The sequence below is a fragment of the Pyrus communis genome, chromosome 7 (genome assembly GCF_963583255.1).
Source record: "Pyrus communis chromosome 7, drPyrComm1.1, whole genome shotgun sequence".
Classification (NCBI taxonomy): domain Eukaryota; kingdom Viridiplantae; phylum Streptophyta; class Magnoliopsida; order Rosales; family Rosaceae; genus Pyrus; species Pyrus communis.
In genome coordinates this window covers 7,740,994-7,878,476 of record NC_084809.1, presented here as the reverse complement: position 1 = coordinate 7,878,476, position 137,483 = coordinate 7,740,994, and the positions used below count along the sequence as shown (strand labels likewise).

Genomic DNA, 137,483 nt, shown 5'->3' with positions numbered 1-137,483 from the left:
ATAAACATGCAAGACTCATTAAGTTTTGTGAAAACCCTTTGAAAAACCATACAACCCTTAAGAGAGTGGTGTTCGCCTTAAGTGAACTTACAATTACCAATTACAAAAAGCCTTCCTCAATTTCAGGGTAATGATCCAATCAAAATTGCATCAAATTACTCGTCTAAATATCCTAATGGTGAACAATCATTAAAATATATAGATAGTTTAGTCACGGTGATTAATAATTCAAAGCAAGTATGCATCCATTCATAAGAAAATTAATAAAATCACATATTCATGCTAAGGCTCATGGCCTCACCCTAACAAAAGAAATTAGTTATGCGTACTCATAATAAAAACCAAAGAAAATATCATTAACTAGAAAAATGTTGAAAACACCTTATAGGTAAAAAGTCTGAAATTCTCCAAAGCTTTGCTAAGTTAGAGAACCTTAATGGTCAAAAAGCCTTATTTATACTACCACAAATTAAAATCCCTATTAGAAAAGGTTTTCTAAAAATTAGGAAATAAAATAATAAAATGATAACTTAAAAACACACTTCAAGTCTGACTAAGGAATTTGCCTAGCAGAGAAATAGCCACGTTTCTGAATCTTCAAGGCCTCAAAATAGGCCCAAAACGAATCAAATTAAAGATTATAACCTCCTCTTCAAGTCCAGCCCAAAAGTCACAAACAAGCTCTGTAGCCCAATCTGCCAGCACTGCGCACTGGGCATAATTAATTTGCCACAATGACATGCTTCAGGATAAAATTATGAAATTTTGACACACCCTCTTAACAGACTCACAAACCCGCTTCAATTGGAATCACTCAAAAATTCACCGTTTGATTACTTTACGCTTAGAACAAATTTACAGGTCCTAAATTGAAAACACATAATAAAACACCAAAATATACCAAGAATAGGAAAAAATATATAGTATAAAATTGACTATGAGTAAGAGCTACATGAATGAGCACAGAGGACAAAGAGAAATTGTCACACACATATATATATATATATATATATATATATATATATTTCTTCAATCAGGAATAGAAAGACGAAGCAGGAACAGACTTGTCCTTTAGTCGAGCTTGCTTCACTTCCTGAGCCCTCACCACTTCCAGGGGTCTTGACGTTAGAACTTTTCAAGATGGATCTAAAGCTTTCAAGATGAAGATGGGTTGGATGCTCCTTGCTTGTGGAGCAGTATACCGCATGCCTAAAAAAAGAAGTGGTAAGCAATACCCCTCATGCTGGAAGTAGTTTGCTTCCACTTCTTTTCTGTTGAAAGTAAATCTCACATTGACGAGAGGAGAGATCTTGCATGTGCTTATAAGTATTTGGGTTACTCCCCATATTACTAATTGGTTTTATGATGGATCTTCAACTTTCTTCACTTCCAAGCCATGTAATGGCAATGCTAAAACTTGCAAACCTCCTTCACCACAATGGCTTCCACATAACATTTGTCAAATAGTAATCCTCCAATGACTTGTATATATGGTTTCAGATGGTTTTATGACATCCACTCTCAAAAGCTTTGAATAGTACCATATAGTTGAAAATGCTCCTAAATCACTTTATGGCTCCAGTGTTGTTAATCTAAACTGAAGATGTCACTGATTGTCAACACTGTTTTTGAGTTAAAAGGAGCCTCTTTTGTTGCAGAATCTTATCTATTTAAAGATGAAACCTCAACTACGCAGCTCTTCCTAATAATACTAATCGTTTCCAGGCTGACTAATTTCAAATGAAAAATCATGTGGTCCTTGAATGACGCTCCCTATTCCAACCAAAAGACTCCCTTTCTCAAGTTGTATGTGTACATGCATCCACGCAATCATAAAGAATTGCAATTCTTCCTTTGAACCTATTTGCTCCCTACATTCGCCATGGGCCTTGCAGGCATGCCAGGAATTTACTCAAACATGAAATTGGTGGGTGTGGGCGTGCCACTACTAGATGCTGTTAGTAGACGGGTTTTGAATGATTGAGGTTGCACCCTGAGTTTGACTTCAAACCAAGAGATTGTGCCATTGAGTAGGAGTGACTCAAATTAAGGTTCTTTGTTTGCCTTAAAGATAAGGACTTTACTTATATGGAGTGATGGAACAATATGTAAATGACAAGTTGCTAGAAGTGTAAATGACTGAGGAAAGTAAATGACTGGTATTGTAGATTGCTTGTAATCTAAATGACTGAAAATGAGTTGTACATGAACTACAAATGAGATCGATTGAAATAACTCGTCCTGGGATTTACGGAACAAAAAGGGTATTTTTGTATTTTCACTAAGTTTGGGGATTTTTGACTTTTAAAAATGATTTTTAGGTCTTAAATAGTGTGTCCAAGGGGGCCGACCCCCTGATTTGTGTCCCCCGGTCTCTTTATCCCTTCTCTCTCAGTTCTCTCTTATCCCTCATTCTCCCTTATCACTTCCTTTCAGCTCTCTCTATCTCAGCCCTCTCCGAGGATTCTTCTCGTCAACAAACTGCACCACAACAACATCAACATCTTCATTAACACCCTACTGAGCTAGAATCGAAAGAGAACACCCCGAAACCCTCCCTTCCTCTCGGCCTACACTGTTCACTGAAGTTCTCCGGCGAGTATTCTCCTCCTCCGACGAAAGTAAGCCTTGAACCTTGTCCAAAAGTTGTAGATCATGTCTTATTGTATGTTTGGAAGTGGTTTTAAGAAGTTTTATCGATGTTTGGACGTAGGAACCTCACAGAGGAAAACTTCCCTAGTTTTCCAACGAGCATCGCCTCTTTCAAGGTAATTTCCAGCCAAAACACAGTGATTTGGCTGGCCTGAAAGGTATCAATCTCTTCGTCTCGCGGAGTGCTACAACTTTCCTTTTTGTTTCACCCAATTTCATTGAGTATTGAAGAAGTTATACTCATTTGAATCTTACCCATTTTCTAGCGACCTTCGTAACTTTCGAGATATTTTCCGGCCAAACCACGGTGCTTTAGACGTCATGTGAAGAACCATTCTCTTCGTCTCTTCAATAACTATGATTTTTTTTTTTGAATCACTCAATTTCGTTGAGTATTGGCAAAGTTATTAACGTTTAAAATTTGTTCAGTTTTCCGGCTGAAATCCGGCCTTCTTCTTCTTGAGGTCTGGCGACCCACCAAACCCAGGCCCTTCGGGCCGTTCCTGCCAAGCCCAAAACCTTGGGCAGCCCAACCCAACCCTTTTATTTCTTTTATTTTTTATTATTTTGTTAATTTAAAGGCCTTTGGGCCATTTCCCTTTAGGGCCTTAGGTTCGTGCACTTTAAACCTAAACCCTTTGAATTTAGGCCCTTGGGCATAGGACCTTTCAGCCCAAACTCACCAACCCAGCCCATATCCGGTTGGAATATTCCAAAGAATATTCTTAGGTTGACATTTTACGAAATTTATCCAGGACCCTTTTTAGGGTAATTTGACGTCCTGAATCCGTTTCCGACATCCGTTTTCCCAAATTCAATTGTCTTAATAGAGTTTTATTAATCGTACCCTTTATGTGCTTAGGGACAATTATTTGTGATGTTTTCGTGTTCGTTAGTTTTGAGTGGCTCTTCGGCGGTTACGTATCTGTGAATGGACCCCTTATAAAATGCATGTTTTAATAGTAGAAATGCATACATGAGAAACATGATTTACTGAATACATTTGTAAACGTTTTATGAGAAATTGATTAACATGCTTACTGTGGCTACTTTGAATTATTACTAATTTTCCTATAGCCCATGTTCTTTATAGAATATCTGATGGATGACGATATAATATTTAGAACATGTTTTTGAACACCTCTTTATAATATAGATGGTGGATGACTTTATACTATGAAGTTGATTTTGAGATATATATATATATATATATATATATATATATATATATATATGTTCAATGGTTTTGTACGTACCTAGTGATCACTATATGCCTATTTGGCAATGATGATTATATTGGCTTCGTGTTGGGCATAGGTTGGGCCTGTTTGGCAAGTGATGATGATATGCATGTTTGGCCTGTTTGGCAAGTGATGATGATATGCATGTTTGGCAAGTGATGATGATGATATGCCTGTTTGGCAAGTGATGATCATATGCATGTTTGGCAAGTGATAGATATGCATGTTTGGCAAGTGATAGATATGCATGTTTGGCAAGTGATAGATATGTCTATTTGGCAAATGAAGATTACTGATACTGATACCACTAGTAGCACACTATATATGAGACATGTTTTATGGAAAGGTTTTATGGCATGCTAGGGTATTCGGAAAAACCTATTACTTATGATACTATTATGTTTTCATAAAACCTGGGGGTTAGTATGTTGATAACTGCTTTATTGTATATATATATATATATATATATATATATCAACTTGGTCCACTCATGTTTGTTTTGCACCCCCTTCAGGACTTAAAATTAAGGCGTACAATCATGGCATCAAGGCACTTTCGCATTGGCATTTTTGAGTCATCTCGGCATAAGACCCATTCTTTTATTCATTCAATTTTATATTATTTCCTTTAGTATTCTAGTTAGTTGATGCTCTGAACACGTTCCTTTAGTGCTTATTCTTCATAATTAAATTTATAAGTTTTATTTATTCCTTTTTCTCAGTAATTGCATTCAATAAATGGTTTTCATCACCCTCGAGTGTCGGCCAGCACGTGTCTATCCTGGTAATTCAGGGAATATCGGGATCGGGACGTGTCATCGATACTACTAGTGAGCAGCAGAGCTAATAAACAAGGAAAGCAATGGATGCTTGGCTAAAGCTAAATGTATACAAGGAAGCTGATGAGCTGATTTGAGTAGAGTTGATAGATTGGTTGTTTGAGTGTCCATAATCCTTGTGCCTCTGCTTCTTTATATAGAGATCTGAGAGAGCTCCTTTCTGAGAACAATAGACTTGCCCAAAAGAAACTTCACTGCCAGCTTGCATGTGAAATGATATTAAAAATGGCAACTTGTACTTCCACCACATGTTTTCACCACATGTCTCCACTACTTGTAATAAACTAATAATTAAAAGAAGCAAGGTGGCTTGTTTCCCCACATGTCCACTTCCATGTTCGTATGTTGCCTGCATGGTCTCTTCTCATCCAAAAGCAAACATTTGTCTTGATTAAACAAATCTCTTGGCAAACCTCCACCACCCAAACAAAAGGGAAAAACAATATTATAATGTTTAAACTATCCCACTTGCAACCAAATATCTCTCCAAGTTCAATGTTTTGCCCCATCATTCTCCAAATGCCATATTTAGCCGGAATGGCCCAAATGAGTAAAAATGGGTAGATTTTTTATGCAAACAGAACAATTTATCTGATTGTTTTTCCATCCTCATTTCCTTTTTATCCAATGCATCCTCATTTCCTTCATATGCCACGGCTTCAATCAAACAACCAGCTTCTCACAAACCTCAAATGCAATACGTGTCCCGAAAGAATCCATTAACTGGGGAGCTTTATTTCTCCACAACAGCTATTGGAGTTTGGTTGAATACTTGCAAAAGTAAGCTTCCCTTCTTGTGGGTAATTAGCCCTGATGTGGTTGTTGGTGAATCAGCAATTTTTCCACCAGAGTTTGAGTTTGAAACGAAAGAAAGAGGTCTAATAATGAGTTGGTGCCCGCAAGAGGAAGTCCCGAACCCTCCATCAGTTGTTGGGTTTTTGTTGCACAGCAGTTGGAATTCAACTGTTGAGAGCATGTCTGCAGGAGTGGCTCTTTATCATCCTAACTGAATGCTGATTACATATACTCAATATTTTGGCACCTGTTTTCAACATTTTCAATTTTTTGCATCATTCTTGTTGAGTGCATCTTTGTTCACCCTCTATAAGTAGGGGTGATGCTCACCCCTCAATTGATTGCTGTTAGATTACTTTGGTTTAATTGATTTAACACACAAATCTTGAAATTTAAACTAGTATAACTACAACCAATGGGGGGTGAGCATCTTCCTCAAAAATATACTCATTGTTGTTAGGCTGGTCTTGCCATTTCTCAATGAAAAATTAGTCGTTTGGATTTTGTTCAGATAATAGTATGCTTATATAAATGAATACTAACACACGCGGATGTTCCACTTTGCTGAAAATCTTTGTGAACTGTTAGTTGATTCTGTTACCGTAACGACAGCCATTTTACTTTGGGAATTAATTCTGATCCGGTCTTTAATACCATTCTGGTTTTAAGTAGGATGATTAAGTCTGATAAAAAAAATTAGGATGATAAAGAGGCACATGAATGAGCAGAAAGGTCAAAAAGAAATTGTCACCACATTTGCCAAAGAGAACAAAAAAAAATTAGGCTGATAAAGAGCCAAAATGAATGAGCAGAAAGGTCAAAGAGAAATTGTCAACACATGTGCCAAAGAGATCAAAGTACAGAGAGCAAACGCAACCGTCCATTGTTTATCTGAATCATTGTGAAGAAAGTTGAGGTTCCACCATAAAATCAATTGACAATATAAGGAGTAGCCCAATTTACTTATAAGTCCATGTAAGGTCTCTTCTCCCATTAATGTGGGACTCATTCTTAAACGTGGACAGCACAATAGGTGCCGTGGAGTGCGTGTGGCCGTTTGTCTTCACAAGAGAGACAACATGCTCTAACACCATGAAGAAAGTTGAGGGTTCACCATTAAACCAATTAGCAATATAAGAAGTACCACAATTTACTTATAAGCCTATGAAATGTCTCTCCTCCTATCAATGTGAATCTTATATTTTTTACGTCCCCATCAAAGATATTTTATTAAAATAACTGAAATCTAAATCTATATAATTGTTGTATTAAATGATAGTTATTTTAGTATTTCTTTGTAAAACCATATTCATCCATTTTATATAATCATGTGTGCACTATCCATCCATATATAATCATGTCCTAAACTAGAGATTCATACAATCTGAGATGACTAGTTCCATAGAAGTAGGAGGCAATAAGCCTCATGTTGTATGTACTCCGCTTCCACTTCCAAGCCATGTAAAGGCGATGCTTAAACTTGCAAAGCTCCTCCACCACAAAGGTTTTCACATAACCTTTATCAACACTGAGTACAACCATAAGCGCTTTCTCAAGTCTCTCGGCCCCAACTCCCTTGATGGATTGCCTGACTTTCGGTACGAAACAATCCCAGATGGCCTTTCAGATATCGATACCCGCCAAGACCTCCCCTTGCTTCTGGAGTCCATCGTAAAGAACTTCTTGGCTCCGTTCTGTAACCTCCTCAAGAGACTGAAGGACAATAATCCTCCAGTGACTTGTATGGTTTCAGATGGTTTTTTGCCATCCACCATCACAGCTGCTCACGAGATTGGAGTTCCTGTCGTAATCTTCTTTACTTTCGCTGCAGCCGGCTTCCTGGGCTCTAAACAATATCCTGTTTTGGTGGAAAAGGGAATTGCACCTTTAAAAGGTTAGAAATGTTGAAAATACATAATTTGTTATAATAATTTGAAGAAAGTTAATAAAAAATCTAATCACTTGGAGGAGCTTCCTGAAGAAGCACATAACATGATTTTATTATTCTACAACCCATAAATAGCTCTTTCAGAAGCAGTCACAGATAGGCTCTAAATACTGCTTGCCAATTGTTAATTTAATAAATTATTGATCATTACCTTGGGTGTTGTGTTGTAGATGAGAGCAGCTTGACAAACGGATTTTTGGACATGGCAATAGATTGGGTTCCGGGAATGAAGGGTATCCGGTTGAGGGATCTCCCAACTTGCTTTCGAACTACAGATCCGAATGACACTGTCTTTAAATTTTCCTTGGCAGCAGTGGAAGGAGTTCACGATGCTTCAGCTGTTGTTGTTCATACGTTTGATGCATTGGAGCCAGATGCTTTGAGTGCTTTGTCATCTATGCCTCCACCTGTTTATGCCATTGGCCCTCTCCAGTTGCTTCTGGATCAGCTACCAAAAGATCCTTTGAAGTCTATGGGGTATAGTCTATGGAAAGAAGAAACTGAGTGCCTCGAATGGTTAAACACCAAGGCGCAAAATTCAGTTGTTTACGTGAATTTTGGCAGCTTAATATTCCTCACGCCACAACAGATTTTGGAGTTTGGTTGGGGACTTGCAAATAGTAAGCTTCCCTTCTTGTGGGCGATTAGGCCTGATTTGGTTCTTGGTGAATCGGCAATTTTGCCACCTGAATTTGAATTTGAAACGAAAGAAAGAAGTCTTATACCGAGTTGGTGCCCTCAAGAGCAAGTCTTAAACCATCCGGCAGTTGGTGGGTTTTTGACACACAGCGGTTGGAATTCAACCATTGAGAGCTTGTGTGCAGGAGTGCCTATGCTCTGTTGGCCCATCTTTGCTGAGCAAACGACCAACTGTTACTATACATGCAATGATTGGGGCTGCGGTTTGGAGATTGAAAATGATGTCAAGAGAGATGATGTGGAGAAGCTTGTTAGAGAGTTAATGGAGGGCGAGAAGGGCAAGGAAATGAAAAATAAAGCCATGGAGTGGAAGAAACTTGCGGAAGAAGCTAGCAGTCCACATGGTTCTTCGTCAAGAACTTTAGATAATTTGGTGAATCAAGTTTTATTAAGAAAAAGCTAGATCATGCATCCATACATGATACATGGTTCTTCGTCAAGAACGTAACAAATTTGCAATGGAGGGACAAGCGGTGGGCTCCCCGAGAGTGTAGCACCCTTCGCCTTCGGGATTGAGAGTGTATCTATCAACTCGATCCATTACATGTTGAAATATAAAAGTCGTAAGGCTTTTATATGAGGAAGCCACCACAATAGTCAAATGAAGTGGCTAAAGCCAATTATACTTTAGACCACAGGCTGCAAAGCTTTAATTCGAGCCGTGTATAGGATGATTAGGGTTGGAAGGAATATCTTCAAGATATATATGCATTGTTTATGTCATTTAGTGTGAAGTGCTTGCGTGTAAAATATTTATTTTTTCTTGTTTCCTTGTCAAAATTCCAGCAAAACAGTCTCATGTTTGCCATCTCATAAAACTAATTAATCATAATATTTCATTCATCTCGACTGACTCAGAGCTCTTTATGAGATGCACGCACTCCTCCTTTGTCTTCTACACTGTAGGTGATACGAAGAAATCCGTCTTCATCCCTATTCTCCTCATCCACTGCAGAAAGTTTTTGCGTTTTCATTGCACCAAACCATCAGCCGTAGATAACCTTACAACAATATTTTGGTATATGTCAATGATGAGTTGATATTATACTATATATTTTACCCTATTCTTAATATTAATTTATTAGTTATTTTGTAAGAAGTTTGATACTTTGAATTATATTTCTAATGTAGAACATTCGACTTCCTCTAGAGCAAAACATGATGAACCAGATGAATTTTGGAGTGTTTCAAATTGGAGGACGTTCATGTGTCTCTGAACTTGATCGTATCAAAGTTTCATAATTTTATACCAAGCGGTTTATTTATGGTGATGAAATAAAGAAGCAGCGCGAAGTGCTGTCAAAGTGACGTTTTGGGCTTCTTTGGGCTTTTTGGCATCCAAGATGATGTCTTTTGGGTTCAAGGTCTTCTGCAATTATGTTCAAGCCATCTCAAACTTTAATTCTAGCCATTTTTGGCCTGTTTTGAAGCGCTGCAGATCAAAAAACGTGGCTGTTTTAAGGCTGTGCAGATTTTTGGCAGATTTCTCATATTTGATTAGGATTATGTTTCCTAATTTATTTGGTTTCCTAGTATTTTTTTTTTTTTCTGGTAGTATAAATAAGGCTTTTTAGCCATTAGGATTTGGAGGAGAGAACGAGGAGAAGAACGCATAATATTTTGGATAACTTTGTTAGGTTTTGACGATTCAAGTTTATTTTCAAGGTGTTTTCTATCATTTGCTAGGGCGAAGCCACGAGCCTTAGCAAGAATATGTAGTTTCTTTTCAATTTGCTTGTGATATTATGCATGCAGGTTTGAATTATTAATCACCGGTTTAAACTATCTAATTTTCTTAATGCTTAGCTACTATTAGGATCTTTAGAAAAGTAATTTGATTCAATTTGGTCAGAGGTTAGTCCCTAAAATTGACGAAGGCTTTTTGTGATTAATATGTGCAACTTCACTTAGGATGAATACCACGTCTTAAGAGTTGTATGGTTTTTAAAAGGTCTCACAAAGCTTAATGAGTCATGCATGTTTAGATTTGATCTGAATATTATAGACGGCTTGTATGTTTGATATACGCTCTATGTTGGGGGTCCAAGTAGGCTTATATTAGGAAAACCTAACCTTCAATGCATGGGGTTGTTACGGGTTGCATGTTTGATATACGCTCTATGTTGGGGGTTCAAGTAAGTCATAAGTAATTGAAAGAACTATATAGGATTGTTAAGATGACGGCGAAATCTTAGGCTTTTACAATTTAATTTTCAAAAACCGTTTTATTTTATTTTATTTTATTTTGTCACTTTATTTAATTATTTTCTATTAAATTCGTTTTTATTATTTGAAATCACAAAATCATCTTTTTTTCAAAACTTTGTTTTAAATAATTAATTAAGATTTGATTTAATATAAATTATTCATTCAATTCCTAACAAGCACGATCTTGTTAGAGTTGTTATATTACAATTACTTTGTACTCTAAGTATTTAAATTGTTTTTATCTTTATTTCTGCAAGTGGGAAAAATCTCTATCAGTCACGTCAGAAATGACTAGCATCATTATCCACACTCACCCGTATCAAATCTTGACAGTTCTCAGTTGTCAAGCAACTACGTTGTTCGGGAGCCACCATATACTCCCTTGTCCTGTTGCCCATGTCAGGACTGCCAAGAAATCAGTCTTTGTAGACTTTTCCGCAATTACGTCCTTTCTCCACGTTATACACCCTAATTTGCCGGTCTGCTTTACGGACCAGGATCCTCTCCTAATCAAAGTCCTCATGATCAAGGAATATGGGTTATTGGATGAAAATTCAATGGTTACAAACAGAATGATCCTTTTAAAGTTATAATAATTATAACCATTGGATTTTTATCCAACGATCCATATCCCTTGATCATAAGGATCCTCATTCTTATATTAGAAGAGGATCTTGATCCATGCTTTACCATTCCGAGTGGTGATCTCTCTTTTGTTATATCTCAACAACCCATACTGAAAATATCCATCTTTCATATTTTAATAATTTGGGGGGAACAGGCATGGTTACCCTAGCTCCACAACTCGTGCAATTCGTTCAATGAACCAGAAGTTACCAGAGGATTTTCATTCTTGAAAAGGCTTGCATGCCCTTACCCTCCATTTTAAACGAGAAAAATAATCTTGAAATTTGGGTAAAAGTAAGAATTTATAAAGTGGCATATATTAATTTTTTAATTTGGATTCATAACCATAAAAGTTTAGAATTTTCACGGAAAAAAAAAATTGGAATTTAGGACCTTCACTTTCCAAGTTTAAATTCCATGTTGTTTGTACCATACTTCACAAATACCAAAACTACCAACTACTAGTCAACTTCATACCTAACCCACTAAAGAAGTCATGTTGAGGCAACCTTGCCAAAACACACGATTTCCTCTCCAATCACAACACGACATGCGTCAACATCAAAACAAAGCTCCTACAATCCTACGTTAACAACAGACGGGAGTCGAATACTCTCCTTAACTATAAAAGGAGATCATTCTCCTACAATAAATTCCTAATATCATATTGTACTTGTCATTAGAACTCACCAATGATGATTATGCTTGAACCTATGTATCGTAAACTCGTCACTAGTAATGAGAACTCCTCTACCCCGTGGACGTAGCCCAACTTAGGATAAACCACGTACATCTTGTGTTTGTTTTCTATCACTATCTCTTTACATATTATTTTCACTATGTGACCGGATCAACCTTACGAAGGTCACAAACCTGACACTTTGTATTGTTCCAAAGTCTATGTAATTTTGTATCTAAATAACAGAAAGAATAAAAATAAAAATAAAACAATAATATTTATTGTTTTTGACAGATAGGTTGGAGCGAAAAGTTGGACAATATGACAAAATCCAAATAAGCCCTAAAAACCAAATTTGACACCTTAAATTTAAGGTCTGGAGATATACTATTAGAAATAGAAAAGCTGAACAAATTAATCTGCGTAATTTTCAAGGGAGGAATTTGCAAGCGACTTTCAACTCGCCGGATGGTTTGTCACTGGCAAGTCCACTGTCCACCCAAGAGGAGTACCCTCCTTCCATGTTGGTCACATGCTGGAAACCCTGCAATTATTTTGCCATTGTAATGCATTTCTCGTTAAATTTATGACTGAAAAATCAAAAACCAGAATAATGGCAAGCAATTAAAGGAACTCTGTAAGTTTGGAAACTTGCTTCATTTAGAAGATCAACACAAGCTTTAAGTGCTCTTCCTCCACTGTTGCAACCCTTCAAATATATTTCAAAAAAATCCGCGCTGATCAGATGAGAATTCTCATGACATTAAGAAAGAACGAAAAATTAGGCAACGTCGAGATGATGTTTTAGTAAATACCACGACCAAGTGATCCTCTTTCTTGAAGGTTGAGGAAATTTGCGTGAGAAATTCAGGGTTTTTCACTCTACCTGAAAAGAAAACAGAATTATATGCTAACTGAGTTGTTAGAGTTGGAATGTAATACATACATACATATATATATATATACATATATATATATATATATATATATATTTCAGGCCCTTTAGGGAAAAAATGGGGACTAGTTATGAGATTTACTCTGCATCAAACTTTAACGATTCGAACCGTATTATTTTATAAGTTTCGATTCACAGATCATCTTTACAAAAATTCAATTCAATCCAAAATCATTTGCCTATTTAATTGTCACTATAAAATTTCAGTGTTCCTTAAAACATATTGTTCATTAATCTATTTGAACTCAATTAGATGCTTCAAATATTTCCGATTAGACTAATAATTTCAAGGATGATCTATAAGATGTAACTTGAAAATAGATAGTTCAGATCATTGAAGTTAAATATAGTGTGGATTCCACAACTAATTCCTAATTTTTTGAGAAAAATGAGGATCCCTCTGTTAAAGGCTCTGTATGTGGGTATATATATATATAAATTCATATCCTGAAAGAAACATTATATACCTTCTTCTGTGATGAGCATGTAAGGAATGTTCATGGCATTTTCAACGTGGCTCTTGTTGAACTCCTCAATCGTCCTATTGATATTAAAATTTTCTTATTAGTTTTGGATCAGAAAAAACAAGAGTTTCTTCTATCATTTATTTTTTTAGCTAGTAATAAGATGAATCCGCACCTGACATCCAGATAACGGTGACCTATACTGAGGAGACCTTTTGCTGTATAGACGTCGACACTTGCAACGTCTTCAGGCCTACAAAATAACACAAACATATTTTCAATCAGATCAGAACTCAAACTGTTGTCATGTAGGTTTTGATTATTCTTGAAGATTAGAAAATGAGATGATCTTACCTTTTCATGGCAGCCATTGTAGTACTAGCAGGTTTGACTTCAACTTCTTGGAACCCCAGGAGATTAGTTGGCACAACCTATGAAGTGCCAGAAGAGCCTGTCATGTCTATATATACAAGTGTTCAAAACAAGGAGTTGACTTTAATTACTATCCAGTTATGAGTTATGGATCATTAATCTGCTGATAGATGTATTTAGCCTTTAGTCACTTGCTTGAACATATAATTTTTTAAGGCTAAACGGTTGACTTTACTCCAATTGAAATATTTATTGGATAAATTATTTTAATTAGTTTAGAAGTTGCTTCCTTGATTATGTTAAGTATACTGCCCATTAATCATTTAAAATAAAAGAACGAACCTATATATATATATATATATATATATATGGGTTGGAGAAGTATCAATTTTGGGCAAATGCTTTGGCGATCCTGTGGACATACGTCACCAGGGGCTGAGGAGGTGAAAAGGGAAGGAGTGAAGAGTATAGGACTGACTACTGAGAGGGAAAAGAAAGAAAGAGTGGAAAAAGAAACGTGAAAATCCTAAATGGGTGTGTAGCTCAAGTGGGTAGAGCCAATTAATATCTCTTAGGTTCAAGTCTTGTTGGGATATTTCCCTTTTGTCTAATTTTGCATAAATAGCGTTTTACAATATATAGTAGTGAAAAATAATTATATTTACGCATTCTAGTGTGGATTTGACCTCCTTTCTCCTAACAAATAATTTGATCCATTAACTTTATCGTTTGTCAAATGTTCGATCCCTCTCCCCCTAACAAACAATTTAACCCACTAATTAACTCTATCGTTTGTCAAAAAAATAAATAAAAATAAGTAAAAGTTAAAATAACTAACAAATAAGTAGCCTCATAAGGTGGTTTAAATGTTGTAAGAATAGCATTACTATTTAAGTAGTAATGCTAGGGATACCAAATTTTGTAAATCAAATTATGTGAATGTTGATGATTGATTACTTAAGTGTTGATTAACGTGCTTATTTCCTATTGGTGACACATTACTTGGTTTAAAATTTGGGGAAAACATTTTTGCTCACCACGATAAACTATGATATATACTCACCATGCACCTAATCAATTTACACATATCATTTTATTTAACCTTGGTTAATTTTTTTCAAAATTGAAAAAATAACAATTAATGTGAAGGTTAACAAGAGTGAAGTGAAAAGACACATGTTTGAGTTATCACAAACATTAATGGGAGGTGAAAGGTCAATGCTCACCTTATTCTGAGTACATCAATATTTTTATTGTAAGGGGAGAAGGAGTTCAGCAAAGCCACACAATGGGCAGCTTAATTTGGTATCGGATTCGCAATCTACGAGATTCGAACCTAAGACCTCTCACTTTCCAAGCTCCAGACCTTAGTACTGACTGACATCAATGCTCACCTTATTGTGTAGTCGTTAGCACAATATATATATAATGAAACGATAGCAGTTCTATTAAAAAGCTATTACAAATATTAAAAAGGACATTCTAAATAACATCCAAGAGGTCCTCAATCCAAAGATACTTCAACAAAACGTAAAATGTCAACTTAACTAAATGAATAATGCTAGGGAGACTAAATTTGGAGACTAAACATGCAAACCAAATGATGTGTTACCAATAGGAATGAGCATGTTTATCGACGTTTAATTAATAAGCCAATCATCAACTTTCATATTCTTTAGTTTTCAAAATTTAGTCTTCCTAACATTACTCTAACTAAATTAGTTGCCACATACTCGCAAATTTGAGGATAAGACATGTGAGAATAAGCAAAGGACAACTTGGCCAAACTAGTTGCCAATTGAAATTATTAGTTTAGAAGTTGTTAGCTATATAGTAGTACCAAGTTGTAATATTGATTTGTAAACAATTAAATGGGAATGTGAACCTTAAGAGGCGTTGTGTGTTTGTTGTGCATGCTAAGGCAAGCTCGGGAATATGTGCACGCCACTAATTGCATTCTTTCCTCGATTGATTCAGCTTCTACATTTATACAATCTGCATATAAACAAATTCCCAAGTATACTGGTACAACTTCTCTTCATTCATCTTCCTTAATGACGGGAACCAAATGCTTGTCGAGCTTCCATGCTTCCCATGTCACTCTTCTCCAGAAGGTACCTCAAATGAACACAGCAACAAAATTACATTTTGTTTTTTTGTATAAAATTAAGCGCATATAATTTTGGTTAACTAATTAGATACATATACACACATACATATACACATACATATATCAATGTTTTAAAAGGCTTTCCTTAAGGTGCGCCTAGGTGGCCTCTGAGGCTGGGCGTGAGGGTTGCCGCCTCTGTTTTGAGGGAGTGGGCGGAAGGTGGCGGAAGGCAGACTCTATTTGGCTTTTTTTTTTTTCCTTTTTCTTTTTTACACCCAAACCCAAATTTTAGGTAGGGTTTTAACTGTCTCATACATCTTCCTTGCACTATCATCTCTCTACTTTTTTTTTTCTGATTTTTATTTTTGGCCTAACCGGTTAAACGTTCTTCATGGTGATAAGGTAATCGGAAGATAAGCCATATGGTTAAAAAAATTAGAATTTAAGCCTTCGTGGTAATACTCTGTTAGTAAATTTAGTCAAAAAGTAATTTTCTGTTAAATATCCGTTAAATACAGGATAAAAATGTAATTTGACCCGTACACCTTCCTCTTCCCTCTCTCTGTAATTTCACTTTCTTCCATTTCAGGATGTTGTATTTTGCATCTTGCGTATCAGCAAGCACATGGATTTCTTCAATTGGACGAGCACATGGATCCCTTCATCGGAGTGGCCAAGCTCCGTCCTCACCAATCAAAACCCATCTACCCTTTTCTCAGCAGAAAACTCAAAATCAAACCCTCAGTCGAATCCCAGCTACCTAGTTCATCAAGAATCACAATTTCAAACTCCAAAACGCTGCTGGTGTTCTCGTCCAGCGACGGCAAGTTGATCCACGCCGTCCACGACATGTTTCTGGGTGTCGGATTGGGGCTGCTATGCACGATGATGAAGTGCGGCGACGTCATATATAGAAGCACTAGTCCCCAAATTCGATGACTTGACACTCACGGCCCCCGGTGCTGTTCTGGTTTTGGGCGCCCTGTCGTATTTCTGGGCCGCCCTCGGCGTGACTCCATGGCTCTTTGACTTGTTTGTGGTAGCTTTTATTGAAAGGCTCTTCAGACCCACTTACAAAATGGTACTTTAGTTGATTTTTGTTTAAATTATGGGTTTGATTGAAATTCTAAAGTGGGTTTTGTGTTGATAGTCGTGGGTTTGCAGGATATTTTGTTCTGGGGAAGAAGGTGTTGATAATGCAAAGTACAGCATCCCGAAATGGAAGACTGAAAATGCAAATTACAAACAGAGCAGAGAGACGAAGACGAAGAAGGTGTACATTTTTATTCTTGCATTTAATGGACATTTAACGAAAAAATCACTTTTAGTTTATATTTGCTAACGGATTACATCACGAGGGTTTAAATCCTAATTTTTAAACTACGGGGGCTATCTTCCGATTACATTGTCACCACAAGGACCATTTATCCAATTAGGCATTTATTTTTGTATATAATGGATGTGTGTGCTGTCTGCGTACATTGTTATATGTGTACTTATTGTGCTTTTTATCCTCTATTTAATATATATATATATATATATAATATGTATATATAAGTGTGTGTATATATATTTATAATATATGTATGTGCTCAGGATGATTATTGATTAATATTTTTTTTTTAATATAATATATGTGTACGCTCAGTGTATATATTAAAAAATTTAGGTCGTCGCCTCACGCCTAAGTCGAGCTATCCCTCAGACGTCTCGTCCATGCCTCACGCTTTTAATACATTGATATATACATACATAAATATATATATATATATATATTAGTACTAATAAATCACTAATTAATAGCTAGCAACTTTTATATGCATCATCCATGTCTATTTATAATTTATGTACTATGTACAGATTGGAGCGGAGTTTGTGGGGAGCTTCATCCTGATATTTTCGGCGGCAGCAGCACCTATTGTGAACCAAAAGTACCCTTATTCCGGGACGCTTCTAGGTAATGCGGCATGTTCAGGCCTAGCAGTGACTATGGTTGTTTTGTCCATAGGCCACATCTCCTGAGCAAACCTAAACCCGTCTGTCACCCTTGCTTTCGCAGCGTTTCGACACTTTCCGTGGTCCCAAGTTCCCTTCTACATAGCAGCTCAGGTTTCAGCGTCCATTTCAGCAAGTTTTGGATCTACTTAGTTGCACCCCCCTCTTGGTGCCTTAGCTGGTGCTGCTGCCTACACAGCTGTGAAGCTCCCAGACAATAAACCACCAAACCAGGTTAGAACTTCCCCTACTACTGCCAACTAGCCCACACAGGTTATTTAGATAGGACAATAAAATCACCAAATCAGGTTAGGACTTCCACTTTTATTTGATCATTTGGTTCGTGTGTGATAGGTTAATGACGACACACTTCCTGACGCTAATTTGCCACAACTCCACATAGACGAATCTCCTTCCACTGTACAGGGTAATTCAAACTAGACCGACCGTGTTTCATACCATGCTCATAGCATAACCAGCTACTTGACTTATTTCGACGATCATTCTGATGACTAACGTTATGGTAGGTTTGATTACAGGTATCATCAAAGGGTCTCATCGATCCTAAAAACGGAACAGTTGCTGAATCTATATATTTGGCTTGGGTATGAAATATAATTTATACTTTATAATACGCTGAAGAAAAGAGAGTTGTGTCACGTTATCAAAATTCAAAAACAAGAAATTAATTAAAGAAAACTGATTTGGAACATTTTTTACATTTACAATATTATATGTCAATTTCTACCACTGAAACGGATAGAAATGAACACAGAAAGTAGAAAATGAACGGGGGTGCTGTGAGAGTAGACTAATACTGCATCTACCTAAAAAAAATATCAGATTCATGGAGGACCCTGATTAAACTAAACTGTTATCTATAGCGGCATAAGTATTGCCTACTCACCATGAGCAATTTGATCACATTAATTGTAAATATTTTCGTGGAACATATACAGGCCAATAGTTCACCATTAACCACACTAATATTGTCCCCTAACTTTTGTCTTATCATCTATACACCACATCAGGTGTGGAGTTTTCATGAAACGCGTCTATGTAATTAAAAGTTGAACCAATCAGTATAAGCTTATTACACAAACATAGTCCAATGGAGTTGGTGACCAAACTGAAAGTCTAAAAGTGATCGTTCAGTTCAGTTTACAACCATAAACTTCAAGAAATCGCAGGCCTCTCTAGCTTTACAAAAAGAATAAACCCGCGTACATTATTATTGTTTGTGCCCGCATTCTTAATTTGTACGAGTCATTATGAAAAGTGTTGTGTTAACCTTAAAATTTATTCGAGAAAATCCAAAATGAGTTTCATGGTCGATCATGAGATTTTGGAGGCCTGTGCAACAACGACAGAGACAATTTCATAAAAACTGGCATGCCTTGACGAAAAGGGGAAAAAATTGCTAATTTTTGGAATTGAATCACATAAGTTCCCTTAAATAAGGGGTCGTACAACACAAATAATCTATATGCGCCTATGAGTTCTCCTTCAGCTACATTGGATGAATATTTGTGAAAAACAAGATGAGGTGGATCATGCGGTGCAGCGAGAAGTTAATGGCTTCTGGATGATCTGGAGACAAAATTATCACTGTTTTTAAGGGGTCAAAACAGGTGAGCTATTGGATGAAATTTAGAAGGTCCGGATCACTTGATCCAATGGCCTTGGTGGAAGAGATCCGGAGAGGATCTCTATCCCATTTCAACAGGTGATGGCATATGACAATACGAGTAAGAGTCAGAGGCGCCTTCTGCCATTTACTCCGGACCACATGCTCCATGTTCGTCCCTTCGTAATGTATATATACACAATTTCTGACACAAGTTTTTGTGGGACGACTCCATAATGTATTTCAACAATTCAAACAGTCTATCTTTTACGTATTTTCTCAAAAATCATGTCCACCAAAAATCATCCAAATCTTAAACGATATATTTAAAGAAGTTGAGGTTTCATCATAAAACTAATTGGCAATAGAGAGAGGAACTCAATTATTTATAAGTAAATGCACAAATCCCTTCTTTCTTTGATGTGAGATTCACTCTCAACAAATGACTTAATAGAACTTGGGATTAGGCGATACTAGAGGAATTAGAAGGATTGAACCGATGCTCTTAACCACTTGAATTGCTAGGCCTTTACATTATGATGTTCACAAACTTGCCCTCAAAATGCTAAAGCAAAGCAACTTCTGCAAAAACATTCAAAAAGTGAGACACACACTTGTGCATCCACATAAAATCGTGATTAATAAGCATTGGCTCTCTGTGCTCAATCTTTCTTTTTCTTTTGCAAGTGTTGAGTTATTCATCACATAAATAAGGAATAATAAGAGGTGAAACGTCAATACTCACTCTCTTTGTAAGTCGTTTACAATTTAATAGGTAAAAATTTGTAATAATAATATGATGATTATTAAAGATTTCGTGCTCTAAACAGGAAAAAAATATTCTTAAGGATTGGATTAGGATCGTGATCTTCGAGTCAAATTTCGTGCAGTTTTGAATAGGAAAGTGACTAAATGTTTCGATTGTTTTTCACTCAAGTTAGGGTTGACGATCATTATATAAGGATGACTACTTATTCGTCCCGAAACACAAGTCTCTCAACATATAACTTATCTCAACGATATCAACTGATCCAGATTCCTGATTTTCTTTTGAAGATTGCTCGGCAAAACCATTGTGTTTGGTATGGATTTTCGATCGTGATTCGTTACGAAATTGTTTTTAGTTTAGTGATTCGGCTCAAACTGTATTCAGTTCTTACTACTATTTTTCATTTGTATTTGCTTTCAGTTACAATGTAAAGGACGTTCTGCGCTGGTGAATATTTAAAGTCCGTACTCGCTCGAGTCACAGAAAAGAACTAAATCGCCCAGTTCACTCGATGCACAACAGCTTTGATTGGAGGTCAAGATTTCTTAAGGCGCAAGAACTGATTCAAACTGTCTAGTAGCAGTACCTAGTAGCAGCATACTCACTATTTCCGGCCTATAAGCACTATGTAAAGTTGTAAACAAAGTCGCGGTTTCAGCCTATAAGCAATATATATGTAAACAAAGTCCCCACTACTAGGACTGTTTCTCTTCCTTCGTTCTTCTGCCATAATGCCAGAAACCAATTCCCCGTCGAGCGTCCATGCTCCTCATGTCACTTTGCTCCGGAAGGTACGTACCTCTTATTCAACACACCAACGAAATTATTAGATTTTCTAACTTTTGAAATCAAATTAAGCTATATATTTTGTACGCATCATGCACGTGTATTTACAGCTTGGTGCCGAGTTTGTGGGGAGCTTCATCCTGATATTTTCAGCAGCAGCAGCCCCTATTGTGAACCAAAAGTATCAAGGTTCGGAGACGCTGCTAGGCAATGCGGCATGCGCAGGCCTAGCAGTGATGGCAGTGATTTTGTCCACAGGCCACATCTCCGGAGCACACCTAAACCCGTCTGTCACCATTGCTTTTGCAGCGTTTCGACACTTCCCATGGACCCAAGTTCCCCTCTACATAATAGCACAGGTTTCAGCGTCCATCTCTGCAAGTTTCGCTCTAAAGGGAGTTTTTCATCCATTCATGTCTGGTGGTGTAACGGTCCCATCTGTTAGCCATTGCCAAGCTTTTGCACTCGAGTTCATTGTCACTTTCATTCTCATGTTCACAGTCACTTCCGTTGCCACTGATACTCGTGCGGTATGTGCGTGCGTGCGTGCACTGTTACGTTGCTGCGGTCCAAATTCTCGCTAATCTATGATGTAAACTAATTTCTAAGATGATGCAGGTGGGGGAGTTGGCAGGTGTAGCAATTGGAGCGACAGTTTTGCTCAACATTCTTGTGGCAGGGTGAGAAACCTTTTTTGTTATAAAACTAACTGTATTCAAACTCTATTAGTTTATCTAATATCAAATATTTACCTGCTCAGACAAACAACGGGGGGTTCAATGAACCCTATCCGGACTTTGGGTCCGGCTGTGGCTGCCGGAAATTATAAAGGATTGTGGATCTACTTGGTCGCACCCACACTCGGTGCCTTAGCTGGTGCTGCTACGTACACAGCTGTGAAGCTCCCACACAACCAGGTTTGACACTATCAATCATGTTCAAGTTATACATGGTCTCGACTTTCATTTGATCAATTGTTTTGTTGGGTCTGATAGATTCGTGACGAGGCTGATGGTGGCACTCCTTTGCCGCAATTCTACCCAGACGGATCTCCTTCCATCGAACAGGGTAATTCAAACTAGATCGATGGGTTGTCTTTCATATTTTGATTATAATATAAGCAGTGCACCTACTTGATGACTAACGTTATGGTAGTAATTTTGATTTCAGGTCGCGCAACAGAACCTCGTCGGGCCTAAAACACAGAAGAGTTGCTGAAGAACAGAAAGCACCATGTGCTATCTTTTTGAGTCAATAGTACCTTGTCATACGAGGAAACTATGTTATCAGAAACAAATATTATTTATTTTACTTTGTCAAAATCTATCATATGAATAAATCCTGGAGTGTAATATTCCTTACAAAAGATTCACAAAGAACCCAGATCCAGCTGAACAGTTATCCATACCCGGTATAAGTATTGCTGCAAAGGAATGCTATCAACAGAGCGGGATTTGAAGCGTGGAATAGAATTTCCAAAACTGGAGAAACTAGATTACCGCCTTTTCCTGTTACGATACTCCACCACTCCATCCAACCCATGTCTGAGGATCTTGGATGTCTATACGCTGCTGCTGTTAACTCAGAAGTACGATTAATAAATATTTGCTGCCCACTTCTCGTTTGTCGTCCGCAATCATCAGAACTCAAGAATTCTTAGAGGTCCTGCAAAATTTAGATCATGGAGTATTAAAAATTTTAAACTAATTGCTATTGAACTGCTGATACACTAAATGTAGAATTCTCTTTTATTTTTCATGTATTAAGTTACTCCCTTTTCAATATGAAAGTACAAATTCAATCATAATATTCAAACGAGGAGAGAAAAAAAGGTTCTATCTTATCTTCAGTTCTTGGCCGATATAACGAAACTCAGAATTTTATGTACTAGGTGCAGACCGAGAATAGCAAACCACTCAGTTGCACGTTTTCCTTTGATGACTACTCGCAAAAATTTAGAACTCACAAGGTTGGGCTCCGGTCAATATGCTTAAAGTTTCGGAATGCATTTCTCATTCTGTTTCTCTGTCCTCTTCACTATCAAGATTCTCAGGTTGATAATCATCAGTTGCTTCATCTGCTGCTTCATCAGCGGCTTCTGCTGTTTCTTCACCAGCATTGTCATCCTCGGTATCCATATACACTTGAGAACTCACCACCTGACCCTTCAAGTCTTTATGCTTCAGACTGCCTGTAAGAGCAGGCAACGAACGATAAATAAGAAACATGAACCGGAAGATGAAAAAACGATAATCGATAAAATGTGATCAGACCCACTGCATAGAAAAAGCGCGGCTTAATTTAAGGTGTGAAAGGTCTAAGAGAAAAATGACACTCTGGTGAAAGTATTAAAGATGTATGTATCACATGATCACTAAGCATCTAACGATGAAAGCTCAGTGGTAATAGCCAAGGATTCATGTAAATGACTGCAATCAATTGGGATGAAGGAGGTTTGATTTAGTTGTGTAAGAGATAATCTCAACTATGCGGTTAAAGTAGGACATCGACTTGAAAATAATCAAATTCAAGTCAGTTGGTAATTTATTCTATATCCTCTCTTACCGCAAGCACAATACAGAACTCGGGAACAATCGGGAAGTAACTCAAGAGTCCAAGGAGATTAAAGAAAATGCAATTTAGCATGGGAAGAAACTGAATACTAGTATGATGATGTGGTAGTCAACAAAGAGCAAGAATACATTGACATTATCTAGTACATTTATAACCCTTACAAGTAATAAACGTTGCAAGAGGCTACGAGAAGATTATATGCCTAGTTCGAGGTAGCATATTCAAGTACCCACACAGTGCACAAAAGAAAACAACAATTCATACATACCCATCCAGAAAGTACATCCATTTGATGATGTGTGGAGAAGAGCTTTCACAGAGAACAAAAGGCGTTCCATAGATCTCTTTGTAGCAGGAATTTTTCTGGTAATGCTTGTTTGCCTCAAACCCTTCCACAATACAAAACAAAAAATAAAATGGTAACATACGATAACAAACTCCAAGGGTGAAGATGATTTAGTCGAAAATCTAATAAAAATAAAAAATATATATTTAAGACTTACCTTTGCTTCTGAACATAGGGTCTGTATTGTTCTTGTGGCCTTTTGAAGCTCTAAAACCTAATTCATTACAAGGATAAGTTTTGTTTTCCGGATAAATTAAGGGTAAAACTCGACTCCAATCATTAAGATGTATTTATGTATTTGCTCAAGAGATCTTACCAAGTGGATAATATCCTCTCTGTGAACTTCAAAATGGGACTGTAATAAGTCAAAAACTGGAAACATAATGATGTTAGCGCCTCAAACACTTCTCATTTAATCATATGTAAAGTGTTGTGAATATACCTTTCATGAAGGAATCAATGAACTTCCCACCATACCCAACAGCCATGGCATGCAAAGTCACCTGAACCACGATATTGGCATGTCAAGAGTATCTTACCCGGGTGGCATTTGAACATAATAAAAATGATTATTATTTATTACACAAAAAGAGTAAATCAAGAAGAGAACAGATCCTAATTTAGAGAACTTTGGAGTCCTGTTTATTTACCTTATCGTGAGTTTTACAAAGGTTAACTAATGACACAACCACATTTACAGACTGTTGTAGCTTGCTTAGAAGTTTTTCAATAATGTTATGTTGAGCACTAGCTCTCGCTTTCTTCAGAAGAACAGCTTCCTTGACCTAAGAGAGAATCAACATGAGTAGTTCTGACCAAATGCACTTCAAGTACAACACTCTTAGTCTTTTGAAACGTTTCAAAAATAAATCTACACCTCACCAATTTGTTAAGAACAGTTAGGTTCTCTTCATGCTGCACATAACACCAACTTGTGTTACTATCTCTGTCAAGAAAGAGTATCAGTAAACATGATAGAAGGGGGAAATGTAAGCCTTACCAGGATCTTGTACCACACAACAAACGTTCCAGAACTTAGAGATGGGAAACCATGTTCATCATCTTCTCCCTTTGTCCACTAATAAAAAAAAGTACAAAAACAGTCAGCAATTGCTGACTATCATACAGTGGTTATGTTATAATCAAACACCCAAAACTTTTAAAACCAGTTCTTCGATGCAGAATTAAAACAAATTGAGAAAAATAGTGTCTACCAAAACTCTTAAGAGACCAAGGTCCATAACAAAAATATGCACCTCAGGCAAAATAGTGCAGGCTAGCTGTTCCAGCCGATCAGAAGTGGAATCTCTATTTTCTAGGTAAATGCGCAATATTTTCTGTACTATTTCCCCCTGAAAAAATTAGAAAATAAAAAATGACAAGCATACACACATATCATAATATGGATCAAATAAATTTCCAAGCATGTGCAAGAAATAAGAGCTAGAAACATAGTTTGCTCACTTTGCACTTCCCACCATTCTCAAGATTTTCATCAAATCTATGCTTTAAAATCTTCTCGGCAGAAATACCAAGTTTCGTGCGCAAAGTAGGAAGAGCCTCCTGGACAAATCCTGAGTGCATGTTTTTACCATTTCCCTCCATCTTACTGATGAATTTGTGGACTGATGATACAATTGATTCTAGAGTAAAAAGTGACTCTGACGCCAGCATAAAAGAAAGAGAGCATGCTGCAGGGACCATGTGAGGTTATGTAAGTGGCTTAATAAAGAGTGACAATCAATGAGCACCCTGAACACTATCAGCAAACAGAATGAAGTTATGTACCTATGTCCAAGACACCTTCAAAAAATGAATAAGCGCCAAAATATAAATATTCTGAAGTCCCAGGGGAAAGGTTAAGCTGTATGCCTTCCAAAAAACTATCTGGGATCTTGGTAGGCTGGAATGCTTCTAGCAGATATGAGAGAGCTGGCTTATCTGTCTGAATACCAGGAAGGTTTAATATCTGTAATTAAAAAACCGAAGCAAAAGATTTAGTAGTTTTCATTTCAAACATAAAATTTGTGTGTAACAGTGTAAGTACTCATTTAGTTATCAGCCGAGGATGGGAGGTCTCTCACACACACACACACACAATACAGAGACAGAGAGAGATGCCATTTCATTGAGGTGATAGATAAGGTAATGGAATTTCACCGCATTGAAACAATGAAGCACTTTTTTGAACATTGAAGTAGAAACTGCAGTTTTTGAATGTACAAGATTGGGAATGTCTGGATTTCGAGCAGAAGTAGATTGAATATTCCAATGTTCTTCACAAGTTTCATCACCTGCAGAGTGATGCTCAAAGATTAAAAGAAGATAGTGGCATCCTTCTAGTGTGTATCCATCAAATTTGGACTTCACTTTCTTACCTTCCGTCAGTACTAAAAGTGCACTATCAAAATGCCTCTTAATACTTGGAAAGAGTGGTTTAACTTTGCTCAAGAATTCATCCACTGTCATTCTGGTGAACCCAACTGGAGGACTCAAGCCTCTGCCCCACAATTGTTTCCCAGGATTTAAGTAATCCAGCTTGTAGTGAACATCACGCAGAAGGTACAGATATAGAGGTAACTAGCATCCGCAAAAAAGGACATAAATGTTATAAGTTTAGAACTTTGTTTACAACATATAACAAAAATGACTCAAGTTGGTGGGTACCTCAGCAGCAGCATCAACACAACAGGATGCTTCACTCTGCATAAAATACATGAAAACTAAAATAAAATTTGCATAATGGTTCTAATCAAAATTTCAAATACACTGCACATCTTGTAAAACAAGATCAAGAAATGCTAGGGATTCTGTTAGTGCGTCGTTTGACACCTAACCAATTGTCATTTGAATTAATATGTAGCAAGACAAATCACTCCAAAGTAGACCATTTGATACTAATACTCCACACTTTTCAAACTCTACACTTTTCAACAGTACATTTATCCATTGCTTGCATTTGAAAGAAAAGAAATATAAATAACTTTAGAGTATAATCACTCTAATGTACAAGTTCACAACCTCTTGCCAAAATCTAATTAAGAATTAAGTTTTAAACTAAGAGGTGGCCACATTCAGAAAAAGAGTATCAGATTTATGATTTCTATTTGGACTTGAAGACCTGTGCATTGGGCTATGAGAATCACCTTCCTTCACTAATACTGAACAGTGACACTAATGAATGCAGTGGCCTAAAAGTGTGGTTAATCACAATCAATACCATAAGAACACCTTATTAGAGGCCAACCATCATGAAGCGTAATACCTTTGCAAACCCCAAAATGGAATAACAATGAACCAGCAGAGGTCTGAACTTAAATCTCTGAGCATCAATAGCCTTGGCAATGGCAGAAATTTCTATAACAGCAGACTCGTTAGAGTCAGAAGAATTTTTCTCTGATGACTCATATGACCTGCTCTTTGACGTTAAACAAGAAGAATCTTCATTTGGCACCTCTTGGCCTGTTAGAACTCCTGCCTTCTCCAAGACATCAAATAATGTGGGCTGCCGGAGTTTCGCATTGGTATCTGATGTTGTTGATGCTTTTGAGATCTTTTTGTTTTTCTTCATGCCTCTTGGAGAGGTGGCCTCATGTGTTTTCTTATGCTCAATTTTCTTTTCAATGTTCACCATATGGTGAGGTTGGCTTAAAAGGGAAGACCGGTATATATCAGCATAAGGATGAAGTTCAGGAAGAGATAGAGAGCACCTCTCAATACAATTGTTTAATATGCTTTCCAAGAATCTGTGTTGTTAAGATTGTCTCCATCAGTACTCAGGGATCAAGAGGTTGTAATAAACAAGCTAGTTCATGTACACAAGAAAGCTGATTTACAAATTTAAAAACATGTTTTCAAGGGATTAACACCACAATAACTTACACAAGGTTTCTCAAGCGCTTCATTAGCTTGGAAAGTATATCCTCCTTTGTGGCCTGGCTTGTAAATTCAAATCTCCCAGTAACTTGTGTACAGAAGGCATTGAGCTAGCATGGTACATAAAGAGTCAGAAACCACAATTTAAATGCAAGGTAATATCTTTTAAGCTTCTTCACTTACTAGTTCCCGTATCCAATTGGCAGCATAATATAGAGACGCACATATAATATGTTTCTGCTTCCCTGTCAGAGACTTCCACTCAGATCCGAATAAATACTGGTAATGCACAAGTCAGCACATGTCAGAGTAGGACATTGCCACCAACACTGGTAGGCTACACAAATTTGAGAAACCAAACCAACTAACGATAATATCTTAGTTCATTTTATGGAAAAATAATAGTTTTCAAATTCTGCAGTAAATAAGTTAGCTGGAGCAATCTCTCTGTGCCTGTATCTGAACATGTGTGCGACTTATGGTGTTAATCAGGGATATTTTTCTACAAACTTAAAATGTGGATTGCAGCTTCAACTTTAAGAAACTTCAGTATAAACCAAAGTCTAACTAGTGGGCGCTGTTGACAAAGCATTTTACTTCGCCTGACCTTAGACGAAGGCAGGTGCAAAGGGCAGCCAAGTAGTGCATCAATTCCACCAAGAGATCCTTGGTTTGTCAACCTTTCAATCTGAAAATTGACAGAAAAGTTTAAAGTTTTATCACAGAGGTCATAATCAGATCAGTCATAACCACCTTTCACTTACTGCAGCTAATAAAAGGAAGTTAGCAGGAAGAACTTGTAAAGAAGAAGAAGACCTGCACACAACAAGATTCCAACTTCAGCAATCATAGATATCAAGTGGAGAAAACCTTATGTACAATAATAGATATAATGTATGGCCAAAATATTACTGCAATGTAGAGGAAGCCAATGGCAAAATGTTTAGACAAATAGGTGATATATCACCATCCAAGTTCATCCACAGCTCCCCTACAATGAAAAAAAGAATGGCAACTTTAATTCACCCACAATTAATTGCTTATACAGCACAATCTCAAGTAGCATCAGAAAACAAAAACAAAAACAAACAAAAATAAAAATAAAAAAATAAAAATTAAATAAAAATTAAAAAAAAAAACAGAGGATGAAATATTGCATCACAGAATCACCTTCTAAACCACAATATGAGTCCTTAACAGCCAAATTCCCACCATCAAGATCAGACAGAAACAGGGATTCAAACTCCCCTACATGTTTCCCAATCCTGAAATATGCAGATTAGTTTTCTTCCAAATAAAGAACAATTACTTGTAAAAAAAATTAAATTGCTAACACGATAACAAAGAAAACACCAGCTTTTGAAACCAACTGACCATTCTATAACTGTTGGATGAAGTAATTTACAATCCAACGTTTCAGTCAGTTCATCATAAAACATGATCAAAGGTAAGGGCAGCTGTCTGCAAGAGTCCAAAGAAGTCTTCAAGAGCTCCAGTGCCTCGTCACAATTAGATTTCTGTAGCCAATGTGTTTACTAATGGTGAATGTACATCCCTTAATAAAAATTTTGGAAGCCAAAAAACATTTGATGTTAACTATATTGACAATATAAAATAGTATAAGCGAACCCACCTGGACACATTAAAATGTATTTTGCAGGTTTCCATATTTTCTTTGTTTCCTCTAATTATTAAAAAGAATTTGTAAATCTTACTATCTTACTAACAGTATGTGCCCCTAACTATGGTAGAGTGAAACTGAAATGCTGCTGGATCTTACTTGAGATGGGGATGGACAGGTAACATCAGTTGCATCTCCTAGACAGGAAACAATCTTTAGAGTTCCAACCAGGCCCATCTTCTTGTAGTTCAGATCAGGATGAGTGACCTGCCAAACAGAGGGATGGAATAGATCAATTTGGATTACCAGAAAGGGTAAAATAATGATCATACACAAATGTTTGGTTCAAAGACATTTGATCATGTTTATGTTGAAGTGCTCCAAATGAAAAGAAAATAATTCTTGGTACCTGCTTGCGTACTATCATCAAAAGTTCATTTGCAAAGGAAGAACCATAAGAATATGCACTAGACCGAGCCAAAAGTGCCAGATGGCCAAAAATCTCGTAGACCTGCACTGTAGTAAAGCCAGTGAAATAGTGATTCAACACTTTTGTGCCAAGAATGATAAAGAAATGTAGCATCCTACCTTGTGCAGATTTTCAACACTAAATCCCTCTAAGTAATCCAAAATACCTGGATTGCGGAACAAAGAATTCATCATGCATTTCTTGGAAAAGAATTACTCCAGAGTCTGACAAATCAACATGAACAACAGACTAATATCATACCGCTAATATGAGAAGAAAGAGGAATTAACTGCTGTGCATATTTCGAGGCTAGCAGTGCCAAGGTCTCTAAAGCAGAACCAACTTCAAAACCCACACTAGAACCCACGTGGGTAACTAGCGAGCCAAGAACCTGCGAAAGTCATGATAGTAGTCACAGAATAGACCTTTATTTTAAATATCATATAACCAACAAAGAATATATAGGCCACTTACTTCCTGTCTGGAATACATATCGGCAAACTCCTCAAAAAGACAAACATAGATATGCATGCCAAACTCCCTGGATTTTTGCTCCTTGCAAGCCAACAAGTACTCGGACAGAGAAATGAAAGATAGAAAATAATCCTAACAACAAATAAAAAAGCAGAATCAAATAAGGCTACAGAAACACCACTTAATTTTGTATTTCAGACTGAATCCATTCCTTGTTACCAGATACCTGTACAAGCTCTTTGTGTCCATGAATGCATTGATCAAACATAGCTTCCTGAATGCAATCCTCAATAATTTTCTTCTTGAATAGCTTTTCAACGCTCCTTTGCAGGGATTCACCATTCATGTATATCAGCATCAGTAACCATATATCGATGACTTTGTGATCCTGAGCTTTCTCGAGGCTGTTCAATTCTTTCAAAATCTCCTGACACAGTATCTACACAACTCGTATAGAAGCAAATATATGATTTAGGGGAAATTTAACTTTATAAGAAGCAAAAAATTTCTTTTAAGGACCAACTGGCAGAAGACATACATTCTTAAATCGAAGACTTGATCTCAAGGCATCAAGGATAGAAGCCTCGGTGTTGTCGGCACGTGACTTTCCTTTGAGTTTCTGTTGTGATGTGCGATAATTTGATACCCCAACAAATTTTAACTGCTGTCGAATCTGTGAGATTATTCTCCGGACATTTGACGGTGTTGCTGAAAGCAGTAGAAACCTAAGCAGATGAGGCATGTGCTCTGCCTCGATTGTTCTGATGCATGACAATGCTATGGTGGTTACCTTCAAATTGAAGAAAATTTAAAGTCAGGTGCAGCTAGAATATTCAAAAGAGAAAACTTCAATCCTATGTACGTGTAATAGCAACCCGTAAACTTGGAATACTCAATCATGCACTTTCTAAGTCAAATGAAGTTTCTTATTTTCTCATTTTCATAGAAAATAAGCACAAATTTGATATTCCCAATTTTCTGACCAACCAAATAGATAATAAAGGATAATGTGAAACCTGTTCTTGCAACATTGGATCCAAATTAAGGTTCGAAAAGGAATCGAGCACTGGCACAACTACAGCCGAGTCCTCCTGAAGCAATTTCTCGAGAGCTTCAACCACAGTCTTATTATTCTGATCGCCGATGATCTCCGGCAGCGATCCAATTATCTCTTTCTTCAAATGCAGAGGGCAAATCGAAAGAATCTGCATCAATTTCTCGGCCAATGCATTCGGATCAACAAGAAAATCCAGCCACCGGAAGTGATTGATGATCAGCCTAGCCACGTCGTCTTCGAGGGACAGAGACGGACCGGAATGCTGCGTATACACGTGGAAATATTCTGGAAGCTTCTCGAGAAGCATGTTCTGAATTTGCAACTGGATAGTGGGCACCAACAGCAAGTGGCGTAGTAAGCTCTCGCTTCTGGCGGAGGCGGTGAGAATCCTGAAAATGTAGGAGCAATTTTCCGTTAGATTTTCTTTCTCGGCAGCCAAACAGGAAATAGAAATTTTTGAAACTGAAGACTAGAAGTAGTTAGAGTGTCGAGGAAGTTACTCACCTGCGGAGGTTTTTAGGTGTGTTGATGTAGGAAGAGAGGCCGGAGAGGAAATCGGAGAGAAGAACAGAGGCATTTTCGGAAGAGGAAAAGGTGCGGTGGAGGTGACGGCGGAGCTTGTGTAGGTCCGAAGGGAGGCACGGCGGCCCGGAGTGATTGAGGAGGGTGCAGCCAGCGTCGGCTAAAATAGAGACCATTTTATCGATGGCTGGGGTTTCGACGGCGTCGTTTGGGGTTGGATTGGTTGAGTTCGCGGTGGCGGCGGGTTTAGAAGATTTGGAGGGAGGGCAAGAAGGGGCGGAAGAAGAGGGGGGCGGCCGTTTGCGGGAAGGGATTTGCTGGTGGAGGAATACCATCTTGGCTTCGTTACGGCGTCGTTTTGCAGGTGGTGCTGTGATCTCTACGTCCGTGCGAGAGGGAGACGAAAAGAGAGATATGAAGGCAGAACAGGCGCCAAATTTTGGAGAAAGTGGCGGTGGGGTTTTCAAAAATTAAAATAAAATTTTAAGTAAATGGTAGAAATAGTCCTTCAATTTAACTCAATTGAAGTAATTAACTCCCAACTAAAAATTCAATACTATTGATCCCTCAACTAAAAATTTATTACCAATGGTCCCTCAACTTGAATCCAACAGGAGAAATGGTCCCTAACTTTAACCTAATTGGAGAAATGGTCCATCAACTTCAACCCAATTATGGACTTTCCAATATAACTCATTTTGACAAAATCCTAACGAAGTTGACAAAAATGACCATAGCTACACATTTTGATGAGTTAAATGACCAATGATAATAAATTTTTAGTTGAATGTTACAATTTAATTAAAGTTGAAAGACCATTATTACAATTTACTCTAAAATTTTAGAGGTATTTGTCGATTTTCAATCTGCCAATATCTTCCTTTAATTTTTTACAATTGATTTTAAATACATTTTTATTAAAAATAATTTTAATCATTTTAAAAGTATTTTCAAACAATCTTATATCTTTATATTTTATATGCATGAGATATATTTATATAGGGTTTCATTCTCGTCTATAGGCTCACTTTACATCATATTTCAATGATCTAACTATCTATATTTCATAACACTATTTGCAAACATTAGGCAAATCTAAATCCATCCAACTATAATAAAGAAAATAGACGAATATGATTTTACGAAGAAAAAAAAAAAAAAACACAATAATATAGCTACAAGAATATCCAAGCTTGGGTATAAATTAAAAGAAAACATACGAATATATATGTACAGTTATAAAATCCATGTACTGCTCGGAGGAAAACACGTTAACAATGCTTCTCTTTCCGCCCTTGTTCATCCTCCATTCCTCCTCCAACAACTTTGCCAGCCGGCATCAGATGTAGGATATATTAGATCTCTAGCCGGCATCAGATGTAGGATATATGAGATCTCTATCGTGTAAGCTCCTGAACGAATCGCGTTCAAACTTGGCAGGTCCTGGCAAGATAATCGCATCCTTCGTAGTTTTCCACCCTGGTTAGTCCAGTTGGTCTTCTTGAAAGCATGCATAACGCGTGCTCATTTTCCCCCATCAAAACCATTTCTGGAGGTCTCTGAACTAACCTTGGGGCGCCTCATCATACCAAACCTAACTGAACAGTTTAAATCTAACCTGAAACCATTAAAACGAAGACAAGAACAAATCAAGTTCAGACAGATCAGACGGGATCACTTTCCTGTAACAAAATGGAAGAGGAACGGACAAGCTTATTGTGCTTATCACATGGAAACAGATATTAAGTATAAACTTACAATTGAAGTGAACTAGAGACTAGGCAAACAGCAGTTTGGGAAGAAATAAAAAAAAAATCGTTTAACCATAAGCCACATTAATATGACACCAATATATTAATGATTTGGCACATCGGATTCCCAAAATTTATGCAGTTGAACCAGATAGCAGTTATAAGAGAGAATGAGTTTATAAGTGTGAAAACGACCAGAAAGTACAGAAAACAAAATTTTAATGGCAGAGGATGAACCACAAAATTGAAGAAATCAATCGGATATGTCACAAAATGGAGAAGGGAGATGGAATTTTACCAACTAAGACACATAGTAATAGAGGCTCTACAACAGAAATTGGCAAGGGGACAGACATAGTCATATAGTAAAGTGATTCGGGTAGGCACAGTTTAAAAATCTCCACTATTTTGTAATTCTTGTTATTCTTTTAATAAATGGTTATTGTTTCTTCTCCAAAAAAAAAAAAAAAAAAAAAAAAACATCAGAGTGTCAAGAATTACTTTCCATAACTTAGTAACATGGGGCTTGTTTGGCAAGTATTTTTAGAAGAGGGCTTCTTGCAGGAAGCACTTCAAGTGCTTTTGGAACTAAAAAACACTTTCTCTAAAAGTGCCTTCAATCGTTTAAAAGCACTTGCCAAACAAGCCCAATATCTACTATGAAACTAGTTCCTTTTAATATAAACAAGTAAAAAGCACAATTTGCCTCTAGCATGTCGTCCAAATTCGCGAAAGCAACTTGCAAACTACTAAAATATATCAACTAAAAAGAACTGAATAGTGCTCGAACAAATGCTATATTTCAAACACCAAGTAAAAACTTAAATATCGAATCTTATTTGTTCAGGTTAAACACTTATAGAAGCCACTCAACATTATGTCGTTCTAGACAAAACAGCATAGTATGAGTTAGATAGAGTGAAGAGACTTACATTGTTGGTTTCAGATGTTGGCGCCACCACCAATTACTGGTGAAACTAAGGTCTCCACAAACATAGTTGCTTCAGGCAACAAATTAGTAGGAGTATTAAGAACCTTCGTCAATGTATTTTCCTTTGGATTGTATAAAGCCAAGTAACTTGAATCACAACTCATCAAAACTTCATCATTCTCTAAAATGCAGATAATATTAACAAAATTCATACTTAGTTGACGTAACGACTTCAAAGGAATTTGTATGATTTTAGTCCAAGATTCATGGACACCATAATCCTTCATCACCCATACAGTTATTGCAATATCACTCAAACTGACGTCATTGAACAAATATGCAAATAGATGATTTGCAATAGTCCCAATACGAATGGAGATGTAACTTTGGATGTGAAGATAGGGCAGCGGCACAATATTCTCCTCCGCCAAAATAAAAGAGATGATTCTTGAACTAAGTACAGGGCGGAGCTCCTCCCCGCTCCATTTAAGCTCTACCCAATGTAGAGCTCCATTAACCAAGCACCCTTGCCCATGCAATTTAAAAGAGTCAAGGTATTGTTTAGTCCTCCACAAACCTGATTTTAGTGTAAAGACTGCAATCATCATGCCATCTGCAGTTGTACATTCGCCACCCAATATAACCTTGTAATCTTCAATGGTGGAATCATAACCAAATCCATAAAACTTTGGACAAAAATAAAAACATGCAATTCTTGGTAACATTTTGGTAACTCTGGTACAAGGGTTCCATAAGAGAACTTCGCCTTTGTTTCCCTTTAGACATATCAAGCCATTGCAAGAACCCACAACACTCATACGTTCAAGCGTTACTGGCAATTGCAAACAAAGAAAAGAGCTTTGCACACATATACTGACATCCTTGAGTGCTTCGTAGTCTATGGATTGGAAAGGACTGTCTGAAATAAGAAGCCTATAGCTATTAGGGTTAAGCCCTGTCACTGCCCGTCTCAGGTGCTTCCTAACAAGATGCAAATCAGAGATCAAAGCGCGCCATGACTTGCATACACACCGGAATTGGATCAAATATTTAACTGGTAGCCTTGACAGTATATCAATTATGATATCATCAGACTCAATCAGGGGTCGTTCAAGAAATCCGCCATCCGTGGGGACCCGTTGCTGCTGCCGCCGCTTCTGAAGGCCCGACATGTTAAAGCAACGGGAGCGGAGCCCAAACCACCAACTATCCGAGTAGGCTAAAACCTCAACACCAATTTCGTCCTCTCTGACAGCAAAAAAAAGAAAAACCAAATTTAAAACTTAGACTAAGGATCTACACCTTAAATTAAACCCTAATTTAGGATTGTACCAAAACTTAAAACCCTAAACTAAGAACTTAGACCTTAAATTAAACTCTAATTTAGGATTTAATCTAATTTTCAGAGTAAGTTGTGGCTGGAATTCATATAGGATGCACAGAATTCATGAAAAAAAGTTCAAATTCTCTAAACAAAAAAGAAAAGAAGTTGAAAACAATCCACGTTGACTTGAAAATCGCGACTAAACTTACCTGGTGCTGCTGTGCCGTCCGGGAAAGGTTTGATTGGAAGAAGAGGATTACGAAGGAGGAATGAAGTGGGAGGAAATGGAATTGCACGCCTTCCGATGGAATAACCTTACGACTTCAACACCCCGCCGGCAGACGCCCATATCGTCTTCTCCGATCCCACCAATTTCCATTGGAGGACTTCGGCTCAGGCCACTCGACCCTGTTCTCCTGGTTGCTTGCAGAAGCTATTGACGAGAAGGAGAAATGATTGAGGATGAAAGGGGGAGGCGTGGGGGTCTAATCTATGCATCTGGGCAAGTGGGACTGTGGGAGGGCTGTTGGGAAATAAAAGATCGAGCAAAGGGTTGGATGCTGGGAGATCGGGACCAGGTGGTCAAGTCGGCACAACTTTTCTTGTTTTTTATCAAAGGCATATTTGTCGATTTGCTTTTGTTGTATAGAGCTCTCAATTTCTCTGTGCTCTAATTTTAGTTCATTATTATTTTTTAACTTATTTAATTAGTTGATTTTTTTGTAACTTTAATGGTAATTGATTATTGTTTGAATTTTTATAAATAGCCGATTTCTTCTTAATGTTAGATTTTAAAAATTTTCATGTATTTTGATCATGCGGACAATACATGACAATTGTATGGGGACAAAAAAAAAATAAAAAATTGGATAGATGAATTTTTTTTAAATCTAACACTAGGGGAAAATTGGCTATTTGTAAAATTTTGGGTAAAGTACAAAAAATTACCTCAACTATTGGTATCACGACACTTTCATACCTTATCTTTTAAAATTGACAATGTCATACCTCATCTTTAGAATTTGGTCCAATGTTATACCTTCTGTTACTTGGCCGTTTACTTTTTAGTTAAATGCTGACGTGGCTTGATTCGGGACCCACTTTCTATTAAATTTTTAATAAAATATTTTTAAAAATAATAAAGAAAAGTAAAAAAATAAAATAAAAAAATCCCACTTCGTCCGTTCCCCCCTCTCTCTCTCTCCCCAACTTCATCTTCTTCCCTTGTTAAATTTGAAAACCCATCAACCCCTCCTGTGGAAGAAGAAGAAGGAGAAGGAGAAGGAGGAAGGAGGAAGAAGAAGAAGAAGAAGAGGAAAAAAGGAGAAGGAGGAAGAAAAAAAAAATTTTTTTTTTTTTTGAAAACCCATCAACACCCCCCTACGGAAGAAGAAGAAAGAGAAGGAGAAGGAGGAAGAAGAAGAAGAAGAGGAAGAAAAAAAAAATCCAACCCAACCCAACCCAATTCGCCTCCCCCTCTCTCCCCCCCCCCAACCCAGAAAGAAGAAGAAGAGGAAGAAGAAGAAGAAAATAAAAATAAACTCAACTCAACCCAGTTCATGTACCCCTTCAACCCATAAAGAAGAAGAAGGAGAAGAAAAAAAAAACAAACAAATCCAAAGTGAACCCATTTCGTCCCCCCCCCCCCTAACCCAACCCCTTGTCAACCCCAAATCCACCACTTTTATCTATTCTCCACATCCTCTTTTGCACCCATCCTCCACCTTCTATGCGCACCCATCTTCCCACCAACGGGATCTGGTTTTTTTATTTTATTTTTTCTGGGTTGCAGGAGGGAGAAGAAGGAGTGGGGAGGGAGGAAGACAAACTGAGGGTGGGTGCGGGGGAATACAAATTGGATTTTTTTTTTTTCTTTTTTATTTTTTTTTTTTGGGTTTGCAGGTAGGAGGAAGAAGATAAAGATGGGGAGAACAGAGAGGAGAGGGAGGGGGAAGGACGAACTAAGGGTTTTTTTTTATTTTTTTATTTACTTTTTATTATTATTTTAATATTTACAAAATATTAAATTTTTTTTTTTAGTTTTTAATAATTTTTTAATGATTTTTTAGTAGAAAGTGGATCCCAAATCAAGACACGTCAACATTTAACTGAATGGTAAACGGCCAAGTAACAGAAGGTGTAACATTTGACCAAATTCTAAATATGAGGTATGACATTGTCAATTTTAAAAGATAAGGTATGAAAGTGTCGTGACACCAATAGTTGAGGTAGTTTTTTGTACTTTACCCTAAAAGTTTAGGAGGAATAATCAACTAAAGTTAAAGTTCATGGAGAAAATGAGCTAATTACAAAAGTTCAAGGAGATAATCGGCTAAAATTACAGTTCATAAGGGAAATCGGTAACTCTATACAAGTTCAAGAGAAAAACTAACAACTAGCTCTTTGTTAAATAATTTTTTATTAAAACAAAACCTTACCTGATAAATTATTAATGATATAACGTTAAATTTCATTAATTTGCTTGAAAAAATGTTTTAAACAAGGGTAGTTTAGTAATTAAGCTACTTTTAATTCTGATTTAAGTAAATTAGTAAATAATTGATATGGAACCAATCTCATTTTTACTCCCATTCCTTTTTATTTCTCCTCAATTTAATTCGTACTTTATTCTTTTTATTCTGATTACGGATTAGCAAATTAATATATTGAAAAAGGAAAGAAGAAGAATCAGCATCCTGAGAGTTGGGAAAATGACATGTAAAATGACAAATCCTTGGGGTCGGGAATTGGGCTTTGGTATTGACACGAATAATCTTCTTTACCAACCAGAGAGACTTTCCACGAATCCGAAACACAACATGGTATATTAGTAATATTCTTCTTGACTTAGTACTAAGCATCACTTAGTATTACAGTCTAGTGATATTCATTTTCACTTTCACTTGTAAGTGAAAAGTCTTAGGTTCGATTTTCACCAAAAGCAATTTTGAACTACATTATTGCTGGCCCATTGTGAGGCTTAGCTTACTTCCCCACCACCTTAGGGCATGTTTACCAAACATGAATAGAATGGAAAGAAACGAAATCGTGGAATGGAAAGAAATGGAATCGCATTCCTCCCGAAGCATTCCAGTGCTTACTAACATGCAAGGAATGAAAAAGTAAGTGGGACCCACTTAAAAATCCGGAATCGAATTCCTTAAATCGTCCAGAATTCAATTACATACATGGAGGTGGTAATAGAATTCCCGGAGGAAGCCTTCTTTTGGAATCAAACATTTCTACCCAAAATACCCTTGTACCTTCCACTAGTAGCGCACCCTCTCCTTTGTTTCTCATCTGCCAACTCCTTACATCTTGACCACCACCACGACACTGCCTTTACACATTGCAGACCCGGGTGGAGCACCGGGCAAAGTCATGTTCTTCTTGAATGAGCCTTGGAACGGCAAACCCTTCTTTATACGAATGTTGTAGACCAATTTGGGGATGCGAGTCATAAATTGATTCCTTGGATTAGTGTGAATGGCAAACCCTTATTCCCCAGGGCGTTTGCCAACGAGGATTTGGTGAACAGCCACGAACGGGAGGGAAGAAGGATGAGAGAGAATGTGGTCGGCAATGAGGAGAGTCTTGTGGATGAGGGGGAGTGAGTTGAGGCGGTGGAGGATGAGAGAGAAGAGGATGGGGAAGGAGACGAGGGACGAGAGACGGTGGTGGTGGTGGGTATTGGAGAGGATGGTGTGGGTGAGAGCGTTTTGGTCAAGTGGGAGTGGCTGCTGAGAAAGATTAGGGAGTGGGGGAGAGAGAGGAGAGGAAATAAATTAGGGTGATTAAGAATCTTCTCAAATATGAAGAAGCAAATAAAAAATATTGTTTCATATTAAATTTGTACTAAAAGTTTTACTAAAAAAAAAAAAATTATCTCTACAGAAAAAAAAAAAAAAAAAAAACAAACAATGAAAGAGTAAATGTTTTACCAAAAATCTAATTCTGATTCCAGCTCATTCCAATTCCCCCTCAATTCAATTCCCCTCAATTTGAATACGGATTAGTAAACACACCCTAATGTAAATAATATTGTTTGTTAAGATACTATTGAACAGTTAAAAGTAGTTTTAAAAAAGCTTGAAAACAAAAGCTATAAAGTAAAAACTAAATAGTTAACGCTACTAAAATCGTACGACCCTCCAATATTCTCATCAATTTACCACACAGAGCTATGCAAACAAACATGACCCATCAAGCCTTAGAAACGTTTGTTGACTGATTGATTATCTTGCAGCAAGAAAACATAATTCACAACATAAATTAAAAGAAAACATACAAATATACATGTCCTTGTTCTTGTTGTAAAATCCATGTAATGCAAGGAGGAAAATTGTAGACCTAACACATCGACAATGCTTCTGTTACTCCGCCCTCGTTCATCCTCTTCAACAACTATGTGAGGCGGCATGTAGAACGATATACTCTAATGTGGAAGTTCCAGAACGGATCTCATTTTATACTCGGCAGGTCTTGGCAAGATAATCACATCCTTCGTAGATCTTTAACCCCGGTTGGTCTAGTTGATCTTCATTAAAGCATGCGCATCGTGTGCTCATTTTCCCAGTCAAAGCCATTTGCAGCGGTCTCTGAACTAACCTCGGGACACCCTCATCGCACCAAACCTAATAAAACAGGTATAAATCTAAGATGCAGCACAATATTGAAACACATAACGAAAGTTACATAATAAGAACTGAATGAGAGCACAAGTAGTGTTTGGTTCTCGATCTATGTTTCCAATTCAGGGCGATACGTACCTCTCCACCCTCATCCTGGCTCCACCTTGAGTTGCAACCAGGTTGCTTCGCTTCTTCATTTTCCTGTTTCTCCAAAAGCTGAGCACCTCTCGCAGCCTTTGCTTCCACTCCCTTCAAATATTTTGTAGGATTTCCTTGAGAATCATAGTAACGACCTACTAGTTTCCCTACAAATCTGACAATTCAAACCCATGAAAGATCAGTTACAAAATATCATTATCCTTTCGACCTAATACCAATATAGTGAAAAGCAAAAACAAATCTAGTTCAAATATATTTGACATGATAACTTCGCTGAAACAAAATGGTGAACAAAAGAACAAGAGTATCGAGATTGACACAGGACAAGGCACCGGGGTCTGTCTTGTGAACCGCAAACGGCTACACATTTACAAGATAAATGATTCAAAGGAAAAGGCAGTATGAAATTCAGAAAGACATAAATATCTCTTATTACCAACACAATCACGGGCATATAAAAGCGGATATGATGATGACATTGCATCATAATAGGGTTGCCCACCTCAAAGAAAGTTTGGGGGATTTGTGGTAAACTTTTCGGTTTTATTTAATCAAAATTTTGGTAGTAGATGTAAACTATTAAACTCCAAAGATGTTTCCAACTGTTTAAAAAGTAGTAAACAGATTGGCGAATAGGACTGTGTTTCCAGTATCTTCAAACTTCTGACTTCATCGAAATACAAAGATAGCAGACAGATGTTTGTAACTCACATGTAACTTTTAAAGTAGAAATCCCTCCATTCAACGACACTCTTCACCTGAAAGATACGAAAGAACAAACAAAAACCAAAACAATCAAACTTGTAGCAACTGATGAAACTTAGCATATTAGTACAGGATTGAATATTACGTATTAGTCCATTAATATTGTTATTCTGTTTAAAAGTGAAAAAATAAAAAAGGGCCGATAGTGCAAAACTTTATCAAGAAAAGTCACAAAACATGCCATGTTGAAGGTGGATGTGTCAGAAAATGGAAAAGATATAAATATAGTACAGCAAAGCATGACATGAGGTAGTCAAAACTCTACAAGATAGGTTCGATTCAATCCATACAGTAATGATTTCACATTAGAAGTAATGACTCTACAGACTACAAGTCAGTTGGGCTTCAATTTGGCATTAGACAATCGTCAAGTGTGGGTGAACGTTATTAACTCCATAGATCGTTGAATGAGAATTCATAGGGTGAATTGGGCATGCCATCACCACGTTGGTTTCTACCGTGTAACCGGTGATTTCAAAATGTAGTGATGTTTGATAGACAGTGTCCTAAGTTTTAGCAGTTTTTCTTCCTTTATAACCTAGAATGGTTCCAAAAACATTAGGATAGAAAGAGAAGAAAAAAAGGACGAGTTACCTGTGTACTTGATAAACCACGTAATGAGTCTGTGAGCCCATCTCCTGCAATATAAAAAAATGCCAAATACTATATTACTACTATAACATTAACACTTAATAGCATCAAGAATTACTTTCCATCAAATCCCCGAAAATGAGCTTATAATCAATGCAAAGGCAAGCCCATAAACTATCAAACCTCAAACTTGCATAAAATCATCACCAATTAGAAGCGACAAAAAGAAGCCAAACCTTTGTTTACCTGTAAAGTTTCCTGAAACAAATGCTCGTGAAGCATCTCTTGATTGATTGCAGGGTTGCACGCGAAAGAAAACAGTTGTTAATATATAAGTCTATACAGAATCACAGATACAAAGCATAAAAGGATATAAAAGAATTGTTACGTTTAACAAGTTATGAACCATAACAATGAAATTGATGTAAACGAATAACAATTTTGGACTAGCACAACTAATCCGAACCTATGTTTTGGGGAAAAATCGAGAACAAATCAATACTGAGGACAAAATTTAAGTATGCAAGTTCAAAAGGATTACATAAGCGAACAAACCTTCCAGAAAAATGATTGTACCCCCCACCCTCACCGTAATGAGATTTTCCTTTCGTCACATCGAAAACCAATCTGATCGCAAAATATTGATCAGTTTATAGGAATCAGTAAGTGCATACTCACAAGGCATTTTTAGGAACCATATAAAATGCTCTGCTTGATTGCCGAAATTCAATACGGTGTGAGACTTCAATCTCTTAGTTCTAAATAATTAACCAAGCTAGCATAATGCACACATTTGGGTGCTTGAATTGCATTAGGGTGCTGCATTATGTGTAAATACATACATCTAAACTGAGAGAAAACGAAAAGGGTACCCGAGAATTCCTAGAAAAATCGGTAAACTCGCATCAGTCCCATTGTACAAAGCCAGTTCTTCAACAGTGAACAATCTCTATAAGATCACAACAACAACATCAAGTCACATACTTTTGCACTATAATTTCAAACATTCAAAATCCAACACAACCAAACAAATCAAAAACCCATCTCGGAAACGAAATTCACAGACAAATTCTCCAAAGAAAACCCAAGAAAAATCGAATCTTGAATTTCTTCAGCTCCCCAATCCATGAAAAATTTGAGCTGGGGAGTTCCGTTTTCTGTGAAGAAAAAGAGAAACAAAAGAACGAGCTTTTGGGGATCTCTGACCTGTTGGGAGAAGGGCTTGTAATAGAAGGCGAAGAGAGCTACGAGGGAGACGAGTACCGCAATTCCTACAAATGGGGAAGTTGCTAACAGCTTTGCCGCCATCCGACCTACTGAGACTCAACTCAACGATCTTCAACTGAAACCCAACCGCATATGTATATGTACTTCCGCCGTGTTTTTAATGTTGTAACTAGGGTCGTGGAGACCTTTAAGATGGAACTAGGGAAGTTTCATACCATCTGCACGTGACATTATATTTTCAAGGAAGCTGATATCCCCACACCATTTTTTGCTTCTCAAATATTTTTTTAATTTTCGTCATCGAATCGAATGAATTGAAGAAAATTAAAGAATAAAAATTAATAGGTGATGAGAAATAAAATAGGATGTGTGGGCAGCATTACTTATTAACAAAAAGTTTATTTATAGCTACGCTAATTGAAACTCTATTTTAATTTCACTTTGCTCTCTATAAATTAAAAGTCACAATTTTACTCATTGACAAAATTCATTCATTTGACTTGTGAACTCTCTTTTCTCCCTGAAAGATATATATATATATATATATATATATATATATATATATATATATATATGTAAAAGACCCAACATCCAAAAAGACTATGTCACATGTGCAATAAATTTGATTAGTCTGGTTCACCCAAATTAAACCCCCATAAGAAACTAACAGATCTAAGGTAATATGGAGCGAATTGTGAGTTTTATAAAAACGACGTTCAAATTTCAAGGGGCAAACTAGGATCAAAATCGTATTCCAAGGGCAAAGTAAAACGAATTTTGAATTTCAGCCAGTAAAGTATAACTTTTGAGTTACAAGAAGCAAATGACTCCTTTAATCTCATCTACCTTATCGCACAAAAACACTAATATTTTAGTTCGTCCTCCTTTAAATTATAATGTTCCAATTTATTAATTAATTTTCGATTCATTTAAACACTTGTCGCATAATTTTAATCCCGAAACACTCGAAAAAAAGTTCTTAAATAGTGGACCAAAATAAATTATATATATATATATATATATCAAGAACCACCATCAAGAAAATTGATCACCTTGGAGTTTTCAATCATCTATGCCAAAATAAACGACCCCTTGAATGGTTGAATCTTGAAGAAAGCAAAATAGCAAAAGAGGAGGCGCGGGTTCAGGACAAGGCCAAGTTAGACGCGCGCGCACCATAACCCAGCTCAGAACTATAAAACCGACGGAGTCCAACAGCTTCAATTCTTCGACTTCGGTCTGCGGTCTTCTGGAACGCGAAATTCTCTGTTTTTGGGCGATTCGTTCAAAGAAAATCTACTGGTACCCCTCCCTCCCTTTTCAATTCCAATTCTCTCTCTCTCTCTCTCTCTCTCTCTATAAAAGCACCATGATTTTGATTTGATCGGAATGATTGAATCCGAGGGGTTTTACTTTTTGATGCTTCAAAAGTTGAAATTTTTGAAAATGGTGCAGGATTTGGGTAAATTTATCGTTGTTATTGGTAAAAATCGCGGTAAAAAATGAGGGTTAGACAAGCGTTAAAGAACCTGGATGCGTTTCCTCGGGCGGAGGAGCACTTGCTGCAGAAAACGCAATCCGGGGCACTTGGTAATTTTTGAGATTTTTTTGGTTTGGTTTTGTATTTTTTGAGTTGGGTTTTTTGTGAATTGCGAAAATTTATTGGCTTTTCTTGAATTTGTAGTTTCTGTTGTTGGGCTGCTTATAATGGCGACATTGTTTGTGCACGAGCTCAGATATTATCTCACCACATACACCGTCCACCAGGTTTGAATTTCTAATGCGTTGCTTTTCGTTTTCCGGAGATTTTGTTAAGTTGAATAAGTGGATAATTGATTGAAAGAAATGCATGGATGCTACGAGATTGTAAGTTGTCTAATTGAAAGGGGTTGTGTTTTTGGCAGATGTCCGTAGACTTAAAGCGCGGAGAGACTCTTCCGATTCATATAAATATGACATTTCCAGCTTTACCTTGTGATGGTGAGAATGTTCTTTCTCTTGCTATTTAAGTGAAAGGCGGTTTCTTTGTAGGGTTTTCTGTTCATCATTTGGTAGCTTTGTGTGATGATAAACTTCGGTTTTCTACGTTTGATTGCAGTCTTGAGTGTTGATGCAATCGATATGTCAGGCAAGCATGAAGTAGATCTTGACACAAACATATGGAAAGTAAGAGACTTTATTGATTGTTATGTATTTCCTGTTATTGGGCTGCAATGTAATATGGTGTTTCATGTCAAACAGCAATGAACTGCATTTGTACAATGGTAGAAAAAGGTGTTCTATCTGTCTAAACTTTGATGATTGTATTACAAAGGTTTTGACTATGCATTTATATAGTATGATTTGGTTTTTATAATTGGCAACTGGTGATCTGTCTCTATACTTCCCCTCTCTCATAGTTATTCTCCTAACCGGTTTAGAGTGGCTGCAGCTTCGCCTGAACAGTCATGGCCACATCATCGGCACTGAATATTTGTCTGACCTTGTTGAAAAGGAGCATTCACACAAGCATGGTACTGTCCATGTTGCATTATTGCATTTTGTTTTGGTTGTATGTCTTGCTTTTTGGATTTTCTTTTTCTGATGAAGAACGTTGACCAGATGATGGCAAAGATAATCACGATGATAAGGACCAGGAAATTCATTCACAAGGAGCTTTTGATCAAGCTGCAGAAGATCTCATTAAGAGGGTAAAGCATGCAATAGCAAATGGAGAAGGATGCCGGGTACATCGTTACAGAGATCTCCACTTTTTATACTATTGGACTGCACTTGCTCCTTCAGAAATTTCATATATCTGATATAAAATTTTGCTGCAGGTTTTTGGTGTTTTAGACGTCCAAAGGGTTGCTGGAAACTTTCATATATCAGTTCATGGGTTAAACATTTTCGTTGCACAAATGGTTAGTTTGCCTTAAAATGTTTGTTGCCTCCTCCTTCCAATTTCTGTCTTTTTTGTGGTGAATGAGTTTCATTTGATCTAGAACATGCATAGTGCAGTGCCTGATCTAAAGTACTTATGGTGGATCTAAATTATGGGTCCCTGGATGAAAAATTTGATAAATTTGGGTTTTGGCATTTGGAACTGCTGAATCATAAGATTGGTGCATTTTGACTTGATATTTAAATCTATTTTCAACCTTTTTGGGTGTGGAAATGATATGGGGATTGAAGGCGCTTGAGTAAAGTAATCCCTGTCTTGCTTGTCGTATCAAAAGGGATTCTTTGTGGATCAGTCTTGTGTCAACTAGCTTTTTTTCACTATAGCATATTTGTAAAGCTTGCTGGCTCTAGTTAATTACAGCTCCCAACTTATTTTTCCATGTCTTACTGTTTATGTGCAGATTTTCGGAGGATCTCAAAATGTAAATGTAAGCCACATCATTCATGACTTGTCGTTTGGCCCAAAATATCCAGGAATTCACAATCCACTTGATGGGACAGACCGTATTTTGCATGACACAAGTGGCACATTCAAATATTATATAAAGGTTTGAATATGTCAACTTCCTTTGTATACAGCTTTTTGGTAGATTTAAATCTCAGGTATCTGCAATATACACTGGCATATTTCATGCATATGTCTGTGCACGAATGCTTGCTTGCGTGTAAGCCCTTAAATGAACTTTAAATGTTAATTTTTTTTTACCTTCTGTTACTTGTGCAAGGTCGAGTAGTTGCCCCATATTTTAACTCAGATCGGAGAAATTTAAAGCAAGAAAGTTTCCCTGCTAGGAAGAGACTTGCATCCAAAAAGCGTACTCCTAGCCAATGAACTTGTCTCTCTAATAAAGAATTATACCGTTTCTTTCATCAAGTGGTCTGCAATACTTTGTCTTTGTTCATAAATGGATTTTACGTGAATTTATTTTATCAAAATAAATATACCTAAAGTCCATTACAAAGTTATACACCTCCCTGGGCCGTATGCTGCCAATTCTTCTGCCTCAACATCTTGAACTTAGAGGCATGGCATGCTGCCAGTTCCTTGTCAAAGTATAATGGAGTTTTGCTTCATTGGTCAGTTGGCATTTTGATATCAGTTCAGCGCAATAAGTTTTGAACATGAAGAGGACCATTTTAGGAATATTAAGTATCTGTCTCGAAACTATTGTTTTCAAATACAAATGAACTGATGCAATTGCTAGGAACAGAAAAACTAAAGGATTTGTTTCAAGTTCTACATTAATGTTCAGAACATGACCAATTAGATAATTTGCATGGGACATCAGCAGGCCTAACTTTGTTGTTAGATATGCTCTTCTACATACATTCTAATAGAGGGCTTTCATGGACAACTTAGAAACTCGATCGATTCTGAAAATGTATCTTTTTGTTGCGGTGCAGATTGTTCCAACTGAATATAGGTATATCTCAAAAGAAGTTTTGTCAACCAATCAGTTCTCTGTCACAGAATATTTTTCTCCTATGAAACAGTTTGATAGGTCATGGCCAGGTTGGTTTATGAGAAATTTATTTGTCTGTCCCTTTTATTGGGTTCTTGGTGTTAATTATTGGCCCTGTTTGTTCGTTTGTTTGTATCCAGCTGTATACTTCTTGTATGATCTCTCACCAATTACTGTAACTATCAAAGAAGAACGCCACAGTTTTCTCCATTTCATCACTCGGCTTTGTGCTGTGTTGGGTGGTACCTTTGCTTTGACAGGTATGGGTTTTTCTTCTCATTCTGTATGATTTCTTATAAGTCAGCACAATCAAAATATATTGTGGATTTGGAACTTCCGTTTCCGCTTATTGAAGTTCCAACTAGTTGATGTGCTCTCTATTAGAGTCTAGGCCATCAAAGTTTCCAATCTAACCATATTTTTGTTACAGATGGGAGGGTTACTTTTTCATCAATTTTCCCATTCATTGTAACTCTTATATTCCTTTTCTTGCATCAGGAATGCTAGATCGATGGATGTACAGGTTTGTTGAAGTATTGACGGCCAAACCAAAAGCTAGAAGTGTACTCCGATAGACGTTGGGTGTCTGCTAATACAGTTTACTCAAGCATATCTCCAGATGGACTCTTGACGCCAGCAAGGTCATAACGTTTCCCAGTTAGCAAACCAACCTTGGATGTAAAACGTGGAGGCGAGAGCTGAAATGTGCATTACTGCCCATGTAAGACATGCTTTTGTTATCGTTTTCGATCTGCTGGGGGAAACTCAAGGTTGTTGTAGCATAATTGGTGTACGCAGGATTCTTTACAGATTCCTTCATTTTACTTAGTTTTGATTTAGGCACTGTTCAAATTTTGGTGAGATGTTATGAGCAGTTTTAAGCTCTTGCTATGAAATCTCTCTTAAATTTTTTTCTCTCGTACCACTTATCAAAATCTGGCACTCTATAGGAATTATCTCCAATTGAATTGTGCTAACTATTGAGGGCAGTGATGTGTGATGAGTTACCGTCATTACCAAAGACAGTACCGATGACTGAAACTCGGTTACTCGTTTTGAAGAATGTTCAAACTGAGAGGTCAATCTGATGTGCAATTCCGTCCAAAACCCGAGCCAAACTGCATCGTGCCCTGGCCGATTCACTTATGTCAACTTTTGTAACGAGCGTCCTTGTCCCCAGCAGTACACACTAAAAACTTAGACGCCAACTTGGCACGAAAAATAGTTTGGAGGACTAAGGGGAAACAACCCAAAAGTGTAACACTAGAACTTGCAAGGCACGGCCTCTGCGAAATTCTTACAAGAAAGCTTCCTTCCCTAAAGGCTAAGGGGTTAGAGACAAGATGAGAAGAACCTTGTAAAGTACAAGAAATACACGTACACTAACAAATAATCAGGAAAAAAACAGAGAAAAACTACGGCTCAGTACGAAAATTGGAATTCTGAAATTGCTCGTTGTAGCTGTCAAGACTAAACGGCCCATCAAGGCGGGGTATTTCACTTGGCAGGGACTACCTCGTCATGCCTGAGACGTTTTCGCTTACAAAAATGTCCGTAAATGAGTCGAGCACATGGCTGGTGAATACAACATACCATCCGGTCAGCCTTGTCTAAGAATCTGAGGTAGAAAACGCCTCTTGTCAAGTTACTCTTGCGTCTCTGATTCCTGACCGTGTAACCTTTAAAGCTGCACGGAGTTAAAATGAGCACCTATATTAAATAATAAATAAGAAGTAGGTACAGATTTTACATGGCTGGCAAGGAAAACAGAAAGTCGCCTGCCCCGTATTTAGAAAATGATTACATGGTAATACGCATGGGAAAAGATGAAAGATCTTCAGTATACAGAGCTCGAATTTACCTATCAAAGAAACCAAAATTGCTCAATCTCTATGGACTATGTGCCCTGTCTAACTTCTAGCGGCCTAGAACCATCAGCATTTGGATCTCCATCCAACCGTTGGTGCTGGTGCTCCTGTTGGTGTCGATGATGCTCCTCTTCTTGCTGCTGAAGCTGTCGCTGTACTTGCTGGTACTGATCATGTGAATCTTCCATCAACTGTTGCCGTCGTTGTTGCTGGGATTGGCGTTGATATTGCTCTTCTTGCTGTAGCCACTGCTGGTGCTGTTGCCGGTGCTGCTGCAGTTGTAGTTCATGCAGATGCAGTGCACTGCTAGCATGTTGATAGGATGATTGCAGTTGTCTGCTGATTTTCCATCTACGATACTCAACCAGAAGGGAATTCGTGCTGATTGCAATCCCGAAGCCAGTGAATGAGGAAAGGAGGACTGAGAGAATTGGATTTACATTAAGCTGCACGGTCAGTGAACATGAGAGGCTGCAGCAGAGACTAATAGAATACAAAGAAAAAGGAAAAGAAAGGAAAACAGGCAGGGTGTGTAAATTCATGAAAGAAATCGGTTCTGCTTACTACAGTATAAAATATGTGGGCAAACAGGATCACGATGGCAAACTGGAAGGAGGCATAAGCCCATATGTAGCTCCTGCTCACTGCCACCACCATGCATAATCAGGTAGCGTATTCAAGCAAGGTATAATTCATGAAAAATAGAATGCTCCACTTATTCGTAGCAAAAATAGAGATGGAGGGGGGGAGAAAGAGAACAGAAAACATCATGAGTTGCTCAGAAAAAGACCACTCTGGGTGTTTCATCGAAAAAAGATAACTCTTTTTTAAAATTAATTTCCTTAGGGCAATATCTCTCTCACATCTTAAAATTCCGTACTTCTATTCGTTGAATTGTACAAAATTAACTCCTAGGGTACTTTTTATCCAGCATACTTTTATGTTTCTAAGATTTGATGTTCCTTTTTGTGCCCTCTAACTTTCTAGAATTGTACCTGATGAACTAAATCTCGCCTCTACTTAAGAGAGAAAAGAACAATGCAGATTATTGGAATCTGGCCTCTCGAGTTGGCAAACAGGATGGCCCCAACTGCATCCTTAAAAGGGTGCAAAAAAATATTTCCTAATTGAAGTTTGATATGACAAAGCTTCCATTTCTTACCAAAGAGAAACAAGAAAAACCGGGTGAACAGATTAAAATTAATAACTTCATGGATATAGTGGGAAAAATAATTAAGCTGTATAGAACTGTATTTTATTAAGTGAGGATTTATATAAAGAAAGGACATAAAATAAAAACAAGTTGATAGTAAAAGGAAGAAGAAACTCACCCATTGTGGAAGCAATCATAGATGAAAGGATACCTAAAACACAAGAGAAGGGTAAGGAAACGGCAAGAGCACGAGGGCCCAAGTCAGATACCTGTTCAGAATGAAAAAGGAAACTTCACGCACATAACGATTCTAATGCAAAACAAGAACAAAATGTTCATACATATGTTTAAATAACAAGCATAAATGTATAGACTGCAAGTCGTAAATTCTTCAGGATCATATCACAGAAAATATGATGACTGAACAATTGCTGTTTATGAAATCTAGTCGAATTTTCTCTTTGCCAGCAAGTATGAGCTTGCTACCAAAACCATGATTCCATATAATGAAGAGCTTGAGTTTATTGTAAATAAGCACAAAACAAACCAGAAGTTGCTCCAGAAAGCAGAAATACGCAAGCATGCTGACCAGGACAAGAACCGGTATGTCCTGCCAGACCCTGTCAAGCATGCAACAAGGCAAAATCCAAAATCAAACTCACATGGTAATATCTCTAGTCTCGACTGAGGGCATGATACCAAACATTTTGAGAAAATGTGCCGAGTGACAAGTTGATGGAAACAAATTGTTTATCATGTTTTTTTCTATGTGTTTAATGGAGCAGTAGAAGACGTGTAAGCATGCACCTCCCCCATCTCCAGAAATATCCAGGTTATTAGAAGTGTAAATATATAAAGTGAAAATTAAAAAAAAAAGAAGCAAAATGAGCAACCAGACATGCACAGATAGATGTTAAATGGGGCATTAACGGAGCGTAGTTTAGTTTTCCATCAAGTATCCAGAATTACTAACATATCAATGTGATGATTTCTGTGAAGATTTCATAGATACAACAGCATAAAATTGTTTCTTCATTCTATATTGCGAGTGTTTCTCATCATCTCATGTAATACTTGTCTTCTCTCTTCATTTTTACTTGGGAGGGAGTGGGTTGCGTGGTACTTTTTCTTTTGGTAGGAAACATTATTCGGTGAATATACCACAGTCATTTCATCTAAAATTGAAAACATGGAGCCTCGGGGCATTTTATAATGAGTCATTATTACGATGTCATGCTGGGATCATTATCATCATTGGAATAATTGGGACTTGCCTGTAATGATGGACTTCCCTCTGCTCCATTATTGTTGGTGGTCGTCTAATAACAGTTTGAGGATTGTGTATTTTGAGTAGTGTTACAGGTAAGTTTCGGACATCCTGCTTGCAGACGTCACAGGTTTTGTTCCCTTTAATGCTAAACCACTTTACTGCACAATCTTTGTGAGCAAGTGCTAGCTCTCCCTTGCAGCTGCACTCCATTTTAAGAGAATCACCACCTTCTGCGAGCTCAACCAAACAAATCCTGCAAACTGCTTCTTCTTCAGGAATATCTTCACCCGAATCTTCAGTGGCTGTGGCTGAAATTGGCAAGTTATCATTCTCATTAGTTACCGATATATATGTTAGATATTACAAAAAATTAAGGAGCACTCATAGTGGGAAAAATAAATTAATAAATTTGTAAGCATTTGATAAAAGTTAATGGCTCAATACTTCAACCGAGAAAGTATAAAAACCTTGGCTTTCAATTTTATTTTATTTTAAAGCTACGAATGACGTTCCCAGTTGCAAGTGAATGACCATAAATCAACAGATGAATAAAAAGATATGAAATCAAATCTATCTGCAATCAACGTAGCACTACTAAAAGTCAACAGGAGTATTATATGTACTATAATTCTGCAGTTTCTTGTTGGAGAGGTTTGTGAATATTCTCGTTCTCTTACTAGCCAAAATTTATATGCAGTAACCATGCCTGTAGGAGAGGTTTGTGAATATGCTCATTCTTCCTTCCAGCATGATTAGTGCATATAATACTCCTACAAAAGTGCTTCACCATTTATGCTCAATCTCGTACAAGGCTACGAGCCAAGTTTTTCACATTCTATTCATGACAGGAGGTAGCATTTACCCGTTTCCAGTGCTGGGTCAGCATTTGGTGAGGCACGCTCAACTGCTGAAGGACGTGGAGTTGCTGAAATTACACGGATCATGCATCCAGAATCCATCCGCCTTAAACTTCTGGTCGCAATATTTACTGGAACTGAGAAAGAGCGGGACATATGATGCTTAACTTCAATTCTCTGAAACAAAATTCATTTTTAGTGTGACACGAGAATTTCTAAACTGGCACTGGTACATGAAAATGATAAATTAGAATTACTTACAGAATCAGAATGACTCTCCACTTGTCTTCCCTGCCCAATCTCAGAACCCAGATTTGCACTTGGTGTAACTGGTAAAGAATGAGTCCCTTTTGTTGATGTAGAGAAGAAAAGCTTATTGAGCGAGAAAGACCGTGAAGTAGAAGGCTTTTCCAACGGACTATCTGACGGTGATGTATCCGGCATAATGAGAATCGTCTTCTCGCCATCCAGAGGCAAATTTTTCACCCGGAAGCTTTTTTGAGGAAACAGATTTTTCACGGTTGATTTGATCTTAGCTGAATGTGGCCTAGGCGGTAGTCCAACTTTACTAGAACTTGGACTTGGTGTGGAGGGAATATCAATTCTCGTACAAGCAGACGAACTGGTTTCCAATGTCCTTGCCGGTATTTGCAACGAGGAGAGGTTTGGCCGTCTAGACGAACTGGTTTCTTCATTCTTTTCCTTTTGTTCATGAATCTGCAAATCCAACAAACCCTTTTATTGGTACACTATTCAACAATGAGATCGAAAATCGAAAAATGTTATAGAGTCCAAGCATTCCAGCACAAGTAAATACATGTCAAAGAATTACATGAACCTTATATCATCATCATGAACCGTAATAAACCGACATGCGATATGCAAAAAACTCGAAAGCAATGTAATTTCTGCACATAACTCGAACTGATTTTCGCTAATTGGATTCAAAGATACTAAATTTAAGCATTAAAGAACCAAAGAGCTCAGATTTTGAGATTAACCCTTTTAAAGTTTTCAGTTTCCAATTCAGAGTACCTAAACAAAAGCAAAATACTAACACTTATTGATTGGTAACCGAGAAAATGCAGCAAACAAACAGAAAAACTAAATCTTTACTACTGAAATTACTAAAATCTGTGACCTGAAAATTGCAAAAAGTCACCTGGTGCTGATCAGATGAGCTCTCCGTAGTTGATTCCTCTCCAAGCTGAAGCTCAGAAACTGAATTGTCCGCCATAACCAGAAACTTTCCCAAAATTGCACCAAAAGAACTCTAATTTTGAAAACTGAGACAGTCTGCTTTCAGCTGACATTCACCAAATTTGAGCATAAATTGAAAACCACAGAAAACAGTGGCAATGATGGACACAACAAATTGTGGTCGGACAAAACATGAATTAATCAAAATTATCAAATATTAAATCGGATTTTGTGCTTTTCGGATTTGGGAATTTATAAATCTTTTTGTTTATACAATCCCCACCACCGTGATTTGTGTGCTCAATGCTGGTGTTGGTGGATTGTGTTTTCTGACTTTACCTTTGCTTTTGCTTTACTTTCCTACTTCATTTGTTTAGTTAATCAATTAAGCATGATCAGCTGCTTTTAATTTAGAAAACTTTAACGAAAAATTCCCGATATTGTTAATTTTAACGAAAAATCACATTTTTACATCAAAAAATATATCTTGGTACTATTCATTTTATCCTTTATTTTGTCATTTTCGTTAAAACTCAAAGTTTTCAAACCATTTTCATTAGTTTTCCTTTCAATTTAACTTGTTAGGATTTTTCAGAGTCCATTTTTATATCGGGACACCATTTCAAAAAGAAATGACGATACAAATTCAACTCGTTGCCTTGCCACGAATAAAGATGGATTTCGGCATGTTAACTTCGTTTAGGAAAAGGATCCTCACAGGGGATCTCGTGGTTGTGGTCGTATTCGTTCATCGTACATCGTGCGGTTATAAATTATTTAAAATTTAAAATTAAATATAAATAGTACCTAACGAAAATTGACCGCACGATATACGATGAAATATCAAGATCATGGATCATCCGAATTCCCCAGGAAAAGGAGGTGAAGATCCTTTTCCCTTCATTTAGAAGGTTAAAATTAAGTTTTAATATGTTTATGCATATTTCGGGTACCCTTATAACTCTAAGAAAGAAAATGAGAGTAGATGAGAAGTTATTAGCACTCCCAAACACATGCTCAAGACAATGACGGTATAAAAATTTAAATTATTTTAATTTATAATAAGAGTTTCAAATTTTGCTTAAAAAGAGACGACACACTATCATTGCCAATTAACTAACCAACATCTGACAAATTTGGCGTAAGAAGAGATGACACACTGTGATCGCCAATTAACTTAACCTACGTCTAACATCGAATTGTCAAATTAGTAATTTACCAATCAAATGCATCTAAGCTTCAATTTAATTCGTCAAAGTATCTCATGCAAAATTGTTCGGCCCACAGAACGACAAAAGTAGAGGCCCAGCCCATATTGGGATCAAACCCGCGCTTTCTGGCCTGCTCCAAAACATTCGGGTCTGAGTCGTTGCTCCTCCGAAACCTGGTTCACGCAATCTCGTCGATCTTAGATCGACCCATCTTCCAGCGTCATTGCTGAGTCGAAAGCAAAGCTCCAACTCTCAGAGAGAGAGAGAGAGAGAGAGAGAGAGATACAGAGAGAGAATCCACTCTCCAAATTCTCAGATCTCCTTCTTCCAACTGTTTCTGCCATCAGCGAGCTCAGAGCTTAATTTGGCAGCCATGGACAAGTCAAGCGCTTTGGAATACATCAACCAGATGTTCCCCACAGGCCTCTCTCTCTCTCTCTCTCTCTCTCTCTCTCTCTCTCTCTTTCCATATATATATATATATATCTATATCTGTATCTGTATGAATTTGTATAAGCAGAATGTGTAGGTGTTGGACTTACTCTTTGAATTCTTTGAATTGTGCAAACAGAGGCGTCTTTATCTGGTGTGGAACCACTAATGCAGAAGATACACAGTGAGATTCGGCGTGTCGATGCCGAAATTTTAGCGGCGGTTCGCCAGCAGGTCGTCGCCTCTGCCCTTTGAGCTCTGAGCTCAGAGCTGCAATTGCACCTTTTTTTTTACTAGTGTTGTGGTTTTTGATGGATTGGCTGGTGTTTTTTTCTTTCAGAGCAATTCGGGGACGAAAGCGAGAGAAGATCTCGCCGCTGCTACGCATGCCGTGGAGGTCTGTTCTTAAACTCTCTGGTTAATTTGCAAAATCAAGGCTTGTAAAATCAAAGCTTGTAATTTGTTGTAAATGGATTTTATGTGGCTTTAATTTCTTTAGTTTGTTATTTTTTTTTTTGTTTTATTTATTTACTTTGTAATGCTCTAAGGCAGGAACTCATGTATAAAATCCGCGAAATTAAAACGAAAGCTGAGCAAAGTGAGACAATGGTTCAAGAAATATGTCGCGACATTAAGAAGTTAGACTTTGCAAAGAAGCATATAACAACGACGATTACTGCTCTTCATCGCCTGACCATGCTCGGTTAGTTGCTTGTTTATGATTTTTACAGTGATGATTGATCAAGATTTATCAATCAACTGTTTGACACTGATTAGAAACTGACGATGAATGCCTTCATATTACATTCTCATGGGAGTACCCTTTCTTTTGTAACATGGCAGTCTCTGCTGTTGAACAGCTTCAAGTAATGGCTTCAAAACGACAATATAAAGAGGCAGCTGCACAGTTGGAGGTAACCTATCTGCTATTATACAGTGTCATTTTACTATAGGTAAAAAAGGAGGTTACTTTGTGATTCCTTTCGATTGAAGTTCTCAATTATGCTTTAGTCTTTTGTAGCATCCAATTATTATTACACTCTATTTAAGCAATTGGAAGATCCTCATACGAAATGATGCGCATTGTTTGCATGCGTTTTGTGTTATTTTTCATATGTTACATCTTTGGAATAGAATTGTTTTCTTCCTGATACGAACTTTTGCATTATACAAAGATGATTGAGAAGTATTTGCTAGTTTTAGAAGATTAGATTTATATGAATTTTGAGAATGTGCTTCATTTTGATTCTAGTTTATGATGCGTATCAGGCAGTGAACCAGTTATGTAGCCATTTTGAAGCTTACAGGGACATTCCAAAAATCACCGAGCTGAGGGAAAAATTTAAGAATATCAAACAAATTCTAAAGTCGCACGTGTTTTCCGATTTCTCAAGGTAAGTGTTTAAAATAATTTGCAGTGCCGTATAACAAATCAATATTTAAGTATGTAGACCATTAAAAGGATAGATCATTAAATGGCTGTTAATGTTTGGTTTTGGCTTTAATAATTATAGCATTTGGTTATATTCTTTATGCTTTGTCAGGATGTGTGCGCCTTAGATTTTATTTAAGGCAGGAACTATATGGAGGAGTTGTTGTCTAGGACTCTTAGTTAACCTTCTGCAACTATAATGTTTTTGCTGTCTTTGACTCATAGATCCTTAGTATCTTCTCTTTTGCGGTTTATTCTCAGCTTAGGTACTGGAAAGGAGTCGGAGGAAACTAATTTACTTCAGCAGTTATCTGATGCTTGCTTGGTTGTTGATGCTTTAGAGCCATCTGTGAGGGAAGAATTAGTAAATAACTTTTGCAGCAGGGAACTTACTTCCTATGAGCAAATCTTTGAAGGAGCTGGTGTGTGTTCATGTTTGATGTTATTCTTAGCAAAGATGCATTCAGTATGTATGAAGACTTAACTTTAATTGTCCTTTATTTTGAATTTAATCTTGTTTTCTCTGTTTGTAGAACTAGCTAAGTTGGATAAAACTGAACGAAGATATGCATGGATAAAGCGTCGTATGAGAACAAATGAAGAAATCTGGAAAATCTTTCCTACTTCATGGCATGTTCCTTATCGGCTCTGTATTCAGTTCTGTAAAAAAACAAGGTACAATCAACTTCCCTTCGATATCATATTTTGTTGATAACTTCAATTCCTTTTCATAGAGGGTGGAAGTTTCTTAGTTTTTCTTTTACAAAAAATGTGGCCATCAACTTTTTAAAATGCTGAAAAAGAACATTTAACATTTGGAAACTGTCGTTCCTGTTGCCATCTTTATGATATTCAAGGTTTCCACATAGTGCTTCAAGAAAAAAACCTGAACATTGTAGTGTTCTATGTGCTGGTCGTCACACGTGTAACTAAGTAGAAAGGGGGGGGGCGAGTAATGCCATCACACATAGCAGATAAAATACATGTTTCTTTCTTTTCTTCATTTACTTTTTGAAATTTTAGTTTCCTTAATCTTTTTTTTTTAATCAGAGGAGAAGAAAAATGTTTGAAGCAAAATTCCATAAAAGACACTTAACCTAGTTTACTTTTGAGGTTGACTTTTTATTCGTTTCCTTTTAACGTTTACTTGACCCTCGGGACATAGTGGGTTCTAGTTAACATCTGATTTTACCAGAGAAATTCAAAGAAACTTAAAAATTTAAAACTTTTTTGTATTGTTCTTTTTTTCAGAAAGCAGCTGGAAGATATACATAATAATCAGAAAGAAAAGCCTGATGTTGGGACATTATTGTTGGTAAGTCATATTTCTAATTTATTATGTTGGATTGCTTTTACATGTAGTTGTGGAGTGATATTTGGTGCTTCTTTGATTTGTCTTAGATTAGTTTGATTCTTGTCTATTCTTGTAGAAGCTGCACAAACAACCTAAGTTCAGACTTCAGATAAACCCAATTTCAACCTTTTTGAGGCATTTGAATCGAATATCATTATGTCATCATATCTTCTTGCACTATTTTAATCCACTTCCCTTTTGGCTTGGCTATAAATGCAACCATCTGTCTCTTGTTGCACTCAGTTTTCTCTACAATTTGTTTTTCAACTCGTTGTCCATATGATGTGATATCATTTGTTTTGCCTCATGAAAATAACTGGAAATGGGTCAGTAAACAAGTGAGAGATCCTTTTTTTTTTATATAGAAACCAAGTTGAACCTATCAGCAGAGTACAAAACCTTAGTTTTGTCATTTCCTTAATAATATTGGGTACATCTGTTGAAACCTTTAAACAACCCATGAGTGATGTAGTGCATGCATATTAATTTATATTTTTGGAGCCATATGGATCATGCATTGCTTGTCTCCTTGAGATCTTCCAGTCGCTAGGTGCTCTCTTTAATTAATCGGTGAAGTTTATGCTAGGAAACAAAAACAATAGAAAGAGAAAACTGAACCAAACCCAATTATGGTTGTGATTGGATTGTCTTTGCAAGTTTGGTTAGATCTGCCTAATCAGACTTCATATGGGAAACTATACTCATTAAGCATTTCCTTACCTCAAGTGGCACATCTATATTTAGGCTTCTTGTAAGTGATATGCTAGTGATAAATATAACAAAAAAATCTTCATTGTAGTTGACATTTTATATCCATTCTCATGGCCTTCAAAACTTTTATCATTTGTTGGTGGTTTTAATGTTTTGACTGCTGTCTATAGGCACTACAGCGAACTCTTGAATTTGAGGATGAATTGGCAGAGAAATTTGGTGGTGGTACTCGAGGCAGGGAGGTCGGAAATGAGATTGAAGAAATTGGTAGAGGGGAAAACACTAGTCAAAGCGCTTCAGATATTAGAAAGAAGTATGAAAAAAAGCTTGCCGCACATCAGGAAAGTAGCAGAGAGGTATGCATGCTATGTATTGCTTAATATGGTTGAAATGTTCACAATGTGAATTCCTTATACCATCAAGTTAATAAGCTTTCCTTCTGATTTTCATTTTCCAGGAAAAGGATAAAGAGTTATCAGCGCCTGCAGCTGGGGTAATTTTTTTTCTACTACTTGTATCCTTTCATAATAGGTAACCCCTTAATATATATGAAATGAAATAAGCCATGAGTGTGTATAATTACATTTTGACTTTTCTAGTATATGCCATTCCTTCTCTACATTACCTTTAGCATACTATAATGGTGAATCTTATATAGTGAGATTGCTTGAGTGTATCCTGTAAATATTTGTAAGCAATCCATGTGAGATTTGTCATATCCTGCTTAAAATTTGGGGTTATTACTATGGTAAGATGACGAAGATATCGTCATGTTTGTGGTTATAGTCTACTATTATGGTCCTCTTGTATTTTAGTGCTAAGTCTACCTTCTCATAGTTATAATTTCTGAGAATTACATGTACTGGTTGATTTTACAGTTCAACTTCCGTGGAATCATTTCATCTTGCTTTGAGCCTCACTTGAATGTTTACACAGAACTAGAAGAGAAGACACTGATGGAGAATTTGGAGAAACTTGTTCAGGTAGAATAGGTTTATTACTTCTTATAACATATGTTCAATAGTTTGCTCGTGTTTTTACCTCTTTGATTTAAGTTTTGTTTTCATCTTTCCAATAGGAGGAAACATGGGACATTGAGGAGGGAAGTCAGAATAATGTTTTATCAAGTAGCATCCAGGTAAGCACTTAGATTTTCATTATTTTTCTACCGTCGCTTTAGAAGTTTAGTGTTGCAGTTAATGAGAATGACTTGAATAAGACTAAAAGCCTTTGATTTGGGGACAGCGCGTTTTTCCACTGGACTCAGTCACTCTTAGTTTTATTGATGTCATTCTTTAACTTATTTATGTGATATGAATGTTGAAATGTTATTCAATACTCAAATTGGTATATTCTTGATTTCTTGTAGATCCTTTATTGTTTCAAGAAAACTTTTTTCTTCTGGACACTGAATTCTTAGAACTATGCCTTAGAATCTTATATGACTTAATTTTCTTTAGGTCATGGTTATTTCTTTAATGATGTTAGATAATGTGACTTGGTTGCACTTTTTGGTCTTGCAGTTGTTTCTTATAATCAAGAGGAGCTTAAAGCGATGCAGTGCTTTGACAAAGAACCAGACATTATTTAATTTGTTCAAGGTACTTTCTAGAAGTTCCTCACTTAATATCCTAATTGGTGTTGACACACGTAGTGCGTACAATATTACATATCCATAAACAACACTCTATTGTGGATGCATAGTGATTATAGGCCATCATTTTTTGTTGCAAGACTATTCTACTTCAGCCGCCTTCAAAGATTAGAAAAATGCATGTTTCTTCTTTGCGACTTAAGCAGTACTTATAATTAGATATTTTTTATTAACCAGAATATGATATGTGCCTCTTTCCAAGTTTAGGTTTTTCAAAGGATTCTCAAAGCATATGCGACAAAGCTTTTTGTAAGACTGCCTAAAGGTGGTACAGGGATCGTTGCAGCTGCAACTGGTATGGACGGACAGATAAAGGTATAAAGGGACCAGTTTTAAGCTTCATGACATTTCACAAAATTCTTGTTATTCTGAATAGATGCTATTTTTCTTTTATGCTTAGCAGACATCTGACAGAGATGAAAGGGTGATTTGTTACATTGTCAACTCAGCTGAGTACTGCCATAAGACGGTAAGTAGTTTTTTAGAGACATACAGCTACTCTGAATTTTGAGTGTTAGCTTGATTCCTATGTGCGAGTGAAGCTATAATGCCTCATCTCAACGTAAACTTACAGTTATGAGAAAGGGGTACTATGTCTGATGGGAACCTCTGGATAAATAAGAACTAGATGATTCTTTTTGTCTAATGTATTTTCTTATTATCGCATTACAAAAGGTAGAAGTTAACAAAGGCACCGATTAATGTAATGATTTACATTACAGTCTATGATTGTAAGGTGTTTGACACACATACCTCCATAATAAATTGAGTGGAAAATGAATCAACTACTTATTGTATTCATCACTGACTGCATTAGTATGTTGCCATTATGTGTCATGTGAATCTTGTTATAAATTTTAACATAGGTGTATAACGTGTATGCTTGTAATTATCATCAATACATGTGATTACCATGTAGACTGAGTTTCTGATGGAAATTGTTGTCAGTATTAGTTGGTTTCTCAGGTTTCTATAGAGTTAGTTGACATGGCATGTTTTATTGCTGAAACCATTGTGAGGTGTCATTGTTTTATGATTAGCACTGAATCTGGTGTTCACATATTTATTTATAGACATACACAATAGTACAAGAAGGAAAACTACTATAAATTCTTGCTAATTTATGTTTAACTTTTTGCAGTCTGGTGAACTGGCTGAAAGTGTATCCAAAATAATTGATACTCAGTTTGCTGATGGGGTGGATATGTCGGAAGTGCAGGTATTGCCTATTTTATAAGTTCACCTAAGGCATTTTTTTTTTCCTGTTCATTTTCTACAAGAGTTATGCAATCGTGCAGGATGAATTTTCAGCCGTTATAACAAAAGCATTAGTAACCTTGGTGCATGGCTTAGAAACTAAGTTTGATGCTGAAATGGCTGCAATGACACGAGTTCCATGGGCTACGCTTGAAAGTGTTGGTGACCAATCAGAGTAAGCTACCATTAATCTAAGTTTTGCTCTTTTACATCCAATACACACTTTCTACAAGTGACCACATCCACCTTTTTGCAGGTATGTTAATGGCATAAATATGATCCTTGTTACTAGTATTCCTATCCTTGGAACACTTCTTTCACCGATTTACTTCCAATTTTTCTTAGACAAGGTAATACAAGGGGTAGACATGTTTCATGTTAACATTTTTCCACAGATCTTGGTCTTGTTTTCCTAGGTTCATGAATCATTATTTATTCCCTTTTTTTTTTTTTTTTTTTTTTCACTTTTCTTTGTTTTATTGATATGACATGCTTTCTTCAACCATTTTAAAGTTGTGTGCCACCATCCTTCACACAATTGTCTACCGTATACTTAACACCAAAGTCCTTTCTGAACATTTTGCTAATGTTGTTCCAATCTCTTCATCTGTGCAGCTTGCGTCATCTCTTGGTCCACGTTTCTTTACTAACATTTTCAAATGCAAGCAAATATCAGAAACTGGAGCGCAACAAGTAGGGCCTGCTTTCCTTATAATCGTCTCTTTTTCCTTTTAAACCTAATCTTGTTTAAATCAAGAAATGAGGACAAGTATATATAGTCACTTCTCAAATGAGATTTAAGGGATACATATACCACTTCCCTCGAGTCTTGAATTCGAAGTAGTTTGAATCTTACCTTGTGATAGAAATCAATCAATCAAACTTCATCCTGAATTGTTTTATATGTATGTTTCTACTAGAGGATATTGTTCTTATGCATTTATCAAATGCATTTCTTTTTTCTCCAAGCATTTTTGTAGTTTATATCAGAAGTGAACATCGTGACTGATTGATGTGATTCTGAGATTAAAAAAAATGCTTTGGATGTTATTGCAGATGCTACTGGATACTCAAGCTGTAAAGACAATTCTTTTGGAGATACCATCCCTTGGTCACCAAGTGAGTGAATTGTTGATATATGTTTATAGTTACAAGTATGATCAGAACTATTAAAGTACAAGGAGCTCCTTCCTCGTTTATGGTATTAGGATCCTATTAGTGTCACTCACCTAAAGTATACATTCCAGGGTTTAAAGCAGGAAAATCATTTCTTGATTCCTACTCATAAGTGCCCCTGATAGTTTTCTCGTCATAATTGACTGGTTATTTTTCTTAGCACACAAATCAAACCTATTAAAAGATCAATATATTTCTTCAAACAGACATCACGTGCTGCTAGCTATTCGAAATTTGTAAGCCGGGAGATGAGCAAAGCTGAAGCACTTCTGAAGGTAAGTATCAGTTTGTTGGTACTCATTCTGGCAGCCTCTGGTTTTCTTTTCTGAAGTAGGTTTATCTTGTCTTTGCGTACAGGTCATATTGTCGCCAATTGATTCTGTTGCGGATACATATCGTGCGTTACTACCAGAGGGAACGCCAATGGAGTTTCAGCGAATTTTGGAGCTCAAGGTAATCATCAACTTATCCTGCCTTTTCGCGTCCATTCATTTTTTCACATGAGATATTGTTGCTCATTCCATTAATCAAATCAAAGTTCTTAAGAAACTAGAGGAGACCAACTTGCAAGCAGACATTGCATTTTAGCGCATTTCTGTTCTTCAAACTATTTTGAACAATGAAAGAAATCTGCGGATTTATACCACTTCATGAATTAATCCAAAAGAGTTACGAGTTGGATGACCCGATTAATTTGATGCATGTTTCACTGAATATGAGTATGAATGTGCAGGGTCTTAAGAAAGCAGATCAGCAAAGTATACTGGATGACTTTAACAAGCACGGCCCGGGAATCACACAACCTTCTCTCCCACCACCTGCTGCACCACCAATCCCACTCCCAACTGCCCCCGCAGCTGCTCTGATACCAAATCCTGCTTCAGCCGGACTTATCGCATCCAGAGACGATGTGCTAACCAGAGCAGCTGCACTCGGGCGAGGTGCAGCCACAACAGGGTTCAAGAGGTTCCTGGCTTTAACCGAAGCTGCAAAAGATCGAAAAGACGGGCCTTTCAGGAAGCTCTTCAACGCATGACAACATTTTACACCCTACAAATGTAAATCATGCCATGGTTCTTTGTTTCTTTTTTTTTTTTTTTAATTTTTGTTTTGCTAAATCTCATGCGTCGCTTTCGGACGGATTTTTCATAGGACAAAATATTGTATTAAATCTCGCGTTAAGTAGAAATTAGATTACTGCCATTTACTTTTCGCTATTTTTGGCTTTGGCGTGCGTACACTGAAATCCCAATCAATCTGAGAATAATTTGTAACTTGAATATATGGTGTTTATTTTATCATTATAAACCTCGAATTACGGTCTCTTAATTCTCCTTTGATTTCTTTAAACCGAAGGCCAAAAACGAGTAGGGGCGCATAGCGGAACGTTAAAAGGATGTTAAAATCACATGCCCTAAAGGAGGTAGAAAGTATTTCCCGGAGACACTAGGTGCGTTCAAGACAAATGACCTTAACCAGACGCTCCCAAACAAAACGCGACAACGCGCATTAATATGCGTAAGTGAAAATTTTACTGAAACACAGTTTTTACTTTGTTGGAAGAGAACCTAAGTCAAATCATAATTGCCTGAAAAGCGGACCTTAATTTGCAATCGACCGGTGAAGACTGTTTAAAAAGCTAAATTAATTTGCCGACGACAACTCCGAGGGTTTAAATTTTAAAGAAGGGATGCTGTAAAAGAGAGAATTGAAATGCTCCAACCACAAAGGCCTGGAATTAATAAAATGGCCCCCTGTCGTCAAGTTGGGCATGGTCTGTTAGCTTCAAATCTAACCTCAAGGATTTAACACGACCTCAAATAAACCACGTAAAATCGAAACATGGACACAGTAACACTAAAAAGATGGAATTAATTTAGGAGTCCTCCTCTCCTTATCCGAATAAGATGACTTTCGTTTCATATTCTAATTTTTAAACTTAATATAAACAGAAGAAAAAAACACCTAAAGACGCTTCCTCGGCCTGCACCACTTCGCTACACGCCCCCTATAACTTCGGTTCATGAAAGCAAATAATTGTTTGATAATTCTCTCCTCCTGGGTTCCGTATCTTCTTAACTGACATTGCAAGACAGACGTGTCAGTGAATCGTCAGCGCTGTTCACCCAAGAGCAGAGGAATATGTCAATTAAAAGAAACCAACCTGAGCCAGTAAATGTGTGGGATGGCAAAGATCAACCATAAAGAAGAAATAAATAAACAGACTTGCTAATGAATAAAATCCGAAGGGTCTGCTATTGTTTTGATCATCATCAAAACCTGTCATTCCCAAAGCTCCCAAAACGGCTAGAATTATTGTCAAGTCCACCCTGGCGATCCGAACCAAACTTCCTAGAACCACCAGATCGATCAGAGCTACCAAACACTCCGAAACCACTTGATCGGTCAGAACTACCAAAACCACTTGAGCGGTCAGAACTACCGAAACCACTTGAACGACCAAAACCTGAATTACCAAAGTTTCCTCCATGGTTTGAACTAGATCCGGAAAACCCACTTCCAGATTGAGAATCACCGAAGGAACCATAACGACCGGGACGAGGCCCACTAGATCTACCCATCTGACCAGAAGAATCACCATAGCTATTGGAACGACCAAACCCACCGAGACGGCCAAAACCAGGTCCCGAAGGAGCACCAAATCGACTACCCTTCGTCCCAGATCGATCTCTACCCATGTCGGGCATCATGTCTATACTTTTGCTGTCAACAGCAATCCGGGGGAGCTGGTGATCACAAAGTAATGAGATAATCAGTCTAGGGTGTAACATACACAAAAGCAGACATTTTCTCCAAGAAATATATAAATTGCAATTTATGAGGCATCCAAGCATGCAAAAAATGATGCGAAGCTCCCCATGCAATACCAGAGAGGACTATGTCAGACCTCTGGTAAGCTTCGACTCAAACTAAGAAGTAAATCAGATAGGCAGAGAGCATGCACGTGAATCCAGACCCCACAGAAACATTTTAGAGGAAACACGATCCTTAATGGGAATGCCTATTTGTTTCTGTCAAATGAGTATCATTCATTTAGAGACTTTAACAGGAAAGTGCACAGCACTGCACACCATCCTGAGCGTATAAACTGTCAAGCTACTTTCGGCATATAACCTATTAATTAATTTACCCAAAAACACATGATAATCAACTTCAGAGTTGTGTTAATCTCAATGCCTTGAACTAAAAGCAGCGTCCACCCAAAGAAAACCCTGAAATCCAAAGATGCAAATGTAAAAGAACTTCATCTTTACCTCAGTAAATTTGCATCCTACTTCTTGCTCAATAGTCCTAACAGCCCTGGATTCAGCCTGTGTGTATACAAGAATAGCACTTCCTTTCTTCCCAGCACGACCTGTTCGGCCAGACCGGTGAACAAATATTTCTGGATTATTTGGCAGCTCATAATGTATCACCTAAGACCAAGAAAGCAAAGAAAGTCAATCCAACTCCTTTTCCTTAATTTGAATCCAAAACATTATCAGTGCCAAATGCTTCAGTATTTAAAAGCTTTAATTCAGTCATGAAAGCTAACGGAAGGGAAGGGAAAGAGAACATGTTGTAATAACTGCTTGATTAGAGAATAATGTAGTATTAAATTGTCTAGTGATTATCAACTAGAGCATAAACAAAGACATAGATAAATGAAACAAAATCAAAAGTAAATGGTGAAATAAATCTCACCAGATCAACATTTGGTACATCAAGCCCACGAGCAGCAACGTCAGTGGCAACTAAAATATTAAAATTCCCATTTCGAAAACCAGCAAGGGTCCTTTCTCTCTGGCTTTGTGAAATATCCCCATGCAAAGCCTCACATCTAAAGCTTCTTGACATGGCATATGCCAACCGATCAGCATCACGCTTTGTCTGAGTGAAAACAATAGCCTTTCCTCCTTTTGCATGTTCCTAACAAACACACATACTTGATGGTGAGGAAGGACCAGATGTTGGAAAAGGTAAGAGCTGAAAAGTTTAAGATTACTTACTGTTATAAGTGGTCCAATAATTGATGCTCTTCCATATGAGTCTGAAACAATCGAGTATAGAGAAATTCCATCTGCCAATTTCTGATCAGAATCCCCAACCTAAAGCACACGTCAGCTCTCAGTTAGCAAATATGATCAGATGAATACGTCGATCCCATTAGCCATCTTTAGACTAGTAGTTTTTATGTTACCAAAAAAAACTCACCAGAAAACTTATTGCCGCTACTGTAATTTGAATTTTTTTTAGAAACCTAATTCTTCCGTCTTTGCAAACTTTCACTAAATATCCAGACACAAATGGACAAGACAAGTTGCTCATTCAATTTAACCAAAAGTATGCTTGTCAGTCATAGAAACCATCAGGTCACATCCATTAAGCACCACAACAATTTTGAAATGAAGAGAAAACCTTCTGTTTTAAGGTGGTTGTACTCGGTTTAGCATGCCACTCTTATGATCCGATCCTACAAATAGCTACACAAGGTCGACGAAGAACAGACTAAAAAAAACATACTTACTAGATCAATAACGGCTGGATCTTTTAGATAATTCTGAGTAAGCTTTCTAATCCAATTGGGCATTGTTGCAGAAAACAGCAACGTCTGACGTTTCTTTGGTACCCTCTCTAAGATTGTCTCTACAGCCTCCTGGAATCCCACCTGGAGCATCTGATCAGCTTCATCAAGAACAACAAACTGAACTTCCCCTAAATTCAGGGCTCCCCTATTGATAAGATCAATTACACGACCAGGCGTGCCAACAGCCACATCAACTCCATAGTCAAGCGCTCGCATTTGACTTGAAATGGGGGTACCACCATAGACACAGATTGTCTCCAAACCAGGTGCTGCATCATGGAATTCCTTCTCAACTTGCTTTGCAAGTTCTCTTGTCGGGGCCAAAACCAAAGCCAAAGGATTCTTTCCACGCCTATATATAATCAAACATAAATCAAATCCATACTCCAAAAACCAAAAGGAAAATGCTGCAAAGAGGAAATCTGATAATCATACCGAAAACCCCTAACGAGCACATTAACAATCTAACTAATGATTTTGATATGAGAAACAAACCCCTTTATGGCATTGTGTTTAAAGATTTTATCCAAAATGGGTATCCCAAACGCAAGAGTTTTCCCTGTTCCTGTTCGAGCGCGACCAATCATATCCCGCCCTTGCATCGCAGGTTCCAACACAGCCCTCTGTAGACAAAATCCCCAAACAATGAATTAATACATAGTCCATACACAAATCAACCAACAAAAAAAACTAAAAAAAAATCATATTTTTCAATCATTTTCTCATCAACCAAACAGAGCACAACAAATTTGGGAAATGATTAATCACCTGTATGGGGAACAGCTTGCTGATACCCTTACTGGCCAAAGCTGACACGATCTCCTTAGCAATCCCTAGCTTCGCGATCTCGAGTCCGTCATCGTCGCCGCTCCTTCCAATCGACTCGTCGTAGGAGTAATCAACGGCGAGCTGCGCGCCCAGAGCCGTAGACGCTTGAAAGCTCAATGCCCCAGATTTCGCGTGCAAGCCCCTTACTTGATACACGTACGAAGAACCCAACTTCGTCCTCGGTGCCGAGACGGTGTATAACCTAGCCTCGCCGGCGACGGCACCATTTGCGGAGAGTACGAGCTCGGGGGCCGACGCGCCGAGAAATGAATGGTGGTTGATCAGGACGGTTTCGATGGCGGCGAAGGTCCGCGCCGTGGCTATAGTAGGCGTACGGCGCAGGATGGTGGTCATCATTTTTATGTAATTTGAAGGGGTTTAGGGTTTCAGAGGAGAGAGAGAGAAACCCTAAGATTTGGGTTTAGGGTTTAGGGTTTAGGGTTTAAGTGAGAGAGGCGAGGAAGTGGGTGAATGAGAAAAACCTCTGAGGCGAAGCGAAGGGGTTTAGGGAAGCGAAATGAAAGGGAGATTTACGGGTTGGGATCCTCTGCGGTCGACCTTGGGACCCACGTTTTTCATTTTCCTAATTTGGGCTTGAATCTGGGCTAGCTTTACCTCATTGGAGTCCAATTTATGTTATAACTGAATTTTGAGGCCCATGTCAATCTGTTGCTTATTGACCTCTATTTTGGGCCTTTTGGCCCATTGTGACCCAATTGATTCATTGAGTCTTCGGGTTTGAAGACGGCTGTACGACCTGATGTCGAGTCTGGCTTGCCTAATCATATGATTAACCACATGACCAAAATATGCATTGCCTCCATCCCATTTTACATACACACATGGAATGGCTCAATGTTCCTTCAATGTTATCCTTGAGCATGGTTGTTATTTGAAGCAAGATGTATGACAAAATGTCAAAACGAGATCTAACCAGTGTGTTCCGCAGAGTGCCAAATATTTGAGCAAAAAAAAAAAAGAAAATTGTGGAAAACCAATACCAAGTTTCTGAAAGCAGATATCGGATGAGAAATTTGCAATATCTCTTATCCAGTTAATGGCGCCACGTGTACAAACTCTGTTGGGCAGTGAGATCTCAACCTAATCTGAAACCTGGGTCCAGCACCAATATCCACCAGGATCTCAAACGCCACATTGCCCACAAATCTTGGTTCCCCCTTGGCCCACACCAATTCCGTATCTTCCTTGTTGCATGTACCAAGTTGTGGTATTTGAGAAACCGAGTGAAAATATTGAGTGGCAGAAGCAATAAGAGGAGAGGGAGAGAGAGGGAGAGAGAGAGAGAGAGAGAGAGAGAGAGAGAAAATGGCAGCTCAAGCTCTGGTTTCATCATCTTCTCTAACGGCCTCAAAGGAGGTTGCCAGGCAGATATTTGGAGGAGCAAAGGCCGTCCAATCTCCATTTGGGTCGAGAAAATCTGCTTCCTTTGTCGTAAGGGCGGCCTCTACTCCTCCTGTTAAGGTACGTGAATGTGATTTTTTGGTGCGGTCGTAATACCGTCATGTGGTGTTATGATTTGATTTCGGTTAGTGTAACGCAACTGACGTTCTTTGCTTATGATCTTGTGGTTTGTTTGATTTGGTTTCAGCAAGGAGCGGACAGACAGTTGTGGTTTGCTTCCAAGCAGAGCCTTTCTTACTTGGATGGCAGGTAACGATTTGTGATTGTTCTTTTCAGTGTGATTGCAAACGGTTATGTAGCATTACTTACATTGGCGGAACTAGGTTTTAAATTTGGCTCGCATGAGATGTACAAGATTGACAATTAAATTATGTTTGTTTTTCACATGACATGTTCCGGGTTCGATAGAGGTTAAAAAAGCTAAAATGTAGTCATTCTAATCACATAAAAGTGGACTGCCGTGATGAAATTCCTTTTTTTCAAAAACCAAAAAAGAAAATTGTGTTTGTCTTTCATTGTTTGACCTTGTCACATAATAAAAGAGAGTATTTGGAAATGGTTAAATTTGACTTGCAGCCTTCCCGGCGACTATGGATTCGACCCATTGGGCCTTTCAGACCCAGACGGCACAGGTGGGTTCATCGAGCCCAGATGGCTAGCCTACGGTGAAGTCATCAACGGACGTTACGCTATGCTTGGTGCAGTGGGTGCAATTGCCCCAGAAATCTTGGGCAAGCTCGGCCTAATCCCGCCCGAGACTGCCCTGCCCTGGTTTCAAACAGGGGTCATCCCGCCAGCCGGGACCTACAACTACTGGGCCGACCCTTACACGCTCTTTGTCTTTGAACTTGCCCTAATGGGGTTCGCCGAGCACCGGAGGTTCCAGGACTGGTACAACCCCGGGTCCATGGCCAAGCAATACTTCTTGGGGTTTGAGAAGTACTTGGGTGGGTCCGGGAACCCGGCTTACCCTGGTGGGCCCTTGTTCAACCCGCTAGGGTTTGGGAAAGATGAGAAGTCGATGAACGAGTTGAAGCTCAAGGAAGTGAAGAACGGGAGGCTTGCCATGCTGGCAATATTGGGTTATTTTATTCAGGCTCTTGTGACTGGTGTGGGGCCCTACCAGAACCTTCTGGATCACTTGGCTGACCCGGTTCACAACAACATCTTGACCAGCCTCAAGTTCCATTAAGTAACGTTTGTACAATTAATATAATTTGGCCTTTGTTTGTTGTTTGTTATTGTTTTCTGTGACTCTGTGTAATAAATGACATGTTAAAAGAGCTATATTAGAACCCTAATTAATGTTACTATACTTCATACTTGACGTATGGTGCATACATGCATTTGTTCTTAGTTAAGTTCGTTGTTTTATGTGTTATCGTATAGATGATCAATGAATTTACATTTTACAAAGAGAAATGTTAAGGAAATTTGTTCAAAATTGGGATTCTCGATAAACTGTATGACATGTCTTATTTTTTGCATAATATTTTATATTATTGGCACGAGAATTAATGTTAAACTGTGGTAGAGAGTCCAAAAAGAATCACACTTTAAGAAAGTTTCCTTAGAATTTCTCTTTTACAAAACATAATTAATATATAAAGCACGTGCTACAAATATGAATTGGCTTGTAACGCCATATAACAGTTTTTTAACATATGACATTGTATTATTAACTGATTCATTGTCACTGTGATGTATTGTTCTAATAAAAATTAATTACATGTGCCAATTTTTTAACATATGACATTGTATTATTAAAAAAGACGACATGTAATGGTAAATTCATTTTATATAAATCATTCTTATGAGTTAAATGCGAGCTTGTTTTTCATGAAACCGGTCAAGATAAAGACAAAAACACAGTTGGTATCGTGAGTTAGCTAAAGATGGTATTAGAAATGACATAAAGGTCGTATGCGACACATCTTGGCTTGAAGCTTAAGTTTCTAACCTTTACTTCCACATGTGTTTCGGATGTAGAAAAAAGGTAGATCCATGTTTATACATTCCTACCAAATACAGTGATTGCAACGTTATTGACAATATTGCTATATAATCACACCATAATGATAAAGGTTGAAGTTTTACAACCACAAACCTTGATGAGGATTTTACTTACAAAATTGCTAACCAATAAAACAAATAATAATGATGATAACAATGCTGTTTCGTTACCATAAAGCATAATAATGATCAAACGGAAAAGTTTGCAAATCGAAATCAGTTTATCTATATGCAGATTCTCACGCGTTACGCATCCGTTTGCTATTTTAATCTCAATTATTCCCATTTCTTGGGCGAGATAAGTAACCTTTAGTTAGGTATAAGACAAGACGGTTAGTTGTTGAGTTGTTTAAGTCAGATGAAAAGCGCGTCCACAACGTACAATTACGATAATGGTTAACAAGATACTAAAGAGTTGAAAGTAGCTAAATCACTTGTGTATATATCATCGATGTAATTGTAGCTTGTTAAAAAAATAATTCACATACACATAGAAGGTTTTAATCTTGAATAGAGAATGTCGTTAATTATAGCCAGTGCTTAAAATTTTTGGTAAAATGTCAATAACTAATTATATTTGTTTGTTTTAATCAAAGTAAGAGCGATTTTCAAAGAGATACATGTCAAAATCCAAACATCAAAATTCAATTTGAAATAACATATTGAGAAGTTTTGTTGTTTTAAGTGATATGTCAAATCTAATTATGATCTAGGGGCAATTAGCAAGAATGATCACTTTTTAACATTTGATCACAAAAATGATCAGTTTTTAATAACGACGATATATTGATCATCTAACGACCACACAATAATGACGTGATGACAATTGATTTTCTACAACCAAATCCAAATATAAAAAAAAAATGTTCTTTCATGCTAATTGTCCTATGATCTATTTGTGATTTCACAATGTGATTTATTATTTGCCCGTCCACATATGCCCTCAACTAACCTAAGGGCTTACAACGAACTTAATTTGATGTCAACATGATGATAAATTACTCACCAACTTTGCTTATTCATCATGTAATCAATCACTTTAATGCACTACTTAATTGTAAACGCACGCTATTAGACTCAACAAATACGATTTATTTGTGCATATTTCCAAAAATCAGTTTTGTTTGTAACTTTGTAGCAAGGAAAAACAAATGAAAACCGCCCATCCAATCCAAGATCCAATCTAACTTTGTTTCAACAGTGGGATGGGGCCCTATATAACCATACGACTGGAGTCCGTAGAGAACAAATTCCCCATCTCCAATCGCACCATTTTTTTTAACAAAGCAGTTAGTTCCCTCACCCCCTCTGGGCTTGTTCGCGATAACATCAGCAGCATAATATTAAGCGAAGGGGGACGCCGGGATTCTGCTTCGCTCTCGCGCACCACGGCCGCTCAGCATCCGTGTCGGTTCCAGATCTGTCACGGTTCGTTCTCAATTTCTCAAAATTTTCATGGATCTGTTGCAGTTCCGTAACGCATGATTTGATTTTTATTGTAATTTTAAAATTTTGGATCTGGGTATGCGTTTTTTATTATATTATTGGTTGTTAGATCTGGTTGAGTGAGTATTTGAATGTTTATGCTCTGTTAATTAGGGGATCTGATGCAGTTTGAGTGTAGAAATTGAACAATTAACAAGTACTTGATCGATTTTGTTAACCCAAATGTTTAATTTTGTGTTTTTAGCTTAAATTTGTAGTCTTTGTGTTCTTTTGGCTGATATTAGTATTCTTTTTGTTTGAAATTTGTGTAGATTAATCGGTGAATGTATCTGTAAGAGTTAGCTTAGATCCACTGCTCACTCCAACTTGTGGTGAGTGTTGTGTTTTTTTCGGTTCTGATGGCGATATTGAATCCGGGAATGCCCTCAATCAAATGGGCTCTGCATGTTTTGGTTGTTTTTGTGCACACCTGTAATGGGTTTTATCTCCCCGGAAGCTACATGCATACATACGCGAAAGGGCAAGAAATCACTACAAAAGTTAACTCCTTGACTTCTATAGAGACTGAGCTGCCCTTCAGCTACTACAGTCTCCCTTATTGCAAACCCCCTGAAGGCATCAAGAAAAGCGCTGAGAATCTCGGGGAACTTCTTATGGGAGATGAGATCGAGAACTCTGCGTACCGCTTTAATATGAACGTGAATGAGACTCGTTACCTGTGTACCACAGATCCTTTGACCGAGCACGACGTAAAGCTGCTGAAACAGAGAACCCGCGATCTGTATCAGGTCAATATGATCCTTGATAATTTGCCCGCTATGAGATATGCTTATCAAAATGGGGTTAAGATTCAGTGGACTGGGTTTCCTGTTGGGTACACATCACCCAACAGTAAAGAAGATTACATCATCAATCACCTCAAGTTCAGGGTTATGATTCACGAGTATGAAGGGAGTGGTGTGCAGATAATTGGGACTGGGGAAGAAGGCATGGGTGTCATTTCGGAAGCTGATAAGAAGAAGGCATCTGGGTTTGAGATTGTTGGCTTTGAGGTTTACCCTTGTAGCATTAAATATGACCCAGAGGCCATGAAGAAAAAAGCTATGTATGAAATTATCAAACCTGTAAGTTGCCCCGCAGAGCTCGAAAAGGCTCAAATAATAAGGCAGCAAGAGAAAGTATCATTTACTTATGAGGTTGAGTTTGTGAAAAGTGATACAAGATGGCCATCAAGGTGGGATGCTTATCTGAAGATGGAGGGTGCCCGTGTGCACTGGTTCTCTATTCTGAATTCATTAATGGTGATCTTTTTCCTAGCTGGTATAGTTTTTGTCATATTCCTAAGGACGGTGAGGAGGGATTTAACAAGATACGAAGAACTCGACAAAGAATCTCAAGCTCAGATGAATGAGGAGCTCTCTGGGTGGAAGCTTGTTGTGGGAGATGTGTTCAGAGAACCAGATTCTCCAAAGCTTCTTTGCGTGATGGTTGGGGATGGAGTTCAGATTACTGGGATGGCAGTTGTCACTATCATCTTTGCAGCATTTGGTTTCATGTCACCAGCTTCACGAGGAATGCTACTGACAGGAATGATCATTCTATATCTCTTCCTTGGGATTATTGCTGGTTATGTTGCTGTCCGTATGTGGAGAACCATAAAGGGAACTTCCAAAGGGTGGAGATCGGTTTCCTGGTTTGTGGCATGTTTCTTTCCTGGAATCGTCTTTGTTATTCTTACAATACTGAATTTCATACTATGGGGCAGCAAGAGTACTGGTGCCCTTCCCATTTCTTTGTACTTTATACTCATCTCCCTCTGGTTCTGCATTTCCGTGCCTCTCACCCTTCTCGGAGGCTTCTTAGGCACACGAGCTGAGCCAATTTCATATCCCGTGAGAACCAACCAGATTCCGAGGGAGATTCCTGCACGCAAATATCCATCATGGCTTCTTGTTCTTGGTGCTGGGACACTTCCGTTTGGAACCCTTTTCATTGAACTCTTCTTCATCCTTTCTAGCATCTGGCTTGGAAGATTTTATTATGTCTTCGGTTTCCTTTTTATAGTGCTTATGTTGTTGGTTATCGTTTGTGCTGAAGTTTCAGTAGTTCTCACATACATGCATCTTTGTGTGGAGGATTGGAGGTGGTGGTGGAAGGCTTTCTTTGCCTCAGGTTCAGTTTCCTTTTACGTGTTCCTGTACTCCATCAATTACCTGGTATTTGACCTGCAGAGTTTGAGCGGGCCTGTGTCGGCTATCCTTTACCTCGGTTATTCATTGATCATGGCAACTGCAATCATGTTGTCAACTGGCACCATTGGCTTTCTCATGTCTTTCTACTTTGTTCATTACCTCTTCTCATCCGTAAAGATCGACTAGAAAAGCGTTGGCTGGCATTGTATTCAAACAGTTGGGAAATGTGAGTCTGCTATATGTAGGAGGAAGAAGTACTTTTGTTAAAAAATTTAGCCTTTACACTTGGTTGCATCCGAAAGCTGATGGTGTTGCGGTATCTTAAGCGGCTCTCCGATGATAGTGCATGAAGACCTTTGTTTTCTGCGTGCTGTCCTCGTTTGCGACGTCACCAGCGGCAGTTCTCCGTTTACCCCCTCCATCCCATTTTGTTTTACTGCTTCACTAGTGTTGCGCTTTTACTTCATATCATATTGTGTTAGAAATTGTAATTTGTGGACCTTCAATCCTTGTATTCTCTTCTATTTCGTATTTGAAAGGAAAGGTAAATTGGATAATTCTTTTAATTCTCAACGGATTGATTTTTGGGAGTTTTAATAAAAAGTTCACGGTACTGTTTATTTTAAAGAAAAATCATATTTTTACACTAAAAAATCAATCTTGGTACTATTTACTTTACTCTTTATTTTGTTCTTATTGTTAAAACTCAAAGTTTTCAAATATTTTTCATTAGTTTTACTTTGATTTTTAGCTGGTAAGTTGATTTATGGGATTCAGTTCAGTTAAACTGTTAACTTTGTTGAAGTTGAGAGCTTAAGAGTGTTTGATAATCATTTACTTTTAGTTTTCAGAAAATTGAAAAAGGAAAAGTAGAAAGCTACTTTTTCGAGTTTTCAAAATTTGACTTGGTTTTGGTTTGCAAACGGAGAACGATTACCTGGACATGTTTCAGTTTTTAGTTTTCTCGAAAACTGAATTGGTTTTCAAACGGACGCTTAATTCCTCAAAATTCTTACTGTTTTACTGTTCATTGGTAAGTGAAACTTGCCAAATCAGCAAACATAAGCTGCCAAAATTTTACACCAAAAGGCAAAAGGTAAATCTTAACTTATGAAACTCCACAAGGAAACAACACAAAGGTGATTTTGTTCCTTCATCCAGAGTGCCATATCACTCCATATCTGGATCCGGGTTGACCAGGTAAGCTTCTGCAGGGTCATTGTCCAAGCTCTCCTCCGTTTTCTCGTCATCGTCGGCATGAGTACGGAGATTTTCGACAGATGAATTCTCCGAATGCCCGTGAGAGGTCGGGTGGCCTTCAAGACTAGGCTGCATACCGGTTCCCTCGGTCATCTGATATGCAGGGTATGGCTCCAAATTTCCTACACCTGCAATGCCGTGAAGTATGGCTGCGGCTGTTGCAGCACCAATAAACTGATCAGCAAGCTTCTTACATGCATTCTCCATTGCGAAATTCATGAATCTCCGCTCAGCATCCTGACGGATATGCAATCGCCTCCCAACCTGCAAAGTTGTGTACCATGAATAGAGAAGTAGGTTTACATTTATCAACTTAAGTTCCCAAATTAGTTTCCGAACTCGAAAACTTGCCTCAACTTGCATACTAACTCCTTCTTCATCTAGAGCTTCCTTAACTAGTTTGTAAGAGTGCCTATACATGGAGCCACAACCCAAAACATAAAACATCATAGCATTTACAAGATAATGCACTTGAAAACGGAACCTTTGGAATGGTAATCCCGAATAGGGTAGAGATTTTCCGCACTCTCATTTTCTATTTCTGCACTCATCCTCTTGTTTCCACCTTTCGGATTGAATAAATCAAAGGAAAATCAAGCGACAGAAATGCATAAGCTGAAACTGAGAGTGCGGAAACAACTACCTTTCCGAGTAAGTTAATAAGTACATTCATATAGAAGATTGAGGGGCAAAGCAAATCATACTTTCTCCGGGATCGCTTGGGCGAGGGCGTGGAAGTACTACCGGTGCTTCCGCTTTCTTCCAAGTCCTGTGAAACTGAGGTTTCTTTCATTTAGTGGCAGTGAAAATCGAAATTTCTTTCACAACTCGCAAGTTAATTTCATCACTATATCAACTGTTTAGTAAAGGACATTATTACTGGTATATTTTTACTGCAGCAAGTTTTTGCAAAAGAACATACAGGTTTGAGTCCCCTCTCTCCATTCCTTCACCGCGTGCCTTCCAAGTCTGTATTTCTGCAAAAATGATTACCACGTCAATAACTTTGAGTGAAATTTGAAAAGTTATATAGTACTATTAACACTTAACAATAGAACTCTGGTAAATATACGCAAACAAAACTGGTTACAAACTTTTACATAGGAGGGGCACTAACAAAACTGTTTCAGTGCAAACTGAAGCGTAAGACGAACATGCAATGAGGCCAAGGGCCAAAATGCAATGAGGCCAGGGGCGAAAGTGCAATGAGGCCTTCCTAATTCAGTACTTTAATGTATTTTATTTTTATTTTTAAATAAAATAGTGAAAACTTTTCAATCTAATCTAGCACTAAAACACTATAAATTTGAGGCCCATATTTAGGACAAATTTGTAGGTTTTCCTTCTCAATTTACATGTCATATAGTGTTTTTTTTCACAAATGATAGCATTTGTGGGTCAAATTGTTAGTTGGTAAGGGAAGGGGATCCGGAGGGATTGAACTTGCACCAGAGTGCATAGGCATGATTGCTTTCTGCTAGTCCAGTAAAGCGCCATTTGCTTACATATGTCTTAGTTTAATGCTCATCTAATTTTATTTTTTTTATTAAAAGTTTATAACCGGTTATGTTTGTGAATATTTTTCGAGAAATTTTCCTCAACCATCAATGAATCATGCATGGATGAAACAGACCTGGAGGTGGCTCTTCAAGTGGAAAAGAGTTATCCCCTGGACACCCATTGCCTCCTGGATTTTCTTCGGAGTTGCGTCTGCAAGATGAAACGCGTGATAAAATCAGATAACCGAAATCCGAAAACATGCGAAAAATCTCAAAGCCAAGGAAGTAGGAGAAGGGTACTCACTGTGAAGGCCTCCAAGCTGATTGACAGCATCAACAAAGCAGGCATGAAGCTCAGGAGTCCATCGTAGGCGGGGTCTGAGCTTCGCAGCAAGAACTCGGTCTTGAGGCAGCTGAAGATCACACGTTTCGCGATCAACCTCCTCCTCCTCCGCCACTTCTGCCGCCTCCTCACCCTCCACAACAACGCTGTCACTGCTATGCGTGACGGTAGGAGTCGGTGAAGATCCTTGAAAATCCTCTTCATCACCACCACCACAGCCAAAACCAACCATTTTCCCCTTCTTCTTTTCAGAAGAGAGAAAGCAAAGCAAAAGCAAATGCAGAAACGCAATAAAACCAACGGGCATAAAAGGTAGCTCTTCTGTGGTGATGTATAGCTAGCTAGCAAGGAGGTTACATGAGGAAGGCACAGAAGAGGCCAAAGCCAGCAGGTTTGTCTTTAATTTCTACTGCATGAAGGGAAACGTGGAAAGCTATGCCATTACTCCAGCCCTTTTTTTTTTTTTTTCCTTTTTTTTTTTTTGCATTTTTATTGCCAACGATATTATTATTCTAAGTTGTACTAAAGAGAGCGGGAAAATTTGAACTCAGGATACGGTGAGTTAAAAATAAAGACCCTATCCACCAGTTGCTCCATTACACCACTTAGTTTCATATGAATTAATTGTCTTTACCTTCTTCTTCGTTACTACTCCCAAGGATTTAATGCCAGACTGAACTTGTAGTGGTACTAAATGAATATGATCTGACCTTTGGTTTGAAAGGCATGCCTTGCTTTTCCAGTTTTCCAGCTTCCTTTGTTTTGCTCATTTAGTGTTGGTTGGTACCTGGTACACATATAGTTAAGAAGAAAATACCTTACTCTGACATGTAACAAGATGTTTTTCTTTTATCGTTACAGGTAAATCCCAATCTTGATACGTGTTAAAAAAAGTTTATTTTCATTTTTAAATAGGGAAGTGTTATTGGCCCTCCAAAAATCTCATTCTACTTTCCTCACAAGTGTATTTTTCTTTCCAAATATAAAAAGTTTGGAGTGTAGAATGAGATTTTTGAAGTGCCAATAACAATTCCCTTTAAGTAAGTCACTTCATTTTTTGGTTCAGAGTCACTTCAAAAAAATTTCTTTGCACACTTATTTTCATACTCAACGCACCTCTATTTGTTTATGTCTGTTAATTCTCTTTTGATAGATTCAATCTAAAAGTTAAAAATAAACACAGATGTGCACAATGAGAAAAAGAGTGCGAAAATCACTTATGTTTTATTATACCTGTCAAAAGGAGCCAACCATTATTTTAGCTATGTTGCACTTAATTTTTTTCTTTTATTTTTATACCTAATGCAGCTTGGACGATCCACATCTCAAGGTCAAGTGTTGATGACACATTGAGCTATCTATGTGGCTGAGAGCCCTCATAGGTCAGTAACGACGCGGCAATTATCAGAGAGACACTTACCAATAAGATAATAGCCTTTTAGAGACGTTGGCTACGCCAAATGCGTGAGCAATTCATTGTTCTCTTTCATTTTTTACATAACGGCACAATTATCTGAAAGACTCTTGACCAATAAGCTAATAGTTTGTCGGAAGAGCCCGCTATGGAAAATGCAGAAGCAACTTGTTGCTATCTTTCATTTTTAACGTAAACAACACAATTATCTGAAGCCCGCTATGGAAAATGCAGAAGCAATTGTCTTTCCCTTATGCCCGAGAGGAATCTCATTCACTCTAAACATAATTTACATCACCCACTGGCTATTAGTCTAGTAGTACCTCTCCTTCGAAGGTCCAAGTCCCTTCACACATAGATCCAAAAAATAAGAAGAATTTACACCACTTTCTAAGAGAGAAAGTAACTATGGTGGTACATTAAGAACAAGATAATGAAGGAAGAATACTTAGCCAAAAGGGTGAGCAATATGGTTGGAAGATCTCTTGTGGAAACACACAAAGGGTTCAAAGCTCTTCCAGTTGCCATATAGTTTGATTCGGAGTCCTTTCGTTGTTGTGTATAACGGTACATTTAAAATCATAAATGTAGTAACGTACAATAACACCTACCATTTCTACTTTACTCTTATTTCTTTTTCTCTAAAATTCAAGTATCACAGTTCTGCTCTCTTAAGGTCCTCAAGATGAAAATCTGTGAAGATCAAATGCATATTAACCACAAAATTCTAAAAGTTTGTTTAGGTCTAAAGGCTTAAAATATTTGACACTTAATAAATCAAAACTAACTTAAAATCCATGAACCAATAGAAAACTCTCATGTTTTGCTTTATTAAGTTGTCAAATATTTTAAGCTTTTTGGATCTAAACTAATATAGTCTTGTGATTAATATGCATTTGATCCTCACACGTTCTTAAAATGAAAATCTTAGGAGATCAGAACCGAATAATTTAATTTAAATAAAACCTTACGATTTGTTTTATTTTTATTCGAGTCATACTTATTCTAGGTTCAATTTCTGGCGTTGATGAATCACACGATGATGGTCAAAGGAAGGCTGAAATGCATCTGTCAGTCTTTTTGGTTCCAAAAAAATAGATTGCTGTGATGAAACCATCAGCTGATCTTAAAAAAAAAAAAAAAAAAAAAAAAAAAAAAAAAAAAAAAAAAAAAAAAAAAAAAAAAAAACATGACTACTTTAAACAACTTGATTATGTTGAAGTACGAACCTTCATGAGATATAATTTATCAACACTATCAAAGAACTCAATTTCATGGTATATATGAGGTATGGTAGTTATATTAGTTTATTTCTCCTTTCTAAATTTTGTTTACATAAGCTTATAAGTTAGGTCGAGACCAAGGGAGAGTTAGAAAATAGGGCAGACAAAAGCCTCCCTTCTTAAATTTTTATTTTTTCGAAAAAAAGAAGAGAAAGGTGCCTTTTAGCGTTTTGCTTTTGAAAAAAAACAAATAATAAAAAGTCTTAACTAGCCGTTGCAAGCCGAAACCCACCGACCTCTGCTCTCTCTATCTCCCTCGTCTCTTCTCTTCTCTTCTCTTCTCTTTCTTCTTCCACCCTCTCTCTGCTCCCCTCAACTCTCTCTCTCTCTCTAACCCATAGCCCCAGCAAAATGTTCACCGAAGGCCTCGACGAGAGTTCAATCAAATGGATCAAACAGGTACCAAAATCCCGAAAGTTCATAAATTTTCAAAATTTTTGAGAATTCAATTTTCATTTTTCAGTTGAATATCTGCAGGGATCAGAAATGGAAGTGCAAGAACAACAGCAACAAACCCCACAAGCGATCCGGTCGCCTCTCGCAGAGAAACTCACTTCCGACGCATACCCAATATCGCCTCTGCGCTTCCGCACCAACACCGGTGGCGGTGGTCCCGCTCTGCCTCCGCTCAAGTTCCACTCCGGCCTGCTCGCTCCTCACAGCTTGGTGGCTCCCTGTCTAAGCAGCGACGACGAAAACGACTATGATGACGACAACGAGAGCGTGGATTATGTTTCGGATATGGGTTCGTCTGCCAATTACTTCGAGGAAGAGTCGAAGCCGACGGAACAGTATTATCAGGAAGAAGAAGAGGAGGTGTTTGGTTATAGGGATAAGCCTAGCACCGGGTTGAATAGAGGGTTGTTGAAGGAGGGTCTGAGTGTTGAATTGCCCGGAAATTGCAGAAGATTTACGGACGGTGAAGTGGGTTTCAAGAAGAGATGCCCCCCGAAAACTTCGACACCGGGTGCCGGCAATCAGCTCCTGAAAAGGACTCAACTTCGAAATTTTAATGTAGGCCTTGATGCAAAATAATGATCTTTTTTGTTTTTGTTTAGTGGGTGTGTGCTTCTTTGTAATTTGAATCTTTTGTGGGTGATATTTTCAATTTTGTTTTGCAGGGCACTGCCCCAAGTGGTGATGAATGTGGTGTGCTCAGAGATTCAGCAGATTTGGGAACTCCGAGTGCACCTCCGATTTTTGAAATTGGGAGAGACGGGGCGGGTATTGATGATGAGATTCAAGGAGGGCAGGAAGTTTCTGAGGGGGTGAGAGAGAGCAATGCAGCTGAAAATTCGACCTGCCCATCAAGGGGATCCATGGGGTTTGATGGGAGTGTAGAGGGTTTAGCAGATTTGGATACTAGTTCTTTCAAAGCTTCTGGTGAAAGGTATTGAATAAAGAGTTGTTTTGCTCTTCTTGTTTTAGCATTTTATTTGGACTGTGACTTTCATTTGATTTCTCTACTTTCTCGTTTCGGGTTTTTGATAGTTCTTGCATGATTTGACATTGCGTTCTGCAGAATCAACAAAAGCATAGCTGGAGAAACAGAAACGAAAGCCAGACAATTAGACCATTCCTATTATAATACCAGGTGCTTCCACCATTGAATTTCATATGAAGACAGATACTTGTTTACGGTTACTTTCGATTTTGTGAAGTTTATTGCATGAAAAGATTCTGCACACATATTACTTTTGTCATTCTAACCCGAAGAGAATTTTTGTTTAAACTTTATTTTTTATGGTATCTAATTGAATCATTGAAGTGGCCAATATGCCTGGCAAACCTTGGTTGCACACGAGGCATGTATACGCTTATGCCTACAAGCATGGGCAAGAGGCTGCACTGAGGCACCTGAATTTCTTCGTGACGAGTGTGTGGTTCTTCGGAATGCTTTTGGGTTAGCTACCTTTTCCTAACCCTAAATATTCAGTTCTTTTAAAGTTTCATGGCTGATGGCTAGTTCTCAGGGTTTGATTGGTCATTTAAGATTTACACTCTGATTAAACAGGCTAAACACATTTTTGTTGCAAGCCCGAGGAGCGCAGCCACTAGAAGCAAAGAGTAGTCGGAATGCAGAACAAAGTTTTGCTCCGAAAGCAAAGAAGGTGGTTGGAAAGATAAGAGTTGAAGGTATGATCTTATAAATGGGATAAGCTTATTAGTAATGTATTGAAGAATGGCTAATGTATTTAAGAAACATATCCACTGGATTTGGACATTAAAACTCTTTTACCAAAGTCATTTAATTTCTTTATTTACAACTGTTTTGGGAGGCCACAAGTATGAAATATTTTTTAAATATATCTTGACATTACTAGAAGTTGCTAGCTATGCTAGCATAATTTAATCTAAGGGTTTTGTGTTTATTTTAGACACTAAGCTGATAAAAGTAGACAAAATAGTGTATTTGTAATTTGATGTAGTTTTTGAATGATGGCAGTGAAGAAACTTCGAGTAATACCCAGAAGGAAACTAAAGAGCACATATTCACAGCGAAGTGCAATGTACATACAAGCTGGGGCAGAATACGTCCGACATGTTTCATCACTAGTAAAAACTGGCATAAATTCTTTAAAGTCATCGTCATTCTCGATTACACCACAAGGTTTGAACCATACGAAGAACCCTTTTTTTTTTTTTTCTCAAATTAAATTTTCTCCGAAGACTTAATAGAAGCCGCCATTTACTTTATATATTACAAGTAAGAGATATATCAATGTGTAGCATCTCTTGGTGCATTTTTCGTAACTTATGTCTTGTGTATTTTATACTGAAATTAATGGATGATTGACGCCTATCTTATTGTGTGTGCAGAGCCACTTTCATGCATACTCAAACTTAGTAGTGCCACTGAAGATACTGAAGTAGAGTCAAGTTCCGCAATTTGTTTGCACCCTGGAAGTGGTGATTACCATGTGTTGTAAGTTTCTGTTTTGCTTAAACCCTGGTGTCATGTTGGCATTTAACCCTCATTTTAATGGATATGCTGGTAACTTGTGTTGGTACTTGAAGTTCTGTGGCATAGTCTAATATACCAAAGTGTAGGTCCCTTTCAGGGGTCTTTGGTTATGACTTGAGAGTTTCATGTGATGTTAAATGTGGAAAAGGTCTTACATGTCTATGCACCTTCAGTTTTCCAGAGAGTCAAGTGGATGCTCTTTTGGTGGAAGTTCAAGACACAAAAAAATCAGTCCACGGTCGAACTACAATTCCTATTTCATCCTTGAATGACAGCACCGTATGAATCCTTCCATATCATCCAACGTTGATTTGTTAAGGCAGAACAATATCTTTCTACCACCTGCATGTTATATTATGTGACTTTCTTAATTATGCAGAGTGATAAACTTCGTTGGTGGCCTTTATACCATGATGATCAAGAATGTATTGGAAAGATCCAGCTCAACATCGGTAGTATGATAACAAATGATGAAGCTAATCATATCAAGGTTTCTTTTCTTCCAACTCAACTCGTCTAAGAAAATCTTGTCACAGACTCAGAAATGTCATTTCTTCTGTGTTCAGTCCAAGAATTTGGCATTGTTATTTTTATTTAGTCATCAAACTTGTAGGATAAGTGTTCTCACCTCTACTTTTTCACATATTATAGAGTGGACCAGTCGCAGAGACTCTAGCATATGATTTATTGCTGGAGGCTGCTATGCGGGCGCAAAACTTTCATTCCCGGAACCTATGGTTGCATGGACCTTGGAAGTGGTTGTTGACTGAGTTTGCGGAATATTATGAAGTTTCCCAGTCATACACAAAGCTGAGGTACGTAGCAACTGTACAATTTTTTAAATCTAATAAGTAGCTATTTCTTTGTACGAAAATAAAACAAAGAAAGCACTATTATGCTCTTCTCTTTGTGATGGCTTGCATCATATTTACACCCCTTTGGTTTCTTTGTAGATATCTGTTACATGTGATGAATGTGGCAACTCCGACAAAAGATTGCTTAGAGCTTGTGAATGAGTTACTTGTACCTATAATAAAGGCCAGGAGTCAGAAATGTTTGACAAGGCAGGAGGTAAAGTATAGTTCTGCAAAAGAGCAAGATTACTTGATACTAAATGTTTTGAACCAATTTGTTTTTCTTGGTATCTGTCCACTGAATACTAGGATTTTTTTTATTTTTTGACTTTCCCTCTGAAATTAATTTTAACTTCCTTTTGTTTCAATTGGATTTGTTCTTGCTTTCTTGCAGAAAAGTATACTGTTAGACTGTGAAAACCAAATCGAGAGTCTTTTGGCTAATGTTTTCGAAAACTACAAGTCATTAGATGAAGGGTCTCCCACAGGATTCACATCCTCATTTGGTCCAACCCCAGATTCTGCAGCACCAGCTCTAGCTCCTTCTGTACAAGTATACATGATCCTTCATGATATCCTCACTCTGGATGCCCAAACTATGCTGCGCAACTATTTGGAGGTACATGAATAATGTTAATAATTATCTTCTTACGTTTCCAAGACCGAACTTACATATATATGAACGTTTTTTATGAAGTTGGAGGTCTTTAGTTTTCTTATCCTCAAATATTTGATGACCTAACATGCAGATTCCAAGTGTTGGTTCATTACGGTCAATAAATTAGAGAGTTCATGGAATTAGAAAATACTTGGGAACATGCCCGTTATGCATATTAGAATACACTTGGGAACATGCACTTTTAGCTGCTTTTTTTTTTTTTTCTAGAGGCAGTGTCCGTATGTAAATTTCCTGTATAACAACTCAACATATAACATGGATCGACGACTTCTTGGGTTTGTTTTGCGCTCAGGAAAATAGAGTTCTAAACCAAATGTATTTATTAACAGACAGCAGCAAAAAAGAGGTACCGAAAGCATGCTCTAGACACTGATGAGTTTGTGTCAAGTAACTCTGAAGGTTTCCTTATGGACTCCATATCCATCTCAACGGCATATCTGAAAATGAAGAATTTATGTATAAATATACAAAAGGAAATTCAGGCAGACATCAAAATCCACAACCAGCATGTACTCCCCAGGTACAGGCCTTTGTCTTTTGCACCAAATACTGTGACTCATAGTTCAACATTACAGTTGGATCGATATAATAAAATTAGTGTGAAAATAAAATACTGACAAATCTTACTTATTTCTAGTTCAATTGATCTCTCGAATATAGCAGCTGCCATTTACAGCACTGAGCTGTACAACAGACTTCAAGCATTTCTTGCTGCCTTGCCTCCATCAGGTCCACTGCCACATGTAAATGAGCTTTTAATTGCAGTTGCTGAATTTGAAAGAAACCTTGAGTCATGGAACATAAGGTCTGTGAAAGAGATTTGGACCAAAATCCCTCGTAGCATACACTTGAATAAATTTTTGCGGTTTGATTTTCTTGAACGAAGTTTCTGTTGTTTTGTAGAGTATACTTTAAATAATTTCTCATTTCATGTTTTGCTTGCTTCAGTCCAGTGCAGGGTGGTGTTGACTCGAAGCATCTGTTTCACGATTACATAATGGTCTGGGTACAGGATATGCAACTTAACTTACTTGAACGTTGCAGGGCAGAAAAGGTATAACTTCGCTTCAAGAACTTTTCTATGTAGCATGCCATGTGTAGTCTATTCCTTGATGTTCTTGCTCACTTTAGCGCAAACTTCCACCGAAGGCAATTGTTCAACTGAGGAACTGTGTGTAACTAATGAGATCTGAATAATGATTCAGGTGCCATGGTCTGGTGTGTCAACAAATAGTTCCACCTCACCATTTGCTGAGGATATGTATGAGAATATCAGAGAGACCCTTATGCAATACGAGGTGGTACTCAATCGATGGCCTCAATACTCCTTGATTTTGGAACAAGTGAGTTCTCATCTCATCGTATAGTATTATCAAAGAGCTTTCAGGAATGCCTCTCTCTTCCCCCCGCCCGGATTCAGCCCTATACATTCATCTAAGCTGTTTTGTTGGCTCTGTGCAGGCTGTAGCTAATGTCGAAAGAGCAATCATAAAAGCTTTGGAGAAACAATATAACGATATCTTGACTCCATTGAAAGATGGTATCCAAAAGAGGCTTAATATGCAGGTCCAGAAGCTGACAAGAAGACAATCAGTCACAATCTACACCGTTCCTAGTCAGGTGAGTTCTCCAATTGCAAATTTTCCCATGCAATGTGATGAATTAGATGTTGTAAATATAGGGATTTGGTTCGTCTTTTGGTTAGAGTCCTATTTTGTTTAGGAAAGCTAAGGTGCACATATTCTTGTTCTCCAATGATTAGGAAATAATTAAAGTTTTCTTGCACAATTAGAGTAGGAATCCTAGAAGCAGAATTGGAATAAGAAAGGAAGTTTACTTTCCTATCCCGAATAGATTAGGAAACCTAATCAGATTATAGAAGCATAAACCACACCTTATACTTATAAATAAGGGTGCGGGAAGGGCCGATAAGTAGTAGAAACCTAGAGAGGCAGTCGAAAGAAAGGGAAGGATTAGTTCCAAGGAAAAACCAGGAAGATAGTTGAGAGCAAGAGAGGGGTTAGTTCTCGGGTTTGCAAAAGTGATGTATACTCTATCATTAATCAAAGAAGCATGATTTTTCTACCTAGAGAAATCACAAATGGACGTAGGAAAAACTTCTACCGAACCAGTATAAGTCTTGTGTGTCCCTAGTTATTCTCTATGTTGCTAAGTTTAGTCTATCTCCGGATACATCAAAGAGCGAGATCTAAAGGGGAGTCAAACTCTAACAATTGGTATGAAGAGCTTGGTTCAAAGTGTTCTGCAATGGCAAGAGGAAAGGAGGCCACAGACCTAGGAACCTTAAGGCCTGTGTTAAAACCTTTTGATGGCAAGGATGACTTCACGGACTGTCAAAGGATGATGAAGAACGTATTGATACAGTAGGAGTTGGATGATGCACTTCTTGGTGAAAAGCCTACAACCATGACAGAAGAGACATGAACCAAGATTCTCAAGAAGGCCAAGAGCTCCATCGAGATCCATCTCACGAAATCAGTTAAGTCTCACATCATAGAAACGTGATTGAAGGAAGCATGGGACGAGTTAGAGAAGGTTTATATGGGCAAAACCATGTCCAATAAACTATTTTTTCAAGGATGAACTATTCGGGCTTCAACTGGAAGGAGAGCTGTATTTGCCAGAGAATTGGGGGTTCCAATCGTATTGCATGATTACTTAATCAGGGGGATTCTATGGAAATTTTCAGGTCGACGGGCCGAGGGCCCACTCCAACAGCACCGATACTGAGGTCGACGGGCCGAGGGCCCACTCCAACAACACCGATACTGTCCCCACTTAACCACCTGCACAATCCTCAGGTGTGGGGTTTTATCACAAAAGGCCTCGGTGTTAATTAGAGAGGGGTATTTCTATTTAAAGCACTCTTCTCTTCTCCCTCTGTCCGATGTGGGACTGGGGGTTCCAACAGATTCACTGCAGCTTGAGAATGTAATTCAAGCCCTTCAATCATATGCTAAACTCGAAGATATAACTAGAAGCTCTTAAGGCTTTTATGCCAAAGCAAATGAGAGGGGGCGAGAAAAGACAACGGAAGAGAAGAACAACAACATGGGTAGGTCCAGATCCAAGAAGAAAAAGAAAAAAAATGAAGGTTGTTTCGAATGTGATTCTGCCGATCATTCGAAGAGTCGCAAGATGGAAAGAGAATGAAGCCAAAATGGAAGGTATTTAAGGTTCAGCTAGCGCAGTAGCCAAAGAAGAGAGTGATAGGGAGATTCTTTCGGTACATCAGGCTCCAAGGATTTCACAAAATAGATTTTGGATACTAGATACAAATTTCGTATGTGTGTAGTAAGAGAACGGTTTAATACCTGCAAGAAGGTCAGCATCAGAGAAGTTTTAATGAGGGATGATTGACCGTGTCCTATAAATGGATCGGCTGACCATGTCCTATAAATGGATCCGCACTGTTAGAATCAAGTTGTTTGATGGAGTGATAAGGACTTTGGGGAACATCATATATGTCCCTGGATTGAAAAAGAATTTGATATTCTTGGGCAGTTTAGACAAGCCTGGCTACGATAGTTGGGGGTGCAGCCGTTTCCAAAAAGTAGGTAGACAAAGCAAGGAGCCGACTGCATTCATTCAGAGGTCTAGGGTCCTGCGCTAACTAAATCCAACTGTGGATCTAGGTAGTTTGTTACTTTTATGGATGATTTTTCAAGAAAGTTTGAGTTTATTTCACGAAGCAGAAATCCGAGGTTTTAGCAAAGTTCAAGGAATGGAAAACAGAAACCGAAGAAAGAAGGAGATTAATTCTAGGGTTTGCAAAAGTACTCCATTATGAACCAAAGAAGCTGTGATGTTTCTATCCGTAGAAATCACTACTTGGCATAGGAAAAAGTTATGCTGGGCCAGCATAAATCTTGTGTGTTTCTAGTTATTCTCTATATTGCTAAGTTTAGTCTATTGCCGGATACATCAAAGAGCAACATTTAGAGGATAGTTAGAATTCTAACAGTAACTCGGTCACTCACACTCACAGATATACATGCCCTTTATGCAAAGGGATCTCCTTTTTTTGTTCAAAAAAATGGGGATTAGTTGTAGGACCCACTCCACACCGAACTTCAACGATCTGAACTATTTACTTTATAAGTGTCAATTCATAAATCATTCTTACAAAAATTCAATTTAATCCAAAACTATTTGCCTATTTAATTATCACGATGAAATTTCATTGTTTCTTATAGAACAAAGTTAATTTATTTGGACTCAATAATTTTCTTAAATATTTCCGATTCGGCTAATATTTTGGATGATCTTTGAGGTGCAACTTGAAAAATAGACGGTTTGGATCATTGAAGTTCAATGTGGTGTGAGCCCCACAACTAATCCCCATTTAAAAAAAAAACAAATAGGGATCTCTTCCCTAAAGGCATTCCTAAACCCTAAACCATAAAGGCATCCCTCCCACACTGATACATTTATATGTCGCTGTTGCATACACTAACATGTTTATATATCTTATCGATATCTTGTATTCCCCAGCTCGGAACTTTTTTAAACACCGTGAAGAGAATTCTTGATGTCCTTCATTGTAAAGTAGAAGACATCTTAAAGTCTTGGGCATCTTTTCTTCCTGCCATGGGCGATAACAAGAAGTCGCTGTTCGGGGAGCAGATGAATGGCATTACAGTTCTCTTGAGAACAAAATACAAAAATTACTTGCAGGCAACCGTAGGGAAGCTTCTCAGCAATGTAAGTCTAATCCTCTTGTTCAAATACTTGAACTTCCGTCCAACGGGTAAAAACTAGCAACGGTTTCTCATATATGATTGCTTCAGGTGCAAGCTAACCGTAATACAACGCTGAAAAGGATTCTAGAGGAAACAAAGGAAGATGATGGAGAGGCTGAGGTCCGTGAAAGAATGCACCCGCTGAGTTCACAGCTTGTCGACTCCATCTCCAACTTGCATGATGTCTTTACAAGCAAAATATTTATCGCTATTTGTCGTGGATACTGGGATAGAATGGGACAGGTAAATAGAGAGACCTGTATTTCGCACAACCATTACTTTTAAATCTTCTTAACGCTGACACATTTCGATTCTTCTGTACTAGATCGTTTTGAAATTCCTTGAAGGCAGGAAGGAAAACCGAGTTTGGTACAATGGATCTTATTATGCTCTCGGGGTAAGTAGCGTCAGATTGAAATCGTACTTGGTTGGCGCAAGAGGCAACTCATTGCAGTACCTTCTATTCTCACTATGCTTTGTCTGCAGATATTGGACGATATGTTTGCTTCCCAAATGCAGCGTCTACAAGGCAACGCGCTGCAAGAGAAAGATCTTGAGCCCCCTCGTTCAGTAATCGAAGCCCGATCAATTCTCAGCAGGGATACAGAAAACGCTACAGATGCATCGACCTACTTCTACGTTTAGCCGGATGTCTCATGTTTTCGGGCTTGATGAGCTGCTGTCAGAATGCCTATATTTGTAGCACGAATGTATAGTGCACAAGTTCTATAGTATTAGTATTCATTCATTCTTATTCATTTTGTAATTTGACTTTGCATTAAAAGTCTTCATATCAATAAAGGCAATACAATTTTTAGTCTCTCTTCAAATTCTGCCTTGTTCTTCTTTCCTTTTCCTTTACTACTCGTCTTTTCTTCTAATCTCACTATGTAACTGGGAGGAAGAAAAACGGGTTCCCGCGATTAACAAAAACATTACATAAAACAAGTTTACAAGTGTTCCTGCACAATTGAGTCTTGTTTGCAGGGCTGCCGTATTGGCGACTGTGAAAGAGATGCCCTATATGGCAGCCCTGCGGAAGAATATCTAACATATGAAAGAAAAAAGGACATAAATATAAAGTAGCTATCAAATGTAGCTGTTAACTTTCTTCAGTTCTGTCAATATAGAATGTAGATGAGTAGCATGACCCCATTCGAGTCATTGGACAAAACAAACCAATAAGCATCAAACTGCATGAACCCAACAGTAAAAATAAGAAAGAACAGGATTTACATCAAACTATAGGAAAATCAAAATTCATGTGCAACTGCACTGCGTTAGGGGTGTTGAATTTCGAATTTTATCCGTCACTCACTCTCAAAAAATAGATGAGACCAGCACGATCATATTCCAGTCCTGGTCAACTTCCTTTCCCTTGGATTTGCTGAAGAAGAGCTGCTGCCAACTGTAATGTCGCTTGCAGGCGTTTCTGTGGATCTGTTTCTACTGCTTCATTTGTACTAGTGCTTTGCAGTTGTTGGTTTCCCTGAACCGCTGTTTGGACATTGTGAGGCGTTGCAGGCACAGTTGATACCTGCTGTTGCCGCTGCTGCAACTGTTGGACTTGACCAAACTGAGATGTTGACGGCAGCGAATTCACCTCATTATTCTGCATACCAAATGTCTGGGATGTCCTTGGAATGTTATCAGACTCATACATTTTGTTTCTTTGTCTAAAATCTTCTCCGGTAGCTGGATTTGGAGTTCTCGCAGACTGCCTCTGCTGCTGCCCAAGAGATGATGCCAATTGTGCAAGTTGCTCAGGTTGCAGGGAATCAGACGGCATAGATGAAGAGCCTGGAGATTGGATTTCCTGCTGTGACGAATGGCTGTTTCGAATACGAGAAATTCCACCTGGAATGCTCGACTGTTGTGCTTCCCTTTGCATGATCCTATGCTCCTGAAAAATAGAATCAATGGAACTATTGGGCATTTGGGTTGGTTTATTTCTAGTATCCGTAATTGAGTTTTGCGGCTTGTGTGAAGACCAGTTTTGCCCCAATGCAGGGCTTTCCATATGATGTGGATACTCATGCCTGCTCTCATTGTAAGAATCAGATCCATTTCCAACACCATAAGCTGAACCTGAAAATGACACTGGTGGAGCTGATGTAAATGAATGAATAGATTCTGAAGGTGTTGATGGCTTTGTATATGATGTATCCCCAGGCAATGACAATAATCTCGTATCTTTTCTTTCGGGTTGTTGGTGTACCGATCCAAAATTGGAACTAGGATTTTCTAACCTCAAAACAACACCGGAGATGCTGAGTTTCCCTGGTACCTTCAGCACTTTCTCTGAGAAGTCTGACGGGGGCACAAGAAACAAGGTATTCTTGTCATCTAACTTAGCAACGGCTGCTCGCTGCTTCTCCCCAAGATAATGCATAAATTCATTGTAGTATCCAATATCAGCATCACTTTGTGGGGCAAAGAACACAACCCAAGCACTTGCTGCTTGATAGTAATGCTTTGAAAGCATGTCTAGACCAGTTCTTGCAGTACAATCCAAAAATTCAGGCCTGCAGCAGAACATTGGTGCTAATAATGGATTAGATCAAACAGTATCATGTGTGACGAAACATTAGAAAAAATTTATTTTGTTTTCAGAGCAGATGAAACTAGTCTATCTAGATTGCACCATGTAGTTTGAATCAGACATACATGAATACCAATAATGTTATAATCACGATGCGGACTGACAAAGGGAATTAGACCAAACCACTCGACAAAATTACAAAAAGGATTCGATTGTATAGTCTCTACTAATCTATCAATGTAGCTGAAAATGAGATGATTCTGAAATTCAATAAAATTGGGTAACCTACAGATAATCCTCTTCTTACTGGGGAAAGAACAACGATAAAGCAAATTAAAACTGTTGCAGCTAATGTTCTGATTATTTGATACATCAGCCGAAATACCAGGCAGTCACAGTTTTGTGAACTCTCAAATGCACGGAAAATTAACTGGAACTCTTCCATTTCTGACACATCTAAGTAATTTGTTATGATGTTGATAACAAAAATGCATACTGTGCATTAATAGAAATGGCGTGTTACCGACAGACACGCAACAAGCAAGAATTTATAGTAATCAGCTACTGTTAAAGATAAATGACAACAGGCAATAGGTAAATATAGCCTTTTCACATTCTTGATTCTATTCACTCTACTCTCTTTTTATCCGGAGAATGATTCTGTTCAATTAATCATGCAAGTAACCAGAAATTGACTTGTGCAAAAATATTTTACTACTTACAAAGTGAAGTCAAGGAGTTTGCCCACAGGAAAGCAACGAGCATTACAGACAGGAGTTCCTCCCTTTGCTATAGTCCCTTCCCATTTCCACACATTGAAAGAAGGCCGATCTGGTTCAGGAGTGAACCTTCTCCTATCAACAGGATTTGCTAGCTGAGAACCCGAGCTCACCTGAAAATCATCATAAGATTCTTTCCAGCGGTCACCCCTTTCTTCTAGAGCTGAAGGTAAACTCATTGGTCGATCAGGGATCTGGTTGTAACCAAATGGCCCACCCTCAAAGTTTCTATTGGAACTGTCAGCTTGGGGAAAATCAGAGTATGACCTAGAAAAGCCATGTCTTTCTGGGTTGTAGTCAGACTGGGGATACTCTGGAAACTCTTTGTTCAAAAGAAAAGACTCCGTCTTCAATTTCTTGGCCCCATTAAAGAAATGAATATCTTCTTGCAAGTCCCATGGCTCTTCATAAGGTTGACTTGTCTGAGGAAATCTCTGTGAATAATCATTTAAATGAGCATATTTCTCTCTTTTAGGACTACCCCGAGGATCATACATATCTTCTGATAGTCCTAGTTCAGACCTCATTTCCTTGTATCTCCTCTGTTCAAACATATTGTTTTCACCTCTCCACAAATTCCCCTTCCGCTTAAAACCATAGGGATCAGAATCACCAGCATCAAAATCTGGAAAATAATGAGGAGATCTGATGCTGGGATTACCTGTGAAGCTCCCAAATTTCGTGTCCTCTTGAAAATTCTCAGATGATCCTGAGCGACCATTCACCTGAAAATGAGGGGATGGAGGGACACTCATTGAATTCCTTCCACTGTTAGCTGAGCCTGTTTCACTCTTTGCAAAGCAAATATGCACCCGGGGATTTCCAAATAATTTTCCCTGAAGAGCTTCTTTCGCTCTGCACGCTGACACTTCACTCCTAAATCGAACAAAAGCATAAGTACGACCGGGGAATGCAGTGATCTTCTCAATCTCACCAAACGGTGAGAAAGCTTTCCTTAATATCATTTCATCCACCTTCAATAAAGCTGGAAAACCTATCCATAAAACAGCACTAGGCTCTGCATTCTTATCACTCATATTGGATTTTTCCTGATAAAATTGCTCAGGACTATCCTGGCGTGCTCTAAACTCCCTTTGATAAAAAGGTGATCCTCTTGGAGCTGTACGTTGTTCGTCTCGACGTTGGGAGTAATCTTCTTCACGCGATGGTGCTGATGATTTATCCTGTGATAAGAGATTTATCAAAGTAAGAACAAAACAAGCTTATATATGGACGAATGTAGGTTGACTTTAACTTTGTATCATTAATACTGTCCTGTTTTGTTGATCTTGAAAGAAATATTAAAGTTTACTACCAACTCTCCAACTGGAACAAACAGGTTCAATCACATAAAGATTACTCCAATGACCAATATATCTTGAACATCCTTCTCAACTAGATCATGCATTACGGTCGTTACAGTGAATCTAATTATATTCAACATTAATGATTCTGTTGTTCAGTTTCTATTTTTCATTTTGGAGGAAGCTATTAAACTATAACCATTTTAAGCATCCTCGCTAAATTTGCTCTCCACAGATTCTGTTTTACTTCTACATTATTAAGTAATTAACAAGCCTCATTTTGCAAATTATTTGGAAAGTGAAGTGTAGTAGACACACAACAAAAAATTTCAAACAAAGGCTGATGAACAACTTACTACAAGATGCACTCAAACATTGGAAAACAGAGAACAATGCTGCTTCACACACAAAATTAAGCATGCTAAGGCAACTGCTAAATGTGTCTCATTATTCAAATCAGAATCACAGATAGATATCTCAGCACAAGAAGTCTACAAGAACATAGTACATCTAAGTACTGTGAATAACATTCTATGACTCGAAACACTGTAAATCATGCTAGCAAGAGTACGCAAATACTTGGTCAATAACTGTTACAGATTTTTCACTGAGGGCAATAATCAAGATTGCGAAACCATTAAGAACTGCAGGAATTTAACACTGTTGGCCTGGATCAAATTAGTGAACAATAAGAGAAAGCCGAAGGTGCTTTAAACTACATTGGCCTCCCAAGGCCAAGATTGTAAACACAGGCAAATATCTCGCAAGACATGCTTTTATCTTGGGAATTAAGTAATGTGCTCAGATGTTCCAACCTGAAACGAGACTTCAATGTGCTCCACCTGTACTGATGTACTAAATGGTACACGCCTTATTTCAACTCACATGAATCCATCTTAGATAAGTTCTCAGAACATAAAAGAATAACTGCTCTAAGGCTAGCCTGAGATATGTATTACAATCATAATTGATACGGAAACAAAAGCTGAAGATAATGGAGGTACAGCAGTAATCTAAAACATGAAGAATCCAGTTGTTACATTAAAATAGTGGATTGGATTTTCACGACGAACTTACTTTTCTTTTTATTTGAGAAAGAAAGAAGTGAAATGTAGATTGCACGAACTCTATTATCAGTAACGATTGTGATGCATCATTCATAAGATCGAAAATGTGAAGGAAGCTCTGTTCTCACTGCTGCATACTTTTAACAGATAATGAATGTTGGAAGTGTGAATTAGACAAAGATTTCTAATCGTTTGCATGCAATCTGCTGTCGTTGGTTGTTCTGCATTTGAATCTGATATATGGGAGCACGCTTGAAAAGAATCTAAACATAATATGCAATTCTGAGCGCCATAGCATCATCAAGTTTTTATAGCATATTACCATACATATGAATCATTAATTCAAACACTAATCAGTGGTTGAGGAGTTGCAGAAAATGAATAGCCAACACATGCAAGACATTGGTCTTATCCCAAGAAGCTTTCTTCCTCTTGTGATCTGAGCTACATCATCCAAATAGGATGCTTCTAACTACTGCATATTACATAAACAAAATTTTGGGGTGGGCTGGATCTTTCTTTAAACATGCCAAATGCATTGAGGACAAGAATCCATTTCCAAGTCTTTCATGTTTTCACTGAACCCGGCCCAGTCTTGCAGCATGCATCAACTCAATTTGTTTTTATTTTATTAATTGAGTTACACTGTTACTGGGGATGCTTGCAGAGGTTGCATGGCAAAATATTATTTTACCCTTGCAAGAGCAAGAGGAGGTGACTAATTATGCTTGTTGTTCAATGGGTTTTAATTTTTTGCTAGTCATACGATCATTTTGATATGATAAATTAGAATTTCAATGTCTCTTTTTAATTGTGAGAACTATTATCTAATATATATGGTCACAACTATTTTAAAAAGGTCATTAAGAATTTCTTAAGTTGCAAGGTAGATCGTAAACGATTATGAACAAGAGAGGAAAATTAACAGACAACACAGAAAGTAACAAATGGTGAATTCAACCATGCGTATTTTAAAGTCCACATGTTTCCATGATTAACACAACGTAGGGTGATCCTTGCTCTCTCAACGACAAATGTATTGAACTGCAGATCTGATGCTATTTGCTAAAAGCTCTAACACGAGTATTAAACAGATTGATTCCTGAAACTTTTGTCTTGTATGGGCACTAGTCCTACCAAACATAATCTTGACCAATCTCTCAATGGTGGGAACATTAACAAGTTCTTTAGATTTCTCCCACCTGTCTCTTGATATAATAGATGAAATTTTAGTTTGGGTTTGATAATCGTCCTTTTCTTTTATTAAGTACATTGCATCCCTAACAAGTGTATACAGAAGATGACACTAGCAAAATCTTTCATATGTACAATAAAAAATCTCGCTGTGTGTTTAAAATGCCACCCCACAGTGAATTCAGTGTAAGAGCATACCCTGAAACCTGTTAATTTCACATGAGGCAGTGGGCTAACAATCACAACTACATTGAAAATTGCTGGTTCAGCTTTCAAACCCACCCAACTATAAACACCAGCATAGTTTATGAAATGTGCATTATGACTCCAGATAGACAATAAGAATGACAGTAAGAATTGATAAAAGGGAAAAAATGGTGTGCTGTGCCCTTCTTTATTAAGTAGTGATAAATTACTTATGGGAGGTTTAAGAGACGCTAGCCATGGCGTAAATGTCGCTGCATTCAACATATTTTGCAGTTAAATTAAACCTCAACTAGTCCAACTTGTAGATGGCTTCCAGCTACTCTTATGGAAAGATACAAGGAAAAAGAATTTCCAGGGCTGTCATCCTTCATAGATAGGTATGCAACCCATAATTATTATGTTACGTCACAAGTTTTGTCATTAAACATTTAGAAAGAAAAGAGCTTTTGGGTTGCATCCCCTTGCATGTGTTTCACCTTCAAAGAATTAATCTTGAAAGTTCAAATGTGGAATGCTAGGAATGGTCACGACGAAAACCATGGAATGAGCAGAGGACAAGCCCCTCAATTTAGCCTTACATGTGCTCCCTATTAAAATAAAGGGACTTATATTTTTGTTGTTGTACACATTAGCACTGCATGTCAGCTTTATGATTATGCTGGAAAAAAGTATCTTATACTTACGGATTTAATAATTTTTGTGGAATGTGGCATTGTTATAATCATTATGCATTTTTCATGGAGCATTTTGATTAGCTGATTAGACATCATAATTCGGTAAACTGTGGAATATATTCTTGCTCAAACTCAAAGATAACGGAACAAGACAACTACCATGGCCTTCGATTCAGATAACCAACTTATATTATACACACACATACTCAGTGCACACTTACAACATCGCATATATTTACAACAAAGATAGAAAAATATCATCTTGAATAAAAAGTAACTAACCGCCTTGGTAAACTCGATCCTCAGAGGGTTGCCCGCAACAAGAAGACCCTGGAGGGAATCCATGGCAGCGATTGCATCGTCTTCCCCCTTGAACTTAAGAAAGGCATAACTCCGGCCGGGATGGAAGGCTACGCTTTCTAGCTCTCCAAACTGCAGAAAGGGATTAACGAGATCTTCCTCCACGACACTATGAGAAAGGTTCCCAACCCATAGGTTCCTGGACGGCGGAGCTTTCCCACTTTTGGAATCCAACCGCCGCAGCCCATGCCCACCGCGACTCTCCGGAAACCGGTCCCTACCTCCAACTCGACCCGCCTAATCATCCAAAAACCGAAAATCCGAATCAAAGACAAAGCACAGTAAACAATGAACTAGCACGACGATTTTATCGAAAAAATAAAAACTTCTACGGCTTTGAGATTGAATTGATCGGAAACACTTACCATAGTAACTTTACGGTGATTCCGGCGACGCTTTTGGAATGTGAATCGATCGAAGTCCAATGCCTTCTGAAATTCTTCAATCTACTTGGAGCAGTGAAAGATTGGAGAAGATAGTAGGAAATCTCAGTGACTGAACTCTGCCACTCGCTTGTTCTTCTTCTCAGCCTCTCCAAGTTTACAGTTTTATGATTAGGGTTTTGGAATTGGGATTTTTTGATAGGGTAGAATTCCCCGGGCCGCGGTAAAGTGGGCGATGATGATGATTTTTTTTAATTATTTTATTTTATTTTTGTCGAAGGAGTGTGTGGTGATGATTGGGCACGTCGTTACCAAGAATGGGTGTCCTGTACTCAACTGAAAACGGAATTGTAAGATACGGGGCCAATTGGTAAATAAGGCTAAATATAAAATGTCCTTTTCGCCCTTAAATTTTACAAAATGGAAAATGATAGCCATGCATCCTGTTGAATTGAACTCATGCACAACCCCTGTTCAATTTAATGTATTGTTTTCGTTTGATTTATTTAAGATACCTATTAATAAAATTATGTTTATCAATCAAAATTATATGAAATTATTATTCTAATTTTCTCATCAAAGCTAAACAAAATTAAAAGGTATGTCAATTTAGTAATTACATACCACTCAAATTTTCAATTTTTTACACGAACCTCACAGCCAGATAAACATAATAGATTTATTTAAAAAATAAAATGAAAAATGGAGGAGGTTTTTTTTTTTTTTTAATTTTATTTTTTAACTCACATCTCCACACCCCTTCTTCAAAGTTTCACGGCCAATATATATATATATATATATATATATATATATATTTTTTTTTTTTTTTTTTTTAAGAAGTGATATAAATATTTTTATACAAAATAGACAAATTTAATTACACACGTATAACGTGTGTGGATAGACTAGTTAAATATGATGATTACAAGTAAAGAGGAGTAAGTGAGAGACTAAAAATGATGTCTAAAAATTAGTTTCCTTACCAAAATCATTGGCTTTTCCAATTGGTCGATTTTATAACTTCTTGAATTTTTAAAGTTTGAGTTGGAGTTGCATCGTCTTGATTGTCTCGGTTTTGTCTCAAAATCTCAACTAAATCGATTGCAATGTAACAATTTCAGTTCGGTTTGATTTTAACAAATATCCCTAGGAAAATCAAACCTAGCTTATTTTGAAAGATTTGGTTTGATTTGGAATGGGTGGTTTGGACATGAGTGAGTTGAGTCCACTCTCCCACCCCTTAGACCAACTCTAACCCTCGGAGTAAGTTCTAAATTTTCTCTTCTATTCCCCACCCCCTCCCAAAACAAAAAAACAATTTCAGTCCTACCCTTGTTCTAAAATTGGGTAAAGTGTTAGAACCTAAAAAAAAACCCAAATACCAGCCAAGATTTAATCCAAAATTAGTGGTGGAGCCCACATGTGAGAGCGAAAAAGATGATGTGAAACCTAAACACCCAAAACTCATTATCGGACGTGCCCAATGCGCCATGCACAGTACCAGAGGGACCCCACCCATGTGGGCATGTCCCCTGCGTGTCAGATGACATAATAGCCTAACGACTAGTTTTGTGATCCAACGATCACATTTAAATGGGCCATTGGTTGATCCAATGGTCCACATTCAAATATATATATTTTTTATATTTATATATTTATTGAATCCAACGACTCAAATCAAATCTAATGGTAAAAATAAAAAATAAAAGATCTAATGGCCCAAATTTAAATCCAATGGCTAAAATTATTAAAAAAAAATTAACTCAAAATTCACCCAAAAACTTTATAAATACCTATGCTTATATAGAAGATGATTGAAGGTTTGCGTTTCATGTGTGTAGGTTTGTGTTTTATGTGTTTTGGTATGTGTTTCGTGTGTCTCATGTGTTTCATGTGTTTCGTGTGTTATACATCTCTATCATGTGTTTTGTATGTGTTTCATATGTGTTTTGTATGTTTCATGTGTTTTGTGTTTATACATCTCTATCATGTGCTTCATGAGTTTCATGTGTCGACTTAGTGATTTTTTAATATTTATCGAAATTTAAATATTTTTAGGTTAAAATGTTCATAAAATTAAGTTAGGATAGCCTACATATTTTTTTTTTTAAAGTTAATCGAAAAAAATAGCCTAAATTCATTTTTTAATAATCTGGGGCTAAAATTTTAGGCTAGAAAGGTTAAAGCAGAAAAACTGTTTCTAGTTTAAAACCTAAATTTTTTGGGCTAAAAATTTTAGGTTTTACTCCAAGGGTTACAAATGGTCTTAGTGTAGTGTAGATATTATCGTTTGTCAAAACAAAACAAAAAACAACTATACGTAATATAACAAAAAATTATCCTAACATGTAATTATCCTAAAATCGACATGCCATCAACTTTCAAAGGGTAAATTACAATTTGTACCTTCAAATTTTGGTACAATTATAAACTCATACCTTATTTTTAAAGCATTACAATGTCATACATCCTTAATTTACTGAATCTTTTACATTAGACTATTAGCATTCCTATTTTTTTGAGCACCAAATTTAAACTTTTTACCCTATAATATCCGTCTCTCTCTTCTCTGCTCCAATGTGGCATTGGGACAGAAATACATACATCCACTGGCTTCCGAGTCAAAGTAAGGGAAATAGCAACACATTCCCGAGCATCAGGTGTACAAATTTCAACATGGAAAACTATCCGGCACTACCAAACAAGTTACTCTTAATCGTCATGATTCCGGGAGGCCAGCCGGCAAAAACCTCGCTTCTTCAGTACATGACATCGGCTTTGCGCATTAGTTGATCACCCGCTTCGATGATTCAGTTACTGCTTCGGGTTCTGGGGCTTATCCTCTGCAGAGAAAATGTGCGTCAAGTCACAAGTAAGAAACATACTAAACATAGAGAGATAATGTGCTGCATTAAGAAACATACTAAACATAGAGAGATAATGTGCTGCATTCTGTTGAATTGAATATGCAAGCAGAAAAAACAATCGTTCGAAACTGTAGAAAGTCGGATCAACTATCCACTGGCCACTTGAGAGAAAATTAAGGAGGGGAGAACTCACGAATCGCTTTAGGATCTCTATGTACAAAGAAGCTTGCAGCGACGATAATGTAGCAAAGAATGAGCATTAGTCCTTTGAAGTAATTAGATGTTCCCTCCTGCAAGTTCAATTTCAGTCCATTTAAACACATTACACAAAGGAAAAATGGTCGCTGTAGCGCCCGCTGACACTAGGAAACACGGCACTAACCCTGAAATTCATGTGTATCTAGTGCGTTTGTGCGCAAAGAACTTGGAAGTATTTCCTATAAAAGCAATCAAGTAAGAAATCGAAAGATTTATGATTTGCTCAAATGACGAACCTGCAGCATGAAGGCTACCACCAGAACAGTTATGAAAAGCGTTGCTGTCTCAAACAGTTGGAAATCTAAGTCCATAGGGCACCCCATGCACCACCCAACCACAACACAAAATGGAATCTGCAGCAATCGAAAAGGAAACCATCACGCCATCACATTTATGCACTGTAGAGATAAAATCATCGTGAAATGTCAATGTAAATGCATATGTATGATAGATGGTACTCACTCCAAACATTGAGATCTGCGTTGATGAGCCTATCGCCACTCCCAAAGTAATGTCCTGCCTCAAACGTTAAGCCAAAGTTAACAAGGAAGCGATGATAAGTCATGAGCGATTGTATTTATACATGGAACCGACGGGACAACCACTTACAAGCTTGTCTTTAATGGCAAACATAACAGCACCGGCGTGCTCTGCTGCATTCCCAACAATTGGGAGCAGAATAACACTGATAAATGCAACTGGGATGCCCATTGCAACAGATGCACCCTGAAAAAAAATTACAGAAACAACACAAGAGATTCCTCACTAGAAACCCAACAAGAATAACTAACAAATTTCAAATCATCCAAAATCGGAGGAGGATAAGACAATGATTTAACAAGACATGTTACCTCTATAGCGTTAACTAAATATTCCGAGAGGACTGAAATCCACGCGGTCAGAATTGATAGCCATATTACGGATTCCCACTTAGTGATCTCAGGAGCCTCTTCCTCATCTGAATTTTCTTCGGTTTGATCCTCTGCCTGGTTTTGAAACAAATTCAGATACGCCATTAGATCACATAGAGGAGAACTTGCATAAACTCCACTTAATCAAATTCATCACACTTGAACAGTGAAAGCATAAGAATTAGTAACACGGTTTGAGGTCCGTATTGGCGAAGACTTGTACCAACCTGATTAACTGGAATATACAAATTATGCTGGCTTCTTAATTGGAAAAACAGAAATGAAGCATAGGCGACGAGCATAATGCAGCTAGTGAATCTCGAAAGGGATAACTCAGACTTCCCATAGTGCAACTCTGTCCGCGTAGAGTGCAGTACTGCTGGAAAGAGCAGACCCATGACTGCCATCAATAGCAATCCAGAGTTCACTCCAGCAGTTCCCTGAGAATATAGACATTCTGAGCTTTATTTGCAAGCAAATGAGATGGACGGTAGAAGAGCAAAAATAAAACCAACTAAACAAGTGCTCCTTTTTCAGACGAAAATATACCTTGTTGAACACTTGCTCCGTCTTTGAATGCACAAGTCCACCTGCAAAGAATGCACATCCAAGCACGAGCAACATGTTTGACAGGATTGAGCCCAGTAAGGACTGTTGAACAACACGTATCATGCCGCGTTTCAGAGCATAAATTGATATTATCAATTCCGTTGCGTTTCCAAAGGTGGCATTTAAAAGACCTCCAACTGCCAAATTAACAAATTGATAATTTTACTATCATAATAATCCACAAAGTCCATTCTGAATATCCGATGCTATTTTAGTGAGCTCAAAACCAAACTTAAAAGTTTTACGATACCCAAATCCTCAAGCTTTTCGTAAAACCTAAAGATGTAAATGTAACGTGGAATATAAAAACGGGTAGTTGTTTTAGCAACAGCTTACCTGTTGGTCCAGTATAGCAAGCCAGCTGCCTGCATCAAAAGAAGCCAATCTGTATTAGGTACTCTATAATGCACATTAACAGCAAAGTTGGCATGGATGTCGGGCTCAAGTGCGTGTGGAACAAACGCTAATATGCTACAATACGGTAACAAATGTTGGTTCTCTAACACATCAAGTTACTGGAAATGTTCAGTCAAGGCTGTTGGATTCCCACTCGTAAACATTATGTTAGCAAATAAAGAAAATACAAAGGGAATGCAAGAAGTCTTACTCTGTTGCGTATCCTAATCGCTCAGCCAAAGGTATGATTCCCAACAAGCTTAAAAGAAAGACCCAACCCTGAAATGCATTAAGAAGAATCAAATAACCAAGCCTACAATCGTGTGATGATCCGAAAGATTCACACATAGAAAAATATAATGAAACTCACATGATGGCCGGTTAATTTATCAACAACGATTGCCAAAGGGCCAAAAGGCATGAGCAGGTTAATTTTGGCAGAGAAAACTACAATCCTGATGCTGTCAGCCACACTGTTCTTCAGAACATGGGGACAACAATCATTTGCACCACCAGAATATAGAGCTCTGAGGGGAACCTCATCCAAAGAATGTTTTTCAGGACCAACTAGGCTCTGATCCTCGAACTCAAACGGTGATTTGGATTGCGTTGATCCCATCTGTGGAATCAAAATCTTTGTTACCAAAAAATTATCACTGGTATCGAAGGAAATGCATGCCTTTGATACCACATACAACTAAAGGATTAAAAAACTGACCTCAACATGGGAATTTATTTTTATTGTGGATGCATCGTTGTTCCTGCTCTTGTTGTCGTCGTTGTTGTAACGGTTATCAGAATCCATGAGGTGGAAGTACAATTCTATGCCAAGAAATCAACAAAAATTCCATCGTCGAACACGAGCAGATTCACTGTTTCATCGCATTCTCCACAATGAACGCATACATAGAAATCAAAATGTTCCATCTACAAATTCTATGCCTATACATATACACATAATACACATAACATCTATGTATAAGCTCTACCTGTTACTGATAAAGCCCATATCGCAGACCTGGGCGTAAGCAAGTTGTTTACTGCAGTGTGCTTCCCTTCTGCACCGAAGTTCGATTTCGAATCCCCCTCCCTGTTATTTGGTCTACATTAAAGCATCCCTTGAATCAGAATAAAGCCCATATGAAAATTTTGTGAAGAACGTGAATCTAACAACCCTAATAAAAAGAAAATCACGCATCAATACATACGTATATAAGCCCTAATGAAATTCTGAATAAGAACACAAAAATTTCTCAACCCCAAGAAACAAAACAAGAACAAGGATCGTGGAAGTATAGAGCTAACCTTGTGGTCAAACGTGTGTGTATATATATTTATATATTGATTCTCCAATGTGAACACTAAAAAATCAGATCCAAAAAAACATGCATGCATATGTTAGCAGCAGAAATGTAAATTAATTTCTTTTTTGTGTAAAAAAAATCTGGGATTCCTTCCAAACTAAACAATGAGACTAATGGAAGGCAGAAGATAAAAAGCAAAGATTCAAGGAAGGTAGTTATTAAGTGCAAATTTGCAAATTGATGGTTTTGATAAAAGAGGAAATTAAACAGCTTTGACAGATATTGATACGTGAAATATGGTCCACACCCATCCGTGGGAACCCGTCATTTTCGCCCTAACAAATATCATTGTCTCTCCTTTCCTATTTTTAGACATGCAAATGCAATGATTTCTTTTTCTTCCGTTCTTTTCTTTTTCTTTCGATCCAATCACTTTAATTTATTCCGTTCTCATAGGAGAAAAAACGTTTGTACCGTTGACACCGACCAACACCGACCAATCCCGTCAATCTCAAATTTGCCATATTAAGCACTATATACATGTTTGGAATTGCTTTTAAAGTGACTGAAATATTGATGAAAGTGTTTTTTTCAGTTTCAAAGCATTTGAAGTGAATTGTGGAAGAAGCTCTATATATGTCACATCCTAGACCGGCTCCATCATAGCACGATATTATCCGTCCCGATCACACCCTCACGGTTTTATTTATGGAAAGTTACATGAGAACTTCCCAGTTGGCCACCTATCCTGGGATTGCTCTCACCCGAACTCGCTTAACTTCGGAGTTCTGATGGAACCCGAAACAAGTGAGTTCCCAAAAGACCTCGTGCTATAGGAGGTGGGCATGTACATATAAGGCACATCACCCCTTCTCTGTTGGTCGACGTGGGATATTACAATCTACCCCCCTTAGGGGCCCGACGTCCTCGTCGACACACTCGCACCAAACGGCAGAGTGGCTCTGATACCATTATGTCACATCCCAGTCCCGGCTCTGCCATAGCATGATGTTGTCTGCTTTGGACCTCGATCATGCCTTCAAGGTTTTATTTCTGGGAACTCACGCAAGAACTTCACAGTGGGTTATCCATCCTGGGAATGCTCTCGCCCGAACTCACTTAACTTCGAAGTTCCGATGGAACCCGAAACCGGTGAGTTCCCAAAATGCCTCATGCTATATAGAGGTGGGCATGTACATATAAAGCGCATCACCCCCTCTCCGTTTATCTATGTGGGATGTTACAATCCACCCCATTAGTGGCCTGACGTCCTCGTTGGCACACTCGCACCACACGGCAGAGTGGCTCTGATACCATTCTGTCACATCCCAAACCGGCTCAGCCCTAGCACACTATTGTCCGTTTTGGGCCCCGACCACACTCTCATAGTTTTGTTTCTAAGAACTCACACGAGAACTTCCCAGTGGGTCACCTATCCTGGGATTGCTCTTGCTCGAACTCGCTTAACTTCGGAGTTTCGATGGAACCCAAAGCCAGTGAGTTCTCAAAAGGTCTCGTGCTATAGGGGTGGACATGTACATATAAGGCACATTACCACATCGACCAACGAAAAGAGGGCGATGTGCCTTATATGTCAAGTGCTTTTCCAAATTCCACTTGCATTATTATTAAAGATTGGTTCCAAAAGCACTTTTATCGAAAGTGTTTTCAATCATTTTAAAAGCAATTTCATAATAAAATTTGGGTTGAGCTGCGTAATTGAACAACCACAATAATTTGATATCAAATTCAACATTTACCTCTACTTATAAATGCAAAAAAATACTACTTAAATGTAAATTGTAATACTATATAAGTATATAGTAACAAATTTAATTTTTGATTTTTCAAGAAAAGTTATGTACTTAACTTGTGATCCAATTGCCACTTAGTATGATGATATAATAATATTTCTTTTCACTTGTAAGTAAGAGGTCTTAGGTTCGATTTTCACCAAATGCAAATTTAAACCACATTATTGCTAACCGATTATGAGGCAAAGTACACTCCATTTCCCATTAGTGTAAGATAATACCGGCTCAAAAAAAAACAAAAAACTTGTGAACCAGCTTCCTCCAAGATTTTGGATCACCAAGGTAAATTCTGATGTTAGCTAATGTTAGCTTCCCTGCAATTTCAAAGTGAGGGCTATCATCAAGTTTTTAATCATTTGTATTTTAATATATTTTTTATAGGGCGATAATCTAGGCAACTTGAATTTGGATGCGAGAGGGCGGCACTATGTCGTAGCATTAGATGTAATCCATGTCTACACGTGTCGAATAAGTTTTAGTTATTGCTGAGCTATAATTTTGGATGAAGCTATGTTTAACCCTTCCATTTAGAAATTACCTTATACCAATTTATTCAAACTCATGGCCCTCCAACAACAATCAAGGTCTGCTTGTAAAAAAGAAACAAAATCTCTTCTTATCAATTTACTCAAGCAAAAATCAAACTCATGTAAAAAGAATAAATAACAATCAATCTCTTATTATTTATTCAAAGATATAAATCAGTAAATGCAGATACGATCATACGATATCATTTTACATTTCACATCAAAACCAAAATGAAAGATTGATCGGAGTACTGTAACAATCAAACTAATTTTCAGTTCCATTTAAAACAATTGTCATATTTGTTGGTGTCAAAATTAAACCTGCATGGGCCATTTGGTACTATACTATAGTAACACAAACGACAATCATCTCGGTCTCTCTTGTCTATGTATATATCGAACCACTTAAAATTATTTGGCCATGCAAAACTGCAGTAGTATAGCGTACTGTCCCATACGTTAGGTCGAAAGCTAAATTCAAACCAATCATGAAGGGCAAGCACTTTTTCACCAAGATCATCATTTTTGGATTTGCAATGGACGGTTAGGGTTGAGTTTCCGCCCAAATCGTTTGTCACTTTGATGTGTCTTCTCGAATCTACTCCCGCACAATACATGGTCATTGTGAAAAATAAAAGCAGCACCAGCAACAATGTGGTTCCAGTGAACGAAGCCATGCTAGTTTTCCTGAAGAAATTTTATCTTGATGGAAATTAAAACTGATGCACAAGTATGTGCACAGTGCACCTCGTTCTTTTGTAGTTGCTAGTTAAGGTTTCTTATGGTTTCACATTTGGTATAGTGACCTTTTCTGGAATGATATGATTATGGTAATACATGAGGTTCATAGAACCTAATAGATTAGGACCAAACTTCATGGATATATACAAAGAATCAGGGATAAAAGATAAGAATTATGGTGCTGGCTGAATATTTCCAAATCTGCAGTAAAATCCTTCTGCACAATTCTAGCTAGGTAATTTTTTGTTATTATTTTTTTTTTATCGAACTAGGTAGTCCATTACCAAATGGATAAATAAAGAAATTATAATTCTTGCAATCAATGGAGTTTAAAATTTTTACACCACACGGTTCACACCATCTCTCTTATCCCTTGTCCTCCAACAACTTCCTTCTAAGCACACAAGGGCCTCCTTTGGTATAGAGGACTAGATAGGAATGGATTATCCTCCAAATTCAATGTATATTGAGGATAAACGAAAATAATTTTTTATATTGAGACGATTTTAAGAGGATTAGATTTAAAGGAAACATCTTCATTCTAATCCTCCCGTTTTGAGAAATATTGGAATTGATAAGTTTTCTCTGACCTTCAAGTTTGCCCTTATTATTTTTTCCTTCAACCTACGCTAAAAATAGTGGCTAATAACCTCATATCGAACAAGTCTAGTATATATGTATGGAGGTTGGCATGTTAGTGCAGGAAAGCTCTACCCTTCACATCTTCCACAAGATAATAGCCAGTGAATAAATAGTGTCATATGTTACAACAACTTACGTATGACATTACATAATTATATGCATGAAATGCATGTGAAATGTCACCATAAACTTTCAAAAATAAATGAATATAACAATTGAACCCTTATAATTTATTCCCGATATAAATTATTACATGTGAATACTAGTTCATCTTCCATTACATAACCTCCAATTTAACCATAGAAAACTAGATTAATTGACTTGATTAACTCCACATAAAGCATTTGCTGTACTTTTGCTCGTCCCAGTCGTACCTGCACGGAGCAGCTGTGGTAACACTCCAATAACACTTGCTACAATATACTTTCTCTCTCTCATGATTATATATTTCGAACCAATGCGATGCACCTGGCCACTCAAAACTGCAATCAAACCTCGTTATGGTGATAAAGCTAGGTTTGAAGTGGAATTCAAAGGAGGCGTTCGTCGCGAGCGTTTGGAGACCAAGATCATCGTCCTCGGATTTACAGTGAAGCTTGAGGGTCTGGCCCCCCTCCAAATTATTTGTGACTCTAACATGTCTTGTCTTGAATGCATCACAAATGGTGACGGTGAACAAAACCAGCGTGACTAGTAGCAGTGCTGAACTTCCATTGAACCAAGCCATGCTATATTGCTTGTTAATTTGGAGAAAATTAAATTTTAATTCTCTGTGAAAAAAAAACACCAGAAGAACTATGATTTTATAGTTGCTAGCTAGAGGTACCACTACCATCCACAAGGTCTCACATTTGCAATAGTGCTGTTTTTTGGGCCAGGTACATTTGCTATCAAGTTCTTGATTATAAAATTTTGGTAATATACCAAGTAATGGTGATATTTATTACCCTATTTATCATCTTTCGATTAATTTAAATTTCGATATATGTGTAATGGATAGATACAAATTTTAAAATTTAAACTCATCCAATGGTAATAACTAGGCTGGTCAGCATTACCACTTAAAGAGTGGTGAGAAAAAATCCACCATAAAATTATTAGTAACAATCTTGTTAGAATAATTTACAATTACAGAAAGAAATATAATTATTTCATAGCAATGATTTTAACTAAAAATGTTGAAGAGCTTTAATGTGTAGTTACCATGTAATTAAGATCTAAATTCTACAAACAAAATTATCCCGCTTGGGAATTTTCTTTATACCAGCAATATTATTCTTCTTTAAACCTGAATTAAGCTGGAGAAAGAGAATTCGAATTTAGATGTACAATAAACACATATATATTCTCTCTATTTGATTTTGAAAATCATGTACAGTTGGTTAGGAACACTAGGAAATGATAGGAACAAGGACATAGAAAAGGAAATGATAGCTACGTAGATGAAGTATTACTACCTTCTTTTAGCAGTATTTTCTCTAGTTATAAGTAAGAGAGATCATAAGTTTTTGACTCATGTGGATGATGTGTTCAATAAATTATTATGACTTGTTTATTGTAGAGACGGACTTGCATGACATAAGTTCATCGCTATGTAGCATCATGTGCCAATAGCACAAAGATATGTGTTACCTTTTATACATATGTCATTGTGTTATGGGCACGAAACGTCACCGTAGTAATGAACTCGTGTCATAGATAATGTGTAACATCCCACATCGTCCAGGGGAGTGATATTTAAATGTATATTCTTATCCCTACTTAGCACGAGGCCTTTTGGGAGCTCACTGGCTTCGGGTTCCGTAGGAACTCCGACGTTAAGCGATAAGGGGGCTAGAGCAATCCCATGATGGGTGACCTACTGGGAAGTTGCTCGTGAGTTCCCAGAAACAAAACCGTGAGGGAATGGTAAGCCCAAAGCAGACAATATCGTACTACGGTGGTGGAGCAGGCCCGGAAAGTGATCTGCCCCGAACCGGGATGTGACATATTGTATAGGCTCCTTGTATGACTTTACTCAATTATTCGATGAATTATTAATTATAACTATCTCATGGCTCATATTCTTCAACTTTAATAGTAGACTATTGTCCAATTATAATTAAAAATGAATGATAAGGTACTTGTAGTTTATTTGATCATAGAATTCTCTATCGCACCCAAACTCACAAGTTCGAAACCCTCCTTCACAATTTTACTTAATAGAAAAAAAAAAAAAAAAAAAAGTACTGGATGAAGGGGAATATGTAAGGCAAGATGAGATCATGCAAAAAATTGAACAAAAGAATTCGGGCCAACTACATTTGACCGTGTTGAGGTTTGTGGAGTTTCAAAATGGACCATGAAATTTCAATTTTCTCATTTTACAGTATAATATATTAAAATCATGTCAATTTATGTGCTTGGTTGGATCAATTGTTTAATATTTTATTAAATTGACGACATAATAAATGTGAGATTCTTATAAGAGCTCGTGCAAATCCATTTACATTATATTGATAAAATTTTTTTATCAATTTAATAAAAGATTAGATAATCAAAGAAGCAAAAGGTGTAAATTATAAAACTCAAAAATTCAAAGTTTAATATAAAAACTAGAACCTCGTGATTCTTTTTTAAAAATATCAAATTTGAAGGCAGTAAAATGGAGCTAGCTCAAAATTTTCATACGAAATATTCTCACTCGGCAAAATACCTCATCACTAATACGACGTCGTATCACTATCTTGCACAGTACGAGCGCATGGTCGCACCGAGAGAGCTTCAAAGGAAGCGCAAAAGCCGGACAGTTTATCCTCGCCCCCTCCCCGCCAAAACCTCCACAATTTCAACTGCAGCGCCGCCTCGAATCTTCCCTCAGGTGGGTTTCTTCTAAATTCCTCAAATTTCAAATATTTTCCCTCTTTTTCTGCAACAATTTTGACGGATTATGATGCTGGTGTGAGTTCTTAGTCGTACAATTCGAACAATGGGTGTTGAAGAATCTATGGAATTGGATGGATTGTTAGAAGTAGAGAATTGTGTTAGGTGTAACGATGGTGGTTCTGGAAGTAGGAAATTGTTGGTTTGTAGTGAGAAGGGATGCCCAATTGCTCTCCATGAGGAGTGCATGTGTGCAAGGCCCGTTTTTGATCAATTGGGAAAGTTTTACTGCCCGTATTGCGCGTATAAGCGGGAGTTTTTTCGGTGTCGGGAGTTGGGGAGGAAGGTAATGGTGTCCAAGAGTGTGTTGTCTAAGTTTATTGATGCAGGAGAGGGGGAGGATTGTGGGTGTGAGGAGGGCGGGCGGGGTGGTGTTGAGGTTCGGGGTCAGTCTGTGGGAGTAGAAGGAGGTGGAGCTGCAGAAGGGGGAACTGACCAGAGGAGGGAGATTGAAGATGTAAGGGGTGAGGAGAGCATAGATGAGGACCCTGATGAGGAGGAAATTGTTGAAGAGACACAAGAAGAGGATGCAGAGCCAAGAGAAACAATGAATAACGACAATGCACGTGATGGATTAGACCGAAAAGATGAGGAGGATTGTCGAAGGGTGTCAGAGGAGAGCAAGGGAGGAAGTGATGATGAAGAACAAGAAGAGGAGACAGAGCCCCAGAGTAGTTGTTGTGTACAAGAAATGACAAATAATCACAATGCACATGGATTATTAGACCAAAGAGATGAAGAGGATGGTAAACAGGTTCCTGAGGAGAATGAGGGCGAAAGTGAGGATGAAGAACAAATGCAGTCAGTAGAAAAGGAGGTGCCAGGAAATTCAACTGTCGTGTCTGAATCTGATGAGTTAGATACGGGGTCTCCACTAGTGAGGAAGAAGCGTTTCAAACAGAAGAGTAAAAGGATAAAACAGCCTCAAAATGTAGCTTCCTTAAGGACAGTGCCCTCTCCATCAAGGGAATCATCATCTCGTCAAACAAGGTCTGCAGAGGAGCATGCTAAAAACCAAAAGGGGAAAGCTAAAACCTTTTCCAAGAAGGAAAGAGAAAATCAGGAGTCTGCAAGGTGATCATGAGTTATGTTGTCAATTTTATGTCTATAGTTTATGAGGTTATCAATGTTGTTTGATATGTTTTATATGATAAGAGTAGATGGAATGATTCGATATTCTCATACAATTATTAATTGGTAATCATTTATTTCTCCTATTATGCAGAAACTTGGTACTTCCTAATGTGAAGGGTAAGAGATCAAAATGGACAGATGAAGAGATAAAAATGTTGAAGGTATTGTTCTTCCTGATTTTCCAGAATATGTTTCATCATTTGAAATTTTATCAGCTAACTATTGTCTAGATTCCTTCCCAACAACAGTATGACGATGCCTGATTTCATCTCTCAAGTTATTAAATTCACCTTTTTTTTTTGCTACAACTAGAAAGTGATACTGCCTTGTTCGGGTGGAAAATTTGGATTAGGAGTCAAAGTCAATTATCATACATATTGCTATTATGCCCTGGATGAGAGGATATATTGACATGGCATGCACTTTAGGAAATGTGGAACAAAACAAGCTACAAAATACAACTCCAAACCAATCTTTGTTTTCTCTGTGTCAATGGCGAAACTGTGACAGTCGGTTATTTATGCCTACATTAGGCCTTAAATGTCAATGAAGAAAACGAAGCTTAAAGCACACCTCTATAAAAATTTCAACTTCTTTGTCTTTTACATAGCCTTTTAAGTGCTGACTCTCTCTCTCCCTAACCTCTATCTCTCCTTTGGATTTTGAAAGAATTTTTGAAAAAAATTGCAAAGGTAAATAAGAAAAACGAAAAAAAGTTCGCTGGCTAGGGATAAAAAATGCTGTGCATGACTCATTTGAGTTAAGTACTTTCATATGATTTGTTTAAGTAGTTGGAGTCTAACTTAAGTAATCTTCGGCTCCAGGAGGGAGTGAGAGTTTGTGGAACATCAAACGGAAAGATGCAGTGGAAGAAAATTTTGGAATATGGTCATAAAGTGTTTCACAAAACCCGTGAACCAGTTGATCTTAAAGATAAATGGAGGAGGAGCTTGGGGAAAGAAAATAAAGATAACGCACATGATGGATTCGACCAAAGAGATGAGGAGGATGGTATAAGGCTGTCTGAGGAGAATGAGGGCGAAAGTGAGGATAAAGAACAGATACGATCAGTAGAAAAGGAGGCGCCTGGAAAGTCCACTGTTGATTCAAAATCTGAAAAGTTAGATACTGGGTCTCCTCTGGTGCGAAGCAAGCAACTCAAACAAAAAGCTAAAACGAAAGAACAGCCTCCAAATGCTAAAACCTTTTCCAAGAGGGAAAGAGAAATTCAGGAGTCTTCAAGGTGACCGTGAGTTGTATTATCAATTTTAAGTCTAGTGTTTATGAGGTTATGTATGGAGTGTGGTATGTAACTATGAAAATGGTCATTTGATATTCTCATAATTACTAACTGGTGGTCATTTATTTCTCCTATTCTGTTGCAGAAACTTGGTACTTCCTAACGGGAAGCGGAAGAGATTAGATTGGACAGATGAAGAGTTAAAAATGTTAAAGGTATTTGTTTCTTGTTGGCTTCCTGCCTTTATGGAATAGATTTATCATCTGATATAGTGTCAGCCAATTATGTTGAAATTCCTGCTAAACAGTATCGTGAACCTGATTTATCTCTATTTATCAAATTTGGCCACAATTAGAAACTGGTACTGCTGCATTCTATGATACATCTCTCCCTTTCTCTTTTATTTAGGAAGGAAAACAAATTGGGTTAGGAGTTTAAGTCAGCTATCATAGATTTTTCTATATACCTTTGATGAGTGGAAATTTATATTGACATATCATGTGCTAGATCATGACACGCGCTTTTGGAAATGTAGGACAATCTACAAAATACAACTCCAAACCAACTTTTTTCTTACTTGTCTCAATGGCGAAACTGTGTCAGTGGGGACTTTTATGGGTAAATTAGGTCTTGGTATCAATAAAGAAAAACAAGCTTAAAGCATACGTATATTAATGATATAAATCACTGGCAGTGTCAAAGTTTTCAAATTCTTTGTCTTGTACGTAGCCTTATATATGCTGAGTTGTGTTTTTTTCCCCGGACTGTGAAAAGTTCTTTAAAAAAATTTACTTCAGAAATTTGCAAGGGTAAATCAGAAAGAGGTTAAAAACTTTGCTGGCCAGGGTATAAAAAATGGTGTTGCATGAGTGAGTTGAGCTCAGCACTTTCTCCTGATTTCTCAAGTAGTTGAAATCTAACTCAAGTAGTCTTCGATTCCAGGAGGGAGTGAGACTTTATGGAACATCAAATGGAAAGATGCAGTGGAAGGAAATTTTGGAACATGGTCATAATGTGTTTCATGTAACCCGTCAACCAGTTGATCTTAAGGATAAATGGAGGAGGTACTTTTGCGAAAAAGCTAGAAAAAGGTGAACATCACTTTGGACTCGCATAAAACAGGTAACTACAGTATCCGCAGTTCATTTATTTTATACTTTTGTAGAATAAATATGTGGATCAATATTTATGTAGATTTTTAGTTTTCTATATCATATTTGAGCACTTTGGAAGCAGAAGGGTTTTGGGTTGGCCATAATAGTAAAGATATTGTAGCTAGTCTTTCTTTGTTAACCACGTGCTCAAACTATATTTATATTCAATTGGAAAACTGGCCACTAGATTATCCACAGATGTGCATCCGCGTAGAATGATTTTGTTATAGCTAGTGCCAAAGGACATTGAGTAGTATGTTTCTAACTTTCTAACGGTTTGGGATGTCTCGAAACCTTGTAACAAGTGGTATTAACAATCTTATCTTACTTCTTGCCTGCAAAATCAAATTATAATGCCTGCGCCATTCACTTATCGTCAATTTCTAGCCTTCGATAGAAACTAAGGAATTCAAGCAGTAATGATTAATATTATCCCAACTTTCTGTCAAGTACATGCAACCCTGTTATTTGAGCTGTGTGGTCTTATACACATGGTGTAACCAATTCACTCTCATATCCTAAATTCCTCAATTGAAAATTGATGCCTCGGAAGCCAATTTCTTGTCTATAACATTTACTAATTATACGAAACTGATTGTGTTTCTACAGGTAATGGCAATGTTGGTCAAGAATGTGCTATATGTGTGCATTAGAATGGTTGATGAGTGGGATGGAATCGACCAATTTGTACGTCAATGGTAATTTATGTGGTCGGCATTTCACTTCAACCTGGTGTTAACCAAAGCACAGCATTAAACCCAAAAGAAAATTCATCCTCAAGGTTCAAAACGCAAGCATTGTCATGAAGTTGCCGAAACTTGTCAGCCAAGGAGCTTCAGCCATCGAGGATTTCCTTTCGTAGATCACATTAGGACCTTTTTCACTTGTGTAGTTTTATATAAAGGATGTATCAATGTCATAATCTTGAAGTTTCAGATACTAAATTCTGTGAACATGGGTATGATTACGATGTTTCTTGAGCAATAAAGTGTTCTAGTTTTCGAGCATCACTTTCCCGAGTGACTTCGTAAGGTATTGTAAGATGTGAGGTGAACAATTGACAAAAAAACTTTTATTTGAGATAGAAGTGGAGCATCTACAGAGCAAATTCCTGAGGTCTCTTCCTCAATAATTACATCGTAGTTCACTGAAATGTACGTTACATGAACAGAAGACAGAACCGCTCAAAGTGCTCGTTAAGTTGCTGTAGCAGCGTACTTGTGGCTCCTCTCAGCCCAGTAACTAGAAAGAACCTCCGCTGTCAGCATTAAACGAGCGGAAAATAAGGTGGCTAGATTACCGTTCCACTAGGAATCAAGGCATCCTTGATCACTGTGACAATCGCGCTCTTTATGAAATATCCGTCTGTTTCCCTTGCTGCTTCTTGCACATTGTCGATATTGATAATCTGTAATTCATAATCATCGATGGTCAGTTTCACAAAGATAAAATATAAACTGTTTCGTGTGATCAACTAAGAAGAATAAATTTATAATATGAATGTATGTCCAACACGACCTTGGCATCGAATGTAAGCAGGAAATAGGAAGTACACATAGGAATCGGTTTTAAATTTCCATTTAATAAGTTTCAAATCGGCTATAAGATTTAGACTTCAAATTAATAAACTGAAAAGATCATGTTATGCAGACAATATCCTCACCTTAACATTTTCTCCAATTCGAGCATTCTTATCAATTATAGCTCTCCTAATGTGAGAATTCTTGCCAATACCGATTGGAACGCTACCCTTTGCAGCTAGAAACCTCCTGTCAGCATCAGTCTGGGGCAGTCACAAGAATGGCATCAGTATAATCTATCTAACCCATAGAAATGTCAACCCTACAGTGACAATATTTGAAGGGAAGTCCATTCATCTTGATAAAACGAAAACATGTTTTATTGGGTCATGCCTTAAAATAAAAAGAAGCAGGTTATACCTCATAGTAGTCAGCTCCCATCAGTAATGTGTCTTCAATGACAGCACCCTCCGCTATGCAAGACCGAAGCCCAACGACTGAATGGTGAATTTTACAGTTCTGTGTTTACGAAAAAAATAGGGTTGGGTCAAATGAGCAGGACTGCAATACATTATTCTGATCTCTATTTCTTTCAACAATAGCACATGGATGTAAGTGTTTCCGAAATCGAAGAAAACAAGGGACTAGGATATGACATTATAATGGAATATTTTAGCAAAATGATGAATATTTCTACAAGGAACTTACCTTTATTACACATCCCTCGCCAATAACACTATCTGTGACATCAGCATCAAGCATTTTTGATGGGGGTAAATACCGAGGTTGGGTGTAGATTGGGGATGAACGATCATAAAAGCTACAGTATTAAGTTCGAAATTAGGCAGGAATATTAAATCGAGATCAAACTGATAGCATAACATATCAATTGGCCCAACAAAACAGATAACAAACAAGTTAAAGAATAAAAGGTACCTGAAATCTGGAACTGGTTTTTTTGTTATCCCCAAGTTTGCATTGTAGAAAGCTTCAATGGTACCAATATCTTCCCAGTAGCCATCATACAGATAAGCTTGAACCTGTAGGCATTACTAATTAGTATTCCAGTGGCTGAATATCTGGATGAAGGGAAGCAGGGTAAAGAACGTATGGAACTGGGAAATACTATCATATAAAATCAATTTAGGACGTCGTCTTTTTCAGTAGAAAGGGATTTGTTCAGTTTTCAATGAACGATATTTGCAATTGTGTAATACCAGACTATAATGAAGTTCCGATTGTTAATTCTGCATAACAAGATTTAATAGAACTTGGGTGTTTCAATTGAACAAGAGCTTGAGACTAGTCCATCCAATACACTTAACAATTATTCCAATCTTTTTCCCCCAAAGTGGACGATGCAAAAGAACCTCTTTTGATAGATCGTAACATAAAAAGTACAGATTAAAATACAACATGAAAACTTACCCTCAAACCAATGGAAGTTGCACCTGGAATAACTTCACTCCCGAAATCATTTGCACCAGGAAACTTGTCTCGAAGTAGATCTAACATGACATTTTTGCTCACAACATATATACCCATACTGGCAATATAAGGCATCTCTTTAGCTCTCTCATCATCAAGACCCAAGATAGTAGTATCAACCTAAAACAAAACAGAAACAACATTTTGTATCGGTGATCAATTACACAACATAACCCACAAGCGCTCCAATTCACAATGAAACAAATACGTAATGCACTGAATAATTTAAACAATTTGCAAGTGGATCTTTCACCTTCATAGCTTTGAGTTGCTCCCCTTTGGGTTTCTCAGCAAACTCAATAATCCTTCCCTCTTCATCAATCTTCATCAAACCAAAGGCGGTAGCACGCTTCTCATCCATGGGCAGAGCAGCCACAGTGATGTCTGCATCAGTTTCTCTATGTGCCTGAATAAACCTCTCATAGTCCATCCTATACAAGTGGTCCCCAGCAAGAACCAAAAACTCCAACACATTGTGCTCCTCAAACAACCACAAATACTGCCTCACGGCATCCGCGGTGCCCTGCAAACCATCAAAACCAAATATCCAACTCAAAAACCAAACCAAAACCCAATATCCAAACTCAAAAACCAATCGAAACCCGATTCCCAACACAACCCCACAATTACTAAACAAGCGTTTAATCACCTGAAACCAATTGGGATTCTCTGGGCTCTGCTGGGCAGCAAGAACCTCAACAAAGCCTTCGTTTTTGTAGCCACCCATGTTACTAGCATAAGCACGAGAAAGATGGCGATTGAGCGAAGCGGAATTGAACTGGGTCAGCACGTAGATCTTGGATACGTTGCTGTTGAGGCAATTACTGACTGGGATATCGATCAACCTGTAGTTTGCTCCCAATGGAACAGCAGGCTTCGCACGCTTCTTTGTCAATGGGTAAAGCCTCGTCCCAGCTCCCCCACCCAGTATAATCCCCAACACACTCTACACATCAACACAATCAAAATTCCCAAAATTTCAATCAAAACAAGAACGCATTATGCTAATGCCTATAACAAAAGCGTCAAATGCGATAGAGAGAGAAATGAATTACTCACCCGGCTCGCATCGGGATCAAGACACGTCTGAGAGTTCTTGGAATCGGAAACAGCTTTGGGAGACACAACCAGCGGCGGGACTCTGTTAGTGGGCGATCTCCTCAAACAGGTGCTGGGCGCGGAGATTTTGGTCCCGGAGAGATGAGAGCCGCTGAACGAGAGGCGGCTGATGTTATGGTTCTGCTTCGAGTTCGGCAACACCGACGATCGGGACGTGAGCACTCCGCCTGCTGACATCGAAGAGGACGCCATGGAAGAAGAAATTCCAGAGAGAGAATTTCAGAGAGTTGCAGAGGGCAGAGAGTGGAGTGTGGGAACTCGGGAAGTGGCAGCTTTGATGATATATCGGGACACATTTACCCTTACATTTTGGTGTTAATTACGCAAACCCGACCTCAAATTCAAAATTCCTCAAGCACGGGAGAGAGGGTATTATAGAACTTTCAACCATCTGTTAATATTAGTAGTTATTTGACGGAAGGGAAGGATCACCAAAAATCTGCGGAAATCGCGAGTATTTAAATAAGTGGAGGTCATTAAACGTCAGGTAACGGTGGATGGATCACATGTGGCATGCGGGGTTTGGGCCTAAGATTTACATCACATGTCACCACTTTTGCTTACCACCGTCTATTTTTTATTTATAGATAAGCATATATTTTGTGTGTGTGAATAATTTTATTTTATTTTTTATTAAGGAGTATGATTAGTTTTAAAAATTTAAAAAAAAAGTATGAAAAAATGATGGTGAGATAATTTCTCTTAATAAGTACATATTTTATCTTAATATTACATAATTTCTGCTTTGTCCTCCTTATGTAAACATTGTGTATCAAAAGTAAGAGTAAAATAGGAAAATTGGGGATATAATTGTTGTTTTCTCAAAAAATACAAAATTACAGTGTTTGATACACTCAAAAGGATTTGGATTCTCTCCTGAGCTCAGGGGGCTGAGCCTCCTGAGCAAAGCATGTTGACAGTTAGATTTTGATGTAACGATTAAAATTATTATAACTATTAAAGAGATCTCCTATTTGTAGCCGTTGAATCAAAATCCAACAGTTCACGTGTTTTGCTGAGGAGGCTCAGCTCTCTAAACTCAAAAGAGGATCCAAATCCCACTCAAAATATACAATTATAAATATTTGGTCAATGTCAATTAAATATCAATACGAGTTGATATTACTTTTGATATATGCTATCTTTTTGGAGATTAATTTTCAATTGGTGTTCTGCTATGACAAATATTTCATATTCATAATTATTATGATATGCTAAAGTTGAGCGTATGACAATGCTTTATCAGTAACTGAAGGAAGTGATGATCTCGTCATGCTGAGCAATTTTCTTTTAAATTTCAAAACACATCAATCAATCAGATAATACATATCCTCCCAGGAAAATAAGGACAATGGCAGGTGAACCATCACCAAACTGGCTAGAAAGTCGTATGCGGCTATATTGATGTCTCTACTATCATATGTCAAATCAGTCAGCTCTATCTTACAGATTTTTCAGTGTTGGTAATGTATGTGAACTAGTCACCAAAATTCTAAATCGAAAGAAAACAATTGAGTGCCTGGTCGACCAGTGACCAACCCATTATTGTAACCGAGGAAACAGGCATAAACAAGTTAGGGTGAGGCAGTCTATTTTGTACCAGGGGCTGGGGCTCTATGCATCAGACTCTGATTGCTCCATCAGCTTCCACCACACCATTGATATATAAGCTATATAATTTAATTTCTAAACGTGTAGATGGCCCAGCTATATTTTGATTGTCTGTTGGTTGTACAATATAGTGCAGTATGATGTCCACAATGTAAAATCAAACTTTGTCGCACTACGTGATAATAATGTCATTTTGTGTTATGAATGATAATTTTTATTATGTAACATTAGACTGTAATCTTTGACGGTTGTAGTGTAATGTGTCCTTTATTGTAAGGACAATACTTGCATCATCTTTCACCACATAAGCTATGTTCGATTTTTGTTTAACTAAGAGAATCCAGATGTAGTAGTGTTACGTCTAAGCACAATGATGTTGAACATATATCTATCAATCGCAGTAAGAACTGAAAGTGTTTTCAACTTGATTCACCCAATGATAGATCTTTGTCTCAACCTCTAATGTCACAGATACCATATGATTCACGCCATGATTCTTGATCGTGTTTTGATTTTCTTGTTGGATTCCATGTGATTTTGTCTCTTGAAAAGGAAGGGTTCAAAGTGCTTGCCAAAAGTTCTCCAATCGCATAAAGTATCTGAATAAGAAACCATATAGAGTTGGACGATGAATATACACTCAGGAAACAGAAATATTCACATAGAACTGAAAGGAAGAGAAAGAGAAAAGATTTATAACCCTTATATATGGGCTCTCTGCAAAGGACTGGATAACAACTCTTGCCGATGGAGAAGGATTCTCTCCCCTCTTTTTTTTCCCTCCCCTTCCCTCCCCTTCTATTTGAACGGTCACAGTTAAGCTACGTAAACATATTATATTAATTTTTTTATAGAAAGAGAAAGACAAAATAGAGAATGTGATAGGAGGGAATAGAAGGGGATGGAAAGAGGAGGGGAGAGAATCCTAGTCCCTTGCAGATAGCGATAACAATAACATGTTACATATGGATCAGAATCCTCTCCTAATCTTAAAAAACCGAGTCTGCTGAGTAAGCAATCGTGCTCGTTGAAATTTGATCCAACGGCTACAAATAGGGAACCTTCTAAAATTTATAATAATTGTAGTCATTTGATTAAATTTTAACGATCACGATTGCCTACTCAGCAGCCTCAATTTTTAAAGGTCAGGGGAGGATCCTGATCAGTTACATATGGCAGGGTTGTTGTCCCCATTTGCAAAACTTATTCACATTCCAGGTGCGTCTTTGCAATTGCAGAGTACAATGTTACTTTTTTTTTCTTTTTAATTTATTGTGAGGAGACGATTGTACCTCAAATAATGAGTTACTTTTTTCTATTTACAAAGAATCACAGAGGATTGCTAAAGGAGGGCGAACAATGGATGAAAAAGACAGCTGTTTGCTGCCGCAATCATAGCTTCTCGAGAAAATAAAGATACTGGTTTTCCCGCGTTCATCAATGAAATTTTTTTTTATGTTGTTTATAGTTTCATGCTATATCATTCTCTTCCACGATCGCAACATTAACGTTTTTTAGAATTCTTATGTCATGTTAAGTAGAAAATGATATCCTAACATCCTTAACCACAAAGATGATAATAGGTATTTTTCACTTTTTTTTTGGCTATTACAACCACGATGATCACGTTTTCTGCTGCCCTTCTAATTATAATTCTTGATAAGTTCTGAATTGTGTTTCTGGTCATACTTCTTTCAAGTGTTGCAGTCACTTTATTTGCTTGGATGCAATTCCCCCTCCTAGTAAGAATTACTGTTTCTACTTACGGTAAATGAATATTTAATAGGAATACACACAACGAATAACACAAGGTTAGGCTTACTCCGCTAGTTCTTGTGAAGATGTACATAAGCTACGCACTCAAAGACTCGTGGGATAGTTGTAATGTGGAAGACAGAGAAACATGTTCTGCCAAAACCGTTAAAGGAGTGATAATTGTGAACTCGGAAGGACATTCGATTCATGAGATACACTGCATATGCCCAATAAGATTGGGAGTCGATGTTCCAAGAGCTTGAGATGTCTCCAAAATATGGCGGTTTTTCCATACCGCGACACCATTTTGTTGTAGAGTTTAAGGAATGTAGTCTCATGAAGAATGTCATTCTCGTTAAAAAACTGAGAAAGCTCCAAGTTAATATACTCACTACCATTTGTCTAACCGAAGGACCTTGATGGGAAGGAAAATTGAGTGCGAGTCCTTGAGTGTGAGTCAGTCAATAGAAATTTTGAAAAATAAAGCCAACCTTACTTTTATTTTACATCACATAAACCCAAGTCATCCTGGTGCAATCATTCGAAAAAGTAACAAGCCAACGTAACCCATGTTAAGTAGTAACAAGGAAATGACCCCAAACATCCGAATGAACCAAATCAAAAGGAAAATCTCTTTTATTGAAGCTCAAAGGGTAGAAAACACAATGACTTTTCGCTATAGTGCAAATATTACATTTTAACTGAGTCTTGAATACAGGAAAAAAGTAGAAAGTAACTTTCTTAAATAACTAAACGATGCATGTACAAGGCAGCGATGCCACAACCATATCTTCTGAACTCGTTCACTATCACAATTGCAAACTTGGTGTACTTGACCAGATGCCACATCGTCTATAACCCATTCCTCTTAGTGTCACGTCTAATAATCACTCGAGTTAGGATATCTTGAAGTAAGCAAAATGTGCGAAACATTAATACGGTACAATCTAATTGTTCGGTAGTTTGACCGACTGAACAAAGATTTTTTGATAAAGAAGGTATAAGCAACGTACCATGCAAAGATAAAGTGGGACTAAGAGCAATTGAGCCCGTTCCTGTAACAGGAACCATGTCAACATTGGCAGTGACACCAATTTTTTTATTAAGTGAAATCATATATTCAAACAACGATTTATTATAAGACATGTGGTCAGTTGAACCCGAATCAATAATCCAACCGGAATCTTTACCTTCCGATGTAATCAAGGCTTTACCAAGGTTACTTGTATCATCCATAGCATCAGAGGAAGAGTTAAGTTAATTAAGAAGAGATAGAACCGCTTCAAGAGTAGTAGTGGCTGAACTACCCTCTTCTCGGCCAGCAGCTACCGCTGCTACCCTTGTGCCTCATTCAGCCGCCACCTTGGCTTGCCTTGCGCGGCGATCAGCTTCCTTCTCAGCCTTAAGTTTTTCACGTTGCTCCAGAAACCAATCAGGAAAGCCATGCTTTTTGAAACACGTCTCATCCGAGTGTCGAGTGCCATTCAAGAATCACAGTGGAGTTTATCCTTATCCACTGAACAAAGAGTGGTACGGAACACTCCAAATGAATAATTTTTAGCCACCATGGCCATTGAGGACTCACCAGCTGATCCCTTATTCCCAAGCATAGTATAATGACATTGGGCTTCATAACGAATGCTATTGAACCATTCATTCAAACTAGGAAGTGGTTTTGTTTGCAGAAGATCACTCCGGACGCGGTCGAATTCCTCATCAAGTCCAACGACAAAATCATAAACCTGGTCTTCATTACCTCTTCCTTGCGGCTCTTCAAATTAGCAACACACACCATTTTGCTTGGGCGACGCTGGTCGAGGTCTTACCAAATGCTTTTCAATACGATAAAATACACGTTGATTGGACGACCCTCATGTTTGGTTTGGGTAGCCCTGCAACAGAGCTCATAAGATCCATCATAGAACATTGGAGTTATAATCTGTAACATCCCACATCGTTCAGGGAAGTGGATCTTGTAAGCCTTATATGTATATTCTCATCTCTACCTAGCACGAGTTTTTTTGGGAGCTCGCTGGCTTCGGGTTTCGTAGGAACTTCAAAGTTAAGCGAGACCCACTGGGCAGACAATATTAATGATGGAGTCGAGTCCGAGATGTGGTGAGGGTCCGGGCTGGGATGTGCCATAATCTCCCAAATATCCTAAGCTGTAGGAAATTCGATGAACAATCCAACCAGATGAAGTTCTATGGTTTTGAACAACCAACCCCTAACAACTGTACTTCAGTGATCCGCTTAGTATAACCAGAACAGTTTCTTCAACATGGGGAGTTTTTTTTATCATCTTCGACCAAACCTTGAAATTTGAGTCACTCAACTTGAACCCAAACGGCATGCCGTTGATGTTGGTGGATTCATTGGAGATTGGTTCGCCGACCCTTCTTCTTTTCGGCCATCGGAAGTTAGGTGTTCAGATATGTTTGTGGCCGTATGGTATGGACCGACACTATTAAAGAAATTTGGCTGGGGTAACAAGCTTTTAGGGTTTTGGTTTGGTGCTAACCGGAAAACAACAACCAACGTAGGTTTTGTGCTGATCAAATATGGTTCGCTAGGGTTTTTTTTTGCGAAGAGACATGCCTAAACATGCTCTGGTGTCAAAATAAAAGTAGAAGAGTATTTGAGGAATAATTCAATTGTATTCTTCTCTCTCTTTTTTTTCTTTAAAAAGAGGGACAAACCACGGTTATCCATCCTTTTCGGAGGCTAGAAAGACTCATATAGGCATTTCAGCCTCCCCTAATCACAAATCTGGCTTCCACAAGGATATCCCTAATAAGGAGAGAACTACAATAATGAAAAAAATACAATAAGTTGAATCACGCCAACAATTCAGTACCAAATCCTTTACTGGTCTTAGTTTAAACCGAATTCTATGGGTCAACTTTCAACTAAGAATATATGCCATAAGTAAAAATACTAGAGTCTCTTTGGTTATTCACCCTTAGATTTGATATTAAGATTAGATCATCTCTAATCCTTGGGTTAAAACTTGAAATTTTTAACCTAAAATATTTAGGTTTTAATCCAGAAACAGTTTTTCTGATCCAACCCTTCTAGGTTAAATTTTTAGTCCAAAATTATTAAAGAATGAATTTAGTATAATCTTTTTTTTCTTAAAGTAACTTTAAAAAAACATATGTATAGATTATCTTAATGGACTAAATTTGCTCCAAGGGTTGAAATAAGTTGGGTTAGGTTTAGAACCTAAAATATGAGTTTTACTCCAAAAGTTGGAGTAGGTCTTAGAGGTTGAAATATTAAAAGTACATCTATTTATTCTCCATCCTTAACATCAAATCTAAGAATAAATCATCTGCATTCCTTCATCTAATTATTCTTCATCCTTAACAACGAATCTAAGAATAAATAATTATACATTTCTTGATCACTGGGTGATTGAGATAATTTAAACAAATAGACAAATAGATTGCCATAACCACAAGAATAACAAATGAATAATCGTGAGGACTCTGGACTCAAGTCATCTCCTGTTCTTTCTTTCCTGACTTTCTAAGCGTGACTATTGCCCTTTTTCTATTCTTTTGTATTGAGTACATTTGATTACTCTTGTCATGTTTACATAACATAACATGAAATCTCATCGGCAACAATTGTAATTTATTTATATTAATAAAATATAAACAATATTAGTATTATATTCTATCTAAAAGAATTTTGTTGTCTACATTTTTCTACAACCTCATTGCCCTTTTCCTTGACAATTCTTGACTTGCCACTGCCTTCGACCTTAGGTAGGTTTGCTTATTACATCCTATTCGGTTAATAACAATTCTTTGCCCAATATTCGCGTGGAGGTGGCGTGTCCAATTGATCCGTCATATTCCAGGAAAAGTTGCCCACCTCTTTCTTTTTTAAGCACCTTCCCACTTTCCCCCATTTTCTTATTAGTACTCTGGCGATGCAAGCCTTTACTTAATTCCTTATTTGCATGCATACTAGAGTTTAATAAGTAGCCAGCTGCAGTTTGTTGCACTTCCATTCATTTCACTCCGTAAGTAGTAATTAGACTACTTTAATTTCATTGCTATTCTTTTTTGTTTAGATAATACAGTATATGATATGGCTCTAATTTTTTGTTTGTTTAGTTAATACATATATGATATGCTCCACCAGAATCACAGGTTGAACATGGCACAAGGTGTTTGGAAGTCCATGGCGCGAGGTGTTTTCGAGACCATGGCAGGTGCGTTGAAGACGTCATTACATCCATCAAGCACAGGTATGTCTCAACAGAACAAATAAAATAATTCTTTCCCATTTCATTATCTAATTATATAATCTTCTATACTTTTTTCGTAAGAAAAAAAAAAAAAAAAAAAAGGGATATCACATTTTTATACCATGAGTATACTATCTGGGGGCAAGTGATGTATACATGCCACACCAATTAATAAATTTACCTGATTAAATGTTGATTGTATGCATAACTTGCTACATGAGATAATACAAAAATGTTCGTATAAATATGTGGCCTTCATATTAAAATTACTAATTATTAACCAAAAAAAAAAAAAACAGTTACAGTGGGAAATAAAATGGAGAGCAGAGAAACAAGTGAGAAAACAGGAAGAAATGAGAGTGTGTATTATTTTCATTAGAAAAAGAATAATGGTGTATGTAGCACCACTTATAAAATAAAATAATAAAAAAAAAACAGTTACAGTGGGAAATAAAAAGGAGAGAAGAGAGGAATAAGTGGGAAAATAGGAAGAAATGAGAGTGTAGTCATTGTTGAGTTTGATATAGCTGGACATTCATCTTCAAGAGATTGAACTTAAGTATAACTTATTCTTTTGCTCCATGCACCCTTATTTGTCTTATAGATGAGTTCATGTGAGAGAGTTCAACACAACCATGGTTCGTTAGTCTTATAGTTTGAAGCAATTGTTGCATTTTGGGAGACAAAAGCCATCAACCACCAACATCGTATTTAGGCATAAATTGTGTTCAGGACAACATGTCAAATTGTTTCAAGTTTTTTATTTTATTTTATATGAATGTGCATTAGCATTAGTATCTAATTAGATGAATGATTCTTGATATTTTTTTATGTGATTATATATAACAATTAATATCTATCCTAGTTTTCCAACATTTAGATTGTTAATAACTTAATAGCTAGCAATGATCCTATATAATCTTCCAATTGTCATATAATTTCATATGCACAATAATCAGAACCATTCCTGAAATTGAAGTTAAAAATTGTGAATGTTTGAAAAGCATGCATATATGTATACTAGAGGACTATTCGCAATAACAAAATAAGAAGAAAAAAAAAATGACAGGAATATCAGATGAATATAGCAAGTATGAGCCTTTCTTTGATGCTGTGAAAGCTGGTGATTGGAAAACTGCAAAGGAGTTTTACAACCAGCATCCAGAGGCAGTAAGAGCAAGACATCCGTTTTCCGGTAAGACGGCTCTTCACATGGCAGTTGATGCCAGGCAGACGAAGCTGGTGGAAAAACTGGTGAAGTTGATGGATGAGAAAGACTTGGAAATAAAATCGACAGTAGGTGGTGTAACAGCTCTTGGTGTTGCTTCAAATACGGGGATTACAGAAATGGCTGAATGCATGGTAAAAAAGAACAGAAAATTACTCACCATTCCCAATTCATTCAACATGATTCCACTTGTCAGAGCTTATTGCAACGGCTATTGGCATATGGCTCGGTACCTCTACTCCGAAACTCCAGTTGAATATTTATGGGCAGACAACGGACCTAGTGGCGCTACAATCATCTCCCAATCTTTTGCATCCAAAGAATTTGGTAAGAGTTTTAAATATATATGGCTAAATTATGGTCATGAATTCAGGGCGTCTGATAACCATTTTTTTTTCAGTTTTATCACTTTGTCCAAACACTGAAATGGTACCACCAAAATGTCACAACAGAAATTGCATGGGATTTAATTCAGTCGTGCCCAAAATTGGCCTTTACTATGGACCACTTCGACTCAACTCCTTTACATGCTTTGGCTGGTTTGCCTTCTTCATTCCGGAGTGGAGCACATCTCAATTTTTGGCAACAATGGATCTATGACCGTTAGCACCACATCTCCCTTCTCTTTCTATTAATATTATATATTTTCTCACTATTATATGACATATTTTCTTCCACAATTTTGCTGCAATTCAAGAGGAATTTTGATTATATTGAACTCATTTACAAGACATACATATGCAAAATTTGGTTGAATGATTGGTTTTCAGTTTTTTATCGCACTCCCTGAAAATTAATCTTTTAATGTATTTTTATGTTGATTATTATATTTTTTAACTCAAAAATTGAAATTTATAGTTTTTTTTTTTTTTTTGAACAAACGATTTCATGTACATCAACGGGGAGGGGGTAGGCATAGCCTCACAATTTATACTTATATTAATAAGACTTTAAGTAAAGCCATGAATTATGGAATTGAAAATATTAAAAAAAATAAAGTGACAAATGTACTCTAAATAAAATTTCACTTTATTCCTTACACTCTGTTTTGTCTGGTTTTACCACCTGAACTCTTCTTCTATGTCCCATGTTACTCCATTATGTCAACCCCGTTACTAAAACTATTAGCTTGCTGATGTTTTAGTAAATTTAGCAATTAAAAAAAAGTCAATTTAGTTTCAAAATGAAAAATCGATAACCCGATCGAGAGGAAGCTCGCAGGGAGGAGGTTGTGAGTGAGCAGGACAATGCGGGGTACGAGAGCAGCTGAGCACTGAGTAGGGTTAGGGTTAGGGACTTAGGTGTAGGGTTAAATCTTAAACATAAAACGGTGTCGTTTTAAACTTAAAAGGGTTTTGGTTCGGTTTCCAAATCCCTGAAATTGAAACCAAACCAATAGAATTTGGTTCAGTACCTAGTTCGATTCAATTTTTTTTCGATTTCTAGTTTTTCTGCTTCGATTCTGTGCCCGGTTCAGTTTTTTTCAGTCTTCGGTTTTTCAAATCCCACCCCTCTGTACATTCACCAAAATTAACCAAAAAAATTATTGTACCATAAAATGTAGATTATTCAAACTCAAAACATGGGTACATTCTTCAAAACCACACACACACACACACATTAGGCTTAAGAACATTAGTAAATTTTTTCGAATAAACCTGACATGGATACATTCTCAAATCAACAAAAAAGAATGTACCTGTATAAGTTTAAAAAATGGATTAAAAAAAATGAAATGGATTTTACATAAAAAAAATAAAAAATAAGAAGAGAGAAATTACCCATAATATACATTTCAAAGAACTCCACTAACTTTGAATGATTTCAAAGAGAGACAAAAACTCGAATCCTAACAAACCTAGCCAAAACACAAGCAAACCAGAATTTTAAAATTTCAACCATGCCCTCAATAGACTTGTTACTTAGCCATGTCAAGACTACAACCACAGCAAGTGGCCCAGTGGTAAGGGTGTAGACTGCGGCTTCCCAATAACAAAAAATGTGGGAGGTCTCATGTTCAATTGCTGAAATTTTAAATTTGATCTTGCAGAAGTGATGTAATTTTGAAATGATCTTGCAGAAGTGCAAGAATTTTGAAACTTATCTTGCAGAAATGCTGGAATTTTGAAACTGACCTTGCAAAAATGTTGGAATTTTGAAACTAATCTTGCAGAAGCACATATAAGATTTTGAAACTAATATTGTAGTAGTGCATGAAATATGAAACTAATTTGTAGAAGTGCAAAATTTTTGAAACTGATCTTGCAAAAGTGCATGGATTGTGAAACTGATATTGCATAAATTAGTTTTTACGGATGTAAAATATGTTTGAAGTTTTATAGATGGTGTAGTTTTCGACAAGTCTATTAGGAGCATGACTGGAATTTTAAAATTTTGGTTTACTTGTTTTTTAGCTAGGTTTGTTGGGGTTTGGGCTTTTGTATATCATTGAAATGATTCAAAACTACTTGAGTTCTATGAAATGTATTTTGTGTTTTTGTATCAATAGGTAAAGCTTTCTAAAAAAAATGGGTACATTTTACATATTAAAAAATTTGGTACATTTTACATATAACAATTTGGTATGTTGAAGAATGGGTACATTTAAAGTTATAAAAGTTTAAAAAATTATATGAATAGGTAGTTTAGGATTAAAAAATTGAAAATCTTTTTATATAGAATTGATGAGTACATACTTATTTTATTTATTTATTTATTATTATTATTATTTTTTTTTTTTTGTATTTTGTTAAATGTTTTAAATTGAAAATTAATTAGGAGATTAACAAGGGTATGAGTATTAAAATCCTAAATCAATTACTACTTTTTACTTAAAAGAATTATGTAACTGAGATTGTATATATACATATACATACATACATATGAAAGTTTTAACAATAAACCAAAACTTTTCTCTATGCATGCATGCATGCAGATATACATTACATCAAATATATAGGAGTTTAAAGTATTTGGATTGAGCTTGTACATGTTCTTATATTCTTCTCAGGCATAGACATACAACCTCCTCCTCTTACCGTCAATTTTACTGCTATAACTGTTCGGAATGAAGAAAATGGCCAAGCTAATAACAAAAGGACTCCCATGCGATCAGGTTTGCTATCCCCTCTCTCCCTACTTCCCGCCATAAAGAAGTCAGAAGTGGTGTCTAGCTAAACGGTAGGATCAAATTTGGGTGTTTAAAATGTATGTTACCCCTTTATCATTAGTTTTAACCAAAGTAGTTTATGATATTTTTCTTCATTGTAAGTGAGAAAATTCATAATCGACTTACTTAAATGACAAATTCGGTGTGCTTAATTATTTTGACTAATCCCTCCCTATCTTACTTTATGGACGAAATATTATGAGGGATAAGTTTTTTTTTTTTTTTTTTTTTTTTTTTTTTTTTTTTGTTCATGGCCAATCTATCTTCTATCTTCTTTTAATTTGGACAAAATGCGTAAAGTAGGGCATCAATTCTTCATTCAACATTTATTGATCTAGCAAGTTATCATATCCATCCCTTGACCTGATGTAGTATCATAATTAGAACGGTGGTAAGGTACCTTTTCCTTTTTCTTTTTCTCAATTGTTTTTCTGTATACCGATTATCATCTAGAAAGGTAATCAGTAAGCTGCATATTATATCCTATTTAAGTACTTGCGCCAACATTTTTGGATTTCCATTGCAGTGGCAGGTTTATTGGAAGGACTTGTTTCTCATTCAAAAAAGCAGAAGGAAGGCCTAGTTTCGTATATAGCTGAGAAACTTGGTATGCAAGTAACAATCTCATTTGTCGTAAATTTAAATTTAAATCAATTACTACAAGCTAGTTTAATGACAGTAACATTAGGGTTTTCAATGTCAACCCAGGAATCAGCCACATCTACAAGATCAAAACTGTCCATGTCCGGTCCCTTGCAGTTTTAGATGTCATGTGCAAAGAGATAAAGAAGTTGGTGTGAACACGAAAGATTCCTTGAAACAAGAAACCAGAATAACATGTACAAAATAATATTTTTGTGTTTATGATTTTGGGGTTACGATCTCTCTCTAATTTGGTCCTCTGATTCTATCTTCGTAGGGTGTAGGTTTGTGGATGAGTTGTTGATCCAAAGGGCCGTCGGGGCTTGATCTAAGGATGAACAATTGATGAACGGTTGAACACTTTCTTCAAGGGCCGTCGGGGCTTGATCTTGAATAATGGTTGTGTGGATTTCTTCAAGGGCTTTTGGGCTTGATCTTGAAGGTTGATGGATGAGCGGATCTTCAAGGGCTTTTGGGCTTAGTCTTGAAGAACGATTGGATGTGTGGATTTGTTTGTGCTGTTGATCCAAGGGGCCGTTGGGGCTTGATCTTAGGATGAACGATGAACACTTTCTTCAAGGGCCGTCGGGGCTTGATCTTGAGTTGGTGGAAGTTCTTCAAGGGCCGTTGGGGCTTGATCTTGAAGGAGGATTTGACGAAGAACGAAGAGTGCTTTCTTGATCCTTCGGAATTCTTGGGAATTTGGATGCTTGAGAGCTTTGGAGTTTCAAAGCTTCAAGGATTTGGGGAATTCTCTTCCAATTTGGGAGTAGAGAAATGTATTTGTGAATTCCTTGATGCTTGATACCTTGATGGAGAAGCCTATTTATAGGCTTTGAGAATGAATCACCACCACAAAATATTTTTTTCCTTTCCAAGCACCATTGCCTAATTTTCCCACTTAATGCAATATTGAAATTGAAGTGGTGTAACTTATGGCCTAATTTCCCACTTAATGCAATATTGAAATTGAAGTGGTGTAACTTATGGCCTAATTTCCCACTTAATACCATTTTAAACTTGAAGTGGTCTAACTTATGGCCTAATTTCCCACTTAACACCATTTTAAACTTGAAATGTGTATGCTTTGTCATTGCCCAAAATGAGAAAAACTTGTTTTGATCCTCAATGGATTGAAATGTACTTGCCTTGTCATTGCCCAAAATGAGAAGAAAAACTTGTTTAGTCCTTCAAGGGTATTTCTTCCTATTTTGTTGAGTCACACGCCATGTGTACAATTTGTACAACACGTGGCGTATGCCATGTATGCCTTGACACGTCAAAACTTTAATGCATTGGTGAGCATTTGTTTTACTGAAATTTCGATGTCTACAAATGCCCCCACTTCAAGGCGCGTCGTATACATGTGCTTGTCACGTGTAGAAGATGCGTTTTGAAGTCCCTTAATGTAGATGTCAACCCAAGGGCCGTCGAGGCTTGATCTTGAATTGGGCTGGAAATTTCTTCAAGGGCCATTGAGGCTTGATCTTGAGTTTGACTGGAAGATTTTCTGGTTTCCTTCAATCGTTGATTTTCCACAAGCTTAGTCTTGAACTGGGCTGGAAATTTCTTCAAGGGCCATCGAGGCTTGATCTTGAGTTCGACTGGAAGATTTTCTGGTTTCCTCCAATCGTTGATTTTCCTTTGTGCTACTCTTGAACTGGGCAGCAGGAAATTTCTTCAAGGGCCATCGAGGCTTGATCTTGAGTTCGACTGGAAGATTTTCTGGTTTCCTCCAATCGTTGATTTTCCTTTGTGCTACTCTTGAACTGGGCAGCAGGAAATTTCTTCAAGGGCCATCGAGGCTTGATCTTGAGTTCGACTGGAAGATTTTCTGGTTCTTCAAGGGCCATCGAGGCTTGATCTTGAGTTCGACTGGAAGATTTTCTGGTTTCCTCCAATCATTGATTTTCCTTTGTGCTACTCTTGAATTGGGCAGCAGGAAATTTCTTCAAGGGCCATCGAGGCTTGATCTTGAGTTCGACTGGAAGATTTTCTGGTTTCCTCCAATCGTTGATTTTCCTTTGTGCTACTCTTGAATTGGGCAGCAGGAAATTTCTTCAAGGGCCATCGAGGCTTGATCTTGAGTTCGACTGGAAGATTTTCTGGTTTCCTCCAATCGTTGATTTTCCTTTGTGCTACTCTTGAACTGGGCAGCAGGAAATTTCTTCAAGGGCCATCGAGGCTTGATCTTGAGTTCGACTGGAAGATTTTCTGGTTTCCTCCAATCGTTGATTTTCCTTTGTGCTACTCTTGAATTGGGCAGCAGGAAATTTCTTCAAGGGCCATCGAGGCTTGATCTTAAGTTCGACTGGAAGATTTTCTGGTTTCCTCCAATCGTTGATTTTCCTTTGTGCTACTCTTGAACTGGGCAGCAGGATATTTTTGGTCTCCCCCGAAGGTCTGAGCTTTACTCCTTTTTTTTCTGTTTCTTTGTTCAATCTCTCCAATTCGTATTGAAGAGGGTTAGAGGATAGCTCAGCATATGCAGTTGTTGCTTGTCTCCACATGCTTTAATGTATCATTTTCACTTGCCTTACTTGCTCCCCTTTGCAGAAGTGGTCCCTTCTCTGGAAGTGTATCAACCGTTGAAGATGACTACTCGAGAGCAACGCTAGGTAAGCAACCAGGGAATAGATTCCAGGCAGTCGGTTCCAGATCGGAAGACTGACTCCAAGTGCCGGCTGATTGCTTCTTTCACTTTGCCATGCGAGTAAGAACAAGGACAAAGGAAAAGACAAGGAAAAAGCATGATATGAGATACCTTTGCTTTCGACCTTGATGATATGAGATACCTTTGCTTTTGAAGAAGCGGCGAATGGATCAGCACATGTATTTGTTGTGCTTGTCTCCACATACTTCAATCTACCGTTTCCTCCTGGGTCATCTGTACTCCAGGCATCTGGTATCTTCTTTGGGGAAGAAGAAAAAATTGAGTATTTCGAAAGGCTTTGCTGGGAGTGCGCCCTCAGAGGTGAGGAAGAGTTGGGCATTTTTTTTTTTTTCAGGTATGCCTTGCCATAAAAGATGAAGGTCGACATATATAGGGATTTCCCAATAGCAAGTGGTGGTTATGTTCTTTTACCCTTGTCGACAAACGTCTCTTCGATTTTTTAACAAGCGTCTCTTCGATTTCTGAGCGAGCGCCTCTTCGAAAAAATAGTCACGGGTGCGGCTCTGTCACCACGCTTGTTGGCAAAGGCGCGTAGTTGGGATGATAAACTTCACGTGTTTTCAACTTTGTCAGAGATCTTTTGACAAAGTTGAACGCGTTATCTGAAAAGCCGCGAAAGCGTCGCCGAACTTCACGCAGGAAAATCCGATTTTTTGAATCGGTGGTCGTGTCGCCTTGGCTTTTTATAGAGGTATCGATTACCTCCAACATGCACACTTTGAAGATCGCCCGTTTGTGAAAATCGTCTTCGGCCCTTTCTGATTTTACTCCATCCACCTTTCTCTTTTAACCTTTTGACAATGGCTAACCCGTCTAACATTTGCTTAGATTTGAGTCTCAGCAGTGATCCGAGTGCGCCGCGTCAGGTAAATGTATGGTGCCCTTCTTTCTTATCTTCTAATGGCCCTTTGACAGGTGAAGATTCTGTGATGAAGGACGCAACAACAGCTACGATAGTAGCTAGGAACTTCCTCACTCCAAAAGATAGTAGGCTGCTTTCAGAACGGTCCGATGAGTTGGCCGTTCAAGAGTCCCTAACTCTCAGTGTTCAGTGCGCAGGCTCTGTATCCAACATGGGCCAACGCCTACTTGCTCGATCCCGCCAAGTGGAATCATTGATGGCGGAGGTGGAAACTCTTAAGCAAGAGATCAAACAGCTTAAGCACGAGAATAGAAGTTTGCATGTGCTTGCAAATAACTATTCGACGGGCATGAAGAGGAAGCTTGATGAGCTGCAAGAATCCAGTGGTCGAATTCAAAGTGACCGTCAAAGTGACCGTCAAAGGCTTGCTGCTTTTTTCCAGAGGCACCTTTTTCCTGGCTCATCTAGCGTTCCACCAAGTATTGAGGCCTCTTCTTTGATGCCTCCCGCTTCTGTAGTTTTCCCAAGTAGTGGGGCTTCACGTGAACAACCTTTATGAAAGCTCCATCTCTTTTTTTTTTTTTTTTTTTTTTTTTGTACGCACTTGTAATTTCTCGGAGATCAATGAACATGCTTTACTTATTTAGTGTATTGTGCTAAATACAGATAAAACATATACATCACCAAGATGTGTTATTTCCTTTTTTTTTTTTTTTTTTTTTTTTTTTTTTTTTTTTTTGATGATGTGACTGTACTTGAAGTTTTGAAGTTTCAAGTTGCCTACGTACCCTTGGTTGAGGAGGGATCAAGTCATGACGTAGTTCAAAATGAGTGATGATTTTTTTTTTTTTTTTTTTTTTTTTTTTTTTTTTTTTGATGATTTTGCCGTACACAGTTTATGCTCTTGCGGCCAGGAGCGTTTGGTGCCGTTTGCAGTTTCAGCTCGTGCAGGCAATGAGCGTTTTGGTGCCGTTTGCAGTTTCAGCTCGTGCAGGCAATGAGCGTTTTGGTGTCACCTTTTAGGCTCGTGCGAACGAGGAGCTTGTGGTGTCGTTTGCAGTTTCAACTCGTGCAGACAAGGAGCTTTTGGTTGTCACCTTTTAGGCTCGTGCGAACGAGGAGCATTGGTTGTCGCCTTTTATGCTCGTGCGAACGAGGAGCGTTGGTTGTCGCCTTTTATGCTCGTGCGAACGAGGAGCTTTGGTTGTCGCCTTTTATGCTCGTGCGAACGAGGAGCTTTTTTTTGAATTTGTCAAACGATCTTAGAGAGGCATTCCTCACAATCTTCATAGGAATGAGCCATGACCGAGTAATTGAAAAAGTCTTCTGGGAAGAGGTCGCACATTGTGATGGGGATGGACGATCTTTGTGTCGAAATTTCATCATCTCCAACACTTTCACATTGTTCTGGAGGTTGACAAGAGCTGTTTTGCCCCCTTTTCGACTGATAAACTTGTGGGCAAGATGGTTGCTGCTTGTCCAATTTCTTCGAAGCGATCTTCGAACTGCATT

At 37.6% G+C, this 137,483-nt stretch overlaps 18 protein-coding genes across 22 annotated transcripts; 8 read left to right on the top strand and 10 right to left on the bottom strand.

The window, feature by feature from the left end:
- Positions 1-6,813: 6,813 nt before the first annotated feature.
- Positions 6,814-8,900, top strand: LOC137739461 (7-deoxyloganetin glucosyltransferase-like). The gene is made up of 2 exons (XM_068479034.1): positions 6,814-7,420; positions 7,645-8,900. The coding sequence occupies exons 1-2, from the start codon at positions 6,916-6,918 to the stop codon at positions 8,574-8,576; spliced, it is 1,437 nt and encodes a 478-aa protein (XP_068335135.1). The 5' UTR covers positions 6,814-6,915; the 3' UTR covers positions 8,577-8,900.
- A 3,217-nt stretch (positions 8,901-12,117) lies between these two features.
- On the bottom strand, positions 12,118-13,477 carry LOC137738931 (protein HIGH ARSENIC CONTENT 1, mitochondrial). The gene is made up of 6 exons (XM_068478396.1): positions 13,461-13,477; positions 13,282-13,359; positions 13,110-13,183; positions 12,503-12,573; positions 12,343-12,396; positions 12,118-12,231 (listed from the first exon to the last, which is right to left on the bottom strand). Exons 1-6 carry the CDS (start codon positions 13,475-13,477, stop codon positions 12,118-12,120), a joined length of 408 nt encoding a protein of 135 aa, XP_068334497.1.
- A 7,233-nt stretch (positions 13,478-20,710) lies between these two features.
- Positions 20,711-21,847, top strand: LOC137740469 (probable aquaporin NIP5-1). The gene is made up of 5 exons (XM_068480330.1): positions 20,711-20,770; positions 20,876-21,295; positions 21,384-21,445; positions 21,526-21,682; positions 21,761-21,847. Exons 1-5 carry the CDS (start codon positions 20,711-20,713, stop codon positions 21,845-21,847), a joined length of 786 nt encoding a protein of 261 aa, XP_068336431.1.
- Positions 21,848-22,733: 886 nt separating this feature from the next.
- Positions 22,734-32,108, bottom strand: LOC137740468 (uncharacterized). The gene is made up of 31 exons (XM_068480329.1): positions 31,687-32,108; positions 31,142-31,571; positions 30,664-30,915; positions 30,352-30,564; positions 30,126-30,257; positions 29,913-30,042; positions 29,771-29,817; positions 29,592-29,693; positions 29,342-29,449; positions 28,936-29,078; positions 28,732-28,826; positions 28,477-28,552; positions 28,326-28,377; positions 28,169-28,249; positions 27,745-27,840; positions 27,568-27,671; positions 26,951-27,431; positions 26,353-26,388; positions 26,064-26,265; positions 25,846-25,979; positions 25,474-25,654; positions 25,150-25,376; positions 24,942-25,037; positions 24,686-24,763; positions 24,568-24,600; positions 24,336-24,470; positions 24,128-24,188; positions 24,002-24,057; positions 23,843-23,899; positions 23,608-23,728; positions 22,734-22,956 (listed from the first exon to the last, which is right to left on the bottom strand). The coding sequence occupies exons 1-31, from the start codon at positions 32,037-32,039 to the stop codon at positions 22,778-22,780; spliced, it is 4,491 nt and encodes a 1,496-aa protein (XP_068336430.1). The 5' UTR covers positions 32,040-32,108; the 3' UTR covers positions 22,734-22,777.
- A 728-nt stretch (positions 32,109-32,836) lies between these two features.
- On the bottom strand, positions 32,837-36,304 carry LOC137739941 (F-box/kelch-repeat protein At3g23880-like). Its single transcript, XM_068479697.1, has 3 exons — positions 35,920-36,304; positions 34,388-35,634; positions 32,837-33,322 (listed from the first exon to the last, which is right to left on the bottom strand). The coding sequence occupies exon 2, from the start codon at positions 35,556-35,558 to the stop codon at positions 34,398-34,400; it is 1,161 nt and encodes a 386-aa protein (XP_068335798.1). The 5' UTR covers positions 35,559-35,634; positions 35,920-36,304; the 3' UTR covers positions 32,837-33,322; positions 34,388-34,397.
- A 3,616-nt stretch (positions 36,305-39,920) lies between these two features.
- LOC137739862 (membrane-associated progesterone-binding protein 4) lies at positions 39,921-43,291 on the bottom strand. Its single transcript, XM_068479590.1, has 8 exons — positions 43,063-43,291; positions 42,729-42,805; positions 42,412-42,483; positions 42,103-42,140; positions 41,860-41,903; positions 41,212-41,258; positions 40,480-40,654; positions 39,921-40,344 (listed from the first exon to the last, which is right to left on the bottom strand). Exons 1-8 carry the CDS (start codon positions 43,162-43,164, stop codon positions 40,177-40,179), a joined length of 723 nt encoding a protein of 240 aa, XP_068335691.1. The 5' UTR covers positions 43,165-43,291; the 3' UTR covers positions 39,921-40,176.
- A 955-nt stretch (positions 43,292-44,246) lies between these two features.
- On the top strand, positions 44,247-48,645 carry LOC137739846 (uncharacterized). The gene is made up of 12 exons (XM_068479568.1): positions 44,247-44,385; positions 44,539-44,673; positions 44,768-44,850; positions 44,988-45,063; positions 45,182-45,249; positions 45,515-45,596; positions 45,685-45,809; positions 45,903-45,986; positions 46,428-46,574; positions 47,431-47,539; positions 47,630-47,749; positions 47,988-48,645. Exons 2-12 carry the CDS (start codon positions 44,586-44,588, stop codon positions 48,062-48,064), a joined length of 1,059 nt encoding a protein of 352 aa, XP_068335669.1. The 5' UTR covers positions 44,247-44,385; positions 44,539-44,585; the 3' UTR covers positions 48,065-48,645.
- Positions 48,646-48,732: 87 nt separating this feature from the next.
- LOC137739845 (uncharacterized) lies at positions 48,733-54,188 on the bottom strand. 2 transcript variants are annotated; one of them, XM_068479566.1, is made up of 9 exons: positions 53,800-54,188; positions 52,899-53,354; positions 52,643-52,814; positions 51,785-52,088; positions 51,058-51,130; positions 50,689-50,779; positions 49,922-50,001; positions 49,351-49,803; positions 48,733-49,176 (listed from the first exon to the last, which is right to left on the bottom strand). In XM_068479566.1, exons 1-8 carry the CDS (start codon positions 53,872-53,874, stop codon positions 49,387-49,389), a joined length of 1,668 nt encoding a protein of 555 aa, XP_068335667.1. In that variant the 5' UTR covers positions 53,875-54,188; the 3' UTR covers positions 48,733-49,176; positions 49,351-49,386. The 2 variants fall into 2 exon arrangements, with proteins under 2 accessions (XP_068335667.1, XP_068335668.1); XM_068479567.1 differs by lacking the exon at positions 48,733-49,176 and having other exon boundaries at positions 49,411-49,778.
- Positions 54,189-55,255: 1,067 nt separating this feature from the next.
- LOC137738917 (vacuolar protein sorting-associated protein 53 A-like) lies at positions 55,256-64,267 on the top strand. Of its 2 annotated transcripts, XM_068478384.1 has the most exons (24): positions 55,256-55,470; positions 55,620-55,714; positions 55,821-55,877; positions 56,033-56,183; positions 56,324-56,394; positions 56,750-56,874; positions 57,174-57,334; positions 57,446-57,587; positions 58,164-58,227; positions 59,148-59,333; positions 59,435-59,470; positions 59,856-59,960; positions 60,056-60,115; positions 60,501-60,578; positions 60,839-60,946; positions 61,035-61,100; positions 61,773-61,850; positions 61,930-62,063; positions 62,145-62,238; positions 62,504-62,581; positions 62,945-63,007; positions 63,271-63,339; positions 63,422-63,517; positions 63,798-64,267. In XM_068478384.1, the coding sequence occupies exons 1-24, from the start codon at positions 55,422-55,424 to the stop codon at positions 64,098-64,100; spliced, it is 2,469 nt and encodes an 822-aa protein (XP_068334485.1). In that variant the 5' UTR covers positions 55,256-55,421; the 3' UTR covers positions 64,101-64,267. The 2 variants fall into 2 exon arrangements, with proteins under 2 accessions (XP_068334485.1, XP_068334486.1); XM_068478385.1 differs by lacking the exon at positions 55,256-55,470 and having other exon boundaries at positions 55,623-55,714; positions 56,029-56,183.
- Positions 64,268-64,912: 645 nt separating this feature from the next.
- Positions 64,913-68,956, bottom strand: LOC137738918 (DEAD-box ATP-dependent RNA helicase 53, mitochondrial-like). Of its 2 annotated transcripts, XR_011069074.1 has the most exons (8): positions 68,421-68,956; positions 68,148-68,275; positions 67,593-68,004; positions 67,075-67,173; positions 66,770-66,994; positions 66,340-66,501; positions 65,229-65,811; positions 64,913-65,143 (listed from the first exon to the last, which is right to left on the bottom strand). XR_011069074.1 is itself a non-coding variant. In XM_068478386.1 (7 exons), the coding sequence occupies exons 1-7, from the start codon at positions 68,835-68,837 to the stop codon at positions 65,338-65,340; spliced, it is 1,917 nt and encodes a 638-aa protein (XP_068334487.1). In that variant the 5' UTR covers positions 68,838-68,956; the 3' UTR covers positions 64,913-65,337. The 2 variants fall into 2 exon arrangements, 1 of the variants encoding a protein (XP_068334487.1); XM_068478386.1 differs by having other exon boundaries at positions 64,913-65,811.
- A 789-nt stretch (positions 68,957-69,745) lies between these two features.
- LOC137738784 (chlorophyll a-b binding protein 8, chloroplastic-like) lies at positions 69,746-71,212 on the top strand. Its single transcript, XM_068478258.1, has 3 exons — positions 69,746-69,962; positions 70,090-70,151; positions 70,479-71,212. Exons 1-3 carry the CDS (start codon positions 69,807-69,809, stop codon positions 71,092-71,094), a joined length of 834 nt encoding a protein of 277 aa, XP_068334359.1. The 5' UTR covers positions 69,746-69,806; the 3' UTR covers positions 71,095-71,212.
- A 1,944-nt stretch (positions 71,213-73,156) lies between these two features.
- LOC137739460 (transmembrane 9 superfamily member 12-like) lies at positions 73,157-76,119 on the top strand. The gene is made up of 2 exons (XM_068479033.1): positions 73,157-73,343; positions 73,673-76,119. The coding sequence occupies exon 2, from the start codon at positions 73,760-73,762 to the stop codon at positions 75,737-75,739; it is 1,980 nt and encodes a 659-aa protein (XP_068335134.1). The 5' UTR covers positions 73,157-73,343; positions 73,673-73,759; the 3' UTR covers positions 75,740-76,119.
- A 590-nt stretch (positions 76,120-76,709) lies between these two features.
- On the bottom strand, positions 76,710-78,887 carry LOC137739025 (protein PHR1-LIKE 3-like). The gene is made up of 6 exons (XM_068478498.1): positions 78,617-78,887; positions 78,447-78,523; positions 77,736-77,790; positions 77,518-77,590; positions 77,165-77,225; positions 76,710-77,077 (listed from the first exon to the last, which is right to left on the bottom strand). Exons 1-6 carry the CDS (start codon positions 78,885-78,887, stop codon positions 76,724-76,726), a joined length of 891 nt encoding a protein of 296 aa, XP_068334599.1. The 3' UTR covers positions 76,710-76,723.
- Positions 78,888-81,659: 2,772 nt separating this feature from the next.
- LOC137740467 (uncharacterized) lies at positions 81,660-91,412 on the top strand. The gene is made up of 22 exons (XM_068480328.1): positions 81,660-81,751; positions 81,830-82,366; positions 82,474-82,742; positions 82,875-82,946; positions 83,121-83,255; positions 83,367-83,488; positions 83,799-83,963; positions 84,173-84,278; positions 84,491-84,596; positions 84,697-84,807; positions 84,969-85,132; positions 85,271-85,388; positions 85,566-85,790; positions 86,180-86,370; positions 86,488-86,655; positions 86,799-86,904; positions 87,056-87,193; positions 87,312-87,470; positions 90,366-90,575; positions 90,662-90,856; positions 90,939-91,010; positions 91,100-91,412. Exons 1-22 carry the CDS (start codon positions 81,704-81,706, stop codon positions 91,256-91,258), a joined length of 3,576 nt encoding a protein of 1,191 aa, XP_068336429.1. The 5' UTR covers positions 81,660-81,703; the 3' UTR covers positions 91,259-91,412.
- A 273-nt stretch (positions 91,413-91,685) lies between these two features.
- Positions 91,686-99,376, bottom strand: LOC137740846 (flowering time control protein FPA). The gene is made up of 4 exons (XM_068480651.1): positions 99,106-99,376; positions 98,663-98,977; positions 93,878-95,118; positions 91,686-93,138 (listed from the first exon to the last, which is right to left on the bottom strand). The coding sequence occupies exons 1-4, from the start codon at positions 99,106-99,108 to the stop codon at positions 91,977-91,979; spliced, it is 2,721 nt and encodes a 906-aa protein (XP_068336752.1). The 5' UTR covers positions 99,109-99,376; the 3' UTR covers positions 91,686-91,976.
- Positions 99,377-101,597: 2,221 nt separating this feature from the next.
- On the bottom strand, positions 101,598-105,628 carry LOC137740246 (vacuolar cation/proton exchanger 3-like). Of its 2 annotated transcripts, XM_068480094.1 has the most exons (14): positions 105,470-105,628; positions 105,154-105,266; positions 104,883-105,036; positions 104,535-104,783; positions 104,376-104,443; positions 104,105-104,133; positions 103,709-103,905; positions 103,387-103,599; positions 103,100-103,234; positions 102,858-102,974; positions 102,711-102,764; positions 102,485-102,601; positions 102,184-102,280; positions 101,598-101,966 (listed from the first exon to the last, which is right to left on the bottom strand). In XM_068480094.1, exons 3-14 carry the CDS (start codon positions 104,967-104,969, stop codon positions 101,938-101,940), a joined length of 1,392 nt encoding a protein of 463 aa, XP_068336195.1. In that variant the 5' UTR covers positions 104,970-105,036; positions 105,154-105,266; positions 105,470-105,628; the 3' UTR covers positions 101,598-101,937. The 2 variants fall into 2 exon arrangements, with proteins under 2 accessions (XP_068336195.1, XP_068336196.1); XM_068480095.1 differs by lacking the exons at positions 105,154-105,266; positions 105,470-105,628 and having other exon boundaries at positions 104,883-105,137.
- Positions 105,629-111,889: 6,261 nt separating this feature from the next.
- On the top strand, positions 111,890-116,652 carry LOC137739854 (uncharacterized). Its single transcript, XM_068479576.1, has 7 exons — positions 111,890-112,052; positions 112,145-113,188; positions 113,340-113,409; positions 114,073-114,491; positions 114,634-114,703; positions 115,431-115,610; positions 116,252-116,652. The coding sequence occupies exons 2-6, from the start codon at positions 112,161-112,163 to the stop codon at positions 115,581-115,583; spliced, it is 1,740 nt and encodes a 579-aa protein (XP_068335677.1). The 5' UTR covers positions 111,890-112,052; positions 112,145-112,160; the 3' UTR covers positions 115,584-115,610; positions 116,252-116,652.
- A 35-nt stretch (positions 116,653-116,687) lies between these two features.
- Positions 116,688-120,184, bottom strand: LOC137739855 (glucose-1-phosphate adenylyltransferase small subunit, chloroplastic/amyloplastic-like). Its single transcript, XM_068479577.1, has 9 exons — positions 119,710-120,184; positions 119,300-119,596; positions 118,904-119,173; positions 118,591-118,770; positions 118,099-118,202; positions 117,871-117,982; positions 117,583-117,681; positions 117,306-117,425; positions 116,688-117,050 (listed from the first exon to the last, which is right to left on the bottom strand). Exons 1-9 carry the CDS (start codon positions 119,959-119,961, stop codon positions 116,934-116,936), a joined length of 1,551 nt encoding a protein of 516 aa, XP_068335678.1. The 5' UTR covers positions 119,962-120,184; the 3' UTR covers positions 116,688-116,933.
- Positions 120,185-137,483: the final 17,299 nt, after the last annotated feature.

Bases quoted from the DNA above. Each gene is read 5' to 3' on its own strand.
- LOC137738918 (XM_068478386.1), bottom strand. From the start codon at position 68,837: ATGATGACCACCATCCTGCGCCGTACGCCTACTATAGCCACGGCGCGG. The intron at 66,995-67,074 runs GTAAGTAATCTT...TGTGTTTGTTAG, and splicing joins TTATTGGACCACTTATAACA to GAACATGCAAAAGGAGGAAA. The intron at 65,812-66,339 runs GTAAAGATGAAG...TGTGATCACCAG, and splicing joins TAGGATGCAAATTTACTGAG to CTCCCCCGGATTGCTGTTGA.
- LOC137738917 (XM_068478384.1), top strand. From the start codon at position 55,422: ATGGACAAGTCAAGCGCTTTGGAATACATCAACCAGATGTTCCCCACA. The intron at 59,471-59,855 runs GTAATTTTTTTT...TTGATTTTACAG, and splicing joins TATCAGCGCCTGCAGCTGGG to TTCAACTTCCGTGGAATCAT. The intron at 60,116-60,500 runs GTAAGCACTTAG...TTGGTCTTGCAG, and splicing joins TTTTATCAAGTAGCATCCAG to TTGTTTCTTATAATCAAGAG.
- LOC137739846 (XM_068479568.1), top strand. From the start codon at position 44,586: ATGAGGGTTAGACAAGCGTTAAAGAACCTGGATGCGTTTCCTCGGGCG. The intron at 45,810-45,902 runs GTACATCGTTAC...ATTTTGCTGCAG, and splicing joins CAAATGGAGAAGGATGCCGG to GTTTTTGGTGTTTTAGACGT. The intron at 47,540-47,629 runs GTTGGTTTATGA...GTTTGTATCCAG, and splicing joins GTTTGATAGGTCATGGCCAG to CTGTATACTTCTTGTATGAT.
- LOC137739460 (XM_068479033.1), top strand. From the start codon at position 73,760: ATGGCGATATTGAATCCGGGAATGCCCTCAATCAAATGGGCTCTGCAT.
- LOC137739845 (XM_068479566.1), bottom strand. From the start codon at position 53,874: ATGGCGGACAATTCAGTTTCTGAGCTTCAGCTTGGAGAGGAATCAACT. The intron at 50,780-51,057 runs GTTTGTTTTGTG...CATTCTGAACAG, and splicing joins GCTTTCTGGAGCAACTTCTG to GTATCTGACTTGGGCCCTCG. The intron at 49,804-49,921 runs GTAAGCAGAACC...CTGACCGTGCAG, and splicing joins CCCACATATTTTATACTGTA to CTTAATGTAAATCCAATTCT.
- LOC137739862 (XM_068479590.1), bottom strand. From the start codon at position 43,164: ATGGCGGCAAAGCTGTTAGCAACTTCCCCATTTGTAGGAATTGCGGTA. The intron at 42,484-42,728 runs GTACCCTTTTCG...TTTTGCGATCAG, and splicing joins ATTTTTCTAGGAATTCTCGG to ATTGGTTTTCGATGTGACGA. The intron at 40,345-40,479 runs GTACGTATCGCC...CTGTTTTATTAG, and splicing joins GCCAGGATGAGGGTGGAGAG to GTTTGGTGCGATGAGGGTGT.
- LOC137740467 (XM_068480328.1), top strand. From the start codon at position 81,704: ATGTTCACCGAAGGCCTCGACGAGAGTTCAATCAAATGGATCAAACAG. The intron at 82,367-82,473 runs GTAGGCCTTGAT...TTTGTTTTGCAG, and splicing joins CTCAACTTCGAAATTTTAAT to GGCACTGCCCCAAGTGGTGA. The intron at 84,279-84,490 runs GTAAGTTTCTGT...ATGCACCTTCAG, and splicing joins AGTGGTGATTACCATGTGTT to TTTTCCAGAGAGTCAAGTGG.
- LOC137739461 (XM_068479034.1), top strand. From the start codon at position 6,916: ATGACTAGTTCCATAGAAGTAGGAGGCAATAAGCCTCATGTTGTATGT. The intron at 7,421-7,644 runs GTTAGAAATGTT...GTTGTGTTGTAG, and splicing joins GGGAATTGCACCTTTAAAAG to ATGAGAGCAGCTTGACAAAC.
- LOC137738931 (XM_068478396.1), bottom strand. The intron at 12,574-13,109 runs GTATATAATGTT...TTTTCTTTTCAG, and splicing joins CATGCTCATCACAGAAGAAG to GTAGAGTGAAAAACCCTGAA. The intron at 12,232-12,342 runs GCAAGTTTCCAA...AAATAATTGCAG, and splicing joins GTGTTGATCTTCTAAATGAA to GGTTTCCAGCATGTGACCAA.
- LOC137739941 (XM_068479697.1), bottom strand. From the start codon at position 35,558: ATGTCGGGCCTTCAGAAGCGGCGGCAGCAGCAACGGGTCCCCACGGAT.
- LOC137739854 (XM_068479576.1), top strand. From the start codon at position 112,161: ATGGGTGTTGAAGAATCTATGGAATTGGATGGATTGTTAGAAGTAGAG. The intron at 113,189-113,339 runs GTGATCATGAGT...CCTATTATGCAG, and splicing joins GAAAATCAGGAGTCTGCAAG to AAACTTGGTACTTCCTAATG. The intron at 114,492-114,633 runs GTGACCGTGAGT...ATTCTGTTGCAG, and splicing joins GAAATTCAGGAGTCTTCAAG to AAACTTGGTACTTCCTAACG.
- LOC137740469 (XM_068480330.1), top strand. From the start codon at position 20,711: ATGCCAGAAACCAATTCCCCGTCGAGCGTCCATGCTCCTCATGTCACT. The intron at 20,771-20,875 runs GTACGTACCTCT...GTGTATTTACAG, and splicing joins ATGTCACTTTGCTCCGGAAG to CTTGGTGCCGAGTTTGTGGG. The intron at 21,683-21,760 runs GTTTGACACTAT...TGGGTCTGATAG, and splicing joins TGAAGCTCCCACACAACCAG to ATTCGTGACGAGGCTGATGG.
- LOC137740468 (XM_068480329.1), bottom strand. From the start codon at position 32,039: ATGGTATTCCTCCACCAGCAAATCCCTTCCCGCAAACGGCCGCCCCCC. The intron at 24,471-24,567 runs GTGAGGTGTAGA...ATTCTCTCTTAG, and splicing joins TAACTGTTCTTAACAAATTG to GTCAAGGAAGCTGTTCTTCT. The intron at 24,058-24,127 runs GTATATTCACAA...TTATGTTTCCAG, and splicing joins CATTGATTCCTTCATGAAAG to TTTTTGACTTATTACAGTCC.
- LOC137740246 (XM_068480094.1), bottom strand. From the start codon at position 104,969: ATGGATTCTGATAACCGTTACAACAACGACGACAACAAGAGCAGGAAC. The intron at 104,134-104,375 runs GTAAGACTTCTT...CTTTTGATGCAG, and splicing joins CGATTAGGATACGCAACAGA to GCAGCTGGCTTGCTATACTG. The intron at 102,602-102,710 runs GTGAGTACCATC...CGATTGCTGCAG, and splicing joins CGCAGATCTCAATGTTTGGA to ATTCCATTTTGTGTTGTGGT.
- LOC137740846 (XM_068480651.1), bottom strand. The intron at 95,119-98,662 runs GTTAGTTACTTT...CTCTTATCACAG, and splicing joins GGATCGAGTTTACCAAGGCG to GATAAATCATCAGCACCATC. The intron at 93,139-93,877 runs GTAAGTAGTAAA...GTTCTGCTGCAG, and splicing joins AAACTCCTTGACTTCACTTT to GCCTGAATTTTTGGATTGTA.
- LOC137739855 (XM_068479577.1), bottom strand. From the start codon at position 119,961: ATGGCGTCCTCTTCGATGTCAGCAGGCGGAGTGCTCACGTCCCGATCG. The intron at 117,682-117,870 runs GTAAGTTCCTTG...TCGTAAACACAG, and splicing joins GCGAGGGATGTGTAATAAAG to AACTGTAAAATTCACCATTC. The intron at 117,051-117,305 runs GTGAGGATATTG...TATGAATTACAG, and splicing joins GAATTGGAGAAAATGTTAAG to ATTATCAATATCGACAATGT.
- LOC137739025 (XM_068478498.1), bottom strand. From the start codon at position 78,887: ATGGTTGGTTTTGGCTGTGGTGGTGGTGATGAAGAGGATTTTCAAGGA. The intron at 78,524-78,616 runs GTGAGTACCCTT...TTCATCTTGCAG, and splicing joins TCAGCTTGGAGGCCTTCACA to ACGCAACTCCGAAGAAAATC. The intron at 77,791-78,446 runs GTCTGTTTCATC...TCATTTTTGCAG, and splicing joins ACTTGAAGAGCCACCTCCAG to AAATACAGACTTGGAAGGCA.
- LOC137738784 (XM_068478258.1), top strand. From the start codon at position 69,807: ATGGCAGCTCAAGCTCTGGTTTCATCATCTTCTCTAACGGCCTCAAAG. The intron at 69,963-70,089 runs GTACGTGAATGT...ATTTGGTTTCAG, and splicing joins CCTCTACTCCTCCTGTTAAG to CAAGGAGCGGACAGACAGTT. The intron at 70,152-70,478 runs GTAACGATTTGT...TTTGACTTGCAG, and splicing joins CTTTCTTACTTGGATGGCAG to CCTTCCCGGCGACTATGGAT.